Source organism: Aquarana catesbeiana, linkage group LG03, assembly GCF_042186555.1.
Source record: "Aquarana catesbeiana isolate 2022-GZ linkage group LG03, ASM4218655v1, whole genome shotgun sequence".
Classification (NCBI taxonomy): domain Eukaryota; kingdom Metazoa; phylum Chordata; class Amphibia; order Anura; family Ranidae; genus Aquarana; species Aquarana catesbeiana.
Window position 1 is genome coordinate 195,866,737 of NC_133326.1, and position 144,179 is coordinate 196,010,915.

A 144,179-nucleotide genomic window follows, 5' to 3' on the forward strand; every position below is an offset into this window, starting at 1 on the left:
CCTGTCACGCCTCGTTCTTCGGTCATTCCTGATACTTGCCTTCGTGAAGTTATGACGTGCGAATTGTCCCCCTTGGGTTTCCATTTAAATAATACTGTTAAGGAGAAGATTTGGCGTGGTGATTACGTTGAGATATTAACTCTGCTCCCTTTGAATAGAGATTTCAAATTGGATAAAAAAGACGATAAATTCGAGGATGATAAGCGTAAATCTCCACATCGATCGTATGTTTTGCAAGCCTTTTGTATTTATACTGGTGTGCTGGGGGGAAAAACGCCCAGATTTATGTTGCTGTTTGTTCCAACATGTTGAGATAATTCTTGAGGCTTATAAAAGTTTTCCAGGACTGTCATGGTTCGCGTATGATGTGTCTGTTCGTCAGAAGTTATCTGTACATAGATCGATGAGGTGGGGAGTTAAAGATGTGGGACTGTGGCTGAACCTTTTGGTTCCACAGCGACAATTTCTTAAACCTCAATTGTCTGTGCCGAATACTTATCGTCGTGGTGTTTGTTTCCACTTTAACAATGGGCAATGTAAATGGCCTACCACGTGCAAGTACAAACACGAATGTCATTTTTGTGCTGGTAATCATCCAGCATCACGTTGTTTTAAGAAGTCTTCTAATATTGTAGTATCTACTAAGGAGCCATTTCTCAAAATCAACCACTCCAGTGATTCTCAAAAATATGTTGCCATGGCTTCTTCGTTACCCAGATCGTCAGAGAGCTAAAATCTTACATGATGGTTTTTTTATTTGGGTTTCTGTTACCTGCGTTTCAGGGCCAGGGTTGTGTTGTTTTTGAGAATTTGAAATTTATTAATTTGAATTTGGATATTGTTCGCTCCAAATTATTGAAAGAACTTGCTGAAGGCAGGATTGCTGGACCATTTTCGATTGCTCCCTTTAAAAATTTTCGGGTGTCTCCTTTGGGAATTATTCCTAAGAAGGAATTGAATTCTTTTAGGCTTATTCACTAATTGTCGTATCCATATGGGCTTTCGTTGAATGATGACATAGATCCTAGTTTTTGCTCAGTTCATTATGCCTCATTTGATGATGCGTTGACTATCATTAGGGGAGTTGGTGGTTCCGCATTGTTGGCAAAGGTGGAAGTGAAATCTGCATTTCGCCTCCTACCCATACACCCATCGGTGTTTAATTCTTTGGGTTTTAGATTTGAGGACAAATGATACTTTGATCGCTGCCTCCCTATGGGGTGTTCTTTGTCGTGTCATTATTTTGAGTTGTTTTCTTCCTTTCTCGATTGGGTGGTTCGTCAAAAGACTGGATTGGATTCGGTTTTACATTATCTCGACGATTTTTTGTTTGTAGGTAGGGCTAGGACTCATGATTGCTTACTTTTATTCACCGAATTTTGTATTCTTTGCAGGGAATTTGGTGTTCCTTTGGCTGAAGAAAAATCTGTTTACCCCACTTCGTGTTTAGAATTTTTGGGCATCCAAATCGATACAGTTGCCATGGAATTTCGGCTTCCCATTGACAAAGTCTTGCGCATTTAATCGTTGTTGGTTTTTGTTATGTCACAGAAGAAAGTTTGTTTGAAATTCTTGCAATCGTTGCTGGGTTTGCTTGCGTTTGCATCCAGAATTATGCCCATGGATAGAGTTTTTACTAGGCGACTTTATCGGGCGATTTCGGGTATTACTTCTCCGTCCCATTTTGTTCGTATTACGTCAGAGGTAGTGGCAGATCTTAGAGTTTGGCTTGAATTTTTACGTACGTTCAATGGTTGTTCAGTGTGGCAATTTCCTCTTTGTTCGGCGTCAGCATTACAATTTTATACTGATGCTGCAGGGTCATGTGGTTACGGAGCCTTTTGGGATGGTCATTGGTCGGCTGGTGTTTGGCCTGAGTCGTGGAAGTCTAGGGGTCTGACGAGTAATATTGTGTTATTGGAATTGTTTCCAATTTTAGTGGCTCTTGATCTTTGAGGTTCTCAGTTAATTAATAGACGTATCTTGATTCATTCTGATAACAAAGGGGTTGTTTCTGCAATCAACTGTTTGTCTTCCAAATCCTTACCTGTTATCTTTATTTTACGGCAAATTGTGTTTAAGTGTTTGACTTTTAATATTTGGTTGAAGGCTCAATATATTCCGGGAGTTGAGAATTTTATTGCAGATTATTTATTCCGTTCACAGATTCCGGAATTTCGGAGATTGGTACCGAATGCAGATCCCATTGATCTGGTTTGTCCTCCTCATTTGTGGTCGATGGTATGACTCCCATTTTTTCGTCTATTCAGAATTCCATTGCGCCTTCTACTTGGTCTTCTTACTGTACGGCATGGAATTTGTGGCATTCCTTTTTGGCCTCCTCTCATTGCTCTTCTGATTGTTTTTCTGAGCAGTTGGTGTTATCTTTTTTGAATTATTTAATGTTGGCTTCTTACTCCTACTCTTACATAGTTAAGACATTGGCTGGGATATCCTTTTTTGGAGCATCATCATGTATGCAATTTTTTGCAGTGAAATGTGCTTTAAAAGGATATCGAAAACACCGTATGATTGCTGATACCAGATTGCCGATCACATCTGATTTATTGTTTAGGATTTGTGATTCTACCAGCAATGTCTGTTTCTCAACATTTGAAGCTTTCTTGTTTAAAGTGGCGTTTTATTTGTGTTTTTTCGGGGCCTTTAGGATTTCTGAACTATTGCCAGCCAAAGCTATGGTTGGCTTTGGTATTCTGTACCAGAATGTTTATTTAGCTTCTGGTTCTCTTTCAATTTTTTTGAGATGAAGCAAAACTGATACTTTGGGGAAGGGTTGTTGGATTACATTGCAAGCAACTGCTGGTAGTAAGGTCTGTGTTGTAGCTTTGGTTCGTCAATATTTACTCTTATGTCCTGCTGGTTCTTCTTACTTACTAGTCCATGCGGATGGGAAGCCTTTGACTGTATATCAATTTAAGGCGGTATTGAAGAAATGTTTTTTAAGTTTAAATTTGGGTCATATGCATATTACTTCTCACTCTTTCCAAATTGGTGCAGCCACTGAAACGTCTAAGTCTGGTTTCAATGATGATATGATTAAGCATGTAGGTAGATGGAATTCTAACTGCTTTCGTTCCTATGTTAGACCTAATATTTCTTTTTAATTTCAGGTCACATTCATAATATCTGGATAATCGGCCATTCCTTTGTTTTTTGGGCCAAGCATAGGGCTGACCGTAGGAACTATGGCTCTAATCTAAGTATGGGATTTGACGCTTTTAAGGTTCTTTGGTTTGGACGAAAAGGAATGCAGTGGAGAATGCTCTGTGATTCTTTGTCTCATTTACATGAAAAGTGGCCATTGCCTCATGGTATTATTTTACATTTGTCTGGCAATGACGTGGGTAAATGTAATACATTACAGTTGCTTGCTCAAATGAAATTGGATTTACATTGTCTACATGCAGTATTACCTAACACCATTCTTGTTTTTTCGGAAATAATACCTCGTATGGCTTGGCTTATTTCTTCAGAGTTTCATTACTTCGAAAAAATTTGCAACCGTGTTAATAGAGTGATGGCCAAATTTATGCCTTCTATAGCTGGTTTCTCTTTCCGGCATGTTAATTTGGAAGGTTTGTCTGGCTTCTATAGGGAGGATAATGTCCATTTGTCTGACATCGCTCTGGACATTTTCAATCTTGATATGCAGACCTGTGTTGAATTGGCTGTCACCCGTGGGGTATGCCAGGTTCTTTAATTACGCCTGGTGTGTGGGATGTTGTTTTTTAGTACGTAATGTAATAGCTCGAGCTCATATATAGCTGAGCTATATATATATATTTATTAATACATATATGAGAAATAATTTGAAGTTGTTATTAATAAATTTGATTATTAATAAATTGATTAATTTCTTTAAATGTTATTATTAACTATTTGTATATACCTATAATAAAGGGTCACGGCCTATTAAACCACAGGTGCTGCAGTAGTGAGTTTATTGTATTAATTGTTCTGTCTATGATCCCATAAAGGTGAAAGGTGGGACAGAATGTCCCCATCCCAACACCTATGGGATCATGGCAGACAATTGAAATAAATTGATATGTTAATTAAAGTTAATTAAAAAAAAAAAAAAAAAATTAATATTATTAAATTATATATTTCAAATACTTACCTGATTGGCAGTTTTAAATCATCCAATCAAATGCTGTCTGGCACGAGCAAAGTAGGCTATATAAAAGACAGAAGATGTGTCATTAACGGGCAGAGGAGAAAAGAAGCCGGTATTATAACTTGCCCGCCCTACCCTCCCAATTTTCTTTGTCATGGCCCTATTATGGGGTAATTTAATCCCTCTCCTCGAGAGGGGATGTTTCGTATTCTTTTGGATTTGTGTATGTACGGGATGTTGTTTTTTAGTACGTAATATAATAGCTCGAGCTCATATATAGCTGAGCTATATATATATATTTATTAGTACATATATGAGAAATAATTTGAAGTTGTTATTAATAAGTTTGATTATTAATAAATTGATTATTTTCTATAAATGTTATTATTAACTATTTGTATATACCTATAATAAAGGGTCACGGCCTATTAAACCACAGGTGCTGCAGTAGTGAGTTTATTGTATTAATTGTTCTGTCTATGATCCCAAAGGATTTATTACCAAACTCATGTTTTTCCTCATTAGGGGAAGCATAGTGTATTCTGAAACAAGAGGGACTTCCAAAAGCAGTCCATCGGGGGGGGGGGGGGGGATGGGGTTGCAGGGAGGTGAGCAACACAGCTAATAGAACACAAAACCCTAAGACCTTTCATCCGAAGCTGAAATCACAAGAGGCCTAAACATCTGCTCTAGTGTAGTGCACCTCAACAGTAGTGACAATAGTGAAGTGAAAGGCAGTTTGGACCTTCTGGGGACTCTCAGTAATGATGAAAACGGAGTCAGTCCCTTGAAGGGAAGCCAAAGTTGAGAGATAAACTTGACCAGCCTACATCAAACAATGGATATCTCTCCTTTGAGTACTAGTCGCGTCTGAGCAAAGGTCTAGGCACTTAGCAAGTAGGAGAATAGTCAGGTTAATCCAGTCAGCAACAAACAGGCAACTGACAAGTAAGTATTATAGTGATTTTGCCCTTAGGTAGCTGGCAATAATATCTCTAGAAGTCCTGGACCAGTCCAGAAGACTTGGTAGGGATCCTTGCTGGAGAACAGGGAATTCCGAGAGGATGGATCCTGAATTCCTAGACATATCCTTGGACCATACACCCAGAGATCTGAAAGATGGAAATAATGTCAATAACTGATTTTAGAAAGGGCTTTCAGAATTTTTTTCACAGGATCTTTAAAACACTGGAATGTCCTCAAATGTCCTCAACAAGGACAGAATCAACGTTTTAATAAGCTAGGAAATGGCTGGGTTCACAGCCTGAAACACCCCTCTTCTTAAGAAACCTCTTCTTAATAAAGTATTACTGAACAAAAAGTTTGACAGGAGTAAATAACTTGTCAGGATTAGGCCAGTCACCATATAAAACCAGCTTTAGTGCACTCAGAAGCTTTTGACAGTGACAGTGTTCCTCAACTTTTGAGGAAGCCCAGATTGGTAAATTCATATGTATAGTACTCCAGTTCCAAAGAGGTACACACTGCGTCAATAAGGACCAAAATGGTATCCTTAAGCCTAGGAGTAATGTTTGAGACTCCTTAGTCAAAAACTCATCTTAAATGCACAGTTTACAATCCTCCTTTTCCTCAGCTGAGTGCGCAGGTGCAACTGCAATTGCAGAAAAATTTGATGCAAACTCGGAAGGAGAATGTGAAGAAGCATAATTGTATCCTTTGTGTCACAAGTCAGCTGTTATGAAGGTGATTTTTTTTTGTAGTCATAAAATCCAAAATGGCTGCAGAAAATTCCCTGGATAACATCAACTAGGGGGTGGTCATGTTTGGGGGAGAAGAAGCATGAGAAGTCTTGCAGGGTACAACTGTCCAGGCTGTCAGCCTCAGGCCCTTGGACAGGGAGAGCCCCAAAGTTGATGATGATCCAGGAACTGGTAGTGCCCACAGGACCACTCCTTCTGTGCCTATGATCCACCATATTGCAAAGCACAAATGTAGAACTGCAGGTCCAGCAGTGGATACTCACTGCAGGAGTAGGGGAAGAAACAGCATATCTCCTCCCATGCTCCTACCTAGTATGATAAACTTCCATGCAGTATAAAATCCACCCCAGATTCCAAGGACTCCAGGCAAATGTGTAAAATCCTGTATATATATATATATATATATATATATATATATATATATATATATACAATCTGGGGGCAGGGCCATCTTTAATATTGATTGGACACTGGGCAAACATTTGCTTGGGCCCCCCTCCATTCTGAGACATACAAAAAAATAGCAGGTAGACTCAAAATCAGTTTACTGCAGCAGATCACACAGCAATTTCAATTGGTTGCCGGAGTTTACAGTCTATCATTACTGCTCACTGACTGGTTGCTAGAGGTCACAAAACATAATTTCTGCTGGCTGCTAGAGGTTACTGCACATTATTACTGCTCACTGATTGGTTGCTAGCGGTTACAGCACATCATTCTCACTCACTGATTGGTTGTAAGAGATTACAGCAGATCACGACTGTTCCCTGATTGGTTGCTACAGGTTACTGCACATCATTACCACTCACTGAGCAGTGGAGCAATACCAAATAATTGAGCAAGTAAAGTGGCATATTAACCACTTGCTGACCGCCTAACACAGATATACTGCGGCAGAATGGCACGGGCAGACAAAATCCCGTATCTGATCGCGCCCCCCGGTGCCCAAGGTGGTCGGCATCGTTAGGGGAGTGATCCGTGCTGAGGGGGAGGCCACTCATTTGTGGCCACCCCCTCGCGATCGATCCCAACGAATTAAAATCTTCCTCTGCTGCTGTAGGGGAAGTGATGTCATCTCTCCCCGTGTTGGTCTTTTTGTTCCGGCGCTGAGGAGAGAAGACATCAAGTAAGTGCACCAACACTACACATTACAGTAGAACACTCTAGGCACACTTTTCACCCCCCCAATCACCCCCTGATCACCCCAGATCACCCCCCTGCACCCCCTGTCACAGTGACACAAATAGCAGGTTTTTTTTTACTGATTACTGCATTGGTGTCATTTGTGACCGTTATAAGTGGTAGGGCAGTTAGTGGTAGGCCCCTTTAGGTCTAGGGTACCACCCTAACCCCCCCAAAAAAGGTTTAACCCTGTGATCACCCCCCGTCGCCAGTGTCACTAAAGCGATCGTTTTTCTGATCGATGTATTAGTGTCACAGGTGACGCTAGTTAGGGAATTAAGTATTTAGGTTCGCCGTCAGCGTTTTATAGCGTCAGGGACCCCCATATACTACCTAGTAAAGGTTTTAACCCCCTGATTGCCCCCTAGTTAACCCTTTCACCAGTGATCACCATATAACTGTTACGGGTGACGCTGGTTAGTTAGTTCATTCTTATAGTGTCAGGGACCCCCATATACTACCTAGTAAAGGTTTTAACCCCCTGATTGCCCCCTAGTTAACCCTTTCACCAGTGATCACCGTATAACTGTTACGGGTGACGCTGGTTAGTTAGTTTATCCTTATAGTGTCAGGGCACCCGCCGTTTATTACCTAATAAATGTTTAACCCCCTGATCACCCGGCGGGTGATACAAGTTAGATTTTAGGGTCACCTGTGACTGAATGGATCAATATCTGATCTATACTAGCGTCCCCAGCAGTTTAGGGTTCCCAAAAATGCAGTGTTAGTGGGATCAGCCCAGATACCTGCTAGCACCTGCGTTTTGCCCCTCCGCCCAGCCCAGCCCAGCCCAACCCAGCCCACCCAAGTGCAGTATCGATGGATCACTGTCACTTACAAAACACTAAACACACATAACTGCAGCGTTCGCAGAGTCAGGCCTGATCCCTGTGATCGCTAGCAGTTTTTTTGGTAGCATTTTGATACAGTCACTAACAGTCAGGAGCATTTTTACCTGAGAGTCTCACTAGTGTACCACTAAATCTAGAGCCCAAAATGGCATATCGAAAGTACACTAGTTAAGAGGCCTCCACGTTTCTGAACATGACAGATAGTGAAGAGGAAGTCACCCATCTGTCAGATTCAGGCTCAGAATACGATCCTGTAGAGGACAGCGGCTCCATGACAGATAGCTCTGACGACAGAGTTGTGGTCCCTGCCAAGGTAAGGCGTACCAGACCCCAAACTTCTTCTTCTGACGTTGATGTGCAAGAACCGCAGGTCCCTCATATGGAGCAGAGCAGTACTAGCGCTGCTATTCCTTCTGGTGAACTGGCAAGCACCAGCGGCCTAGTACACCCTGGTCGTAGTCAATCCAGCACTGCAGTATCACATGGTGACGTGGCGAGTCCCATAAGTGCAGTTCAAGCTGGTGAGGTGGCAAGCACAAGTAGTGTCCCACTGCCACCAAGAAGACGAACACAGGCCCGTCGTGCCCATAGTGCCCTTCCTGCTGCATTTGCCGATCCTAATTGGGAACCTATCACTTCTGCAGCACCCGTACTTCCCCCATTCACTGGCCAACCTGGCATTCAGGTGGAAACAGTTGATTTTACGTCAGTTGATTTTTATTCGCTGTTTTTCACTGAAGATCTCTATAAATCTATTGTGGACCAAAGCAATTTGTACGCTGGTCAACACATCGCCACTATTCCCCAGTCCTCCCTTGCCAGAGATTGGGGACCAATTAAGGTTTCCGAATTTAAGCTCTTTCTGGGCCTTTCCCTCAACATGGGCATAACTAAAAAGAGTGAGTTGCGGTCATATTGGTCCACTGACCCAATTCACCATATGCCCTTGTCCTCTGCCTCCATGACCAGGGCACAATAGGAGCAGATCATGCGGTTCATGCACTTCAGTGACAATGCACTCTGTCGTCCTCGTGGAGACCCTGGATACGATCGGCTCTACAAAATTCGGCCCCTCGTTAACCACTTCAACCAACGTTTTGCAGACTTGTTTACTCCCCATCAAGTTGTCTGCGTTGATGAGTCCCTGATTACATTTTCTGGCCGCTTGTCATTCAAACAGTACCTTCCCAGCAAGCGTGCCAGATACGGACGGGGTCACGATGTATAAGCTCTGTGACAGGGCCACAGGCTATACATGTAGTTTTATGGTTTACGAGGGAAAAGATAGCCACGTAGAGCCGACAAACTGCCCTGACTACATAGGAAGCGCTGGCAAGATTGTGTGGGACTTGGTGTCACCCTTATTCAGAAAGGGGTACCACTTATATGTGGACAATTATTACACGAGCGTGCCACTTTTTAGTCTCCTTTTTGATCATCAGATTGGAGCATGTGGCACCATGCGACCTAATCGCCAGGGCTTTCCCCAGCGGCTTGTAGATTCCCGTCCTAGGCTGGGGGAGAGAGCCTGCTTGAAGTGTAATAACTTGCTCGCTATGAAGTGGAGGGATAATAAGAATGTTTTCATTCTTACCTCCCTTCATGCAGACACGACGGTCCAAATTACTACGGCGACTGGTATTGTGGAGAAATCCCTCTGTGTCCATGAATATAACCAAAATATGGGAGGGGTGGACCTCAACGACCAGTTGTTGGCGCCGTACCTAGTTGCCCGTAAGGCCAGACGCTGGTATAAAAAAGTGTCTGTATACTTATTTCAATTGGCTTTGCTGAACGCTCATGTGCTATACAGAGCTTCAGGACGGACCGGATCCTTCCTTAAATTCCAGGAAGAGATCGTCAGAGCCCTTCTGTTTCCAGACGGTACTCCACCTCACCTTCCCCAACCAAATGCAGTAAGCTGGCTGCATGAGAGGCATTTTCTTTATGTCCTTCCGAGTACCCCTACCCAACGAACCCCCCAAAAAAGATGTTGTTTCTGCAGCAAGCACGGATATACCGCTATTATTGTCCCTCCTGTCCTGACAATCCTGGTCTTCGCATTGGTGAATGTTTTGAATGCTACCATCACTAGTTGAGTATTCAAACTTTCACAGGGTCTCCCAAGATGCCATCGCATTTTGAGGGACCCGAACCTGGAACCGGTTACTGTTACAAGAGTTACAGTTACAAAAAAACAAAAACAAAAAAAAACACAAAATGTAAAAAAAAAATCAAAAATAGTTGTCGTTTTATTGTTCTCTCTCTCTTCTCTCTCTATTGTTCTGCTCTTTTTTACTGTATTCTATTCTGCAATGTTTTATTGTTATTATGTTTTATCATGTTTGCTTTATAGGTATGCAATTTTTTTATACTTTACTGTTTACTGTGTTTTATTGTTAACCATTTTTTTGTTTTCAGGTATGCCATTCAGCTGCAGAGCGGATTTATTTATCTTGACAGCAACAGCGTTTGCTCCCACGATAAATAAAGCCGTGACTCCAGCGCTGTCGGAGGTGATTTCACCACCACAGTTAAAAAAAAGATCATATATGCTGAAGCATTTGGGCAGCAGGGGCGGAGGAGCAATTTGCTCCTACCTTTTGCGGGTGGATACACCCTCATGCTTCGGCATATATATATTTTAGGCACAGGTTGCGTTAAAAAATGTTTTATTTTTTACTATGTTGTTTTTGTATTTGCTTTGCAGGTATGTTTTACTGTTATACTGTAATGTTACTTTGTTTTATTGTTAACCATCATTTGCTTTGCAGGTACGCCATTCAGTTGCAGCGTGGATTTACTTATCTTGATAGCAACAGTGTTTGCTCCCACGATTCATAAAGCCATGACTCCAGCGCTGTAGGAGGTGATTTCACCACCACAGTTAAAAAAAGAGCATATGTGCCGAAGCATGGGGGCAGCAGGGGCGGAGGAGCGATTTGCTCCTACCTTTTGGGGCGGATGCCCCCATGCTTCGGCATATATAAACAGTGCATGTATGCCCATCATTAGAAGTGGGTGGATGAAGGGTATTCTAATGGTGGGCATACCCACCAATCAATCTCTTTTCTTTTTGTTCAGCCCACAGGCTGCTTGAAAAAAAAGTTTACAATATATGCCCAAGGAACAGCAACGTACTGGTATGTTGCTGGATTTTGAGTGGTTATACCAGAATGATACCTGCAGGTTTAGGTATCATCTTGGTATCATTCTTTTCAGCCAGCAGTCGGTTTTCATGTAATAGCACCTGCCATTTTAGCACCTCAAGAAATGACATAGGCAGTCATAAACTAAAAGCTGTGTAAATTCCAGAAAATGTACCCTAGTTTGTAGATGCTATAACTTTTGTGCAAACCAATAAATATAAACTTATTGACATTTTTTTACCAAAGACATGTGACCGAATACATTTTGGCCAAATGTATGACTAAAATTGAGTTTATTGGATTTTTTTTATAACAAAAAGTAGAAAATATTATTTTTTTCAAAATTTTTGGTCTTTTTCTGTTTATAGCGCAAAAAATAAAAACCGCAGAGGTGATCAAATACCATCAATAGAAAGCTCTATTTGTGGGAAAAAAGGACACAAATTTAGTTTGGGTACAGCATTGCATGACTGCGCAATTAGCAGTTAAAGCGACGCAATGCCAAATTGTAAAAAGTGCTCTGGTCAGGAAGGGGGTAAATCCTTCGGGGGCTGAAGTGGTTAATACACATACTACAGGAGAGGGTGAGAGATTGTAGACATACTACAGTAGAAGGTCAGAGATTGCAGACATACTACAGGTGAGGGTCAGAGACTGCAAATATACTACAAGAGAGGGTCAGAGACTGCAGACGTACTACAAAAGTAGGTCAGAGACTGAAGACATACTACAAGAGAGGGTCAGAAACTGCAGACATACTACAGAAGTAGGTCAGAGACTGCAGACATACTACAGGAGGCTGTCAGAGATTGCAAACATACTACAGGAGGCTGTCAGAGACTGTGGACATACTGCAGGAGACTGTCAGAGACGGCGGACATACTGCAGGAGATGGCCAGAGACTGCGGACAATATTACAGGAGATGACCAGAGACTGTGGACATATTACAGGAGATGACCAGAGACTGCAGACATATTACAGGAGATTAGTCAGTTATGAAAATTAGTGTGAGCGTAGAGTGGTGCTGCGGACATCTATAAGTATGATGTGCCACGTCCCTAAATATCAGAATGTGTTTGGGATTAGAAGAGGAAAAAATGGAACTTCATTGGCACCACACTACAGGTAAATATTTGTTAAAAAAAATTAATTTATTGAAAATTATTAAAAACAATTGTTGAGATGTTTATATGCATGCCATATTTATATCAATACAGAAAGATAGAAGTGTTATCACCATTAACCCTTAGTATATAGGTAGGGAGCCTCAAACAAGGTACGAAACAGAAGACATACAACAATTGATCATATTCTCATGTTTGTCAGGTATCCAAAATGGTGGCTATTTAAAGGGTGGTGATAATTCGCTATACAATCAGCTCTTGGCTCGACATGTTTCGCGTAGAATACACTTCTTCAGGAGCTAGAGAGTTTAACATATGATGTAAGTAAAAACAATGGCGGATCAGGTAGGAGATAGGGCGAGACGTCAAGGTCAAACTCCCCTAAAGGTAGATACGGGGACACATTGGTAGTGCAGTGGTGTTACACCCCAGAAGGGATAAAATATATTTGATATATTCCAGACAGGGGTAGATTGCCCTTTAAAAACCTATAGCGGTTTAAAGTGATGACATTGCATAGAGAATAAATTGTCATCACCCTTAGGGTAAAAAAAAGTATGAATGTATTTCTTAGGAGTCCTGAGGAGCGATATCACATGTCACAGTAAATAGGGGATTCATTGCCAGAGTCCTCCCTCTTAGGAATGTATATAGGGAGCGTGGCAATGGCTTATCCCTGATGTTGGCATTATGTCCAAAAGACGCACCAGCGGGTATCTCTTTTTTATTTATTACCTGAGATGACCAGAGACTGCAGACATGCTACAGGAGATGACCAGACTGTGGACATGCTATAGGAGATGCCAAGAGACTGCGGAAATATTACAGGAGATGACCAGAGACTGCGGACATACTGCAGGAGATGACCAGAGACTGCAGAAAATATCACAGGACATGACTAGAGACTGTGGCCATACTACAGGAGGTGACCAGAGACTGCGAATACACTACAGGAGATGACCAGAGACTGTGGACATGCTAAAGGAGATACCAGAGACTGTGGACATGCTAAAGGAGATACCAGGGACTGCAGAAATATTACAGGAGATGCCCAGAGACTGCAGACATATTACAGGAGATGACCAGAAACTGCGGACATATTACAGGAGATGACCAGAGATTGCGGATATACTACAGGAAATGACCAGAGACTGCTGACTTATTACAGGAGATGACCAGAGACTGTGGACATATTACAGGAAATGACCAGAGACTGCGGACATGCTACAGGAGATAACCAGAGACGGCGGACATTTTGCAGGAGATGATCAGAGACTGCGGACATGCTACAGGAGATGACTAGAGGCTGCGGACATGCTACAGGAAAAGACCAGAGACTGCGGACATGCTACAGGAGATGACCAGAGACGGTGGACATGCTACAGGAGATAACCAGAGACTGTGGACATACTACAGGAGATGGTCAGAGAACTTTCAGCTTTACAATTGAATAACACAGCTCAGAGTTTCAGGATAGCAGTCAGGCATTCTTTGGGGTGTAAGGACATTCCTAGCCAGCCAGACTCAACATACACTTTCAGAGGTGGGGGGCGGGGCTCCCACTCCGATTCCTGCTTTTACTGCAGCTGCTGTCTTCTGAACATAAAGGCTGCATGGGGCGAGGTCAGAGCATCAGTGGAGCTCCCAGCCTCACCCCACCCCCCTCTCTGCTGGCTGGCTATGGAATACAACACTGCCTCCCGTGTCCTCCGTGCGCCCTGCAATGCCATCATCAGGGCCCCAATTCACGGGTAGTGTGGGGTCAAGCAGCAGCTGGTTTGGGCCCGGGGCAGTTGATCCATTTCTCTGCATTAAAGATGGTCCTGGCTGGGGGACACAGTACTGTAAAAATGCAACTGATGCCTTCCACCTTTGGCAGGTTTCCTCAGAGGGCCATGTCTACAATAGGTGTGTGGACAGGTGTACATAAAAAGTGGAAAAAGACTTTGGCAATAAAACACGGAAGCTGATTGGTTTCTATGCAGAGCTGCACCAGATTGCACCAGTGATGGTGCGTCCATAAGGGCCCCTCTCTCCAGCCACCCCCTCTATGACCAATGGATAGATACATACATTGCATGAATCTATCCATGGCCACCGCTGCCACCCCCTATTCAGGCGCCTGACCCCTTTTTGGGCGCTGGGCGCCTGAATTACAGTGGCGGGGCGTGTTTTTGAAGCACCTGATTAGAGGCATAGGCTCTAATAGGTGTCAAAAATGGTGACCTGCGAGCGCCATGCTTGGCACTTGCAGTTTACCCAGCTGTGTTAGAAGAGAGAATGAATATTGGCTTTTCTAACACTGAACCACCTCTTCGCCGTCAGCAGGTGCAAATGTGTTGAAGGACACTCAAAGATCACTCTGTGTTTCTGTTCATGAAAACAATCAATCAGCGCTGCTTACCAGAGTTGCTGGATCTCAAGTTATAGAGATCAAAAATGCTCAGACAGGGATCGCTCAGCCAAGGAATGCACCTCCACAAGCTCATCCAGTAAAGGGATCCTCTATCCTGCAGCTGGCTTTCCAATGGTATGATATTCCTCACAGCTACAGCAATAACCTTCTCCAGGTTCCAACAGTAGGATGTATCATAAGGTAAAAAGAAGAGGCTTCATGGTGCAGTACTCCAATTAAAAATGTATTAAAAAATTCGTAGGCACTAACTTTAAAAAAAATGGTGATCAGTACATTCAAACAGCCGCGGCTCAAGCCAGCCAGCTGGTGCGTGGTGACATCAAGAACTGTTGCTCCACTGACGCGTTTCCCCCTACAAGGCATCGACTGGGAATGGAGGCTATGTCTAGCTGTCACACACCATTCTCTATATACAGTACATGCAAAGCAGGAGAGACTCCGGAAACGCCATTCCAGGCTCTTCCTATCTGGTATCATCTATATCAGTGGATTATTTTGCAACTCTATGGCTTAAAATCAGTGTACAAATATCCAAATGTATTCTCATATACATACAGACACTGAAAAAGTATAAGTACTATATCAAATGATTGCAAATATTTAAAATCTATGCAGATAATAAAATTCATGAAATAAAATATCCATTTGACATAAATTTATTATCGCATGTAATTAATCTTTTCAAATAAAGAACACATTTGTGAAAATAAGTATAATAACTGAGTAAAATTATGACATAAAAATAAAATGTAAAAAAGTACTCAACCTTATCCATAAAAATAACGTAGTCTGGAAATACATTGACATGGTTTAAGACAGAAGGGTAAACCCTCCTCCACACCCACCTCAAACAAACGCCCGAGAAGAACCTAAAGCAACTAAACATGGAATAAATGTGTGCCAAGGGTCCAGCTCTTGGCAGCAACACAAATTCCAATGGGTTTAATAATTTACCAAAAAAGGAAGTGATGAAGGTAGACAAAAAATCTAATGTAGCGCACTACCCCAGTAGGAGCTGCTAGTTAGTTCTATCCTTTTCGCCAGTGTGGTTCTATTACCCCCCTTCCTTGAACTGATGACACAGCAGACTTAAACAGATAAATGTGAACTTTATTCTTTCCACTGATGCATAGCAGAAAGAATGTGAGTAGATCCTCAAGAAATATGAGCTGCCTTTATAAACTTGGTTCCTGTAATGGTCTGCAGATCTTCTCCCTTCTGTTTACTACTACTTCCCAACCGTACAGCACTTCCAAATTATGTCTGAAGAACGATACTCTGAATAAAGTTCTTAGACTGACTGTTTGGATTTCTCCAGGGTGATAACTCTTTAATAGGGATGAGCCGAACACCCCCCTGTTCGGTTCGCACCAGAACTTGCGAACAGGAAAAAAGTTCGTTCGAACACGAGAAAAACATTAAAGTCTACGGGACACAAACATGAATAATCAAAAGTGCTAATTTTAAAGGCTTATATGCAAGTTATTGTCATAAAAAGTGTTTGGGGACCCGGGTCCTGCCCCAGGGGACATGGATCAATGCAAAAAAAAGTTTTAAAAACGGCCGTTTTTTCGGGAGCAGTGATTTTAATAATGCTTAAAGTCAAACAATAAAAGTATAATATCCCTTTAAATTTCATACCTGGGGGATGTCTATAGTATGCCTGTAAAGTGGCGCATGTTTCCAGTGTTTAGAACAGTCTGACAGCAAAATGACATTTCAAAGGAAAAAAAGTCATTTAAAACTACTCACGGCTATTGCATTGCCGGTCCGACAATACACATAGAAGTTCATTGATAAAAACGGCATGGGAATTCCCCACAGGGAAACCCCGAACCAAAAAAAAAAAAAAAAAAAATGACGTGGGGGTCCCCCTAAATTCCATACCAGGCCCTTCAGGTCTGGTATGGATATTAAGGGGAACCCCGGCCAAAATTTTAAAAAATAAATGACATGGGGGTCCCCCTAAATTCCATACCAGACCCTTCAGGTCTGGTATGGATTTTAAGGGGAACCCTGCGCCAAAATGAAAAAAAAAAATGCATGCAACCTGGCGGGCCGCAGGAAAAGGGGGGGGGAGAGAGTGCCCCCCCTCCTGAACCATACTAGGCCACATGCCCTCAACATTGAGAGGGTGCTTTGGGGTAGCCCCCCAAAACACCTTGTCCCCATGTTGATGAGGACAAGGGCCTCATCCCCACAACCCTGGCCGGTGGTTGTGGGGGTCTGCGGGCGGGGAGCTTATCAGATTCTGGAAGCCCCCCTTTAACAAGGGGACCCCCAGATCCCGGCCCCCCCATGTGAAATAGTTAGGGGGTACAAAAGTACCCCTACCATTTCACTAAAAAACTGTCAAAAATGTTAAAAATGACAAGAGACAGTTTTGACAATTCCTTTATTTAAATGCTTCTTCTTTCTTCTATCTTCCTTCATCTTCTTCTTCTTCTTCTGGTTTTTCTGGCTTTTCTGGTTCTTCCTCCGGTGTTCTCGTCCAGCATCTCCTCCGCGGCGTCTTCTATCTTCTTCTCCTCGGGCCGCTCCACACCCATGGCACGGGGGGAGGCTCCCGCTCTTCTCTTCATCTTCTTCTCTTCTTCATCTTCTTCTCTTCTTCTCTTCTTCATCTTCTTCTCCAGGCCGCTCCGCATCAATGCTGGCATGGAGGGAGGCTCCCGCTGTGTGACGCGTCTCCTCTTCTAACGGATCCTCTTCTAACGGATCCCGCCCCCCTCTGATGCACAGTGACTTGACGGGACTTCCCTGTGATGTCACGGGGAATGCCACAGGGGAGTTCCATCATGTCCCGTGCGTCAGAGGGGGCGGGGCCACCCGGTTATTTAAGAACCGTCAGAAGAGGAGATGTGTCACACAGCGGGAGCCTCCCACTATGCCAGCATGGATGCGGAGCGGCCTGGAGAAGAAGATGAAGAAGAGAAGAAGATGAAGAAGAGAAGAAGATGAAGAAGAGAAGAAGATGAAGAAGAGAAGAAGATGAAGAGAAGAGCGGGAGCCTCCCTCCAAGCCATCATGGATGCGGAGCGGCCCGAGGAGAAGAAGGGAAGAAGACGCTGCAGAGAAGATGCTGGAGGAGAACACCGGAGGAAGAACCAGAAGAACCAGAAGAACCAGAAGAACCAGAAGAAGAAGAAGATGAAGGACGATAGAAGAAAGAAGAAAGAAGAAGCATTTAAATAAAGGAATTGTCAAAAACTGTCTCTTGTCATTTTTAACATTTTTGACAGTTTTTTAGTGAAATGGTAGGGGTACTTTTGTGCCCCCTTACCATTTCACACGGGGGGGCGGGATCTGGGGGTCCCCTTGTTAAAGGGGGGCTTCCAGATTCCGATAAGCCCCCTGCCCACAGACCCCCACAACCACCGGCCAGGGTTGTGGGGATGAGGCCCTTGTCCTCCTCAACATGGGGACAAGGTGTTTTGGGGGGCTACCCCAAAGCACCCTCCCAATGTTGAGGGCATGTGGCCTGGTATGGTTCAGGAGGGGGGGCGCTCTCTCATCCCCCCTCTTTTCCTGCGGCCTGCCAGGTTGCATGCTCGGATAAGGGTCTGGTATGGATTTTTGGGGGGACCCCATGCCGTTTTTTTTTTTTTTAATTTTGGCGCAGGGTTCCCCTTAAAATCCATACCAGACCTGAAGGGTCTGGTATGGAATTTAGGGGGACCCCCATGTCATTTATTTTTTTAAATTTTGGCCGGGGTTCCCCTTAATATGCATACCAGACCTGAAGGGCCTGGTATGGAATTTAGGGGGACCCTCCACGTCATTTTTTTAAAATTTTGGCCGGGGTTCCCCTTAATATCCATACCAGACCTGAAGGGCCTGGTATGGAATTTAGGGAGAACCCCCACGTCATTTTTTAAAAAATTTTGGCCGGGGTTCCCCTTAATATTCATACCAGACCTGAAGGGCCTGGTATGGAATTTAGGGGGACCCCCACGTAATTTTTTTTAAATGTTGGTTCGGGGTTCCCCTGTGGGGAATTCCCATGCCGTTTTTATCAATGAACTTCTATGTGTATTGTCGGACCGCCAATGCAATAGCCGCGAGTAGTTTTAAATGACTTTTTTCCTTTGAAATGTCATTTTGCTGTCAGACTGTTCTAAACACGGGAAAGATGCACCCCTTTACAGGCATACTATAGACACCCCCCAGCTACGAAATTTAAAGGGATATTACACTTTTATTGTTTGACTTTAAGCACTTTAAAATCACTGCTCCTGAAAAAACGGCCGTTTTTAAAACTTTTTTTTGCATTGATCCATGTCCCCTGGGGCAGGACCCAGGTCCCCAAACACTTTTTATGGCAATAACTTGCATATAAGCCTTTAAAATTAGCACTTTTGAGTTCTCCCATAGACTTTTAAAGGGTGTTCCGCGGCATTCGAATTTGCCGCGAACATCCCAAATTGTTCACTGTTCGGCGAACTTGCGAACAGCCGATGTTCGAGTCGAACATGAGTTTGACTCGAACTTGAAGCTCATCCCTACTCTTTAAGACTCCACGGTCAGCACCTTAACACCCTCAGTCTTTGGAATTACTGTTCCCCTGGGTTTACACTCACGTGTACTCATGAGCAACCATCCATGCTTGCCATAGAGCAGTGGTTCTCAACTCCGGTCCTCAGGACCCACTAACAGGCCAGGTTTGCAAGATAACTGAAATACATCACAGGTGATATCATTTGCTGCTCAGTGATTGCAGTATTCTAGTCTGCATCTCCCCAAGGTAATACTTAAAATCTGGCCTGTTGGTAGGTCCTGAGGACTGGAGTTGAGAACCACTGCCATAGAGGGTCCTCTCCCAGTCCTCCTTCTGTTGGTAGTAGCAGTCTCCTCTTTTTAAATGTTGCAGATTCCTCCTGTTATCTCCTCCATTTCTCCTCCCTGCATGGCATGTTCCCCTCCCCAGAGGGGAGAGCTCTTTAGCTGCACCAGCCTTTACATGCTGTCTTCCTCTGCTATTCTTTTCCCGTCAGCCAGATTCCCCTTTTTGAGCATGTGACCCACAGTTTATATAGGCCTGAAAGCCTCTGCCCATTCAAATTAATGATTGATTCAGGGTGACCCATACAACTAACTGTATCCTGTTTCCAATTTACCTGTCCTCCAGCGCCTCTCACTGGCCAAACAAGGCATCACTCTCAACAGAATGCAGGTGATCACACCTCCAATTCTACTCTGTCATTTCTTCCCACCAAAATAAACCCAGACAGACTTAAACCAACAGGGTAATGCCTGGAATTTTTACTTAACACTAGCCTTCACTAACTATTTAGCACACACCTAAGTAGGTGGGCGCTACACTAATAATGTATAGGATGAATACTATTTGAAAAAAAGGACAGAACAGATTATACCTCACTGTCAATAATACCTAATAGGAGAATGGCACTACTCTATCTATTATCTATATAACCATTAATGTCCCATTCTACGTTGAGCCCTAGGGAACTGTAAGATTGAATATCAAAAATCCACCTGGTTTCTCTTCATGAGTCTTTTTAGATTATTCCTATTGTAATGATGGCGAAAGTGCCTGGAGACACTATGACCTATGAAACCCTTACGAATATTCGCAAGGTGTTCCCCTATTCATACATTAAGTGTCCTTGTGGTCCTCCCAATGTACTGGAGGCCACATGGACACCTAAGGAGATAGATGACCCCTATAGTTCCACATGTAATAAAATCTGTGATCTTATAGACTTAAGTGTGTAGAACACACAAGCACCGTTAAAGTCCATGGGACATGAACATGAATAATCAAAAGTGATAATTTTAAAGGCTTAAATGCAAGTTATTGTCATAAAAACTGTTTGGGGACCTGGGTCCTGCCCCAGGCGGCATGTATCAATGCAAATTTTTTTTTAAAAAACGGTAGTTTTTTCGGGAGCAGTGATTTTTTTAATGCTTAAAGTGAAACAATAAAAATTAAATATTCCTTTAAATATCGTGTCTGGGGGGTATCTATAGTATGCCTGTAAAGTGGCGCATTTTTCCCGTGTAACAGTACCACAGCAAAATGACATTTCTAAAGGAAAAATTGTCATTTAAAACTGATTGCGGCTGTAATGAATTGTCGGGTCTCAGCAATATAGATAAAACGCATTGAAAAAAAGAGCATAGGATCCTCCCAGTCCATTACCAGGCCTTTTGGGTCTGGTATGAATATTAAGGGGAACCCCGAACCAAAATGTAAAAAAGAATTGTGTGGGGGGTCTCCCTAAAATCCATACCAGGCCCTTCGGGTCTGATATGGAAATTAAGGGGAACCCTGCGCCAAATTTTTTTAAAAAATGGCGTAGGCCCCCCAAAATCCACACCAGACCCTTCAGGTCTGGTATGGAGTTTAAGGGGAACCCTGATCCAAAATTTAAAAAAATGGCGTAGGGGCCCCCCAAAAATCCATACCAGACCCTTATCCAAGCATGCAACCTGGCAGGCCGCAGGAAAAGAGGGGGGATGAGAGAGCACCCCCCCTCCTGAACTGTACCAGGCCACATGCCCTCAACATGGGGAGGGTGCTTTGGGGTAGCCCCCAAAGCACCTTGTCCCCATGTTGATGGGGACAAGGGCCTTAGCCCCACAACCCTTGCCCGGTGGTTGTGGGCGTCTGCGAGCAGGGGGCTTATTGGAATCTGGAAGCCCCCTTTAACAAGGGGACCCCCAGATCCCAGCCTCCCCCCTGTGTGAATTGGTAATGGGGTACTACCCCTACCATTTCACAAAAAAAGTGTCAAAATGGTAAAAAAAGACAAGAGACAGCTTGGGACAAGTCCTTTATTAAAAAATAAAAATATAAAAATGTCCCACGATGTAAGTTCACGCCGCCCGATGGACCAAAAAAAAAAAGCAGCAACCGATCCGCTTCCATGGGAGGCTCCCGCCAACTGACGCGTCTTCACTGTGACAGTTCCTATATAACTGAAGGCGGGGCTACCTGGTGATGTAACCGGGTGACCCCGCCCCCCTCTGATGCCACAGGGGCTTCCCCATGGCATCAGAGGGGGGCAGGATCACCCGGTTACGTCACCGTGGGGCCCCGCACTTATATAAGAGCTGTCACAGCGAAAATGCGTCAGTTGGCGGGCACCTCCCATGGTGGCAGATCGGTTGCAGCTTTTTTTTCTTTTTTGGTCCATCGGGCGGAGTGAACTTACATCGTGGGACATTTTAATTTTTTTATTATTTAATAAAGGACTTGTCCCAAGCTGTCTCTTGTCTTTTTTACCATTTTGACACTTTTTTTTGAAATGGTAGGGGTACTTGTACCCTGCTACCAATTCACATGGCGGGAGACCGGGATCTTGGGGTCCCCTTGTTAAAGGGGGTTTCCAGATTCCGATAAGCCCCCCACCCGCAGACCCCCACAACCACCGGGTAAGGGTTGTGGGGATGAGGCCATTGTCCCCATCAACATGGGACAAGGTGCTTTGGGGGGCTACCCCAAAGTACTCTCCCCATGTTGAGGGCATGTGGCCTGGTACGGTTCAGGAGGGGGCTGCTCTCTCATCCCCCCTCTTTTCCTGAGGCCTGCCAGGTTACGTGTTCGGATAAGGGTCTGGTATGGATTTGGGGGGACCCATACATCATTTTTTTTAAATTTGGCGCAGGGTTCCCCTTAATTTCCATATCAGACCCAAAGGGCCTGGTATGGAATTTAGGGGGACCCCCATGCATTTTTTTTTTAAATTTTGGTTCGGGGTTCCCCTTAATATTCATACGAGACCCAAAAGGCCTGGTAATAGACTGGGGGGGTCCCACGCTCTTTTTTTCAATGAGTTTTATCCATATTGCAGAGACCCTACAATTCATTACAGCCACGATCAGTTTTAAATGACAATTTTTCCTTTAGAAATGTCATTTTGCTGTGGTACTGTTCTAAACACGGGAAAAATGCGCCACTTTACAGGCATACTATAGACACCCCCAGGCACAATATTTAACCACTTCCCGCCCAGCCTATAGCAGAATGACGGGCGAGTGGTGGTTCAGTTATCCTGACTGGGCGTCATATGACGTCCTGTAGGATAACAGCCACCGCACACCCGTGGGGTTGCGCATCGCGGCGATCGGTGGTGCGGTGTGTCAGTCTGACACACCGCTACACCGATCTCGGTAAAGAGCTTCCGGCGGAGGCTCTTTACCACGTGGTCAGCCGTGTCCAATCACGGCTGATCATGATGTAAACAGGAAGAGCCATTGATCGGCTTTTCCTCACTCGCATCTGACACGAGTAGGCAGATGCGAGTAGAGGAGAGCTGATCAGCGGCTCTCCTGACAGGGGGGGGTCTGCGCTAATTGTCTATCAGTGCAGCCCGCCCTTGGATGCCCATACTGGACCACCAGGGAAGCTGCCAGAAACACCAGGGAAGCTCCTAACATGTGGATGGGCAGGTACATCCCCCATGGCCATCCACATGTGAAAATTGATGCCCAACATATGCCAATCAGTGCCCACAAATGGGCACTGACTGGCACCTCTATGGCACAATAAAAATCAGTGATGCCCAGCAATTCCACCCATCAGTGTCATCAGTGCCACCCATCAGTGTCCATCAGTGCCCATCTGTGCCCATCAGTGCCCACCTATCAGAGCCCATCAGTGCCCATCCATGCCACCTATCAGTGTCACCCATAAGTACCCATCAGTGCCACCCATAAGTACCCATCAGTGCCGCCTACAAGTACCCATCAGTGCTGCCTATGAGTGCCCAGCAGTGCTGCATACTAGTGCCACCTATCAGTGCCCATCAGTGCCACCTATCTGTGCCCATCAGTGTCGCCTATCAGTGCCCATCATCAGTGCCTATCAGTGCCACCTCATCAGTGCCACATCTTTGGTGCCACCTCATCGGTGCCCATCAGTGCCGCCTTATCAGTGCCCATCAGTGCAGCCATATCAGTGCCCATCATTGAAGAAGAAAACATTCTTATTTACAAAAAATTTTAACAGAAACAAAGAAAACCTTTTTTTTTTCTCAAAATTTTCATTGCGCAAAAAATAAAAATTGCAGAGGTAATCAATTACCACCAAAAGAAAGCTCTATTTGTGGGAACAAAATGATAAAAAAATTGTTTGGGTAGAGTGTAGCATGACCGCGCAATTGTCATTCAATTTGCGACAGCGCTGAAAGCTGAAAATTGGCTTGGGCAGGAAGGTGTATAAGTGCCTGAAGTGGTTAAAGGAATATTTCATTTTTATTGTTTCACTTTAAGCATTAAAAAAATCACTGCTCCCAAAAAAAGTCAGTTTTTAAAAAAAATGTTGCATTGATACATGTTCCCTGGGGCAGGACCCAGGTCCCCAAACACTTTTTATGACAATAACTTGCATATAAGCCTTTAAAACGAGCACTTTTGATTTTTAATTTTAGTGTCCCATAGACTTTAACGGTCTTCTGGCAGCTTTCGAATTTGCCGCGAACACCGCATACTGTTCTCTGTTCGGCGAATAGGCGAACACCCGATGTTGGAGTTGAACTTACGTTTGACTCGAACATCGGGCTCATCCCTAGACTTTAGAAGTAACGTGTGTGGAAAAAAAATTAGGTCTTGATAGTACTTGAAGTTTTGCAGACGGTGCATCTTTTACATGGAAAAATCCTTTAACCATTTCAGCCCCAGAAGGATTTACCCCCTTCCTGACCAGAGCACTTTTTACAATTTGGCACTGCGTCGCTTTAACTGCTAATTATGCGGTCATGCAATGCTGTACCCAAACGAAATTTGCATCCCTTTCTTCCCACAAATAGAGCTTTCTTTTGATGTTATTTGATCACCTCTGCGGTTTTTATTTTTTGCGCTATAAACGGAAAAATACCGAAAATTTTTAAAAAAATCAAATTTTCTACTTTTTGTTATAAAAAAAATCCAATAAACTCAATTTTAGTCATACATTTAGGCCAAAATGTATTCGGCCACATGTCTTTGGTAAAAAAAATGTCAATAAGCGTATATTTATTGTTTTTTTCGCAAAAGTTATAGCGTCTACAAACTAGGGTACATTTTCTGGAATTTACACAGCTTTTCGTTTATGACTGCCTATGTCATTTCTTGAGGTGCTAAAATGACAGGGCAGTACAAACCCCCCCCCAAATGACCCCATTTTTGAAAGTAGACACCCCAAGGAAATTGCTAAGAGGCATGTTGAGTCCATTGAATATTATTTTTTTTTGTCCCAAGTGATTGAATAATGACAAAAAAAAAAATTACAAAAAGTTGTCACTAAATGATATATTGCTCACACAGGCCATGGACATATGTGGAATTGCACCCCAAAATACATTCAGCTGCTTCTCCTGAATACGAGGATACCACATGTGTGGGACTTTTTGGGAGCCTAGCTGCGTACGGGGCCCCGAAAACCAATCACCGCCTTCAGGATTTCTAAGAACGTAAATTTTTTATTTCACTCCTCACTACCTATCACAGTTTTGAAGGCCATAAAATGCCCAGATGGCACAAAACCCCCCCAAATGACCCCATTTTGGAAAGTAGACACCCCAAGCTATTTGCTGAGAGGCATGTTGAGTCCATGGAATATTTTATATTTTGGCACAAGTTGCGGGAAAGTGACAAATTTTTTTTTTGCACAAAGTTGTCACTAAATGATATATTGCTCACGCAGGCCATGGGCATATGTAGAATTGCACCCCAAAATACATTTAGCTGCTTCTCCTGAGTATGGGGATACCACATGTGTGGGACTTTTTGGGAGCCTAGCCGTGTACGGGGCCCCGAAAACCAATCACCGCCTTCAGGATTTCTAAGGGTGTACATTTTTGATTTCACTCTTCACTGCCTATTACAGTTTTGGAGGCCATGGAATGCCCAGGTGGCACAAACCCCCCCCAAATGACCCCATTTTGGAAAGTAGACACCCCAAGCTATTTGCTGAGAGGCATGGTGAGTATTTTGCAGCTCTCATTTGTTTTTGAAAATGAAGAAAGACAAGAAAAAACTTTTTTTTTCTTTTTTCTAATTTCAAAACTTTGTGAAAAAAAGTGAGGTCTGCAAAATACTCACTATACCTCTCAGCAAATAGCTTGGGGTGTCTACTTTCCAAAATGGGGTCATTTGGGGGGGGGGGTTTTGTGCCACCTGGGTATTCCATGGCCTCGGAAACTGTGATAGGCAGTGAAGAGTGAAATCAAAAATTTACACCCTTAGAAAGCCTGAAGGCGGTGCTTGGTTTTCAGGGTCCCGTGCGTGGCTAGGCTCCCAAAAAGTCTCACACATGTGGTATCCCCGTACTCAGGAGAAGCAACAGAATGTATTTTGGGGTGTAATTTCACATATTCCCATGGCATGTTTGAGCAATATATGATTTAGTGACAACTTTGTGCAAAAAAAAAAAAAATTGTCTTTTTCCCGCAACTTGTGTCACAATATAAAATATTCCATGGACTCGACATGCCTCTCAGCAAATAGCTTGGGGTGTCTACTTTCCAAAATGGGGTCATTTGGGGGGGTTTTGAACTGTCCTGGCATTTTATGCACAAGATTTAGAAGCTTATGTCACACATTACCCACTCTTCTAACCACTTGAAGACAAAGCCCTTTCTGACACTTTTTGTTTACATGAAAAAAATTTTTTTTTGAAAGAAAATTACTTTGAACCCCCAAACATTATATATTTTTTATAAAGCAAATGCCCTACAGATTAAAATGGTGGGTGTTTCATTTTTTTTTTTTCACACAGTATTTGCGCAGCGATTTTTCAAACGCATTTTTTGGGGAAAAAACACACATTTTTAAATTTTAATGCACTAAAACACACTATATTGCCCAAATGTTTGATGAAATAAAAAAGATGATCTTAGGCTGAGTACACGGATACCAAACATGACATGCTTTAAAATTGTGCACAAACGTGCAGTGGCAACAAAATAAATACATTTTTAAAAGCCTTTAAAAGCCTTTACAGGTTACCACTTTAGATTTACAGAGGAGGTCTACTGCTAAAATTACTACCCTCGATCTGACCTTTGCGGTGATACCTCACATGCATGGTGCAATTGCTGTTTACATTTGACGCCAGACCGAAGCTTGCATTCGCCTTAGCGCGAGAGCAGGGGGGGGGGCAGGGGTGCCTTTTTTTTTTTTCTGTATTATTTTTTTGCTTTTTTATCTTATTTTTAAACTGTTCCTTTCATTTTTTTTTTATCATTTTTATTTATTTTATTTTTTTATGATAGCAATAGGTAGTGACAGGTACTCTTTTTTGAAAAAATTGGGGTCTATTAGACCCTAGATCTCTCCTCTGCCCTCAAAGCATCTGACCACACCAAGATCGGTGTGATAAAATGCTTTCCCAATTTCCCAATGGCGCTGTTTACATCCGGAAAAATCTAAGTCATGAAATGCTCGTAGCTTCCAGTTTCTTAGGCCATAGAGATGTTTGGAGCCACTCTGGTCTCTGATCAGCTCTATGGTCAGCTGGCTGAATCACCGGCTGCATTCTCAGGTTCCCTGTTGAGACAGGAGAGCCAGAGAAAAACACGGAAGACGGTGGGGGGGGGTCATTCCCTCCCACTGCTTGTAAAAGCAGTCTAGAGGCTAGTTTGCCACTAGGATTGCTTTTACATGAAAGTCGACCGCTGGCTGAAAAGAATGATACCAAGATGATACCTAAACCTGCAGGCATCATTCTGGTATAACCACTCAAAGTCGTGAATTGCGTACCTGAAGACAAAAAAGTGGTTAACAATAAAACACAGTAAACGGTAAAGTATAAAAAATTGCATAACTGAAAAGCAAAAATGATAAAACATAATAATAATAAAACATTGCAGAATAGAATACAGTAAAAAAGAGCAGAACAATAGAGAGAGAATAGAGAGAGAGAGAACAATAAAACGACAACTATTTTTTTTTATTTTATATTTTTTTTTGTGGGGTTTTTTTTTTTCACACTTTTTTTTTGTAACTGTAACTTTTATAACTGTAACCGATTCCAGGTTTGGGTCTCTCAAAATGCGATGGCATCTTGGGAGACCCTGTGAAAGTGTGCCTAGTCTGTGCAATGCTGTACCCTACGCTAATACTCAACTAGTGTATGGTAGCGTTCAAAACATTCACCAATGCAAAGACCAGGATTATCAGGACATGAGGGACAATAATAGCAGGCTTCACGCCTATATCTGCACTTGCTGCAGACACAACATCTTTTTGGGGGGGGGTTCGTTGGGTAGGGGTACTCGGGAGGACATAAAAATGCCTCTCATGCAGCCGACTGCATTTGGTTGCGGATGTGAATGGAGGAAGTATGGGTGCTGCAGAAGCGGTGGGTTCCCAATTAGGATTGGCGAATGCAGCAGGAAGGGCACTATGGGCATGACGGGCCTGTGTTTGTCTTCTTCTTGGTGGCATCGGGACACTACTTGTGCTTGCCACCTCACCAGCTTGAACTGCATTTATGGGACTCGCCACATCACCAAGTGTTACTGCAGTGCTGGTTTGACTACTACCGGGGTGTACTAGGCCGCTGGTGCTTGCCAGTTCACCAAAACGCTACCAAAAAAAAAACTGTTAGCGATCGCAGGGATCAGGCCTGACTCTGCGAACGCTGCAGTTATGCGTTTAGTGTTTTGTAAGTGACAGTGATCGATCGATACTGCAATTGGGTGGGCTGAGCTGGGCCGGGCGGAGGGGCAAAACGCAGGTGCTAGCAGGTATCTGGGCTGATCCCGCTAACACTGCGTTTTTGGGAACCCTAAACTGCTGGGGACGCTAGTATAGATCTGATCGGATCAGATATTGATCTGTTCAGATACTATACCACTAAGGGAGGCGTATGCTGCGTGCGTGGGTGTTAGCGGTACTGGCGCTAATCTGACGCTGCCTGGGGCAACGCATATCACCGCCGGGCGATTAGGGGGCTAAACCTTTATTCGGTAATAAACGGCGGGTGCCCTGACACTATAAAAAATAAACGAACTAACCAGCGTCACCTGTAACAGTTATACGGTGATCACTGGTGAAAGGGTTAACTAGGGGGGTATATGGGGGTGCCTGATGCTATAAAACACTGACAGCGAACCTAAATATTTACCTCCCTAACTAGCATCACCAGTGACACTAAGACCCTAATACAGCAATCAGAAAAATGATCGCTTAGTGACACTGGCGACAGGGGGTGATCAAGGGGTTAAAACTTTATTGGGGGGGTTAGGGGGGTACCCTAGACCTAAAGGGGGGCTAACACTAACTGCCCTACCACACTAACTGTCACAAACTGACACCAATGCAGTAATCAGAAAAAAAAAAAAACTGCTTGGTGTCAGTGTGACGGGGGGGGGGGTGATTGGGGGGTGATCGGGGGTGTATTGTGTGCCTGGCATGTTCCACTGTGTGTGTGTGTGTTTGTGCACTCACATTGAAGTCTTTAGCATACAGCAGCAGAGGAATGATCCCATTGGCTGGGATCGATCGCGAGGGGGGGCCACGAATGGATGGCCTCCCCCTCACCTCCGATCGCCGGGGGACAAACGCCAACCACCTTGGGCACCGGGGGGGTCCGATCGGACCTCCCGCCCGCGGGAGGCAGATCACGTACAGGTACGTACACGTACAGGTACGTGATTCTGCCTGCCCATGCCATTCTGCCGCAGTATATCTGCGTGAGGCGGTCGGCAAGTGATTAAGTTCCCAAACATACTGATTTTTTTTAGGTGAATCTATTTCTAGGAAAATCTATTTCTTTGAAAGTACATCTTTCAAAGTTTGATTTTTTCTGTATATAACATTAGGTTTGTCCCATCTCTTTGGCATCTCTTATTTACACTTTTGTTTGCAACCACAGCCGCACTCCCACGAGGGGAAGATTCTAACCTTCTCAGAACTGTATTTCACTCAGGTAACTTTTGGGATTATTTAACTTAGGTTTCACTTCAGCATACATTATTCCACATGTTTTATCCCCAGTGCACTCCATATACTATTTGTTAATTTATCCTCTTACACTTTATTGATGTTTATCGCCCCTTTAATTTCCCCGTCCATACCAGCATTTAATTCATGCTGGTTTATGAATATCTACATACATACTATTTTACTGCATTCAGCTCATCTGCATTTGCAGGGTCACTTGACAGATAATTATATTTCTCCGTTATTCATTATTATTTTTAGTTGATATCCATCATGGACCAGGTGATACTCCTAGGGACACTTTCACGCACCATAGCCATGTTGGTTCTCCAGCTCTTCTTTTCCTGGGGTTGTTTGCTGCTCCACCTCCTAAGCTCCCGAGCTGGATGTGTGCTGCTGCCGTCACCTTTTGAGTCAGTGATTGATGGCCGGGCCCAGCCCACTGGTGAGTATGGGATCTAACTCAGACCCCTACAATCACTCACCTTCCTGCTTAACTATGTTAGTATACACTTACTCGATTTATTATTTTTATTGATACAGATACAGTTAAGCATCTACCCCTGAAGAGCGAGCATGGTCTCGTGAAACGCGTTGGTACTATCGATGCTTGCATATCATTTTGATATTTGTACACTGCTGCTATATGCGATTATTTACCTCTGTATGTGGATTGTTTCCTTTTATATTGTATGTATAACCTACTGGCCTGCTTACTAATGCTGTTGTGCTTTACACGCATGACAACTTGCAACAAATCCATTTTGCATATACTTATGGTACTTTATTGGCTAACCATACTCACCTAATTTAAAGTCCCAGGGCGACTCCTCTTGTAGCTATGTATTTCATTGGTGATGGAGGTGATGTTGGGGTGACACCAGACCTTTTAAAATGTTCTTATCAAATTTCGGTGGAAGACACCCACTTAGCCCAACCTGGTCTGCTGCCACCATCAGCCGTTATGTATATACACATTGATATGTCTCCTTTATGTGGCCGTATCTAAATACATATTGGCAGGGGGTGATTTTAGGTTGGCCCTGCCATCTCTCGCTGTTCCCGGACAGGGGAGGCGTCACACCATCTAGCTCGGGGGCTGGAATATGTGTCAGGGAGGTCTTCTGATCTCCTGCTGTCCTTTCCCGTCTGCTTGGAAGGGCGAGGCCACCCGCATATCGGCGTCATGTTTTCCACACTCATCGGGTGGCGCCTGTCTGGCGTCATTGCGTACGGGCTGTGTGGACCAATCCTGGGGGAACCAGGGACACTGCAGAAAAAACAAAGAGAACAAATGTCTCTCAAGAGGGCAAAAAAACCCCAAGGCACTGTCTGAGAAAAGCAAGCCAAATTTAATTAGACACAATGAAAAATAAACACCACACAAATAAATAAACTACAAAAAATTATATTGCAAGTGGGCCATGGTAGGTAATCAATCACAGACGGGCCTCGCCTTGCTGTGTCCCCCTGGTCAGCTGCTGCTCTTTACTGGGCTCTATTAGCCCGTTACATGGACTTTCTACATTCTTTCCATCCACATATACCCACAACTCCTGAAATACCATGCCTCTGAAAAGTGATTCACAATACTTCATCAACAGCTGCTTGCTGCTTTGAATCAATTTCACATGAGTTTGTATGGTGAATGGTGTATGTATGTGGTATGCATAGCCATGGCTCCCCTGTTTTTAACTACAATGTTGTCATTTTTAATTTTTAGGGTCTGTGATTGATTACCTACCATGGCCCGCTTGCAATATAATTTTTTGTAGTTTATTTATTTATTTGTGTGGTGTTTATTTTTCATTGTGTCTAATAAAATTTGGCTTGCTTTTCTCAGACAGTGCCTTGGGGTTTTTTTGCCCTCTTGAGAGACATTTGTTCTCTTTGTTTTTTCTGTATGCATTTAGGGCATCCCCATATGGTAGTTTTGGTGGTTGATCCAGGTAAGCTTCATTTTTTTGTTAACCAGGGACACTGTGCCTGTGCAGCCCCCATGGCGATGAACATTCCACTCCTGCGCTCGCACGCTTTGTTCACCCATATGTAGCACTAACTCTCGGTGGAGCTGCTGGTTTAAAGCGGGCTGTTACCTTCTCTCTCGATACCTCTGTTTCACCGCCACCGGGTCTAGGGTCCCGTTGAGTTTACCTCTGGACGATGTAGACACCAAACACTTGAGTATATTTTCCAATGCTTTAATGAACAAGTAATAAAGGAAGTAGCAGGCAAGAGGCAGAAGGAAAGTTGCAGGGAAGCTCAAATGCCTTTCCTTAGTATTCTTTAGAACATTCTTTGGAATTGAACACTTGTAGTTGAATGCACTCCCCTTGTGGAATTCAATCTTTGCCCGCCTGGATAGGCCTCTCTCACTTGCCTAGCAGCCAGTAGGCAGCACGAACAAAAGTCTCTGCCACACACTTGTTTGGAATAAAACCTGTACGATCCTCTGCCACAGGATGTATTGGTTTGTGATGAATGTCAGACACAGTATTTGAACCTTTAAACAAACCCGGCAGTACTATGCAGTAAGATTACTTCAGGATACGTCCTCCAACCGAGTCACCAGGCCCCTCTCCAGACCAGCACTCTGCGTGATCCTTCCATGATGGGTCCTCCCCTGGGATCTCCTCGGTTGTCCAGCTTCTTCATTCAGGATAGATAGCTCAGGACCATTCCTCTGCTGCTGTGGTAGGCCCCAGACAGGCTTCTGGGCCCACCCACACGCCGCAGCAACATGGGCCTCCGGAACAGAGGACCACAAGGTGGTATTCTTAACGCATACCTGTTGGCCAGGAGGGCCAGCAGGTGGCTGAAAACAAACCCCTAAACATGGCGTCTGTCCCATAAATACCCTCTCCCAGAATGCAACTCGGAGGACCACCTCCACCGAGATGTCTCCGGGACAGAGGAGCACTCATACGATTCAACACGTTGCCTTTCCAACACCAACCCATGGTGACAACGACACCCACCGGAACAGTGTGGAACTACACGCAACTCAGCCAAGCTGGAACGGAGGCAAATTTAACTTCCTCTAACAAGTAACCCACAAGATTTACCTATCAGCAGTAGGGGGATATAAGTTGGAGCACAGCACGGCGGTATCTCTTATTCACAGTCTTGTTTGCAACCACAGCTGCACCCCCACGAGGGGAAGATTCTAGCCTTCTCAAAACCATATTTCACTCAGGTAACTTTTGGCATTATTTAACTTAGGTTTCACTTCAGCATACATTAGTCCACATGTTTTATCTCCAGTGCCCTCCATACATTTTTGTTAATTTATCCTCTTACACTTTATTGATAATGTTTATCGCCCCTTTAGTTTCCCCGTCCATACCAGCATTCATGCTGGTTTATGAATATCTACATACATACTATTTTACTGCATTCAGCTCATCTGCATTTGCAGGGTCACTTGACAGATAATTATACTTCTCCATTATTCATTATTATTTTTAGTTGATATCCATCATGAAAGAGGTGATACTCCTAGGGACACTTTCACACACCATAGCCGTGTTGGTTCTCCAGCTGTTCCTTTTCTTGGGTTGTTTGCTGCTCTGCCTTCTCAGCTCCCATGCTGGATGCCTGCTGCTGCTGCCACCTTTGGAGTCAGTGATTAATGGCCAGGCCCAGCCCAGCCCACTGATGAGTATGGGATCTAACTCAGACCTACGATCATTCACCTTCCTGCCTATCTTTGTTAGTATACACTTACTCGGTTTATTATTTTTATTGCAGATACAGTTAAGCATCTACCCCTGAAGAGCGAGCATGGTCTCGCGAAACGCGCCGGGTAGCACCGATGCTTGCATATAATTTTGATGTTTGTACACTGCTGCTATATGCGATTATATACCTCTGTATGTGGATTATTTCCTTTGATATTGTATGTATAACCTACTGGCCTGCTTACTAATGCTGTTGTGCTTTACACACACAACAACTTTTGGTACATTATTGGCTAACCGTACTCACCTCATTTAAAGTTCCAGGGTGACTCCTCTTGTATTTATGTATCAATGATGGCCGCTCCATTAGGGGCACAGGGGCGCGACCCCCTAATCCATGCTCCTGGCCCCTAATTTTCATGCAAGGCGCCGGATGCATGGATTTAAATTTTTAAAAATTTTTTTAAGCATATGATTAGAGCCTGAGGCTCTAATTGGCTTAAAAAAAGGGTGGGCTCGGGGTGCAGAGCACTGTGCCCTGAGCCCACTCAGTTGTGTGACAATAGTGAATTAATATTCGCTATTGTCTTCCTGAGTCTCCTCCCGGCTTATTAGGAAGCTGGTCCTGAGACCCGATTGGCTGAGAGGAGAAGCAACCTCATTGGCTACCGAGGAGGAGACGCAGTGGGAAGCCAAAGGAGGAGGAAATGCAGGGGGAAGCTGCCGAAGCTGCCTGTGACCTAGATGGGTTAAGTGTGGGGCCGGTGGGCGGAGGGGCGAGTGATGGGGGAGGTTTAACTGATGGATCAACCAAACTGGGGGAGGAGTGGCAGGTGGTTTGTTTGCCGCCCCCAAAAAATGGAGCACTAGCTGCCACTGTTGTGTATATCACATCTTTTTGGTAGAGAACTCCATATATGCCCAAGATATGATGTGTACGTGGAGTTCTCTACCATAGGCATACTGTGCACATGGAGTTCTCTACAAAAGACATGCCGTACCAATTGATTACATGTGTGCAGGCTATACACATGTAGTTCCCTACTAGAGATGAGCTGATATGAGGGTACTTTACAAGGGGTACCTGTCTGACAAAGCACCTTGTCCCCATGTTGATAAGGACTCGGGTATCTTCCCCTCAATCCTGGACCAGTGGTTGCAGGCATTGGGCATATCGGAATTTGGAAGCCCTGTTTAAAATATGTCATTGCCCAAATCTGGATATGTTAATGAGTCAGGTGACATTGTTGGTTGTCGCTTTCTTGATAGCGCAAGATGGAAGCTGTTATATATAGTAGTGGTAAAAAACAACATGTTCTAAAAGTTCAGCATTTGGATTTTATTTATCATAACATACCTATATTTAAAAATACAGTATAGAACCTTATTGCAAAATAAATAATATTACCATGTTAATGTCCATAAATGAATTATATATATTAATTATTAAACAAAAGAAAAAAGAATGTCAGCTCCCTTATCTCCTTCCCACTCAGCACAATGTATTCCAAAAATATTCAACAAAAGATCTCAAATACCAATAAAATAAAATAAAATTTAGCTGCCACTTACAAAAAAAATACATAAATACAATAGGATAAAATAGATCTGTCACATAGAATACTCAAATGAAAAGAGATACACTCTATCCAAGCAGGGCTTCTGTCAAAATATTAACAACATGGATACAATGCAAACATATTAATTAAGCAGTGAGATGCAGATCTAACAAGTGAATGGAGATAAAAGTAAAATCCGTGGCTGGCTTCATGTATGGGTAAGGAGGGAAGATAATCATATAGTGCACCGATCACCCTATTCCACACCCCGTGCTTCACACACCCCTCTAGGGTTCAAACTTTCCAGAGAAATGCAGATAATAAGCATTCAGATCTCCAGCTGGTTAACTGCTTGGCCAACTTGGAAGTCCACAGCATCAACTGCTTCCTCCAGGTTTCCAGAGGGGCGTATGAAGCACGGGGTGTGGAATAAGGTGATCGGTGCACTGTATGATTATCTTCCCTCCTTACACATACATGAAGCCAACCACAGACTTTACTTTTATCTCCATTCACTTGTTAGATCTGCATCTCACTGCTTAACTAATATGTTTGCATTGTATCCATTTGAATGCAGATGTGTCAATCTGTTGTTATTATTTTGACAGAAGCGCCGCTTGGATAGAGTGTATCTCTTTTCATTTGAGTATTCTATGTGACAGATCTATTTTATCCTATTGTATTTATATATTAATTATTAATTAATAATTTATGCACATTAACATTGTAATATTATTTATTTTGCAATAAGGCACTATACTGTATTTTTAAATATAGGTATATTATGATAAAATCCAAACGCTGAACATAAGTTGTGCTCATAAGTTTACATACCCTGGCAGAATTTATGATTTCTTGGCCATTTTTCAGAGAATATGAATGATAACGCAAAAACAATTCTTTCACTCATGGTTAGTGTTTGGCTGAAGCCATTTAACACTAACCATGAGTGAAAGAAATGTTTTTGTGTTATCATTCCTATTCTCTGAAAAATGGCTAAGAAATCATAAATTCTGCCAGCCTATGAGCACAACTATATATATATATATATATATATACACACACATACAATGCTGTGAAAAAGTTTTTTACATATTTGTCACACTTAAATGACTCAGATCATCTAAAAATTATATTATTACACAAAGATAACCATAGTAAATCCAAGATGCAGTTTTTAAATTATTATTTCATTTATTAAGGCAAAAAATCTGTCCAAATCTGCCTGGCTTTATGTGAAAAAGTAATAGCCCCCTAAACCTAATAACTGGCTGTGCCACCCTTGGTGGCAACAAATACAATCAAGCGTTTGCCATAACTGGCAATGAGTCTTTCACATTGCTGTGGAGCAATTTTGGCCCACTCTTCTTTGCAGAATTGTTTTAATTCAGCCACTTTGGAAGGTTTTCCAGCATGAACGGCCTGTATAAGGTTATGATACAGCATCTCAATTGGATTTAAGTCTGGACTTTGACTAGGCGACTCCAAAACCTAAATTTTCCTTTGTTTGAACCATTTGGAGGTGGACTTGCTGTTGTGTTTCAGATCATTTTCCTGCTGCATAACCCAAGTGCACTTGAGCTTGAAGTCACAAACTGATGGCCTGGACATTCTCCTTTAGGATTTTCTGGTAGTGCTCAGAATTCATGGTACCATTGATTATGGTAAGCATAAGCAGCCCCAGACCATCACGCTACCACCACCATGTCTGATTGTTGGTATGGTGTTCTTGTTATGAAATGCTGTATTAGTTTTATGCCAGAAGTAACGGGACGCACACCTTCCAAAAAGTTGAATTTCTGTCTCATCAGTCCACAGAATATTTGCCTAAAAGTCCTGGGGATAATCAAGATGTGTTTTGGTAAATTTGGGATGAGCCTTTGTGTTCTTTTTGGTCAGCAGTAGTTTTGGCCTTGGAACTCTCCCATGGATGCCATTTTTACCCAGTCTCTTTCTTATTGTAAATCATGAACACTGATCTTACCTGAGGCAAGTGAGGCCTGCACTACTTTAGATGTTGTTCTGGGTTCTTTTATGACCTCCTGGATGTGTTGTCGTCATGCTCTTGGAGTAATTTTTGTAGGCCGGCCACTCCTGGGAAGGTTACCCACTGCCCACTGTTCCAAGTTATCTTCATTTGTGGATAATGGCTCTCCCTGTGGTTCACTGGCGTTCCAAAGCCTTAGAAATGGCTTTGAAACCCTTCCTAGACTGATACATGTTTGTTTCTAATCTGTTCTTGAATTTTTTTAGATTGTGGCATGATGTGTGGCTTTTTGTGATCTGTTAGCGTGCTTCATTTTCACTTTGTCAGACAGCTTCTATTTATGTAATTTCTTGATTCAACAGGTCTGGCAGTAATCAGGCCTGGGTGTGGCAAGTGAAATTTAACTCAGCTTTCCAAAAAATTGTGGTTAATCACAGTTCACTCATGATTCCGCATGGGATAGAGCAATTATTTTTTCACATAGGGCCAGGCAGGTTTGAATAGCTTCTTTCCCTTAATAAATGAGATAATAATTTAAAACTGCATCTTGGATTTACTCTGGTTATCTTTGTGTAATATTAAAATGTGTTTGATGATCTGAATCATTTAAGTGTGAGAAATATGCAAAAAAAAAAAAAAATCAGGAAGGGGGCACATACTTTTTCACAGCACTGTACATAATATTTTCCCATGTAACCCCTAACTTTATATTACTGCATACTAAGGGATAGTAGAGCATACATATCACTTTATGTACTATCTATAAAACAACTTATGCTGTAAATCCATTATGTCTCTATTGAAACTTCAGTTTTATTGCTACATGCTCTCTAGTGGTGATACTTGATTATCTGGAGTTACAAATGCATACTGACCTCTATAAAAATGTGAGGTTCTACATTTTGGTCAGTTTCCATGTACAGTCCATGTAGATGATGGTGTCTTACCTTCACTAAAACCACTAAGACTCTGCTTGGGATAGCATCAATCTCTAAGTTTGTATTGACACTGTGTTCAGTAAATTTGGTGAGTGGAATACGTTTCCTCACTCTTCGAATGCCAGGGCCATTCTGAGCACAAGGGGCTGTTTAATGCTATTTGATGAATGGGTACACTTTTGCTTCTGTTTTGTCCACGATATCTCACAACACACAATGCAGAGATTAAATTGAAATCAGTACTTGTGTACATTGCCCATAAAAATACATTACAGCTTTCATTACATTGTCAATACCATCATTACTAATAGGCTTATCTTTCCAAATAGTCACTCAGTTTCACAAGTATTTCAAACAAAAACAATGATACTGTTAATTAAAAATTTTTTGAAATATAACCGAGTATAAGATTTGACATTTATTAACTTGATAATTCAAAGCAGGCTTGCATTGGGTTCATAATAAAAATTCTAGCACCAGAAAGGTGACTTGGGAATCTGCAAAACTAAAGGAGAGACATTCACAGATTTAATACAGTGGAAGTGAAGAAATAAACTTGCAATGGTTTACATTAGCACTATTAATCTCGACAACAATACTGTATGTGGTGAGAATTAAGTTACACAACAAGCACAGATGACACACAAGTTACAGAAAATAAGCTTATGTAAGATACTCAGGCAAAATTGTACAGTTAATGGACATGGATAGAAATGAATGTGGAACTGCACGAGTTTCATTTATGATACATTTTTAAAAAGACAAAATATTAGAAACAATATCAAATACAATAAAGTGAATGGAAAGATGTATTTCTTTTGATAGTACGCTTCACTAAACAGTTAAATAGCTTTCTGAGTTCTGACCTTCAACCCTTCTTGGTGACCCAGTGACTCGATCTTCCTTAGGATTACAATAGTGGCCCTTAGTAAAGTCATTGTCAAATTGACTTAAGTAGGTGGTTTTCAACAGTTTACAAATTTGATCCTAGCAATGCAATATGTGTAAATTTTACAGACACATCATACCTTAGGGTTTTCCTCTCCTGCAGAAAGACACAGGACACCCAAGCAGTCCTTAGCAAAAAGAGGAGGTAACAAATTGAAATGTTCACAGAAATAGGGACATGCTTTTTGACCACTATGGTACTATTTTACTTATCTTCAATAGCTACACACGAATAATGATCTTCAGCTATCAAAAAGCTACATTAAGAATGCATTAAATCTTTTCAAATACAGTACAGTACAATATACAGTTATGTTAAGAAATATTGGGAGCCTGTCACTTTAAGAGATTTAAAAAATGAAAGGATTTATTGTAAATACAAAATGTAAATGAGGGTGATATACATGGATCAGGATATCTCCAAGTACACCGAATCACAACATCAAACTAGGCCTCGGTATTTTCCACACCTCACTTTACAATCTCTCTTAAAGTCTCTGAAGGTTACCTTCAAAATCACAGACTGTGCTGCCTGGACTCCTGGAAAGCTCAGGCCCCTGGCTATGGAGGTTATTTCACTCCTTAGCTCCAGGGAAAGACAGCAGGGAAAGGTTCCTGTGTATACGTACCTTCCCACTCAACCATAACTCTTCACATCTCTATATGTGCGGTGCAGTTGCAGCCTGCTTTTCCTAGTCCTTATGCTCTTTCTTTTATCAGCCAACACCCTCAGGGATTCCTCCCAGGAGGGGCGATCCTTGTATGCATCCATGTACTTAGGCCTAAGGCCTAAGTGAGACTTGACCTCCAAGCAGACATCCTTGCAGGCAGTGCTGGGACAAGGCTATTTGGTGCCCAGGGCGAAGATGTCAAACTGCGCCCCCCCCACCCCCCCCCGTTTTTAATAAAGAATCAATGTTGTTTCAAAACAAGAATATATCAAGCAGTGGAACAGCCGCTATGATCGTTCTTATTGTGTAGAGAATAGTCGGATAAAAAAGTTGATATCTGAATGATGCCTGTAGCTGCACTCAACATTCAGATATCCCCACACAAAGTCAAGGACGTCGTATGACAACCGGCGGGCGGGAAGTGGTTAAAACGCGCTTTTTTTTTACACAAAGTTATCCGTTTATACAATATTTCTAACACATAGCATGCGCATACCAAAAATGACACCCCAAAATAGATTCTCCTACTCCTCCTGAGTATAGCGATACCACATGTGTGAGACTTCCACAGCCTGGCCACATACAGAGGCCGAGTACAGCCGAGTATGGCTGGGTATGGCTGAGCATGGCTGGGTATGGCTGGGTATGGCCGAGCATGGCTGGGTATGGCAGAGTATGGCTGGGTATCACCGAGTATTGCAGGGTATTGTGGGGTATTGCAGAGTATGGCAGGGTATCGCCGAGTATCACAGAGTATGGCTGGGTATTGCAGGGTATTGCACGGTATTGTGGGGTATTGCAGAGTATTGCGGGGTATTGCAGGGTATTGCAGAGTATTGCACAGTATTGTGGGGTATTGCAGAGTATTGCACAGTGTTGCGGGGTATTGCAGAGTATTGCACAGTATTGTGGAGTACTGCAGAGTATTGCACAGTGTTGCAGAGTATTGCACAGTATTGTGGGGTATTGCAGAGTATTGCACAGTATTGTAGTGTATTGCAGAGTATTGCACAGTGTTGCGGGGTATTGCAGAGTATTGCGGGGTATTGCAGAGTATTGCACAGTGTTGCTGGGTATTGCAGAGTATTGCGGGGTATTGCAGAGTATTTCAGGGTATTGCAGAGTATTGCACAGTATTGTGGGGTATTGCAGAGTATTGCACAGTATTGTAGGGTATTGCAGAGTATTGCACAGTATTGTAGTGTATTGCAGAGTATTGCACAGTGTTGCGGGGTATTACAGAGTATTGCGAGGTATTGCAGAGTATTGCACAGTGTTGGGGGTATTGCAGAGTATTGCTGGGTATTGCAGAGTATTTCAGGGTATTGCAGAGTATTGCACAGTATTGTGGGGTATTGCAGAGTATTGCACAGTGTTGCGGGGTATTGCAGAGTATTGCACAGTATTGTGGGGTATTGCAAAGTTTTGCACAGTGTTGTGGGGTATTCAGCAGTGGTGGTCACTGGTCATTAACCTCGCCTCAGCCTCCTCCCCTCCCCCAATCCAGCCATTTATTAATCTGTTTTTTAGTGTTTACTTACACAAGTTCAGACTCAGAAGTTATGAGTCTGAACTTGTGAAAGTAAACACTAAAAAACAGATTAATAAATGGCTGGATTGGGGGAGGGGAGGAGGCTGAGGCGAGGTTAATGACCAGTGACCACCACTGCTGAAGATCTGAGTCAGAACACTGGCACACTGTCATGAAAGACGTCCTGTTAGTTCAGCCGTCGGCGGAAGATCGGTTAACAGAACTACTGTCAATAGAGCCAGAGGACGCGTTCGGAGGCGCATTGGCGCGAACGGACGCATGCGGGTGCGCGCTAATACGAGCGGGTGTACACGGATACACGATGATACGAACGGGCACATACGATCGGTACTCGGGCATGCACGTGTGCACGCGGAGGCGCGCAGACGTGCAGGGTGACAGCCTTTGGCGCCATTAGGCGTATTTAAGGGTGCTTGTCAGCATGCTTCCTTGCTGTCCGGTCTACAGCGTTCCCTGTGACCCTAAGCTATCCAGTATACCTGTTTACCTGATTCCTGTTACCCGGCTTGTTCCTGACTTCTCCTGTTTGCTGCCAGTCCCCGACCTCAGCTTGTCTGACGATTCTCCCGCCTCATCCTTCAGTTATTACCTGCCTGTCTGTTGCCGATCCGGTCCGTGCCCTGACTATTCTCCTGATTCCGTTTTGTACCTGCTCTGCTTGCCTGTGTTTGACCCGGCCTGTCTGACTTTGCTAGTGCTTCCAGTGGTACTACAGAACACCTCCCTGCTGCCTGCTTGTTCGTGGGTTTCTGCTAGCTACAGTGCTTCTCTATCCAGTCAACAGTTCCAGTGTTCCTGCCAAGAGTTCCGGTTCATCTACCAGTTGTTCCAGTACTCCAGTTGTACTACAGAACACCTCCCTGTTGCCTGTTGTTCCTGAGTTCCTGCCAACTATAGTTCTTCTCTACTCTATCAGTGGATCCAGTGTTCCTGTCAGTCTTCCTGCTGCTGCACCAGAGGTCCGGAACAACTCTACACCTGCCACTTGCCAAGCACTTGTGGCCCCCCTGCGCTCTTGAGTCCCTGTCTTCTCTATCAGGGGCTCTCGAACCAGAGGCACACGAGAGGCTATTCCTTGCATTCTGGGCTCCACCACCAGGTACGTGACAGTACCGGACAGCCATGTCTGAGCCCACGCAGGGAGCCTCTCCCATGGATGAACTCTGCCGCCATCTTGCTGGACTTACCCAGGCAGTGAAGAGCCTGCAAGAAGGCTACACCCAGCTGGAAGGCCGAGTCCAGGCTCTAGCAGCTACTACACCTCCAGTATCCGGGACTTCTGCTTCACCATCAGTGGTTATGTTGCCGCCTAAACCCAGGGTCCCTACGCCTGAAAGATTTTTGGGTAACCGGAGCAAATTCAGGTCCTTCCGTAACTCATGTGAACTCTTTTTTGCCCTTCAACCAAGGACTTTCTCCCTGGAGGCCACCAAGGTGGGGTTCGTGATCTCGCTGCTGACCGGCGAGCCCCAGTCCTGGGCCCATCGCTTATTAGAAAAGAACGATACCTCACTTGATACCCTGGATACCTTCTTTCGGGCTATGTCATCATTATATGAAGACCCACAGCTGACCGCCACGGCGGAGGCAGCCTTGCACACCCTACAGCAAGGCCGCAGACCTGTTGAGGACTATGTGTCGGAATTCAGACGCTGGAGTTCCGACACAAATTGGAACAATGCCGCCCTACGGTATCAGTTCCGTATGGGCCTTTCAGAATCCTTGAAGGATGAACTAGCCTGAGTGGGCATTCCTGAGACTTTAGAGGACCTCATAGACCTTTCCATCCAAATAGACAGACGCCTGAGATAACGACGTACGGAGCGTTCTGGTCCTGCTCGTCCTGTCTGGATGCTGCCCCGGGTGCCTAGTTCTCCCCACTCCGCTCCTCCAGCTTCTACTACCATGACCTCAGATACACCGGAACCAATGCAGCTGGGACTCTTACGGCCATCCCTCACTCCTGAAGAACGTCAACGCCGCCGGGCTGGTAACCTGTGCCTATACTGCGGGGAACCCGGACACTTTGTACGAACATGCCCGGCCAAGCTTCGTAAGTGCCTCTCTGTCTCTCCTGCTTTTACCCCAGCTGCACTGAATAATATGTCTCACCTGGCTGTTCCGCTTCTTTTACAGCTCCCAGGAGGGAATATACCAACCAGCACTATCATTGATTCCGGGGCCTGCAGTGGCTTTATAGACTTGTCCTTCGCTTCCAGACATCACATTCCCATCCGGCCCAGGGCGAAAGGACTTTCAGTATATCTGGCCGATGGTTCTACCCTCAGATCAGGACCAGTAACCCAGGAAACAGTACCCATGCTCACTACCATTGCTGGCACTCATCAAGAGCTACTTTGTCTGGATGTCATTGAATCTCCTCTATTCCCCATCATATTGGGCATGCCATGGCTCAAGGTCCATAACCCGCAAGTTGACTGGGCCTCAGGGAAAATTGAGTTTCCTTCCTCTTATTGCCACCAACACTGTCTACCAGAAGTTACTCAAGCTCCCTCTGCCCTGTTGTGCATGGAAACTGATGCCGAGACCCGTCAAGTTGTACCCGAAGTCTACCATAGCTTTCTGGACGTTTTCATTCAAAAAGGGGCCGAGACCTTTCCTCCCCACCGGCCATATGACTGTCCAATTGAGCTTCTCCCAGGGGCAGAGATTCCTTTTGGGAGAATATTTCCTTTATCAGAGTTAGAACTAGGAGAATTAAAAACTTACATTGACGACAATCTAAAGAAAGGCTTCATCCAACCTTCCACGTCCCCGGCAGGAGCAGGAATCTTTTTTGTGGAAAAGAAAGACCATTCCTTGCGCCCTTGTGTGGATTATCGGGCACTCAATAAAATCACGATCAAGAACCGTTATCCCTTACCATTAGTGCCTGAACTTTTTCAGAGGCTGGGGTCTGCAGTAGTGTTTTCTAAGTTAGATCTTCGTGGTGCCTACAACCTTGTCCGCATTCGCAAGGGAGACGAATGGAAGACTGCTTTCCGTACCCGGTTTGGGCATTTCGAATATTTAGTCATGCCTTTCGGACTTTGTAATGCTCCTGCTACATTTCAGCATTTTGTAAATGACATTTTCAGAGACTACCTCGACCTGTTTGTTGTTATTTATCTAGATGACATTCTAATCTTCTCTTCTTCCCTAGCTGAACACCATGAACATGTCAGAAACGTTTTGACCCGACTTCGCCTGCACAGCCTTTACGCCAAGCCTGAGAAATGTGTCTTCGAACAAGAGAGTATTCAGTTCCTTGGTCTTATTATTTCTGTGGAAGGCATCAAAATGGACCCTCAGAAGGTCTCCGCCATTCTGGACTGGCCTGCTCCTACTGACAAAAAAGGGATTCAACGTTTCGTGGGATTTGCGAATTTTTATAGAAAATTCATCAAGGGATTCTCTACCATCATTTCTCCCATTACAAGATTAACCCAACAGGGCCTCAAGTTCCACTGGTCTACGGAAGCTCAGATGGCCTTTACTACACTGAAAGATCTGTTTGTCTCAGCTTCAGTTTTAAAACATCCTGATTCCACGTTACCCTACATCCTGGAGGTAGACGCCTCGGAGATAGCGGTTGGTGCAGTACTCTCCCAAAGACAGGGGCCTAAGGCTCTTCTGCACCCAGTCGCTTTTTTCCCGTAATTTATCAGAAGCAGAAAGGAACTATGACGTGGGTGATCGAGAATTGTTAGCGATCAAAGCTGCGCTGGAGGAATGGCGATACCTGTTAGAGGGAGCAGCCCACCCAATTCTTGTTTATACAGATCACAAGAATCTAGAATATTTAAAGACTGCCAAGAGGTTGAAACCACGACAGGCCAGATGGGCACTGTTCTTTACTAGATTTTCTTTCCATATCACCTACCGTCCCGGGTCAAAAAATATCAAGCCTGACGCTCTGTCACGGATGTACAGTGATTCAGAAGCACCTTCTCCGCCAGATACCATCTTGTCCTCAGGGAACTTCCTGTTACTCCAAGGGGATCTACTGTCACAGATCAAGCAAGCCTCCAGGAACATTTCCACTCCACCTGATACAACTCTACAGGCCAGAGATGATCTTCTGTGGTTTAAGGATACGATCTTTGTACCTCAGGAGATGCGAACGGCAGCTCTTAGTTCTTGCCATGACCATATGTTAGCCGGCCATTTCGGAGTACATAAAACATCTGAACTTCTTCAGCGCACGTTCTGGTGGCCATCATTAAGGAAGGACTGTAAGGACTATGTGGAAGCATGTTTCACCTGTATCCAAAATAAAGGCAGCAAGTCTAAAGCCTGGGGCCTGTTAAAACCACTATCTGTCCCGGAGAAGCCATGGAGGATGATCTCCATGGATTTTATTGTCGAGTTGCCACCTTCTGAAAACTACACTACGATCTTCGTAATAGTGGATAGATTATCCAAGATGGCACATTTCCTACCAATGAAGGGTACCCCTACTGCTGCTGAAACCGCCAGGACATTTATTAAGGAGGTGGTGAGGCTTCATGGCATCCCTGCCAATATTACTTCTGATCGGGGGGTACAATTCACCTCCAGGTTTTGGAGAGCTCTTTGTGAATCCCTGAAAATTGATCTTGCCTTCTCTTCTGCCTGTCACCCCCAAACAAATGGCCAGATGGAGACAACGAATCAGACGCTGGAGCAGTATCTGCGCTGCTTTTCCTCGTTCTCCCAGGATGATTGGGCTCCGCTTCTTCCCCTTGCCGAATTTGCATACAACAACTCTGTTCATTCCGCTACAAAACAAACACCATTTTTTGCAAATTATGGGTTCCATCCTCTGTTCTTGTCCACTAACATTCCGGAGTGTCCAGTACCAGCTGTTCAAGAAAACCTAAACTTCTTCGAATCAAATAATAAGCTTCTGCAAGAGACTATGGCAAGGACCCAGAACTACAACAAAGAGGTGTTTGATAAGAAGAGAAGGGGGGAGCTTGATCTTAAACCTGGAGATTTGGTTTGGCTATCCACTGTGAATCTAAGATTGGCTTGTCCTTCCAAAAAATTAGGTCCCAAGTTCGTGGGTCCTTTCCAGTGATAAGAAAAATTAATAATGTGGCCTACGAACTAAAGCTACCAGAATCATTCCGGATTCACCCAGTCTTTCATGTTGCCCTACTCAAACCTGCAGTTCCTGATCCTTTTGTCAACCGGAGGGTCAATCCCCCTGAACCCGTGATCATTGATGGAGAAACCGAATATGAGGTTGAGTCCATTCTGGATTGTAGGAAGAGACGTAATCAAGTCCAGTTCTTGGTAAAATGGAAGGGGTATGGGCCTGAGGAAAACTCCTGGGAGCTGGAGTCCAACATCCATGCTAGGAGGTTGATTCTTGCCTTTAAAAGATCTCATCCAAGTAAGATGGCACAGTTGGGCATCCGGAGGCTGCCCCTTGGGGGGGCAATGTCATGAAAGACGTCCTGTTAGTTCAGCAGTCGGAGGAAGATCGGTTAACAGAACTACTGTCAATAGAGCCAGAGGACGCGTTCGGAGGCGCGTTGGCGCGAACGGACCCATGCGGGTGCACGCTAATACGAGCGGGTGTACGCGGATACACGATGATAGGAACGGGCATGTACGATCGGTACTCGGGCGTGCACGTGTGCACGCAGAGGCGCGCAGACGTGCAGTGTGACAGCCTTTGGCGCCATTAGGCCTATTTAAGGGTGCCTGTCAGCATGCTTCCTTGCTGTCCGGTCTACAGCGTTCCCTGTGACCCTAAGCTATCCAGTATACCTGTTTACCTGATTCCTATTACCCGGCTTGTTCCTGTTTTCTCCTGTTTGCTGCCAGTCCCCGACCTCGGCTTGTCTGACGATTCTCCTGCCTCATCCTTCAGTTATTACCTGCCTGTCTGTTGCCGATCCGGTCCGTGCCCTGACTACTCTCCTGATTCCGTTTTGTACCTGCTTTGCTTGCCTGTGTTTGACCCGGCCTGTCTGACTTTGCTAGTGCTTCCAGTGGTACTACAGAACACCTCCCTGCTGCCTGCTTGTTCGTGGGTTTCTGCTAGCTACAGTGCTTCTCTATCCAGTCAACAGTTCCAGTGTTCCTGCCAAGAGTTCCGGTTCATCTACCAGTTGTTCCAGTACTCCAGTTGTACTACAGAACACCTCCCTGTTGCCTGTTGTTCCTGAGTTCCTGCCAGCTATAGTTCTTCTCTACACTATCAGTGGATCCAGTGTTCCTGTCAGTCTTCCTGCTGCTGCACCAGAGGTCCGGAACAACTCTACACCTGCCACTTGCCAAGCACTTGTGGCCCCCTGCGCTCTTGAGTCCCTGTCTTCTCTATCAGGGGCTCTCGAACCAGAGGCACACGAGAGGCTATTCCTTGCATTCTGGGCTCCACCACCAGGTATGTGACACACACATGACACTGGCACTGCACTCTTCTACCTTCCAGATTGAATCCAGCAGCCTGAGCCAGCCAGCCAGGCAGGCAGCAGCTCCTCAGCTCCTCAGCTCGGCTCCGCTTGAAGTAACAGACAGCGCGCTGACACACCTCACAGCTCCCGCCTCCCTGCGCTCCTCTGTGTCCTCCCACCTCGCCTCCGGCCGTGAGTGACGTCACGGCGCTGGCAGAGACTACGGGACTCCTCCGTAGGGGAGTAAACAGTGTAGTTGTGTGCTGAGGGAAGGGAAGGGAGGATCATGCAGGAGCGCACAAAGGCAATTTGTACAGTGCCGCTGGGCGCTGTACATGCACTGTAAGACAGTATTATTGTACACACTGGCGTGGCAGAACTTCACCTGCAGGCTGCGCCCCCCCCCTATACCAAATGGTACCGCCCAGGGCACGTGCCCCTTCTGCCCCTGCCTTGTACCGGCCCTGCTTGCAGGGCAAAAAGACAGAACATCAAGTGGCTCATATATTAAATCATTTTCCCAGCATACATTTAGAAATGTAAGTTTGCTGTGGCACTGTTCTAAACATGGGAAAGATGCGCTACTTTACAGGCATAGCAAGGACACCCCCCAGGCACAATATTTAAAGGAATATCTCATTTTTATTGTTTCACTTTAAGCTTTATTAAAATCACTGCTCTTGAGATAACGTCCATTTTTAAAACTTTTTTTGCATTGATATATGTCCCCTGGGGCAGGAACCGGGTCCCCAAATAATTTTTATGACAAAGACTTGCATATAAGCCTTTAAAATAAGCACTTTTGATTTTTCATGTTCATGTCCCATACACTTTAATGGTGTTCGCAAAAAATGTTTTGCCTGTTTGCAAGTTCTGGTGCGAACTGAACTGGGGGGTGTTCGGCTAATCCTTAGTGACAGACAGAGTATTTCTGTTCTATTATTATCTCACATACACAGTGCCAGATAGTTAGGTCTGTGTTAGTGTATGTGTGTAGTGGTCGCCTTCCAGTATATTAGTAGGTGAACCTGTTTATTGCAATAGAGTTTATGTGCAGTTCCTGTTATTTTAGTTAACCCAGTGTCTTCTGGTCTGAGCATCTATAACTAGAGCCAGGTTAGGCATTCGACAGCCACTTCTGGTAGTTAGAGGTCCAGTTGCATGAAAGATTAGACACTACTAGGGACTAGGCACAGAGTAGATAGGCTGACTTTGAGGTCCACTGCCACACCACAGATTCTGTTGGAAAGAAGATGCTTTCCAGGCTGGTTGGAAAATGGCTAGAGGATCTCATCACTGCAGATCTTGTCTTCAGGTCTCTGACACCAAGATGAATGCCGCTTCATGATCATCTTCAGGGGCCCCTGCAACTGGACTATGCTGCAACATTAATCTATCTGTATTAATAACTGTATACCTGGGTGTGAGTGCACAATTGCACCTAGACTCTTGCTTGGGCCTTTGTTGATGATACTTGCTTGTACATTGGATCTATTATTAATATTTTCTTATATAAAGCTTGTATTAGTTCCCTACTAGTGTGCAGCTATATAAAGTACTTCTGGTTAATGTTATATGCTGGTTGCAGTAGTTCCTCTGCACCCAATTACTTTGATTAGATTACTGATTAATTTCCCAGAAAGGGAATCCCCTCTGTTCACAGGGGTCCTGTTCTGGGTGGAGGCACTGCCAACTTTATTATGAGACTCACTCTTCCATTTAGTGAAGGGTCTGGTTCCTATTTGCCTACAGGTTTAGCGCATCTTTTTGAGGAAGGTCATTTGTCCCCCCCCCCCCCCCCAAAAAAAAGAGGGCTATATTAGAAAAAATACAAAAATGAGATAAGTAAAAATACCCCATCCCTACACCACATGAAGCAAATGATAAAAAAGATCCCCTCTTCTACTAATTAGTATCTTAAACGTGTTTTACTTTCATTTTCTCTTCTTGAAGTCTTCATGTCATGAGACTACTGCATGTTACAGCTAAAGTACCTTATATTAAAGGATTACAATGCCTTCTCTGTGCCATTAGTGGACAATAAAATAAAGGAAATTTTAACATTTGTATCTACATTTTTTTTTGACTTACAAATAACAGTTTCATACATGACAAAGGATTAATAGAGCACTACGGATTAGCTAAAGAGAAGCACAGCAGCAGTTTTAGTTATTTTCAGTTCAAATTCAAGTAGCCTCTCTAACTGAAATTTAGGACTGAGCAGTCTGATTGTTAATCCAATGACCCATTCTGTTAAATCACTCAGCTGGAGATATTGTAAACATATTTATCTACAACACTGTAGTTAGAGAAAAACTGAGCAGCTCCATCTGTTGGTTGGATGCATTTTCCTATCAATATTTAATATTCACTTAAAGCGAGTTCCAACCACATATATGAATTTTTCTTTAAATCTCCTACTATTACATAATGTATATTTACCATTGGTTAGTCTTGTCATCAGTGAAGCATTTATTAATATTTTATTTAAAAAGCTACCTTTAATTCATCCTGCTCAGGCATTCCCATCTTACTTGTGGGCAGGCGAAGCTCACAAGCATAAACTTCCAGGATACAGTGATGCTGTACTTCCAGCATGCCCTGCATCAAATGACGTCAGGCGCCATGGAGAGGAAGGTGCAGATCGCAAAGGACCACATAGCAACAGGCATGAAAAAGTAAGTAAAATTTTTTTTTTCCCAAATGTTGTTAGCTATGTCTATTGCTGCTGAATAATGTAAAGTTCATTTTATGGGTGGAACTTTGCTTTAACTAAAAAGGAATGATTACAAATATATATAATTTATTACTGGCCTAAATAAAGAAAAATAGAACACAAAAGCTATACAATAAACAAAACATCCACATGGGAAAAGGAGAAAAAATTTGACTTTGATTATACCTCACAGTGCTGTATATTATGCAAAAGGACAAGAAATCTCATAAAAATATAATTTATTACATACACAATATAAAATCCACAGTAAAAAATACAGTCCCCTAGATATGGGATATACTGAAATACTCTAGACATGTATGCTCCTGTCTACACATTTTGCGGTAAAATAAAACCAGGGGAGGGCGGCATATGTACAAAGAGGGGGGACCCCAAAGGAAAAAAAAACAGGGAAGAGTTAGTAAGGCAGCAAGTATATTACCTTTACAGTTCAGTCCAACTCATAATATATAAAGGTGCTGAAATGCCACAAATCAAGCCAGCACATAATAGGACAAAAGGAATTTCCAAGGACTTTTCAAAATCTGTATAAAATAAAAGGGCCAAAGGAGCCCATAAATAACCCTAACTAGCAAATGACATCCCCAAACAGAAAAAAGTAAAAGGCATGTAACATCCAAAAGGAGAAAGGAATGTTGGATGTTACATGCCTTTTTAATTCCCTCAAATGGGGGTGTCATTTGGTAATTAGGGTTATTTGTGGGCTTCTTTGGCACTTTTATTTTATACAGATTTTGGAGGCTTTACATTATAATGTAGTGCCCCGTACACACGGTCGGACATTGATCGGACATTCCGACAACAAAATCCTAGGATTTTTTCCGATGGATGTTGGCTCAAACTTGTTTTGCGTACACATGGTCGCACAAAGTTGTCGGAATTTCCGATCGCCAAGAACGCGGTGACGTCAACCACGTACGACGAGACTAGAAAAGGCCATTTCAGAACCAAGCACAGCACCCTTTGGGCTCCTTTTGCTAATCTCGTGTTAGTAAAAGTTTGGTGAGAGACGATTCGCGCTTTTTCAGACTCGTGGCTTTCAGATCGTTTTCTGCCATTCAGTTTGTGCTTGTGGGTTTGTATCTGCTCTTTAGTGCGTGCAAGCAAGTTCCGCGTGACTTTAATTAGTCATTGTGTTCTTGTTCGTTTGTTACTGTTTTTCAGGTCACTCTTCACAGGCCTTGCTGTTCTTCAGTGCGTTCTGTTACTTCGTTCTGAGCAGCCGACCGTTTTCTAGCCATATTGCGTATGCGTACTCCTCGTAGAGTTCGTGCTGTGCGGGGGCTTGGTGTTGGGGTCCTGACCTTGACACAAGTCCAGTCCATGAACAGGGTGGGGAGGAGTTCATGGACCAAGAATTGGTTGCTTCAGCGTGACCAGTTCTCTCATATGCATTTGCTCCGTGAGATCCGTGAGAATAATCCTGATGATTTCAGGAACTTTCTCAGGATGACGGACCCCGTGTTTCACCGTTTGTTGGCTTCGCTGACCCCTTATATTAGCAGGCAGGATACCTGCATGAGGCAAGCCATCACTCCGGAGCAGAGGCTCGTCGCTACCCTGCAGTATTTGGTGACAGGGGGAAGCCTGCAGGACGTGAAGTTCTCGACAGGCATCTCCCCCCAGGCTCTGGGGATCATTATCCCAGAGACCTGTTCTGCCATCATCCAGGTCCTGCAGAAGGAGTATATGAAGGTAAGATTTTTATCCTTTAATATCACATTTTATTGTATTGAATGTTTGCTAATATCTTGTATTTCTTTCCTCATTCCCTAATTACCATGATTGGAATATGCTGTGAATGTCCCCTTTGTCCTCATGCATGCTGGTTTTTTAGGTAATTAATTTTTTAGTCCTTCATACAGATTGTCCTTCACTAACCTCCCCAACATGGTCTACGGGCCCTATATTCACCTCATGTAGTCACTTAACAATGTATTTTATCAGCTCCATAGTAGTGCTTTACCCCAAACACCCCCTAAAATGTTTTGAAATGTAATTTGTGCTTTAAATTCAGGCAGAGTGCCTGAGGCTTTTTTTTTTGTGGTGTCCCCAAATCATTTTTAGTAACCCTCCCTCCCCCAACTGCTAAGTCAGCTGATACCAATGCTCTAGCTATCCTCAATCATCTATCTGCTGACTTTGCAAAACCCATACACACTATACCCATCTCTTTTGTGGTGAGATTTATGGATGAATTCCCCAAAGCATGTAGTGCAAGGGCCTGCCTGTATACTTTCCAATGGTAGTGTTTAAACTTTTTAGATCCTATTATTATCTTGATGGGTAATAGCAGAATGTCCAAATGTGCTCAAATGTGTACAGTGTGTATTTATATCTTTGTATTAGGACACTTCTTACCTGTCCAGTGGGCTGCCAATGGTGTAACTAAGGAGGGGCTGTTCCAAGTAATACTCTGTATTTAGGCATTCATCTCTCAATGAAGTGAAGAGGGTTACCTGTCCAAGATTTCCCCACCCCCAATAATGTTAGAAATGGCCCATGAGAGGGGGGGGGGAGGGGGGATATGATAGGTGTACCTTATAATTTGGTGTTGTTAAATTCCCCTTAATAAATGCTATCTGGAGGTTGCCCCAGAATGTTTGTGCCTAATCTGCTTGCCATGTTTCTGAGCAAAAATATTCATATTTATTTTTTTCCTCAACAGTTTCCTTCCACGCCACAGGAATGGCAGACTGTGGCCTCCCACTTTGCCCAGTGGTGGGACGTTCCTAACTGCGGAGGGGCAATTGATGGGAAACACGTCCACATCATCCCACCACCCAACTCGGGTCGTACTATTTCAACTATAAGAGGTTCAATAGTATTGTGATGTTGGCGGTGGTGTCGGCTAATTACGACTTCTTGTATGTGGACGTGGGGAAGAATGGCCGGATGTCCGATGGTGGAGTCATCGCCCAGACAGAGTTCTACAGGTGTCTCCAGAGTGGCAGCTTGGACTTGCCAGCTCCAGAGGACAATGTGGAAGGACTCCCATTTGTGTTTGTTGCTGATGAAGCGTTTGCGCTGGGGGACCATCTTATGCGGCCATTCCCGATGAGGACCCTCACCCCGGAACAGAGGGTTTTTAATTACCGGCTGGCCAGAGCCCGAAGAGTGGTGGAGAACACATTTGGAATCCTGGCCAGCCGGTTCCGCCTATTTCTGACACCTATCCATATGGCGGAGTATAAACTTAATCATATAATCCTGGCGTGCTGTATTCTCCATAACTTTTTACGGAAACATTCGGCCAACTATGCTGGCTCAGTTGGGCCTGAGGCCGGAGTGATCCCTGAAACAACACTGACGGCGCTTGAAAGCGGCCGTCCTGGCTTGCCCTCCCTGAGTGCCCGTGATGTCCGGTTACGATACCTGGAGTTCTTTGTGGGTAGGGGGGCCATCAATATGCCTGCAAATTTGTGAAGCCTTTTTCAAATAAAAAAGCAAAAAAAAGAAATTCTTTGTGGACATTTACTGCTTGTGTTTGTTTTAGCTGAGCCTGACAGCAATGTGGGGAGTCCTGTAAATTGTGTGATTGTGTAACCTTATACAAAGCACTGTTGGCTGTTTTATACTAAAGGCGTATACACGTTTTATACTACAAGTGCTCTTGAAACTGCAATGAAAATGCTCTTGTAGTGCAAAGAGGATTTGCCCTTAGGAAATAACCACCATTTTCTACGAAAACAGCAATTACATCACCACAAAAGTGTTGTAGCGTTGAGACAATAATCCACACATTCTTGATTAACAAACTTTTTAATACCTGCACAATCACATGTGCATTTAGAAACGGTTTTTAAAACAAACCAACATGTTTGTTGTCTAACAATTTTTAGGTTGGCATTATCAAAAATAGAAATGTCCATTTATGATAAAACAGGCCTGTGTAAAACCAACAAGAAAGACAAAAAACTTGAACTTACAAAGTTCACATATGGTAAAACCTGAAGGCAATATCAGACATGAGTATTTAGGAACAGTGTTTGATATTGCGTTCAGATGGGGTCAAATCACCCCTTGAAAAGCCAAATTTGGAAGATGCACACCAATTTACGAATGTCAACATGTGCTATCTGCCATCACGGGGGATCAAGGGACATGTTTTGGGGGAGCAAGCCCTTCCTCACCGCTACTTTATTATTGAGGAAGGGGTTGCACCCCCAAAAAGCGTCCATTGATCTCCTGTGATGGCAGATAGCACATGTTGGCACACTGTGTGCATCCTCCAATTTTGGCTTTTCGAAACATTTCAAAAATATTTTAAACATTGTACCAAACAAAAGTGATTTTGTGAGGTATTAAATTCGCCCCAAAACATCAATGATGTTATTTTTTTTAATCACATCATTGATTTTTGTCTTGATGTTCTCCAATTCGAAATTACACCCCATGATCTCCCCGATCAGGATCTGGGCACTTTCTGATGTGAAAGGATCTCGATCCCTAACATCACGATCACCTAAAAAGAGAGAAACCAAACAAAAACAGTTATCAAAAATCTGCCAGCATCCATCTCTTACCTGAGCCTGTGGTCGCAGACACTCACCTGTTGTGGTGCCAATTTCCACCACATCTTCTTCCTCCTCCTGCTCCGCTTGTGTTGGGGGTATTTCACCTTCTTCCACAGGTGGGGGGGTCTCTGGTCTCCTCGGATGAGGGGTGTCCTCCGAGTCTTTTCTCCCCTATAAAACAAAAATGGTATAATTAGCACACAGTGATTTGATGGCAAAACTATAAATAGGAAACATTGCTTGGAAGTGGGGTACAATTGTCAATTTTAGCAGAGTTCCAAGATGTCGCTTGTTTATTGTCCTTTGTCAACCTGCAATACTTTACCTGTTTAGTACAAGCTTCACAGATGGAGACCCCCCTATAGTATACACTGGAGCACCTGTGTGCCCCCCCTAATAAAAATGGTGTTCTTGTGTCCCACACTAGTGCTCCAGCGTCCAGATGTGAAAACAGCTGCTCAGTGTCCTCTCCTTACACAGAATCTAGTTTGCATTTCATTCTAGTAACAAACCCATCTACACAACCAAATATTTTGCATCCAAGTAGGCCCTAAAAAAATGTAGGAAAATGCATATGGCCTAAACAATGGTGTTTTAGAGGGCGAAAAAAAAAATGTTTGATACGAACGAATAATGGGCCCATGAACATTAAAATTGACATTTTAAACTGTACAATTAAGAAAAGCATATGGAGCAGCACGAACGTAATAAAGACAAAAAGAATAGGAACACAGCACAACTACTTACTTTTTTGCAGCACTCTCCGGATCTTTCGGTACTGCTCGGGCTCTCTGAATTTTAGGTCTGACCACCGCTTCCTGAGCTGATCTTTCGATCGTCGTACCCCGAAATTCCTGTGCAGACTTTTGACCACTTTCGCCATGATCTTGGCCTTTCTGATATTGGGGTTGGGGTAAGGCCTATACTTCCCGTCATAGTCGGCCTTCTTCAGGATGTCCACAATCTCCAAAATCTCCCCAAAGGACATATTTGTGGCCTTAAATCGTCTCCTTCTGGATCGGGACGTGTCCGGATCCGGGTTTTCCTTCTCCTCCTCCTCGTTGCTATAATTAGCACGCACCTGCTCTGACTCCGCCATGTGCTCTTCACCCACTGCGCCTAACGAAAAGGGGCGGGGAATAGACTAGAAAGAACGTCAGGGGCGGGCGGAGTTACACGCATGCGCAGTGTGTATAAAGCGTAACACGCGTGCGTAGTACGTACGATCTGTGAGCAGACGAAGGAGCATTGGACGTGCCGATCGTAAGAACAAAGGTAAGAGAAACTTGTGCCTATACTGCTTCTAGATTGAGGCCTATATTGTAACAAGATTAGGAGAGTTTTGTCTGACATTAGGCTTTGTCTTGTGTTGTGTCTTGCAGTGAACATGGATATCTTATTAAAAGATAATGACTTCATGTCACTATTCATTGATATGTTAAGGGAGCTGCCATGTCTGTGGGAGATCAACAACCCACATTACAAGAACCAAACAAAGAGGAAGGCAGCACTGGATAAATTGTGGGAAATTGTGAAGCAGGTGATCCCCACGGCAGACATCACATTTTTGAAGATCTTAATTGGTGGCCTGAGGAGCACATATGTAAGGGAGCGCCAGAAAATCCAGGATTTGCAGAGATCCGGAGCAGCAGATGACATCTATGTCCCCAGGATGTGGTACTATGACAGGCTGCATTTTCTGGCAGGCCAGACTGAACCCAGGCCATCCCTCTCCAGTCTTCCTTCCACGCTTCCTTCCCCTCCAGCTGAGGCTTCTGACGCCCAACCTGGGCCTTCCAGGCAACTACATGTGGAGGAGCCCAGATTGAGCCAGGTATAGCATTCTTTTAAATATTTCTGATTGTCCAATCAATGATGTTAACTAGATGTTAGTTTGGAGTACTAATTTAGGATTGTGATTGATGATGCAAAAACTAAAACCATGTCCCTTTTTCATACACAGGGAAGTCTCAGCCAGGAGGTGGCCGGGCCGAGCAGGCTGCCTGATCTGCAGGTCCCTCCCCAACACCTGGAAAGAGAAAGTGGCAGGAGCAGGAGTGCCCTAGAGGAGGCTGCCATAGGCCTCTTTTGGAGGGCTACAGAGGTCCTGGGAGCACCACACACCGTGGAGGAGGACATTGCTGCCATCATTGCCTCTAAAATGCAGAGGATGGAGGAGGGACAACAACTCATGTGTGAGTCGCTCATATTGGAGGCTCTTAATAAAGGTATGAGGGGCCAAATTACATCTCAGACACACCTTTGCGAACTCACAGATGGTCCTCCTCCTCCTCCTGCAGGTCCTCCTCCTCCTTCTCCTCCTCCTCCTCCAGGTCCTCCCAGTCCTCCTCCTCCTCCAGGTCCTACTCCTCCTCCTGCCACATCTCCAACAGCACAGCCACAGCCCGGAAGGAAGCGTGAAAGGAAGACCAGAAAGTGAGGACCCTGGATCCAGTCTGGTCGGCCAAAAGATGCAGACTCTTGTGGTACCACAGCCTGGGGACACAGATGTCATCTGCTGCTTTCCGGATCTCTGGGACTTCTGGACCAGACTGGCCTCCTTTACATATGGACTCCTCAGGCCACCAATTTTGATGTTCAAGAATTGATGTCTGCCCTGGGGGTCCCAGGCTTCGCTAATTTCTCATGTTTATCCAGTGTTGCCTCCCTCTTTCCTTAATAAAGGAATTTTGTTTTTAATTATACTTGCCTATGTGTGTTTGACTTCAAAAAGGACAGTTGGCTTGTGAGGATTCAGGTACATTTCAAAAATACAATGTGAAATTAACAAGGGACACCAACAACAAACAATCTCCTTGAGATTAAATAATAAAAGATATCAACGGTGTTGTGGTAACTTGACACACAAAACACACACAAAAATAGTCTGTAGTAAAAATAAAAATAACATTAAACAAAGATCAGCCTTGGAAAAAATACAAACATAAAATCTAAACCAAAAATGGCTTTAAATCACAAAAAAAAGAAAAAAAAAAAAAAATTCTGTCAGATGTGACAAATAACAATATATTCCGGGAATCCCAAGAAAAAAACACAAAAATAAGTTTGTGAGAAGTGTGTGTGAATATGAGCAGCAAAACTACTTAATTCTTGTCACATTATGAAGAAGAAGAGAGTGCGCTGTATTAAACCATTTTTAACATTGCAGCATGACGAAAGTGCTGTATCCATTGCGAACGCTAAGTTTACCAGACCGAGCTGTTCCGTGTCGGAATTTCTTCTGAGCATGCGTGGCACAGGCCACACACGGTCGGAATTGACGCGATCGGATTTTGTTGTCGGAAAATGTTATCTCCTGCTCTCAAACTTTGTGTGTTGGAAAATCCGATGGAAAATGTCCGATGGAGCCCACACGCGGTCGGAATTTCCGACAACACGCTCCGATCGGACATTTTCCATCGGAAAATCCGACCGTGTGTACGGGGCATAGGCGTGTCAGCCCCTTGGAAAGTCCTCTATTGACTTAATTCATGCACGTTTCAGCACCTTTATACAGTAGCCTCCCTGACGGTATTCCCGAGTGTGGCTCGGGGTTAAATTTCAGCACCATTAGCGGTAACCCCGAGCCACACTCGGGATTATATCTCAGGATCCTGGTGCGGTATACTTACCTTGTCCCCAGGATCCTGCGATGTCCTGGTGGGAGCACAACTATAACCCTAGTCAATATTAACAGGTGTGTTTGTTGTCATGTTTTTGTAGGTAGGATGGTTAAATAATATATATATTTCTCTTAGTTGTGTCCCTGTGGTTTCAAGCCCAGATAGACTTATGGATGGTTAATCTCTTGCCGACCGCACACCGTCGGCAGAATGGCTCCCCTGCGTGAATCACCGTAGCTGTACATCGGCCACTTTAAGGGGTATAGGGGGCGCACTACTGAGGAGCCGATGCGCATGCCTGGCTGCCTCGATGTCCACCGGGCACCCGCGATCGTTCCTGACAGAGCCAGAATGGGAATGTGTGTGTGTAAACACACAAATCTACTTTCTGGCAGGGGAGAGGAGACAGATTGTGTGTTCCTAGTATATAGGAACAAAGATTGGTCTCCTCCCCCAGGCAGTCCCATCCCCCTACAGTTAGAACACACTGTGGTAACACATTTAACCCCTTGATCGCCCCATAGTGTTAACCCCTTTCCTGCCAGTGACATTTATACAGTAATCAGTGGCTATTTTTAGCTCTGATCGCTGTATAAATATCAATGGTCCCAAAAAAGTGTCAAAAGTGTCTGATCTGTCCGCCGCAATGTCGCAGTCCCAATAAAAATTGCAGGATGCTGCCATTACTAGTAAAAAAATAAAAATAATAAAAATGCCATAAATCTATCCCCTATTTTGTAGACACTATAACTTTGTGCAAACCAATCAATATACGCTTATTGTGTTTTTTTTTTACCAAAAATATGTAGAAGAATATATATTGGCCTAAAATGAGAAAGGAATTTGTTTTTTTTTTTAAATTTGGGGATATTTATTATAGTAAAAAGTAAAAAATATTGTGTTGTTTTCAAAATTTACGGTCTTTATTTGTTTATAGCACAAAAAATAAAAAGAAGTGATCAAATACACCAAAAGAAAGCTCTATTTGTGGGAAAAAAAGGAAATAAATTTTGTTTGGGTACAGCGTCGCATGACCGCGCAATTGTCAGTTAAAGCGACGCAGTGCCGTATCGCAAAAAATGGCCCGGTCAGGAAGGGGATAGATTCTTCCGGGGCTGAAGTGGTTAACATTTGTTAATTTGTTTTAGATAGCAATATGATTCGTTTAATCTGATGACATGCAAACAGCTTCATTGAATGCCCTGAAGAAGCGGAAGAACCATGAAACGTGTAGACAAGAGCATACATATCTAAAGTATTTTAGTATATCCCATATCTAAGGGATTGTATTTTTAACTGTGGATTGTATATTGTGTATGTAATAAATGTGGTATTTTTATGAAATGTTTTTTTCTTTTGCATATTACAGTGCATCCAGAAAGTATTCACAGTGCTTCACCTTTTCCACATTTTGTTATGTTACAGCCGACTTGAGTACTATGTTGCTGCAACTTTAAAGCAACTTTGTCTAGTATGCAGAGATAACAGCATAAAGGAAGATGCCATTTACTGCCTGGGTAATCTTCCTGTAATGTCGGATCAAAATCACATCAATATAGATGTAGAACCGACTTCCATTAAAGTCTATGGGTACAAGTCAGATAGGAATCACCTTGAAGTAGTACAGGAACCTTTTCTAAAGTCAGAGCAACATGACATGGGATTTCACATGTCATATGACTTGGGGGTCTCATAAGTTGGATCCCAAGTTGCAGCAGTGTGAACCGAGCCTTACCCTGTGGATTGCTACAATGATACAATGTTGCAATCACTGAGGCAGGAAGACTGAGGAAATGCTTTCCCTTACTAGCAGCAAACTGAAATCATGAAGTCATCTGAGCTCAGGTAAAGTCTTTGGATTGGAGCTCATGGACTAATTCATCATGATAAAAGAAGAAGCATTTATATAAAAAAAGGATAATTTTCTGTATATTGTAGCATGCCAGGAGTTTATTCATGCAGTCTTGGAAGGTTACTGAAAGGTCCACTGTAAGGGTTTTAAACATATTTGGAATGTTTATGGAAGGCTGTTTTTTAAAGTCAATCTAAACATTGTCCCAACGTAATTTAAATAACATGTTATGTAATTTAAAAGTAATCTTAACTTAGATGTTAAAAGTTAAAATGTATTAAAGGGACACTAATTTCTGTAAAAGCATATGCATTATAGAAAACCTTAGATAATGCAGATAAATGGATTCCTAGCACAGACAGCCACATCAGTATTGAATGCTTTTCATTAATATTCAACAAAATGACCCATTTGTTTGTTATACATAATCAATATTTCCTGAGATGCCATGAGCATATTCTTCTGGGTTTTTTTACAACATTACTTCTAGATACTTCAGGTCCAAATTGAATTGACTACAGAAATTCTGCAAATTCATAAAAGGAGGAAACTTACAGATCAAATGCTTTACAAGTATTTAGTACAGTCAGCGTGACAGCAATTGCTTTATCTACGTATACCTATAGTTACATTGGTAAAGACCTGCCTCCATATAACCCTAATTTCACAGTTGATCATGTGGGTAATGTAAAACCCCAATAGCCAGCAGCTTTCTCAGTCTTCAGCACGTAGAATGTCCTTTTTTCCTCCAACAGTCCAGCGCTGAGGACAGGGAACAGCAATGACAGGGTAGGGAACAGTCATGATGAATATTGCCCTCCCGAAGATCAATTACTATTATTTTGAATGGCTATGTTAGGACTTAAGGATGAGAATTCAGTGCAGCTAATACTGAGATTTATAACGATCTGTAATATGCATTTGTATACATAATTATTGATGCAGGAAGGGAGAGAAAAAACAAATTATTTTTTGTAACTGCACACTTACCATTCTAGAAGTATTTTAGTACACAAAGCAAAGATAGCATTCTGTATTCTTCTCTGCAGGCCTGAACACATTTGTTCTAGAAGGACAAAAAGCCCTGGTCATGTTGTAGTAACCCGAACTGACCTATAGGCAATCATCCCTTATTATTCTGACTACAATAAATGGATGGAAAGGATAGTGCTTGTTGGTATGGATTATGGTACTTTGCACATTTACAATAGCCCTTTGATTTTCATTATTAAATAGGCTTTATTGTGTAATTGTATGTTGAATGTTTTTAGTTATTATTCTGAGGTTTTGTATTACTTTGAAGAATGAAAGTAAAATATTCTCCTTGTTGTAAAATGTAAGATTCTGAATGTGCAATTAAGCCACAATTTCATGTGACTGAAAAACCTGAATTCCCTAGATGTTATATCAAAGTAAGCCATAATTCTAGCAAAAAATATACATTACAATACTAATTTAGAAAATTGTTAAACAACATGCCTTTGTAAGACCAAGTAAAATAGAAGGTTTTTACTGACAGCCAGGGGCAGCTCCATTTTTTGGAGATGCTTTGCTGGTACTTGGGGTAAAAGTGGGGAGCTAGGTCCCCAATCCTAAAAACTCAAGTTGTATTAAAAGCAGACTCACGTTATAAAGAAATGCTTAGTCAGAAAATGAATAGTACATATACTGAAGAATAAAGAATACCTGTGGACTTTCCAAAGTTGCTGAGGCTGGTATTGTGGTTGAGTGGTTGAAAAGGCAAAACAGCGGCATGCGCAGCAAAGATTTTAACAGTGCATATTATGCGTCATGGCCACATATGAGCTAACAGTACTGTGGTTTAATAGTGACAGTTCTGCATGCAATTACATTTTATAGTGATATGGTCCTCTAAACAATAACAATCACTTGCCATTAGAGGCAAACAATATGCGCAATTGTGAAAATACACAGGCAACAAATGGTCAAGCATTAAAATATGTGGGCAACAAATGGGCAAGCGTGACAATATGAGAAAAAATGGGCAATTTTTACAATGCTTAGGTAACAAACAGGCAATCATAGCACCTGTCATCAGTCAGTGCCTGCCTCTCCTCCACGCACCGCTAATCCATCTCATCCTCCATTTCGGGCTCCTGAATCTTGCAGTAGCACACAAATTTTTGTTCTTGAACCTGAAATAGGTCAGATTCCTGAACAGGCTACACAACCTGTGTATTTTCACAATTGCCCATTTTGTTTGCCTCTATTGGATTGTGATTGCTATTTAGAGGACCATATCACTATAAAATTGAATTGCTTGCAGACCTGTCACTATTACACCCCAGTACTGTTAGCTCATATTCAGCCATGACGCAAGCAAGGGGTTAACTCTTTTTTCTGTGTTATGCCATGTTTCCCCTGGCTGAGCTCATTTCCTCTGATAGCTGAGCCAGCCAGGTTCCAAATGTTACAAGGTTTGTATGTTTTCCTTTGTCCTCAGAATGACCTGTGAGCTAGAGGTAACCAGGCTGCAAGGGTTAATGTTTTTCCTGCCACTTTTAGCTGGGTTACCGCCACCTACAGGTCAACCAACATAAAAGGGGCTGCCTCCAAGCTCCTGGGTCGATTCCTGGGGAAATACTGCCAAAATGTAGTGGGTGATAGAAACCTTTCCTAGGTTCCTGTAGAGGGTCTCAGGCCTGGGGAGCTTATGGACTTGTAACTGTAATCATGGACCTCCTGCCTTTGTGGATTACTGACAATTATGGACTTTAAGGGACTGGTAGTGCCTTCTGTGGATTGCTGCCTTTATAGACTATTTCCTTAAAAGGGATTACTTTCTGGACTTGGCTTCTGTATTAGGTATGCACACTCTTTGGATGTTAGAAGAGTTCTGTACAGGATTTGCTTTAAAGCTGCTTATGAGAATTGTACTGTACTCAGCAAATACCTCAGTAAAGGATTTACATTCTTTAAGAGACGGGGTGCATACACAGGTTGCAAAGAACAGGGCTTGCAAAACAAAAAAGGAACTGAGATAGAGGAAGATACAATACATGGGTCTAACACACAGTGCTGTCCAGTGGAAGTTAATGTATTGTTGCTAAGGACTACAGTGTATGTGTCATTGCTTAAGGCAGCCAATCAGCCAGGAGATGGGCGACTTGCAGGGGTAATGGTTCCTCTGGTAGTTCCCCACTCATTGGGACTGGATCCACAGCACAAAGTGCCTAAGGACACAGCCTGAAGTCACAGAAGAGGGTGGGCACTGGAGAAAAGAGCAAGCACTGAGGTTGGGGAGAGAGAGAGAGAGAGAGAGAGAGAGAGAGATAGCGTTTCCTGTATCCCATATCAACCATAGGATGCGTCACTAAGAGAGAGGTGACATGAGCTAATGGATTGGTGGAGCCCAGTACCGGCCTCAAAATGCTACACACTGGGAGAGGTGTCATCTATCCAAAAAGAGTGCTTAAGTGTCATCGGTGTAATGGAGTCAGTGTCTGCAGCTCGCTTCTAAGTCCGGTAGACCTGCCCTAATGTTGACTTCCACATGACTGCAGCTCCCAGCCTTAAGTTCAGGCGTTAGTGAAGGCAGTTCCACTTGTTTCCACTAGGGTGTCTAAGCCCCACCCACTCTCTGTTGAGATTTGTGGCAATCAGTCACTCTGAGATACATTGTATGCAGTGAAAATTAGCATACTACTAGGGCTGCAACTAATGATTATTTTCATAATTGATCAGTTTGTCAAAACTATGTTTAAGGCTGAGGTCAGAGGTTATTTGAGAACAATCATGGTATTTTAAGTAACGTTCCAAAATCATTTTTAATCCAATACTGCCCCCTTTTGGTAGCTATGTGCCATGGTCACATAGTAAATAATACATCATTTCACAGCATTGATTACGTGGAGAACACATCCACGCCTGTTTTCTTTGAGTGTGGAGTAAGATTGAGAACAGGAGAACAGAAAAATCAAAGTAGGAAGAAGTGTCCATTGGAACAAACAGCTAACAACTCTCGGACAAAGATTTTGAGATTTTTGGTAAAGCATAAATTTCTTTTTATCTGTAGGCAATTGACCAAGACATACATATAGCTGAACCCTTCAGTTTTGTAGTATAAGATTTGAATTTGTGATAATTCTAACTGCAGTATGAATTGTTGCTTTTTCAATTCAAAGAGAAGGATACACACATGTGGATGATCTCACTGAAGCTGATTCAGTTTATAGTCAATGGTTTAGTGATGATGTATGTTTTAGTTAAAATCATTTTTGGAAATTGTCTTTACCTTCAATCTAAGTCTGGTTAAAATCACTAACTCCAGACATGGTATAACAAATTTGTCCATGTGCTATTAAAATAATCTGAGGCTGTAAATGTCTGTTGTTTGAGAAAGGTCACGTGTCAAACTCAACACTTTTTTGTTGTCACAGTCTGCTGAGCCACTAAGAAGCTACTAATCACTCTTAGGGTCGGTTCACACTGGGGCAACATGACTTCAGCGCGACTTTGTACCGCGACTTCAACGCGGCTTCAGCGCGACTTCAGCGCGACTTCAGCGCGACTTCAGCAAATTACAAGGCGACTTGAAGTCGCCTCCATGACAGGCGACTTCGCCTGTGGCCAATCAGCTCTCTGGGAGGGAGGGGGGAGGGAGGGGTTTTCCCTGCAAAGTCGCTTGACTTTACAGAGAGATCCGACTTGGAGGCGACTTCCATTGATTTCTATGGTACAGGTCGCCTACCAAGTCGGATCAAAGTAGTACAGGGAGTACGCTCTGAAGTCGGAGTGACTTCAGTAGCGTCTATTAAGACGCTAGCGTTCACTCCCATTGAAACTATTTCTGGGGCGACTTGGGGCGACTTGAGGGCGTACAAGTCGGATCCCAAGTCGCCCCAGTGTGAACCGAGCCTTAAAGAAATTACTCAGTTTTGTTACATTTATATTTTTAAATAAGATCCTGTGGTTATTTCTCACCTGTACTGTCCACATTATTGAAATGTTGATCCATGTTCCTTGTTTGTCACCAATTATATTTTGATATCATTTTTGCACTGAATTTTAGTAAATAAAAATATATATTTTTGCACATCCTTTTGTATTCCTTTCGTATTCAGGTTAGCGCGGATAAACAAATTTGATTTATTTATTGATTTGTGGAAATAAGTGGGAATCTCCTTAATCATAAATCCTTGCTTATTTTCATGAATAGAAAACTGTTTTATATTTCAGTATAAACATTCTGACAAGTTGGCCGATTATAGTTTTGATTACAGTATTCAGATTAAAACCTCAAAAAACTTAAGTTAATATGTAATGTATTAATATGGCTGGAGGAAAAAATATCTAATCCACTCTGAGCATAACAGACAAAAGAGATGTACTCTATAAACTTAGAGGTTGAATCTGGTAAATATCATCAGATTTGGAGATCAAAATTTTTACCTAACGAAAACATTTTTTAAAAAGACCTAAAACACTAATGAGCACTTTATAGTACAAAAGCAATAGATAATTAGATAATCACTACTATAAGAGGTATATATATATATATATATATATATATATATATATATATATATATATGCATACATACACAGTATCTCACAAAAGTGAGTACACCCCTCATTGTTTTGTGAATATTATATTATCTTTTCATATGACAACACTGAAGAAATGACACTTTGCTACAATATAAAGTAGTGAGTGTACAGCTTGTACAACAGTGTAAATTTGCTGTCCCCTCAAAATAACCTCTGCAGCAATGCTGGCAGCACTCATACGTCTATTTCTCAGAGACAACCTCTGAATATGATGCTGAGCATGTGTACTCGACTTCTTTGGTCGACCATGGCAAGGCCTGTTCTGGGTAGAACCTGTCCTGTTAAACCGCTGTATGGTCTTGGCAATCTTCTTATAGCCTAGGCCATTTTTATGTAGAGTAACAATTTTTTTTCAGATCTTTAGAGAGTTCTTTGCCATGAGGTGCCAGGTTGAACTTCCAGTAACCAATATGAGAGAGTGAGAGCGATAATACCAAATTTAACACACCTGCTCCCCATTCACACCTGAGACCTTGTAACACTAACGAATCACATGACACCGGGGAGGGAAAATGGCTAATTGGGGCCAATTTGGACATTTTCACTTAGGGGTGTACTCACTTTTATTGCCAGCGCTTTAGACATTAATGGCTGTGTGTTGATTTATTTTGAGGGGACAGCAAATTTACACTGTTATAGGGCGTACACACGGTCGGACTTTGTTCGGACATTCCGACAACAAAATCCTAGGATTTTTTCCGACGGATGTTGGCTCAAACTTGTTTTGTCTACACACAGTCGCACAAAGTTGTCGGAATTTCCGATCGCCAACCACGCGGTCACGTACACCACGTACGACGAGACTAGAAAAGGCCGGTTCAGAACCAAGCGCGGCACCCTTTGGGCTCCTTTTGCTAATCTCATGTTAGTAAAAGTTTGGTGAGAGACGATTCGTGCTTTTTCAGACTCGTGGTTTTCAGATCGTTTTCTGCTGTTCGGTTTGTGCTTGTGGGTTTGTATCTGCTCTTCAGTGCGTGCAGTCAGTTCGTATTGGAGTTTTCTGTGCGATCTTGTCTGCTCGTTGCTGTTTTTCAGGTCGCTCTTCACAGGCCTTGCTGTTCTTCAGTGCTGTCTGTTACTTCGTTCTGAGCAGCCGACCGTTTTCTAGCCATGTTGCGTATGCGTACCCCTCGTAGAGTTCGTGCTGTGCGGGGGCTTGGTGTTGGGGTCCTGACCTTGACACAAGTCCAGTCCATGAACAGGGTGGGGAGGAGTTCATGGACCAAGAATTGGTTGCTTCAGCGTGACCAGTTCTCTCATATGCCTTTGCTCCGTGAGATCCGTGAGAATAATCCTGATGATTTCAGGAACTTTCTCAGGATGACGGACCCCGTGTTTCACCGTCTGTTGGCTTCGCTGACCCCCTATATTAGCAGGCAGGATACCTGCATGAGGCAAGCCATCACTCCGGAGCAGAGGTTGGTCACTACCCTGCGGTATTTGGCGACAGAGAGAAGTCTGCAGGACTTGAAGTTCTCGACAGGCATCTCCCCCCAGGCTCTGGGTATCATTATCCCAGAGACCTGTTCTGCCATCATCCAGGTCCTGCAGAAGGAGTATATGAAGGTAAGATTTTTATCCTTTAATATCACATTTTATTGTATTGAATGTTTGATAATATATTGTATTTCTTTCCTCATTCCCTAATTACCATGATTGGAATATGCTGTGAATGTCCCCTTTGTTCTCATGCATGCTGGATTTTTATGTCATTATTATTTTAGGTCCTTCATACATATTTGCCCTTCAATAACCTCCCCAGCATGGTGTCTCCTGGCCTATATTCACCTCATGTAGTCACTTAACAATGAATTTTTCAGCTCCATAGTAGTGCTTTACCCCAAACACCCCCTAAAATGTTTGGAAATGTTATTTTTGCTTTAAATTCTGGCAGAGTGCCAGAGGCTTTTTTTTTGTGGTGTCCCCAAATAATTTTTAGTAACCCTCCCTCCCCCAACTGCTAAGTCAGCTGATCCCAATTCTCTATCTATCCTCAATCATCTATCTGCTGACTTTGCCAAACCCATACACACTATACCCATCTCTTTTGTGGTCAGATTTATGGATGAATTCCCCAAAGCATGTAGTGCAAGGGCCTGCCTGTATACTTTCAAATGATACTGTTTAAAGTTTTGGGATCCTATTATTATCTTGATAGGTAATAGCAGAATGTCCAAATGTCCTCAAATGTGTACAGTGCGTATTTCTATCTTTGTATTATGACACTTCTTACCTGTCCAGTGGGCTGCCAATAGTGTAACTAAGGAGGGGCTGTTCCAAGTAATACCCATTATTTAGGCATTCATCTCTCAATGAAGTGAAGAGGGTTACCTGTCCAAGATTTCCACACACCCCCTATGTTAGAAATGGCCCATGAGAGGGGGGGAGGGGGAATATGATAGGTGTACCTTATACTTTGGCGTTGTTAAATTCCCCTTAATAAATGCTATCTGGAGGTTGCCCCATAATGTTTGTGTCTAATCTGCTTGCCATGTTTCTGAGTAAAAATAGTAATGTTTATTGTTTTTTCCTCAACAGTTTCCTTCCACGCCACAGGAATGGCAGACTGTGGCCTCCCACTTTGCCGAGCGGTGGGACTTTCCTAACTGCGGAGGGGCAATTGATGGAAAACACGTCCACATCGTCCCACCAGCCAACTCGGGGTCGTACTATTATAATTACAAGGGGTTCAATAGTATAGTGATGTTGGCGGTGGTGTCGGCTAATTACAACTTCTTGTATGTGGACGTGGGGAAGAATGGCCGGATGCCCGATGGTGGAGTCATCGCCCAGACGGAGTTCTACAGGCGTCTCCAGAATGGCAGCTTGGACTTGCCAGCTCCAGAGGACAATGTTGAAGGACTCCCATTTGTGTTCGTTGCTGATGAAGCGTTTGCGCTGGGGGACCACCTGATGCGGCCATTCCCAATGAGGACCCTCTCCCCGGAACAGAGGGTTTTTAATTACCGGCTGTCCAGAGCCCGAAGAGTGGTGGAGAACACATTTGGAATCCTGGCCAGCCGGTTCCGCCTATTTATGACACCCATCCATATGGCGGAGTATAAACTGAACCATATTATACTTGCGTGCTGTGTTCTCCATAACTTTTTAAGGAAACATTCGGCCAACTATGCTGGCTCAGTTGGGCCTGAGGCCGGAATGATACATCAAACCACACTGGCGGCGCTTGAAAGTGGCCGTCCTGGCTTGCCCTCCCTGAGTGCCCGTGATGTCCGGTTACGCTACCTGGAGTTCTTTGCGGGTAGGGGGGCTATCAATATGCCAGCAAATCTGTGAAGCCTTTTTATAATAAAAAAAAAAAGAAATTCTTTGTGGACATTTACTGCTTGTGTTTGTTTTAGCTGACCCTGACAGAAATGTGTTGAGTCAAGAAAATGTCGTGATTGTGTAACCTTATTATACAAAGCACTGTTGGCTGTTATTTACTAAATGCAAAAACACATTTCACTACAAGTGCACTTGCAACTGCACTGAACCTGCACTTGTAGTGCAAAGTGGATTTGCCCTTAGGAAATAACCCCCATTTTCGCAGAAAACAGCAATTACATCACCCCAAAAGTGTTGTAGTGTTGAGACAATAATCCACACATTCTTGAGTAACCAAGTTTTTTTATACCTGCACAATCACATGTGCATTTACCAAAGGTTTTTAAAACAAACCAACATGTTTGTTTTATAACAATTTTTGGAGTAGCATTATCAAAAATCGAAATATCCATTTAAGATAAAACAGGCCTGTGTAAAACCAACAAGAAAGGCAAAAAACTTGAACTTACAAAGTTCACATTTGGTAAAACCTGAAGGCTATATCAGACATCAGTATTTAGGAACTGGGTTTGATATAGCGTTCAGATGGGGAAAATCACCCCTGGAAAAGCCAAATTTGGAAGATGCACACCAATTTACGAATGTCAACATGTGCTATCTGCCATCATGGGGGATCAAGGGATGTGTTTTGGGGGAGCAAGCCCTTCCTCACTGCTACTTTATAATTGAGGAAGGGGTTGCACCCCCAAAACGCGTCCATTGATCTTCCGTGATGGCAGATAGCACATGTTGGCACACTGTGTGCATCCTCCAAATTTGGCTTTTCAAAACATTGCAAAAATATTTAAAAGATTGGACCACAATCCAAAAAGTGATTTTGTGGGGTTTTAAATTCGCCCCAAAACATCAATGATGTTATTATTTTTTTTAATCACATCATTGATTTTTTGCTGTATGTTTTGCAATTCGACATTACACCCCATGATCTCCCCGATCAGAATCTGGGCACTTTCTGATGTGAAAGGATCTGGATCACGATCACCTAAAAAGAGAGAAACAAAACAAAAACAGGTATCAAAAATCTGCCACCATCCATCTCTTACCTGAGTCTGTGGTCGCAGACACTCACCTGTTGTGGTGCCAATTTCCACCACATCTTCTTCCTCCTCCTGCTCAGCTTGTGTTGGTGGTATTTCACCTTCTTCCATAGGTGGGGGGGGGTCTGTGGTCTCCTCGGATGAGGGGTGTCCTCCGAGTCTTTTCTCCCCTATGTAAAACAAAAATGTTATAATTAGCACACAGATATTTGATGGCAGAACTAGAAATAGGAAACATTGCTTGGAAGTGGGGTACAATTGTCTATTTTAGCCGAGTTCCAAGAGGTATTTTTTTTCTTGCCCTTTGTCAAGCTGCAATACTTTACCTGTTTGGTACAAGCTTCACAGATGGAGACCCCCCTGTAGTATACACTGGAGCACCTGTGTGGCCCCCTAATAAAAATGGTGTTCTTGTGTCCCACACTAGTGCTCCAGTGTCCAGATGTGAAAACAGCTGCTCAGTGTCCTCTCCTTACACACAATCTAGTTTGCATTTCATTCGAGTAACAAACCCATCTACACAAACAAATATTTGGCATCCAAGTAGGCCCAAAAAAAAAGTGGGAAAATGCATATGGCCTAAACAATGTTGTTTTAGAGGCCGAAAGAAAAATGTTTGATACGAACGAATAATGGGCCCATGAACATTAAAGTTGCCCTTTTAAACGTTACAATTAAGAAAAGCATATGGAGCAGCACAAACGGAATAAAGACAGAAAGAATAGGAACACAGCACAACTACTTACTTTTTTGCAGCACTCTCCGGATCTTTCGGTACTGCTCTGGCTCTCTTAATTTCAGGTCCGACCACCGCTTCCTGAGCTGATCTTTCGATCTTCGTACCCCGAAATTCTTGTGAATACTTTTGACCACTTTCGCCATGATCTTGGCCTTTCTGATATTGGGGTTGGGGTAAGGCCCATACTTTCCGTCATAGTTGGACTTCTTCATGATGTCGACCATCTCCAACATCTCCCCAAAGGACATATTTGTGGCCTTAAAACGTCTCCTTCTGGATCGGGACGTGTCCGGATCTGGGCTTTCCTCCTCCTCCTCCTCGTTCCTGCAATTATCACGCACCTGCTGTGACTCCGCCATGTGCTCTTCCCCCACTGCGCCGAACGAAAAGGGGCGGGGAATAGAATAGAAAGAACGTCAGGGGCGGGCGGAGTTACACGCATGCGCAGTGTATAGAAAGTGTAACACACGTGTGTATTACGTACGATCTGTGAGCGGAGGAAGGAGCATTGGACGCGCCGATCGTAATAACGAAGGTAAGAGACAAACTTGTGCCTATACTGCTTCTAGATTGAGGCCTATATTGTAACAAGATTAGGAGAGTTTTGTCTGACATTAGGCTTTGTCTTGTGTTGTGTCTTGCAGTGAACATGGATATGCTACTGAAAGACAATGACTTCATGTCAGTATTCGTAGATATGTTAAGGGAGCTGCCCTGTCTGTGGGAGATTAAACACCCCCATTTCAAGAACCAAGCAAAGAGGAAGGCAGCACTGGTGCAATTGTGTGAAATTGTGAAGCAGGTGATCCCCACGGCAGACATCACCTATTTAAAGATATTAATTGGTGGCCTGAGGAGCACATATCTAAGGGAGCGCAAGAAGGTCCTGAATTCACAGAGATCCGGAGCAGCAGATGACATCTATGTCCCCAGGATGTGGTACTATGACAGGCTGCATTTTCTGGCAGGCCAGACTGAACCCAGGCCATCCCTCTCCAGTCTTCCTTCTACGCTTCCTTCCCCCCCAGATGAGGCTTCTGACGCCCAACCTGGGCCTTCCAGGCCACATGTGGAGGAGCCCAGATTGAGCCAGGTATAGCATTCCTCTAAATATTTCTGCTTGTCCAATCAATGATGTTAACTAGATGTTAGTTGGGAGTACTAATTTATGATTGTGATTGATGACGCAAAACATTACAACCATGTCCCTTTTTCATACACAGGGAAGTCTCAGCCAGGAGGAGGCCGGGCCGAGCCGGCTGGCTGATCTGCAGGTCCCTCCCCACCCCCCCTGAAAAGAGAAAGTGGCAGTAGGAGGAGTGTCCTAGAGGAGGCTGCCAGAGGACTCTTTTGGAGGGCTACAGAGGTCCTGGGAGCACGACAGACCGTGGAGGAGGACATTGCTGCCGTCATTGCATATAAAATGCAGAGGATGGAGGAGGGCCAACAAGCCATATGTGAGTCGCTCATATTGGAGGCTCTTAACAAAGGTATGAGGGGCCAAATTACAGCTCAGACACACCTTTGCGATGGTCCTCCTCCTCTTCCTGCAGGTCCTCCTCCTCGTCCTCCCTCTCCTCCAGGTCCTCCCAGTCCTCCTCCAGGTCCTACTCCTCCTCCTGCCACATCTCCAACTGCACAGCCACAGCCTGGAAGGAAGCGTGGAAGGAAGACCAGAAAGTGAGGACCCTGGATCCAGTCTGGTCGGCCAAAAGATGCAGCCTCTTGTGGTACCACAGCCTGGGGACACACATGTCATCTGCTGCTATCCGGATCTCTGCGACTTCTGGACCAGACTGCCCTCCCTTACATATGGACTCCTCAGGCCACCAATTTTGATGTTCAAGAATTGATGTCTGCCGTGGGGGTCCCAGGCTTCGCTAATTTCTCCTGTTGATCCAGTGTTGCCTTCCTCTTTGTTTGGTTCTGATCCCTTAATAAAGGATTTTTGTTTTGAATTATACTCTCCTATGTGTTTTACTTCAAAAATGACAGTTTGTTTGTGAGGATTCAGGTACATTTCAAATATACAATGTGAAATGAACAAGGGACACCAACAACAAACAATCTCCTTGAGATTAAATAATAAAAGATATCAATGGTGTTGGGGTAACACAAAACACACACAAAAATATTCTGGAGTAAAAATAAAAATAACATTGAACAAAGATCAGCCTTTGAAAAAATACAAACATTAAATAAATAAAAAAAAGCCTTAAAATCCCCCCAAAAAAAAATAAAAAAAAAATTCTGTGAGATGTGACAACTAATAACAATATATTCAGGGAATACCAATAAAAAAACAAAAATAAAACTTTGTGAGAAGTGTGTGTGAATATGAGCAGCAAAACTACTTAATTCTTGTCACATTATAAAGAAGAAGAGAGTGCGCTGTATTAAACCATTTTTAACATTGCAGCGTGACGAAAGTGCTGTATCCATTGCGAACGCTAAGTTTACTAGAACGAGCTGTTCCATCTTGGAATTTCTTCTGAGCATGCGTGGCACTTTGTGCGTCGGAACAGGCCACACGCGGTCGGAATTGATGCGATCGGATTTTGTTGTCGGAAAATTTTATCTCCTGCTCTCCAACTTTGTGTGTCGGAAAATCCGATGGAAAATGTCCGATGGAGCCCACACGAGGTCGGAATTTCTGACAACACGCTCCGATCATACATTTTCCATCGGAAAATCCGACCGTGTGTACGGGGCATTATACAAGCTGCACACTCACTACTTTACATTATAGCAAAGTGTAATTTCTTCAGTGTTGTCACATGAACAATATAATAAAACATTCACAAAAACGTGTGAATATATATATATATATATATATATATATATATATATATATATATATATTTATTTATATTTAGTATCTATACCTAGAAGTGCGATATACAGGGTATTTTACCTAGGAGTCAGACATGAAGCTATATGAAGGGTGGAGAGGGGGGGATATAAATCTTTTATATTAAAGTAGTACTAAAGGCTGGGGCTTTTTTGCATGGATATATTCACTTTAAATACAATGCACAACACTAGTAAACTTTTACTTTAAATTTAATTGTAATGCCTTATATTACCTCCAGTTTATCAGCCGCCAGCTACTCTGGGTTCAGATGTTGATCTTCCCTACACAGAGCCCTTAAAGTGATTGTAAATGTTTCATTTTTTTTCTTTTAAAAACAAACATGTTATATTTACCTGCTCTGTGCAATGGTTTTGCACAGAGCAGCACTATCCTCCTCTTCTGGGGTTCCCCACTGGTGCTTCTGGCTCCTCCTGCCTTCAAAGTGCTCCTATTGCAAGCAGCTTGCTATCAGGTACTTGAACTGACTCGATCCCTAGCTGCACTATGTGCTTCTGTTGACACACACAATGCTTCTCGACTCCACCCCCTGCTTCCTCCTCTTAGGCTGTGATTGAGCAGCAGCAGGTGCCAATAGTCCTGGTGGAGGAAGAGAGAGCAGTGCTGGTTCTTGCAGGTACAGCGCTAGATCAAAATCAGGATCATGTAAGAATACGGGGGGAGTTGGTCACAGAAGATTTTTTAAGGTAAAAAAACCTGATTTTTGAATCACTTTAAATCATTACCCTCTCCCTCTCAGGACTATATGTTAAGGCATTGTTCCTCACTCATTCACAGGTTCTCTGGCACATACTGATATGTATGGATAGTTTACCAAGCTGTATGTGTGCTACACTGTATTTCCTGATATGTAAACAAGTAATGCATTGTGTACGCAAGACAACTAATCGGCTAACCAACTAGCTGATTATGAAAATACTTGACAACTAATTTTATATTTGATAATGTTGATTAACTGTTTCGGCCCTACATACCACAATCACTGTTTTACTGAATACTACTACTTTTACTTGTCTTGGCTACTTCTCAACATGTGACAGTTCTTCAGGTGACAAGGGTATACCTTTTTTCACTCTGCCAAGAGCTATCACTGTTCAACTTGCTTGACATACAAAACCCTGATTGAAAACATTTACTGTCAATGTCAGGTTTTTGCTTCTCAGGGGTGCTGAGGGAGAGTACCTGAGAATACTAAGCGCAGTGGTGGTCATACACCCTTCAATAAATTATTGTTTCTTTTTCCCGACTGACCCTATCTGTTTTGATAGGAATAATTGATCTATATTTGAGTAACCCCATATCGCTATTTCTACTATGTAGTTTCAAGATCTGATTGATCGAAATACAATTATACTTAGGACCAAAGTATCTAAATGCTGCCGATCGATGCAAGGCGATTGTTAATTTTTTTAATCTGCTCGATATTGAGTCAAAATTGACTGGAATGGAAGTTATGGCTACTCAGTTGTTTGCAAATTCGATCATTTTAAATTAACTGTACATCTATTACATAAAACATTAACACTTAAGAACCTAAAACAGCTGTGTGCACTAATGTGCAGAATCACCTTGGATTTATCTTCAAAGGCACGTAATTAATTCTTCAAAGAAAAAGTTGATAATAATGTTTAATTGGATTATGTTATGCATGAAAACCTTTATACACAGGTATGTGCTACCTTAAGCTGCAGAATTATGCATAATAATTTATAGTAATGCATAGATATGCTCTACAGAATTATTTACACATATCTTGCATTTTTTTGGTATACTCTGAATTGTTTAAGTGCAAACTTGATGAAAGCTTGTTACCTTAAATCTACTTTAAAAGTTTAGAACAGTTTTACTGTAATACTGCATTATTAAATATGACTTACGTCAGATTTAATGCTGACTTTTAGCTTTGGGCTACTGCAAATTGTTGTTACTTTATCAAGTAGCATAAAACTGTAAGCAAAGCTCTCATGCACCAAATGTGAGAAGAACTTGATATTAGTGGAAGCAATGTGTGAAAGGTGTTTCTGAAGTTTGAAGTTGGGTAAGTCAGTGTAAAAACACCAAGTTATGTAAATCAACGAAGTGTTAAGGTTTCTTCTTTCCAGCGTCAAAGTGCATTGCATTTATTAAGAATCACAGGAATTAAAATGTTTGAATAAAAAGTTACTTATGCTGGAATTTCCAGATCAAGTCCTATACTACAAAGCAACACATATGACCAGGGTTGTGGACTGGTGTGGACATAAAACCCAAAAATTGTGGGTATCTTTGGATCAAGAAGCCACACTCCCTCTGATTGGGGGTCTACTCTGGGCTGGTAAGCAATATACTTTGCACCTCCAAAGCCATCCCTTGATTGGATCTACACTGACAGAAACAGACAGATTTTGCAAACTAACTTCTTCACACAGTTTTCCTTCTCCCATGACATTGATAATCGGACATCCTAAGTTTATTCCTGGAATTTCAGTTCTGATCCTTAAATCGCATTCTGACCAGGGTCTTCTATGAGCATCCCATTTTCTATGTTTGCACGGAAGGATCTCCATTGGGGCTTTGTGCTCTAGTCCTGTGCCTCTGTCTTTAAACCATCGGAGAGCTATCCAACTATCACACAGCTTAAACTGGTAGCTAACCTCAAAAAAAAACTTCTCACTGCAAATTAATGTCATTATGTGCTAGACTAGTATGCATTGCATACTAGCACATTATGAAAGACTTACCTGAAAACGAAGCCGTCCAGCGGCATGCTGTCACTGCAGACAAGGCTTCCATTTTCACTCGGTCTTCTTTCTGTGTCAACAGGCAACTGCCGTTTGACTGGCTGAGGCGCAATGACGTCACTCCAGCACATACGTCATGGCATGAGTCACGGCCGCAGCATGGGGCTCTTTCTATGGACACCACATTCTCTGACCAACAAAAATAATGTATTTTTTTTATTACAAACCATCACTCTGCAGCAAATATTAAGAAACCACATAGAAGATCATGACTCGCTGGTACAGGACCCCATCAGTACTTGCCAAACTGTTCCCACAACAAAGTGACTGCTGTTGGAGATGTGGCTCACACACAGGCAAACTTCTGCATATTGTCTGCGAGTGTCCTCGTATACGCCCTTTCTGACAGTAGTCTTCCAGCTCATACACAGATTCACATATACAGCATCTTCCTGTTCGACAATCTGGAGCAGATCCTTGTCAACTTAAGTCCTCTTTCCAGGAAAAGGTACCGCCAATCCATTCCTAAACACTTATTGAATGCAGCAAGAGCCTATATTCCAAACATGTGGAAGCAACAACCTCCCCCAGCTGTGACCCAATGGCTTGCCAGAGTGAACAACATAAAATGTATGGAAAATCTGACCTCTAACCTTTGGGAGAAATCTGAGAAACATAACACCAGGTGGTTTAACTGTGACCTATTTCGCTTCTCTGATGAATACCTTCAGTATGTAGGAACTCAACCATTCACTTTTTCCAGTGTGATAACCGACCAAACTATTGCCTCATTTTCTTCCTCTGGGGCCCCCTTTCCTTTTACACCCCCCTTTTTTTTTGTTCTGCCTTTATCTCCCCTATTACTGTTCCCCTCTTCCCCTCTCCCATCTCTATCAAACATTTTTCCAAAAGCACTGGTGTGCACACACCCAGTTTGTTTCTCTAACTCTAGTCCTTTACATAGTCAGGTTGCTTGATCAGTTTTAATTGGCAATGACCAACAAAACCGAGATGCTACTGCTAAAGTGACATTAGTCACAACACCCCAATGATTTTGTACTTTGAATGTTTTTGTAATATGTTACTAGTGCAGCAATCTGTCAGCATGTTACAGCAACCTCCTTCAGCCTTGAACCACTGTACTTTTCAATGACAGCTGAGCTCATCCTGTATGCAACATTGTCATTTGTTTTTTTAGCTGTCTGAAGTCAATTTGTATCAGTCTTCTGTTGCACACCGATAAATAAAAAATGAAAAAAAAAAGAATGGAGAGTTCTGTTACTAACTCACCAAAGGGCACGTGGGAGCTCTGAAAATAAACCAGGGCTTCTCCACAAAGAGCAAGGGTCAAATTCTGCAGCATGCTGACAGGACATAGGCTTTTCTTCTCAGGTGGGGGCTAACTTTTAAAGAAAACAAACTAAGACTTTGCACACCGTTTGTTTTGATGCACCTGAAATGTATTTAGCTAACTTACACTGAATGCTCAAATGGTCTTTGGACTGTTTAAGTATCAAGCATTTGCTCTTAAAGTCAAACCAAAGTGATGAAGATCTTCATATTGCCATGCTGGCGTACTTGCTGCATGCTGGTTATGAAAAACAATATAGTTACATAGTTACATAGTAGGTGAGGTCGAAAAAAGACACACATCCATCAAGTCCAACCTATGTTATATGTGATTATATGTCAGTATTACCTTGTATATCCCTGTACGTTGTTGCTGTTCAGGTGCTTATCTAATAGTTTCTTGAAACTATCGATGCTCCCCGCTGAGACCACCACCTGTGGAAGGGAGTTCCACATCCTTGCCGCTCTTATGCCCTGTACACACGGTCGGATTTTCCGACGGAAAATGTGCGATCGGAGCTTGTTGTTGGAAGTTCCGACCGTGTGTGGGCTCCATTGGACTTTTTCCATCGGAATTTCCGGCACACAAAGTTTGAGAGCAGGCTATAAAATTTTCCGACAACAAAATCTGTTCGCATCAATTCCGACCGTGTGTGGACAATTCCGACGCACAAAGTGCCACGCATACTCAGAATAAATTCCGAGACGGAACTCTCGGTCTGGTAAAATTAGCATTCGTAATGGATATAGCACTTTCGTCATGCTGCAATGTTTTAAATAGTTTAATGCAGCGCACTCTCTTCTTTATAATGCTAGAAGAATGAAGTTGTTTTGCTGCTCATATTCACACAGACTTCTCACAAACTTCTTTCTTTATTATTTATCGTGATTTCATGAATATAATATTTTTATTTGTCACATCTACTAAAAAAAAATATATTTTTTGATGTTTTTGGATTAATTTTTTTCTTTTTTTAAATCCTGATCTTGTGTTATTTTTTATTTTTCTTTTACTCCAGAATAGTTTTGGGTGTGTTTTGTGTGTCAAGTTACCACAACACGATTATTATCTTGTATTATTTAATCTCAAGGAGGTTGTTTGGTGTTGGTGTCTTTTGTTAATTTCACATTGTATTTTTTAAATGTACCTGCCTCCTCACAAACAAACTGTCCTTTTTGAAGGAAAACACACATAGGCGAGTATAATAAAACAAACCAAAAATGTATTATGGGGTCCTAACCAAATAAAGAGGGAGGCAACGCTGGAGAGACAGCAGAAATTGGCGAAGCCTTTGGCCCCCAGGGCACACATAAATTATTTTACTGCAAAATTTGTGGCCTGAGGAGTTCATATATAAGGGAGTACAATCTGGTCCAGAAGTCCAAGAGATTATGAACAGCAGCAGATGACATACATGTCCCCAGGCTGTGGTCATACAAGAGCCTGCATCTTTTGTCAGAACAGACTGAACCCAGGCCATTACTCTCTTGTCTTCCTTCCACTCTTTCTTCCACGCTGTGTCTGTGGTGGTGGAGTTGTGGCAGGAGGAGGAGGATGATGCAACTCACTTAGGTGGGTATTGGGTGTGATTTCGCCCCTCAACCCCTTATTTAATGTTTTATAAATGATTTACTCACACATGAGGCGTTGGCCCTCCTGCATGTCCTGCAGTTTTGTGGCAGCCATGGAGGCAAAGGCCTCTTCATGAGTGGGGGTGGCTCTGAGGGACGCAGAAACCTCCTGAATCAGCCTGAGTGCTGAATCCTCCACGTTACTCCCCTTCCTGGGTCTTTTGTTTGGAAGGCGGAGGGGAGGAACCTGTGATTCTGTCAGGCTCCTCCTGGGCCCTGCCACCTCCTGGCTGCCACTTACCTCCGCCTCCTCCTGGCTGCCACTTACCCCGGCCTCCTCCTGGCTGCCACTAACCCCCGCCTCCTCCTGTGTGCCACATTCCACAGCCTCCTCCTGTGTGCCACATTCCACAGCCTCCTCCTGGCTGAGGTCTTCCTGTGTATGAAAAAGGGACATAGTTTTAGTTTTTACTTCATCAATCACACACAATTTTCACCTCATGACTGTTGCAAATTGAATGTTAAGAAATATAAAAGACTATCATTCTGAGCCCAGCATTTTTCATTCTTGTCCCAATTATTTTTGCCCACTACTGTCTATTGATATGTAAAACACTTTATTAAATCAGCAATTAGTGATCAATAATAACATCTAGTAAACATCATTTATGTTTTGCCCAGAAATCTGTTGAACAATGCTATACCTGGCTCAAGCTGGGCTCCTCCACTTCTTCCTGGCTGGAAGTCCCAGGTTGGACATCGGAAGCCTCAGCTGGGGTGGAAGATAGGGTGGACGGAAGAGTGGAAGGAAGGGTTGAGAGGGATTCCCTGACTTCAGTCTGGTCTGTCAGAAATCGCAGTCTCTCATAGTACCACAGCCTGGGGACATAAACGTCATCTGCTGCAGCTCACACTATTCGTTTGTAGGAGACATGTGCATTCGTTTTCGTCCGAATGCATTTTCGTCCGAATTTCAGGTATTTTCGTTATCATTTTAACAAACGATAACGACAGTGCAGAATCCGAAAAATGAAAGATCCGACATAAACAAATGCTTTATTTTCATTTTCGTTGCTACAACAGTTCGATATAGATAGGAGATTCGACATGATGATGACAATAACAATCTGTGTCCATCAAACTTGTGGTCGAATGTGCCTAACCTTAACTCTATTAGTCCAAGATTATTCTACATAGAGAGAAAAGATTCGACATAGAGAAAAAAGATTCGAAGTAGGGGAGAAAAGATTCGACGTAGGGGAGAAAAGATGATTAAACATAATGATGATGATGAATGTTATTGGCTGATTGTAACCAAAGAGGAGGAGCAGTAAAATAGCTAGAACTAAGTACACACGTACTTTGGCTTATGGTGTCTGTTGAAAGTTCTAAGAAGATTCGACGGAGCAGGTAAACTATACGGCGTCGTACAGTTTAGCTGCTCCGTCGAATCTTCTTTGAACATTCGACAGACACCATAAGCCTTCAATGACAGATTCAACCTTAATTTGGATTTTCGGACGAATGCAATTTTTAACGAAAAACTAAATAAATGAAAACAAATTTCGTGAGTAACGAAATAAATGTATTTGTCGGACAAAAACGAAATTTCGAAACGAAATATTTCAGTGTGCACATGTCTAGGAAACATTGTTTGTTCGGCCAATAAAACACCATGTTTTGTCCAGATGCATTTCAATACATTTTTTCTGGTCTACTACTTCTCTTAAAATAATTTTGTTGTCTAGATGGGTTAGTAACTAGAATGAAATGCAAACTAGATTCTGTGTAAGGAGAGGACACTCAGCAGCTGTTTACACATCTGGACGCTGGAGCACTAGTGTGGGACACAAGAACACCCTTTTTATTAGGGGGCCCACACAGGTGCTCCAGTGTATACTATAGGGGTGACTCCATCTGTGAAGCTTGCACAAAACAGGTAAGTATTCAAGCTTGACAAGGGACAAAAATATTTCTTCATCTTGGAACTCTGCCAAAAGAGACAATTGTACCCCACTTCCAAGCAATGTTTCAAATTCCTATTTCTGGCCTCAAATATCTGTGCTAAGTATACTTTTTTTTTACATAGGGGAGAAAAGACTCGGAGGACACCACTCATCAGAGGAGACAACAGACCCCCCAACTCATGAAGAAGTGGAAATTCCCCAAACCCAACCAGAGGAGGAGGAGGGAGACGTGGTGGAAATTGTCACCACAACAGGTCAGTGTCTGCGACCATAGGCTCAGGTAAGAGATGGATGCCTGCATATTTATAATACATGGTGTTTTTGTTTTTGATATATTTTTAGGTGATCGTGATGTTGTGGAAGAAGGTAATTTCACCAGTGAAAGCGCCCAGATCCTGATCGGGGAGATCATGGGGTGTAATAGGGACTTGGAAAACATCAAGCAAAACATCAATGATGTTCAAAACAAAATGAAGAACATCATTGATGTTTTAGGGAAAATTTAAAACCCCTAGAAATCCCTAACTTATTTGTGCTTTGTGTTTTTGTTTTTCTGATAATTTCGTGAAAATTTTGTGACATATTATAGAAAAGCCAAATTTTGAAGATGCACATGGTGTGTCAACATGTGCTATCTGCCATCACAGGAGATCAATGTACGCGTTTTGTGGGTGCAACCCCATCCTCAATAATAAATTAGCTGAGAGGAAGGGGTTGCACCCACAAAACACGTCCCCGTGAACCCCCATGATGGCAGCTAGCACATGTTGACATTCGGCAATTTGTGTGCATCTTCAAAATTTGGCTTTTCCAGGGGTGACTTCATCCCATCTGCTGAACGCAATATCAAACACAGTTTATAAATACTCATTTCTGATATTGCCTTCACTTTCTATAGTAGTTGAACTTTGTAAGTTCCAGAGTTGTGTATTTCTTTTTGGTTTTAAACATGCCAGTTTTATCTTAAATGGCACTTTTTACTTTTTATTGTGACCTAAAAAATTGTTATACAACAAACATTTTGGTTTGTTCTAAAAACCTTTTATAAATGCACATGTGATTGTGCTTTGATTAAAAAGATTGAGAATCAACAATGTGTGGCTTCTTCTTTCAATGCTCAAAAGCATTTTTTGTAGTAAAGTTGGTGTTTTCAGTGACAATGGGGGTTATTTACTAAAGGCAAATCCACTTTGCACTACAAGTGCAGTTTCAGTGCAGTCTCAAGTGCACTTGTAGTGCAAAGTGTATTTTCCTTTAGTAAATAACACCCAACAGTGCTTTATAAATTTACACAATCAGGCCATTAGGCATGTGCATTTCGTTTCGTTCCGAATCGAAATTCGGACAAATTTTTCATTATTCGGAAATTCGGATGCATCCAAATTTCCGAATTACAAAAGTAAAGAATTTAAACGAATCCGAAAAAAAACCGAACGAATTCGAAAACATATTCGAATCGAATTCGAAAACATATTCGAATCGAATGCGAAAACATATTCGAATCGAATTCGAAAACATATATATATATATAATTTTTTTTTTATTATTCTCTTCTATTGTTTTTTTATGCTTTTCTTTTCTATTACTTTATATTTTATAATAGTCTTTTCAATTCAAATTCAAATTCATTCTATACGAAATTCAAATTTCGGTACATGGCTTCTGAAGTTTGAATTTCGTATAGAATGAATTCGAATTTGAATAGAAAAGATTAGAACAGAAAATAATAGAAAAGAATAGACTAGAAAATATATATATATATTATATTTTCTTCTATTCTGTTCTATTGTTTTTCTAGTCTATTCTTTTCTATTATTTTCTATTCTATTCTAATCTTTTATATTCAAATTTGATTTCGGTCTATATGAAATTCGAATTTTGGAAGATGTTTTATATATATATATATATATATATATATATATATATATATATATATATATATATATATATATATATATATAATTTTCTATTCTGTTTCATTGTTTTTCTATGCTATTCTTTTCTTTTCTATTCTAAACTTTTCTATTCGAATTTAAATTCATTCTATACGAAATTCGAATTTCGGAAGATGGCTTCTGAAAGTGGAATTTTATATAGAATGAATTCGAATTTGAATAGAAAAGATTAGAATAGAAAATAATAGACTAGACAAACAATAGAACAGAACAGAATAAAATATAATATATATAATTTATTCTATTCTGTTCTATTGTTTTTCTAGTCTTTTCTCTTCTACTCTATTCTAATCTTTCCTATTCAAATTCGAATTCATTTTATAAGAAATTCAAATTTCGGAAGATGGTTTTATATATATATATATATATGTGTATGTGTATATGTGTATGTGTATATGTATATTTTATATATATATATATATATATATATATATATATATATATATATATATATATATATATATATAAGATTAGAATAGAATAGAAAATAATAGAAAAGAATAGACTAGAAAAACAATAGAACAGAATAGAAAATATAATATATATATTATATTTTCTTCTATTCTGTTTTCTATCTTTTCTATTCAAATTCGAATTCATTCTATACGAAATTCAAACTTCAGAAGCCATGTACCGAAATTCGAATTTCGTATAGAATGAATTTGAATTGAAAAGACTATTATAGAATATAAAATAATAGAAAAGAAAAGCATAAAAAAACAATAGAAGAGAATAAAACAAAAAAAAATTACCGTATTTATCGGCGTATAACACGCACCGGCGTATAACACGCACCCCAAGTTTAGGAGGGAATTTTAAGGAAAAAAAAACTTTTAGGAGGGAAGTTTAAGGGAAAAAACTTACATTTAAATGCCCATCATTGCAGCCTTCTCAGTGCAGCCTTGCCCCAGTGCAGCCATGTCAGTGCAGCCTTGTCAGTGCAGCCTTGTCAGTGCAGCCTTCCCCAGTGTCCATTGCAGCCTTATCCCAGTGCAGCCTTGCCCCAGTGCAGCCTTGCAGCTCGCAAAATCCTGTGATCCCCTGCGATCTGAGCTTCAAAATCGCCGACCGCGATTTGAAAATGGTGCCGCCGGAGCCAAAATACACAGAGCCGGTCCTCGGCTCTTCTCGGCGGCTCTCGTTCACTTTCGGCTCCACTCGTAGTCCCGTCCGGGATGGGCGTGACTGTGAGCGGAGCTATCCGAACCTAGCCGAGTACACTCGGCTAGGTTTGGGCGGCGCTCGAGTGAAGCCGAAAGTGGCCGAGAAGAGCCGAGCTCAGGATCGCAATAACACGCACCCGTGATTTTCCCCTGATTTTAAGGGGAAAAAAGTGCTTGTTATACGCCAATAAATACGGTATATATATATATATATATATATATATATATATATATATATATATATATATATATATATATATATATTTATATTTATTTTATTTTATTTTATTTTATTTTTTTCTATGCTGGTCTATTGTTTTTCTATTCTTTTCTATTTTATTCTAATCTTTTCTATTTGAATGCGAAATCATTCTATACGAAATTTGAATAATATAAAAGAATAGCATAGAAAAACAACAGAACAGAATAGAAAAAAATATAAAATATTCTATTCTAATCTTTTCTATTCAAATTCATTCTGTACCAAATTCCAATTTTTTAATTAATTTATATATATATATATATATATATATATATATATATATATATATATATATATATATATATATAGATATCTATATATATATAGATAGATATCTATATATATATATATATATATACACATATATATATATATATAGATATCTATACACATATATATATCTATATATATATATATATATATATATATATATATATATATATATATATATATATATATATATATATATATCTATATCTATATATATAGATATCTATATATATAGATATTTATATATATCTATATATATATAGATATCTATATATATAGATATCTATATATATATAATATTTCTTTCTATTCTGTTCTACTGTTCTATTGTTTTTCTATTCTATTCTTTTCTATTAGAATTTGATTTCATTCTATTTCTATATAACTATTTTCCGAAATTCGAATTTTGTATAGAATGAATTTGAATTCAAATAGAAAAGATCAGAATATAATAGAAAATAATAGAAAAACAATAGAACAGAACAGAAAAAATAGTATATATATATATATATATATATATATATATATATATATATATATATATATAACCATCTTCCAAAATTCGAATTTCGTATAAAATGAATTTGAATAGAAAAGATTAAAATAGAGTAGAAAGAATAGATTAGAAAAACAATAGAACAGAATAGAATAAGATATAATATATATATATATATATTATATTTTATTCTGTTCTATTGTTTTTCTAGTCTATTCTTTTCTATTCAAATTCAAACTCATTCTATACGAAATTCGAATTTCAGAAGCCATCTTCCGAAATTCGAATTTCATATAGAATGAATTCAAATTCGAATAGAAAAGTTTAGAATAGAATAAAAAAGAATAGCATAGAAAAACAATGAAACAGAATAGAAAAAAATATAATATATATATATTATATTTTATTCTCTTCTGTTCTAGTGTTTTTCTAGTCTATTCTATTTCTATTATTTTCTATTCTAATCTTTTCTACTCAAATTCGAATTCATTCTATATGAAATTCTAATTTTAGAAGCCATCTTCCGAAATTCGAATTTCGCATTGAATTAATTCAAATTCGAATAGAAAAGTTTAGAATAAATAGAAAAGAATAGCATAGAAAAACAATGGAACAGAATAGAAAAAAAATATAATATATATATATTTAACCATCTTCCAAAATTGGAATTTGGTACAGAATGAATTCGAATTCAAATAGAAAAGATTACAATACAATATATTATATTTTTTTCTATTCTGTTCTATTGTTTTTCTATGCTATTCTTTTATACTTTCTATTCTATCCTAATCTTTTCTATTGGAATTCGATTTCATTCTATACGAATTTCAAATTTCGCAAAATGGTTATATATAGTTTACTTTTACAAATTCAGTTATTGTTTTTTTTGAATGCGGTAGAATTTTTTCGAATTTTATAGTTTTTTTCGAATGTGGTAGAAATTTTTCGAATTTGACAGTTTTTTTTCGAATGTGGTAGAATTTTTTCGAATTTGATATTTTTTTCGAATGTAGTAAAATTTTTTTTGAATTTGATAGTTTTTTTTTCGAATGTGGTAGAATTTTTTCAAATTTGACAGTTTTTTTTCGAATGTGGTAGAATTTTTTCGAATTTGATAATTTTTTTCGAATGTGGTAGAATTTTTTCGAATTTGATAGTTTTTTCAAATGTGGTAGAATTTTTTCGAATTTGACAGCTTTTTTCGAATGTGTTAGAATTTTTTTGAATTTGATAGTTTTTTTTCGAATACGGTCGAATTTTTTCGAATGCGGTCGAATTTTTTCGAATTCGAATACCAAACGAAACTAATTCCGAAAACTAATGTAATGAATGCAACGAATTTAACTAAACGAATTTAGTTAAATAACTAATCGAAACGAAACTAAACTAAACGAATTTTTTCATCCTGCACATGTCTACACGCCATTTTCAGGACTCCACAAATTTCAGTCACGGTCAGCTAAAAGAAAGACAAGCAGTAAATCTAAGCAAATATTTGTTCAGTTTAAAATATATTTAAAAAAAAAATGTCTCAGACATTGTCTGGCATATCGATGGCCCCCCTACCCGCAAAGTATTCCATGTAACTTAGACGGACCTCGCAGGCACTCTGGGGGGGCAAGCCAGGACGGCCAGCTTCAAGCGCCGTCAGGTTTGGTTCATTCATATTAATTCCGGCTTCAGGCCCAACTGAGCCAGCATAGTTCCAAGAATTTCTCCTTAAAAAGTTGTAGAGAACACAGCAAGCCAGTATGATGTGATTGAGTTTATACTGCGCCATGTGTATCGGTGTAAGAAATAGGCGGAACTGGCTGGCCATTATTCCAAACGTGTTCTCCACCACTTTTCTGGCTCTGGCCAGCCGGTAATTAAAAACCCTCTGGTCCGAGGTGAGGATCCTCATAGGGAATGGCCGCATAAGATGGTCCCCCAGCGCAAATGCTTCATCCGCAATGAAGACAAATGGGAGTCCTTCCGCATTGTCTTCTGGAGATGGCAAGCTCAAGCTGCCATTCTGGAGACGCCTGTAGAACTCCGTATGGGCGATGACTCCACCATCTGACATCCAGCCATTCTTCCCCACGTCCACATACAGGAACTCGTAAGTAGCCGACACCACTGCCAACATCACAATACTATTGAACCCCTTGTAGTTGTAATAGTATGACCCCGAGTTGGGTTTTGGGACAATGCGGATGTGTTTCCCATCAATTGCCCCGACGCAGTTAGAAAAGTCCCACCGCTGGGCAAAGTGGGAGGCCACAGTCTGCCATTCCTGTGGGTTGGAGGGAAACTGTGGAGTCAAACAAGAAAAATAAATTAATCATTTTGCACATAAACATTGAAAGCAGATTAGACACAAACATTCTTGGCCAACATCAGTATAACATTTATTTTAGGGAGTATTTAAAGACAAAGGTATAAGGTCCACCTATCAGATTCCTCCCCCCCTCTCATGTTTAAAATTTTTAGGGGGGAGATGTTTTGGCCAGGTAACCCTCTCCACTTCATTGAGAGATGAATGCCTAAATAATGTTTATTACTTTGGCCAGCCCCTCCTTACTTACACTATTTGCAGCCCACTGGACAGGTAAGAAGTGTCATAATACAAAGATATAAATACACGCTGTACAAATTAAAGCACATTTTTACATTCTGATATTACCTATCAAGATAAAAATTGGATACAAAAACTTGAAACAGTACCATTTGAAAGTATTCAGGCAGGCCCTTGCACTACATGCTTTGGGGAATTCATCCAGAAATCTGACCACAAAAGAGGTGGGTATAGTGTGTATGGGTTTGGCAAAGTCAGCAGATAGAGGATTGGTATCAGCTGACTTAGCGGTTGGGGGGGAGGGAGGGTGCCAAATAAGTTTGGGACCCCCCAAAAAAAGCCTCTGGCACTCTGCCAGAATTTAAAGCACACATCACAATTTTACACATTTTAGGGGGTATTTAGGGTAAAGCACTACTATGGTGCTGACAAAATACATTGTTAAGTGACTAGGCGAGGTGGATATAGGCCCAGGAGAGCATGCTGGGGAGGTACGTGAAGGTAGATATGTATGAAGGACAAAAAAAAAATTTTAAATCCAGCATGCATGAGGACAAAGGGGACATTCACAGCATATTACAATCATGGTAATTAGGGAATGAGGAAAGAAATACATTACATTAGCAAACATTAAATACAAAAAAAATGTGATGTTAAAGGATAAATCTTACCTTAATATACTCCTTCTGCAGGACCTGAATGATGGCAGAACAGGTCCCTGGGATAATGATCCCCAGAGCCTGGGGGGAGATGCCTGTCGAGAACTTAAGGTCCTGCAGGCTTCTCCCCGTTGCCAAGTACCGCAGGGCGGCGACTAACCTCTGCTCCGGAGTGATGGCTTGCCTCATGCAGGTATCCTGCCCACTGATATAAGGGGTCAGCAAAACCAACAAATGGTGAAATACGGTTCCGTCATCTGGAGAAAGTTCCTGAAATTGTCAGGATTATTCCCACGAATCTCACGGAGCAAAGGCATGTGACAGAAGCAACCAATTCTTGGTCCATGAACTCCTCCTCACACTGTTCATGGACTGGGCTTGTGTCAAAGTAAGGACCCCAACACCAGGCCCCCGCACAGCACGAACTCTACGATGAGTACGTACACGCAACATGGCTAGAAAATGGTCGAATGGTCAGAACGAAGTAACAGAATGCACTGAAGAACAGCAAGGCCTGTGAAGAGCAACCTGAAAATCAGTAACAAACGGACAAGAACACAATGACAAGTCAATGGGAACTCGCTGCACGCACTGAAGACCAGATACAAACCCACAAGCACAAACTGAACAGCAGAAATACGATCTGAAAACCATGAGTCTGAAAAAGCACAAATCGCCTCTCACCAAACATTTACTAACACGAGATTAGCAAAAGGAGCCCAAAGGGTGCCGCGCTTGGTACTGAACTGCCCTTTTATAGTCTCGTCGTACTGGATTTTGTTGTCGGAATGTCCGATCAATGTCCGACCGTATGTACAGGGCATTACTGTAAAGAACCCTCTACCTAGTTTAAGGTTAAACCTCTTTTCTTCTAATTTTAATGAGTGGCCACAAGTCTTGTTAAACTCCCATTTACAAAAAAGTTTTATCCCTATTGTGGGGTCACCAGTACGGTATTTGTAAATTGAAATCATATCCCCTCTCAAGCATCTCTTCTCCAGAGAGAATAAGTTCAGTGCTCGCAACCTTTCCTCAGAACTAATATCCTCCCTTTATTACCCTTTATTAGCTTTGTTGCCCTTCTTTGTACTCTCTCCATTTCCAGTACATCATTCCTGAGGACTGGTGCCCAGAACTGGACAGCATACTCTAGGTGCGGCCGGACCAGAGTCTTGTAGAGTGGGAGAATTATCGTTTCATCTCTGGAATTAATCCCCTTTATAATGCATGCCAATATTCTGTTTGCTTTGTTAGCAGCAGCTTCCATGCCATTGCTGAGCCTACATCTACTAGGACCCCCCAGGTCCTTTTCCATCCTAGATTCCCCCAGAGGTTCTCCCCCCAGTGTATAGATTGCATTCATATTTTTGCCACCCAAATGCATTATTTTACATTTTTTTTTACAATGAACCTCATTTGCCATGCAGTTGCCCACCCCATTAATTTGTTCAGATCTTTTTGCAAGGTTTCCACATCAGATGCAACTACAAAACTTCCCCAGAAATATCAAGCTTGTGTTATTGTCTCACTGAATTTTCCAATAGCAGAAAACTGCAATTCAGATTTTAGGCATCTTTTTCAAAAGGAATGATACTTTTGACGAGATACTTCCTAAAGTTTAATTACTTCTAAAGGGATGTAGACATTGCAAATTTCTTCATTAGAACACTTCAAGCGCATCAGCTGATTAGACTAAACACACTCACTCCCATTCAAGAATTAATATTCCAAGGACGTAGTGGAACATACAGCTTTTTCTTAAAGCGTTTCTAAAGCTTAAACATTGTTTAACTTAATGTATTCGCCGCATTAAAGTAAAAATGTGCCGGAAGCAGTATCACCCCCTCATCCCCCCTTAAACTTACCTAGTCCTCACTTGATCCATCACTCTACCCGTCTGTATTTGCTCTATCCTCTATCTCCGCTCGCACAGGCTTTGCTGAGGCGGCAGGAGTCATTAGCTCCAACTACTGTCAGTCAATTGCTGTGATGAGGGAGTGGGGGGAGGGGTTGAGCTGCTCTGTGTGTGTCTATATACACAGGCAACACGGCTCAAGATCAAGTGACTTCCTGTGGGGTACACAGAAAAGGGGAGGAGACAGGAGCACCAATTGGGAACCCTACAAGAGGAGGATCGGGCCACAAGTAAGAATAACATGTTTGTTATTTAAAAAAAGACGTTACAAGCACTTTAAGAATAGAAACAGGTAAGCTACAAAGGTTGGTAAAATCAATGCAATGTACATAGATCATCAAGAGGGGATTTTGTTTTTTCTCAACAAAAGAGAAGCTGCTCTTTAAGTTTACACAATATCAACACGGAATATTTTATATGTTAGTGAGTATAATGACAACTCAGCTACTGTGTACCAGTTGAGATTTATGAAGTGGCAATGTATACTATTTACTCAATTAGCAATCTATTTTTACAGAAGGTATAAAGTACAATTTATTAAAACATTTTTAAATGTGCTTCTAAATGTTTTTACAAGTATCTTTAGAATCTATAAGATTTTATTGCCTTACACCCTTTGTATTCATTTAGTGGTTAATCATTTAAAAGGAGGGCTAGTCTAATATACATTAGCACAATCTCAGCCAGTGCTTCACCTGTTGTTCTCCTTCACATAACTAATTTCATTTCTCAACTGCAGAAACAGAGAAACTAATCCCACCAGTGCGAAAAAGACTATGAGAATAGCAATTCACAGGTTGAGTTAAAGAACGAAAATGAAGATACAATGCAAATCTCTTTTTCATCCTAGAACCTTTCCTAACCTTCTTGCCAAGATAGATTTAATTTATTTACCCAAGGATAAGATCATTTAAAATAATTATAATAGGCATTTCTATCAAAGCATCAACCAAATAGCTATAAATGTGTTAACTGAAGATAGAACAAAATTTACAGAAGCGTATATTTTTAGAGTCATGCCCCTTCATGCATAAATCTACACAGTTAGTTAATAAGTGAAATATTTCCATCTGGAAGCTATATGATAACAATGTCAAGTACTGTTGTTATAGAACTTAATTTCTAGACCTGTCCTCAAGTGCTAACAACTGTGTATATGTAACCTCACTTATGCACTAGAGGAGTAATTAGTACTTCAGCAATGTAATGTCATTATCTGTGTGGATATCCGCAAACCAAAAACTAATGGTGAGATATGAGAAGGGGTTTGAAGTTGTACCATCATGCCAGGCAATTTGCTTTTTTTCTCAATTAAATATGCTGGCATTTGTGGCTAGTAGGTGACTGGCAACATCTAGCATAGGCATGGGCATAACGTTAGGGGTTGCAGTGGTCGCAGCGGCGACCCAGCCCCTCGCTTTAGGGGGTCCCTGCAGCCTCTCTGTCATATCAGATGTTATGCCACTGTGCCTGTGTGTGGGCGGCGGGGTTACTTAAGGGGCCGGTACCTGAGGAATAATATGTGACAGACCACTCCCCTCCCTTCTGGCGCCAGGTGGGACGGGGCCACTGAGTGGAATAGGCGGACCATCTGCTCTCCATTCTCTTTCACAGAACTTTGTGTCCCCGCTGCCTCAAAGCAGGGTGCGTGTTCTCCTTGTCTGTACCGCTCTGTGAGCTGGTTCCACCCCCTCCTCCCCTTACACGTGCAAGGACATGCACACTGATCTCTCCTCACCTCCCTCATTTCTTATTGCCTCCCAGGCCCCCCCTCACCTGTCCTCAGTCATGGCAGGGCCCGGCTGGGGGTACAGGCTTTTAAGCTGGGGCGATCAGGAGTCAGAGATACTGCAAGCAAGTTCATCAAAAGGTCAGATGTGGGGAGGAGGAAGGAGGGGGTATTTGGAGGGACTGTGAGCATTCTAAAGTCCAGGATTCTGACATGACAGGTGGGCTTCTATACATTGAGGGGGACTGAGACTTCTCTGGGCTCCCCCCTGTACTGGGAACATCCAATAAGTGGGGCAGTGACAGGAGCCCAGCATGGGGGAGGGGCGAGTCCTGGACATGCTGGGATTTCTTGTGTGACTATTCTTACTTCGGTGCTGCAAGAGGTTCAGATGACTGTGCAAATAACAAGCAAATAATGTAAGGAACATCAACAACAGAGATCATTAATACCCTACTGAATATTACAACTAAAAACACCAGTGCTGCACATAACTAAAAATGTGCAAACAAAGCAGAATAAATAGATAAAAAGGAAAAATTCCATATATATATCAAATACATTAATGAAGTTCAAGTGGCTGTGCAAATAACAAATAAATATATAAGACCTAAAAATCAGTAGTACCCTACTAGATATTAAATCCAAAAGCACCAGTGCTGCAAATATTAAAAATTGTGCAAACAAAGCAAGATAATTCCACATGCATATAAAGTTAATTAATGCGGTTGCAATATCCAAATAAGATGACCCTGCTGGGTATTGCAACCAAATGCGCCAGTGAGGTAAAAAGTCAAAGGTCTTGATGTGAGGTGAGCTGTTAGCACACACGGAGTGATCAGACCATTACTTAAGGGATTCTTCTTATACGCACACCATATATGTATATATATATATATATATATATATATATATATATATATATATATATATATATATATATGTATATATATTTATATATATATATGGGGGGGCGGAAAGTATTCAGATCCCCTTACATTTTTCACTCTTTGTTGGTCCTAAGTATTCAGACCCTTTGCTGTGACACTCATATATTTAACTCAGGTGCTGTCCATTTCTTCTGATCATCCTTGAGATGGTTCTACACCTTCATTTGAGTCCAGCTGTGTTTGATTATACTGATTGGACTTGATTAGGAAAGCCACACACCTGTCTATATAAGACCTTACAGAATCATGAGGTCAAAGGAACTGCCTGAAGAGCTCGGAGACAGAATTGTGGCAAGGCACAGATCTGGCCAAGGTTACAAAAAAATTTCTGCTGCACTTAAGGTTCCTAAGAGCACATTGGCCTCCATAATCCTTAAATGGAAGACGTTTGGGATGACCAGAACCCTTCCTAGAGCTGGCCGTCCGGCCAAACTGTGCTATCGGGGGAGAAGAGCCTTGGTGAGAGAGGTAAAGAAGAACCCAAAGATCACTGTGGCAGAGCTCCAGAGATGCAGTCGGGAGATGGGAGAAAGTTGTAGAAAGTCAACCATCACTGCAGCCCTCCACCAGTCAGGGCTTTATGGCAGAGTGGCCCGACGGAAGCCTCTCTTCGGTGCAAGACACATGAAAGCCCGCATGGAGTTTGCTAAAAAACACCTGAAGGACTCTAAGATGGTGAGAAATAAGATTCTCTAGTCTGATGAGACCAAGATAGAACTTTTTGTCTTTAATTCTAAGCGGTATATGTGGAGAAAAACAGGCACTGCTCATCACATGAGAAAAGTAATAAAGAAACTGCGCTAAGATAAATAATTAATAATAAGAATTAATTAATAAAAATTAAAATTTAAGAGAAGTTATTCCAAAACTTTGATCACTCAGAAGCTGCAATTCTCATGTATAACATCAATACAAGTAAAAGATTTGGAAAGTTAGAATCACGCTATCCATAAATTATTAACCAAAATTCAAACTGATCTCATGAGTGCATCTAATAGTGCACAATTAATGAATAATAAAAATCAAAAACTCCCCAAAAACGAAATAGTGCATGAACATCTTGATCAGTGAAACCAAAAAATTAATAAGTCCGTGAGTAATTAGTTGGAGAAATAAAATACATCAGTATAAAAAAATTATAAGTCCATAGCTCGTTGTGAATAAGAAAAATAAAAAAGTGGGCTGATACATAAAAAGCCACCAGTGCAAAAAAATTTAAAGTTCATAGGTTGCGAGCAAGCCATCCTCAAAACCAATGAATAAAAGACTGTGTTGAATCCATCACCAGATCAGCAGAAATGAACTCTTACCAGAATTCCATGATCCCCCATAACAGAGGATCAGGGAATGCGTGCAAGAAAACACTGTACGGCTCCAAGGGCATCAAACACAGTCACAGGTGCCAGATGGTCCCCTCCCAAACGATTGGATCATCACAAGGATCTGGAATACGAACCCTCCACCCCCATATATAAGATAGAGAGGAACATAGGAACCTTTTGCAAGTTGAAGAGGTAAATGAATCCACAGATCCAATGATCCCAGCACCAAAACTTACTTACTTAGTTTTGGTGCTGGGATCGTCTGGCACCTGCGACTGTGTTTGATGCCCTTGGAGCCGTACGGTGTTTTCTTGCACGCATTCCCTGATCCTCTGTTATGGGGGATCATGGAACTCTGGTAAGAGTTAATTTCTGCTGATCTGGTGGTGGATTCAACACAGTCTTTTATTCATTGGTTTTGAGGATGGCTTGCTCGCAACCTATGGACTTTTAATTTTTTTGCACTGGTGGCTTTTTATGAATCAGCTCACTTTTTTGTTCTTCTTAAGGCCCGTACACGATCGGACTTTTTGACAACAAACATGCAAATTAGCTGTTTTGGAGCAACATCCGACCGTGTGTACGCTCCATCGGACAAACTTTTTCTGTTTCCATTGGACTTTTGTTGGCTGTGCGAACGCACAAACTTTCCGACAACAAAAGTCTGATGGAGCAAAGTCCGATCGTGTGTACACAAAAGCATCGGACTTTTGTACAAACTACAGTACGTGGCTGCGAGAATGTTTCCAGGGCGAACCCATCGCGCTGCTTCTTAGCGACAGGGTACTGTACATCTCACGCTGGCTGCAATAGGAAAAACACATTTTCCTATTGCGGCGAGCGCGAGACGGAATACCCCTCTGGGGGCATACCAGGCCCTTAGGTATGGTGTGGCTTTTAAGGGGAACCCCCTACGCCGAAAAAACGACGTGGGGGTCCCCCCAAATCCATACCAGACCCTTATCTGAGCACGCAGCCCGGCCGGTCAGGAAAGGGGGTGGGGACGAGCAAGCGCCCCCCCGAGCTGTACCAGGCCGCATGCCCTCAACATGGGGGGTGGGTGCTTTGGGCAGGGGGGTGCCCTGTGGATCCCCCACCCCAAAGCACCTTTGTCCCCATGTTGATGAGGACAAGGGCCTCTTCCTGACAACCCTGGCCGTTGGTTGTCGGGGTGTGCAGGAGGAGGGCTTATCGGAATCCGGTATCCCCCTTTATTAAGGGGGCCCCTAGATCCCGGCCCCCCACCCTATGTGAATGAGTATGGGGTACCTCATACCCCTACCCATTCACCTAGGGAAAAAAAGTGTCAATAAAAAACACACTAAACAGGTTTTTAAAGTATTTTATTAGGCAGCTCCGGGGGTCTTCTTCCGACTTCGGGGGTCCCTCCGGCCTCTTCTCCTGATGTTCGGTTCTTCTCCCGGTGTTCGGCCTCTTCTCCCGCTCTCCGGTTCTTCTGCCAGGCTTCTCCGCTATCTTCTGCTCTTTTGCCGCTCTTTTGCTAGCGGAGGAGCCCGGTCTTCAGAGATGTCTTCTTCCCTCTTCTCTTCCAGAGATGTTGACACAATGCTCTCTCTGGCTGTAATGCTGTCTGGGGTGACCCCGCCCCCTATGACATCACAGTCCCGGGGCATGCTGGGACTGTGAGGTCATAAGGGGGCGTGGTCATAGGATGACACCAGAGAAGAACCAGAGAGCGCGGAGATGACACCGGAGAGAGGGAGAAGAGGCCTGAGAGACACCTGAAGTTGGCAGAAGACCCCCGAAGTTGGAAGAAGACCCCCGGAGCTGCCTAATAAATTACTTTTAAAACCTGTGTAGTGTGTTTTTTTTATTGACACTTTTTCCCCAGGTGAATGGGTAGGGGTACGATGTACCCCATACTCATTCACATAGGGTGGGGGGCCGGGATCTGGGGGCCCCCTTATTAAAGGGGGCTCCTGGATTCCGATAAGCCCCCCCACCCACAGACCCCGACAACCAACGGCCAGGGTTGTCAGGAAGAGGCCCTTGTCCTCATCAACATGGGGACAAGGTGCTTTGGGGTGGGGGGGCCCGCAGAGCGCCCCCCCCCCACAGCACCCACCCCCCATGTTGAGGGCATACAGCCTGGTATGGCTCAGGGGGGCGCTCACTTGTCCCCACTCCCTTTCCTGACCGGCCGGGCTGCGTGCTTGGATAAGGGTATGGTATGGATTTGGGGGGACCCCCACGCCGTTTTTTAGGCATAGGGGTTCCCCTTAAAATCCATACCAGACCTAAGGGCCTGGTATGCCCTTTGAGGGGAACCCATGCCGGTTTTTTATTTAAAATTTGGCGTGGAGTTCCCCCTCAAGATTCATACCAAACACAGTGTCTGGCATTGGCGGGGATCCAAGTTGGATCCCCGCAGCAGTGTGAACCCGGGTCACAAGGTGTCAATCTCTCCGATAAAAGCGAAAATCCACAGGAAAGTTTGTACAAAGTCCTATCGTGTGTATGGGGCTTTCTTCACAACGAGCTATAGACTTATATTTTTTTATATTGATGTATATTATTTCTCCAACTAATTACTCACGGACTTATTAATTTTTTGGTTTCACTGATCAAGATGTTCATGCACTATTTAGTTTTTGGGGAGTTTTTGATTTTTATTATTCATTAATTGTACACTATTAGATGCACTCATGAGATCAGTTTGAATTTTGGTTAATAATTTATGGATAGCGTGATTCTAACTTTCCAAATCTTTTACTGCTCATCACCTGTCCAATACAGTCCCAACAGTGAAGCATGGTGGTGGCAGCATCATGCTGTGGGGGTGTTTTTCAGCTGCAGGGACAGGACGACTGGTTGCAATCGAGGGAAAGATGAATGCGGCCAAGTACAGGGATATCCTGGACGAAAACCTTATCCAGAGTGCTCAGGACCTCAGACTGGGCCGAAGGTTTACCTTCCAACAAGACAATGACCCTAAGCACACAGATAAAATAATGAAGGAGTGGTTTTACAACAACTCCGTGACTGTTCTTGAATGGCCCAGCCAGAGCCCTGACTTAAACCCAATTGAGCATTTCTGGAGAGACCTAAAAATGGCTGTCCACCAACGTTTACCATCCAACCTGACAGAACTGGAGAGGATCTGCAAGGAGGAATGGTAGAGGATCCCCAAATCCAGGTGTGAAAAACTTGTTGCATCTTTCCCAAAAAGACTCATAGCTGTATTAGATCAAAAGGGCGCTTCTACTAAATACTGAGCAAAGGTTCTGAATGTGATATTTCAGTTTTTCTTTTTTAATAAATCTGCAAAAAATGTCAACAATTCTGTGTTTTTCTGTCAATATGGGGTGCTGTGTGTACATTAATGAGGAAAAAAATGAACTTAAATGATTTTAGCAAATGGCTGCAATATAACAAAGAGTGAAAAATTTTAGGGGGTCTGAATACTTTCCGTCCCCACTGTATATATCTATCACCACTGGTATGTTTGATTTATTTATTTACTTGGACACATTGATGTGGGACATGAAGCACAAAAAAGACACTTTATTGATGAACTGTATTTGTCAAGTTTTAGGTGCGAGGCTGGATTGCTGAGAGGGCGCCCCTTGCGACTAAGTGCAGCGTAACCCTGGGAGTGAGACAGGGAATATGGTGCCCAAAGGTGCACGGATTGCCGGATGCTGATGGCTGGATAGGTGAGAGTCGCTGGGTTGCGTTGGGCAACCGTGCGTAGAAGTATTCCAGTGGAGAAATCAGGAACAAGGTCAAGGCAGGCCAGGGGTCGTGTACCATAGGAGCAGTCCAAGAGAGGCACAACAGGGTTAATCAGGAACAGGGTCAGTAGCCAGGTGGGAGGTCAAGACCAATCAGACAAGCGAAGGTACAGGGGTACAGACAGGAGCGTAGTCAAGTCCAAGCCAGAGGTCGATGCAGAAGGAGATCAGGGTGAGTCAAGCAAGCCGAGTAGTAACAGGAATCAGGTAATCAGATACAGGTAGCGGGTACTGGGAACACAGGGAGCTGATGATAATCCAGCAACTTGCATACAACTGAAGCAGGTTTAAATAGGCCAGAGGGCGCCAAACACTGTCACTGTGCATGTGCCTGTGCACACGTCTGCGGGCACCTGCCGTAATGCATCTGCGTGTCACCGTTCTAGCGCATCCGCGTGCGCGCATGCGCCTGGCGCTACCATGACAATTACTGGCAGGATCGCCAATCCTAAGACTACTTCCTTGACAGTATTATTATATGAAATTTATTCGGTTTACCTATTTATTCGCCATATTTGCACATATTTTGATTTTTTACAGCACTGATGCATTTGGCTGCAAGACCCAACGGGGTCATCTTATTTGGCTATTGCTACTGCATTAATTAACTTAATCTGCATGTGGAATTATCTTGCTTTGTTTGCACAGTTTTTTTTTATTTGCAGCATTGGTGCATTTGGTTGCAGAATCCAGTAGGGTACTATTGATTTTTATGCCTTATATATTTATTTATTATTTGCACAGTCACTTGAACTTCAGTAATGAATTTGATCTGTATATGGAATTTTTCCTTTTTATCTATTTATTCCGCTTTGTTTGCACATTTTTAAATAAGTGCAGTACTGGTGTTTTTAGTTGTAATATCCAGTAGGGTATTAATGACCTATGTTATTGATGTTCCGTACGTTATTTGGTTGTTATTTGTACATTTATCTGAACCTCTTGCAGCACTGGGGTTTTGATTTAGTACCCAAAAGGTCTTTTTGCGTTATGTATTTTCACACTTTATTTTGTTAATAGGTATAGTGCCACACTTTTTATTTCTAGTAAGTGTGGGGACACATTATAGTGTTGGCAACTGCCCTTGGCTGTTTTCTGTCATTATATTAGTTGGTATTGGTTAGCGCAAAAGTAATCATATTCTCTTTATCCACTGCTCTACTGCCTGACACCTTCCACTGCCCTACTGACACCGCCCACTGCTCTACTGACACTGTCCAATGCTCTACTGACACCGTCCTCTGCTCTACTGACACCATCCACTGCTCAACTGACACCGTCCACTGCTCTACTGACACCGTCCACTGCCCTACTAACACCGTCCACTGCTCTACTGACTGACACTATTCACTGCTCTACTGACTGACACCATCCACTGCTCTATTGACAACAACCACTGCTCTACTAACTGACACCATTCACTGCTCTACTGACTGACACCATCCACTGCTCTACTGACACAGTCAACTGCTTTACTGACTGACATGGCCACTGCTCTGCTGACTGACACGTTTATATTTTTACAGTGACGTTTTTTAAAGTTTTCCTTACTATTTAGTTAGGCCTTGTTGGGTAATTTCTTAAAAAAAGGTGCTGAACCTGGTTATCTTTAATCTCTTTCATATTATTCTGAGATCTGCACCTCTCAAAGGTTGTCTACCCCTGCTCCAGGGCATTCAAAAGATTTTGGAACAACATTTTGACATACCTCTCCAATTCTTTTCAATTACCCTCTCAATGTGTAAATAAAGATCTGTTTAACTGTTTAACCATTAGGAGTATCTTGGCGCTTGGTGGAAGTGGCAGGTGATAGTGTGGGCCTCCAGGTCAACTTTTGCATTGGGGCCCACAAGCTTCAAGCTACGCCTCTGGGCATAGGCCTATGAGTGTGGTCAATATTTGATACTTGACATTTATAATGTGAATGGTCCTGCCAGTCTCTCATGAGATATGTGAAGGGGATCTCAAACAAATAGTTTGACTGGGACTTTATTTGGTTTAGGTCCAACATGACAAAATTACATTTACAAACTTCACTGCAAAAATGTTAGCTGCCGTGTGATTAACTGCTTTTGTAAGTGCTACAGCAGCCATGAGCGTGTTTAAGGCCCAGTTCCAACTTTGAGAGCACATGTCACATGACAAGTCGTGCCCCATTAAATGCAATGGAACTGTTCTAATAGGAGCTACTTGAGTCGCTCCAACTTAGAAAAAGGTTCCTGCACTACTTTTGGTGCGACTTCGGCATGACTTGCATTTACTTCTGTTAAAGAAGTCATATGCAAGTCGTATGCAAATCGCGCTGTGATGTTGGCTTCATAGTTGTGGCAGTGTGATCTGGGTCTTAACCTCTTCAGACTCTAGATGTACTAGACACATCCAAAGAACTGAGGAGGTTAAAGTTTCCTTCCAGTATCTGACACCCAATCAACATTACTGTTGGGTGTCAGCTGCTGTATTACTGCATGTTTTTTACTTTACTAACAAACTGGAACAGATTTATTTTACCTGTAGTTATTGGTAAAACTTTGTAAATGACCAGTAAAGGTATAATGGAATATAAACATATTTTTATGCAGTTGTAAGAAAAGCACACTGTTTTAGATTTTCATCCTGTACTGTAAATTGATAATTGTTTTCAATCTAACTTTATTAAAGTTTTCAGACAAAAATAAATACAACAAAAGATATCACATACCACACACAATCAAAACAAGAATATTATAGAAATTATACATAACATAGGAACATGTTACACATATACAGACACCCTAAACAACAAAAACAAAAACCTTTATTCAATTAATGGTGTGAGCTATTTAGAGTACCATTGGGTAACGGCTATCAATGTAGAAGCTTATACAGTGCCTTGCAAAAGTATTCACCCCCCCCTTGCATTTTTCATGTTTTGTTGCCTCACAACCTGGAACTAACATGGATTGTTTGAGGATTTGCATCATTTAATTTACAGAACATGCCCACAACTTTGAAGATGTTTTTTTTTTATTGTGAAGCAAACAATAAATAGGACAAAATAACAGAACAAGTCAATGTGCATAACTATTCACCCCCCTAAAGTCAATACTTTGTAGAGCCACCTTTTGCGGCTATCACAGCTCCAAGTCGCTTTGGATAAGTCTCTATGAGCTTGCCACATCTTACCACTGGGATTTTTGCCCATTCCTCCTTGCAAAACTGCTCCAGCTCTTTAAAGTTGGATGATTTGTGCTTGTGAACAGCAATCTTTAAGTCTGACCACAGATTTTCTATTGGATTGAGATCTGGGCTTTGACTAGGCCATTCCAACACATTTACATGTTTCCCCTTAAACCACTCAAGTGTTGCTTTAGCAGTGTGTTTGGGGTCATTGTCCTGCTGGAAGGTGAACCTCCATCCTAGCCTCAAATCACACAAAGAGTGGTACAGGTTTTGCTCAAAAATATCCCTATATTTAGCACCATCCATCTTTTCCTCAACTTTGACCAGTTTCCCAGTCCCCGCTGCTGAAAAACATCCCCACAGCATGATTCTGCCACCACCATGTTTCACTGTGAGGATGGTGTTCTTTGGGTGATGTGATGTGTTGGGTTTGTGCCAGACAAAGCATTTTCTTTGATGGCCAAAAAATTCAATTTTAGTCTCATCATACCAGAGCACTTTCCTCCATACATATTTTGAGTCTACCACATGCCTTTTCGCAAACCAAAAACGTGCCATTTTGTTTTTTGCTGAAAGTAATTGCTTTCTACTGGCCACTCGGCCATAAAGCCCAACTCTATGGAGCGTATGGCTTTTTGTCGTCCTATGTACAGATACTCCAGTCTCTGCTGTGAAACTCCGCCAGGGTTAACTTAGGTCTCTGTGCTGCCTCTCTGATTACTGCCCTCCTTGCCCGGTCCGTGAGTTTTGGTGTGCGGCCGTCTCTTGGCAGGTTTGCTGTTGTGCCATGTTCTTTCCATTTGGTTATGATAGATTTGATGGTGCTCCTAGGGATCATCAATGATTTGGATTTTTTTTAAAACCTAACCTTAACTTGTACTTCTCAACAACATTGTCCCTTACTTGTTTTGAGAGTTCCTTGGTCTTCATGGCAGTGTTTGGTTAGTGGTGCCTCTTGCTTAGGTGTTGCAGCCTCTGGGGCCTTTCAAAAATGTATGTATATGTAATGACAGATCATGTGACACTTAGATTGCACACTTATGTGACTTCTGAAGGTAATTGGTTGCACCAGAGCTTTTTATAGGCTTCGTAACAAAGGGGGTGAATACAAACGCACATGCCAATTATCATTTTTTTTATTTCTGAAAAATAGTTTTATGTATATATTTTTCTAATTTTACTTCACCAACTTAGACTATTGTGTTCTGATCCATCACATATAATTCAGATTAAAAAAACATTGAACTAAAAGGCTGTAATGTAACAAAATAGGTAAAAAGTCAAGGGGGGGTAAATACTTTTGCAAGGCACTGTTTATTGCAAGGAAGCGATAAAATAATACACTGGGTTACTTAGATTGTTGGACCCCTTGCGAGAATAACTCTAACCAGTCTTCCTCACTCCAACAAAATTGTGGTGTATGGTTTACTACTCCCCATCTTCAGCTCTCATAAGGGTGCAGGACACATCACACTTACCAAGACCAAACCGAAATGAGATGAAGAAAAAGAGAAAAGAATAAAAAAAAAAAAAAAAAAAAGGGACACAATGCAGCCAGGATTAGGTTCATAGACAAACATCGCCTCGTTCATCCCAACTCTAGACTGGGTTTGAGTCTTTCGGTTGACCCATATATATATTTTGCCATTTCAGAGGATTCCCTAATGATTTCCAGGGGCGCCAGATTTGACAACATTGTTCATGTGTGTCCAATTCACATGACAGGAGTGTCTCCATCGTCTCATCTCTATAACCCACTCTATGAGGGGTGGAGCCTGTGCCGTTCTCTAGTGGCCTTTTTTAATGCTTTTATACGAGCCAGGTAAAATAGCAGAGTAATCTGTGGTGTATTGGGGACAGTTACCCCACTTGCACGGGTATGGAGCTGTAAAATCGCCCCCCCACCCCAGAAATGATAGATAGGTGGACATTCCCACCTGATATGCAATTGCGAACCCTTAGCGGAATGACAATGCCAACATAAATCTGAGACATTTGGATATATCTGCTGGAGCAACGTGGGACATGTATACCACCTAGAAAGAAGCTTAAAATTAGTTCCTGTGCCTTAGTTGCTAATGACATACAGTAAGTGAGAGTAAACGCTTTCTCCCATTCTTCTTGTTTAATTTGAACCTTCAAATCTAAATTCCACTTATCTATAAATTCTGGGAGGTGCGGATGGAGTTTTACAATAAGAATCCTATATACTGCAGAAAGAATATGATCTGGTATAGTGTCCTGTAAAAGAAGAGATTCAAAGGTATCCAATTCTCTATTAAACACATCCCTTGAAGAAAATGTTGATAAAAAAGATAATTGCCGATATTCCAGCCAATGTGTTATTGATTGTTGCTGTATAGTAATCAGACTTGACAGCAGTGGGAGAGTTCACTGGTAAAGAATTTGAGATATTCAATGGTTTGTCTCCTTGCTCCATGATAGGAAACGACTCTGTACAACTGCCAGAGGAAACCGAGGATTGCCGAATAAGGGAGTCATTGGTCCAATTTTGGGAGAAAGGCCCACGTGGGTTTGCATTTTATTCCAAATACACACTAAATGTGCTGTAAGGAAGGATAAGGAGGAGAGTGGGCCACGGGCAGAAGTGTCTATATCTAGATAAAGTGATCTTGTGCAAAGGATAAATATCACTACGAATCAACCCTGTAATGGGATAATAAAAAATACCACTAAAAAATTATCTCCATGTGAATAACAACAATAATATAAAATGTATAAAAAATATACAATGTGCCAAAAATAGCAATAGTGACCAAAATGTGCAAATAATAATTGCAGATGTGCAAAATAGCAAAAAAAAATAAAAAATGTTCCTAAATTAATGTGAAGTCAAATGCGTCCCAAATCGAAGAAACCCAAAATTAATAAATAGTGAGGCTAGTTAGTCCTCTGAATGGATGAAAATAGTTGAAAACTTTTGCCGTCCTTACATCCTGATGTAACCAGTAAACATGATGTTGAAAGAAAAGATGTCCATAATGTTCCTAAATGTTTCGTAAATAGCCTCCTAATGCTAAGGTCTCCCAGAACTCTCACCTTAATAGTAGAAGTAAATAGCATCCATACCTAAACAAAGATCTCCACAATCTTCTACGGGTAGGTGATTTCTCAAGGTATTCCTCCAATGGGCAAGATGATCCGCTCAAATACCACAGTTAGTTCAAAGGAAATGCCTCAGTAAAACAGGGAGAATAAAGCAAAGAAACCTCTAGTGTAGTGTGTTAGGTGCCAAACGATATATTTATTAAAAAGGCAGAGTAAACTCTTACATTTAAAACATAAAAACAAAAACAGGGAACAAAATTGACATTGTTCCTCGCCCTCTTACGTCACTTCTATCCCGGCCAATCCCTACGCGTTACGTCACGTCTCGTGACTTCATCTGGGGAACCGGATTGGTTGTGGAGCTGTTCTTTAAATGTTGTGTACCTGGAAATGATCTGGCCACCATTTTCTCAAAGTTCACTAAATGTAAACATCGCGGCCATTTTGTTGATTATCTAGTTTTCTTATAGTTTTCTTATAGTTTGGTGTTGTGATGTGATGTTACATACAGTGACTGAAATGTCTAAATCGATGGGCCATATGTTAATAGGTGAAGAATAATATGTAACTAAGTGTCAACTGTGTCAAGTAGATCTATATTGTCCTCATATAGTCTAAAAATTGCATTGGGGCTACTTCTTAATTGCTGGTCTAGTCACACAGAGCAAGCTAAGCAAGACGGTGCCCATATCAAATCGTGACAATAATGACAATGAAATATCTATATCCAAAGGAAAAGTCTCAGTTAAATACATATATTAGTCTATTTTGAGGAATGATTAAAAAAAACAAAAACTTTAAAATCAATAAAATTTAGTAAATATTGAGAAATTAAAATATCAAAATGTTACAATAGTAATATAGTTAAAAATTGCTGAGGAAGCAGTTCAGATCGAATTCTACGTTCATACACCCTGTTGTAAGTGTACGTATGGTTTATATCCAATTTGATTCTTTTTGACTTATTGTTCTAATTTTATGGCTTCCTCTCCATGCCTTTTTATACTTTTCTATACCCCAAAATTGGAGTTGTGAAGGATCTTTATTGTGTTGTAGTGCAAAATGCTTCGATACATTGTGTTTAGGGAAGCCATTGATTATGTTTTGCACATGCTCCTGTATCCTTACTAGCCAGGGAAGTGCCTGGAGATCGAAAGGGGCAATTGACTGTTCTACATGAACCCATTGCTTAAGGTGGGAATGATGGAACCAATTCTCTAGCCCAGTGTTTCTCAACTCCAGTCCTCAAGGCGCACCTACCGGTCATGTTTTCAGGATTTCCACTATTTTGCACAGGTGATTTGATCAGTTTCCTTGCCTTAGTAATTACCACAACAGTTTCATCTGAGGGAAATCCTGAAAACATGACCTGTTGGTGTGCCTTGAGGACTGGAGTTGAGAAACACTGCTCTAGCCTAGTTAAATTGACAATTCAAAGTGCATAGGGCAAAGTAATAGGTTTAAAGGGGTTTTAAACCCTTGTGTTTTTTCACCTTAATGCACCCTATGCATTAAGGTGAAAAAACTGACACCAGCCCCCCAACCCCCCCCATTTTACTCACCTGAGCCCGTTTGTTCCCACGGTGGAGACGTGCTCTACCTCTCTGCCCGTTGTCTCAGCTCTTGATTGAATAGATTGATAGCAGCGCAGCCATTGGCTCCTGCTGCTGTCAATCAAATCCAATGATGTGGGTGTCGGGGGGGCGGGCCCGGCGGGGCGGGCCCGAGTCCGCATTCTATGTCTATGGACGCAAATGCTGGACTTGGGAGCGCACAAGCACGGTAACCCCCAGGGAGAGCGCTTCCCCAACGGGGTTTTCCGATGCGGGGAGGAGCTTATAGCGCCACCGGGGGACCCCAGAAGAGGAGGCCTGGGGCCACTCTGTGCAAAACAAACTGCACAGTGGAGGTAAGTATGACATGTTTGCTATTTAAAAAAAAAACAAAAAACAAGTGTTTACAACCCCTTTAATACATGACCCTCTATGAGATGTTCTCTATAAAAGTATAAGGGAAAGTTTATTGCCATCCTATTGTCACTACCACTCAGTATCTTGTCCCTCCAATTTCCCTCCAATTTCTTAAAGTTAATAAGATACTTTGTTATTTTTGATCAAAAGTGACTTGCCCTAATGGAGCATACAGCTATATGTCCAGTTGTAATGACAAATATTAGTGAGTATAGTTGAATCACAAAGGGTTGTGCGGAAAGCTACTGTAACTGCTTGATTTTGATGGCTTCACGTATGGCTCCTGGCCCCTCATTTATAATTCAAATTTCAAAGAAATAAAAAAAAAAAAAAAATGAAAGAAAAGTATGCTAATTAATAGCTTCAGCAGTGTTAGCAATATTAATTAACATACTGTTAGCTGCACTAATGTCCATAATATGAATTATTAGCAGGATTAGTACACATTCTTATAAAAACAAAAACAACAACAAATACTATTACTAATACTTAGAGGGAAAGCATGGGTAAGATATTAACAATTGTGATTTCATTTTATTTCTTCTTTGCACGAACGTACCTACTACTAATTCAGCATGTGGTCCCTAGATTGCCAAGTGACCATCACTATGTTAATGTATTGCATGTGATAGCTCTGTCATTGTGTACCCAGCTTTAACTACTGCTGTTTATGTTCCCTCTTAAAATAAAATTGAAATATATATGACAGAAAGTAGTTCATCCTGAAAGCATATTTGGCACAAGATGAATTAGGCTGTTTGAATTACAAGCTTTTGGCCCCGTCTTCTCTACAAATTAAAATAATGAATTTTAGGGAGAATAAAAATACCTGTACAAATTGCTTACTTGTTTCCAAGCTGTTCCATGCTCTTAAGACAGGTTGTAAAAAATGATAAATGACATCAACCAATTATGCAGGTGGAAATGTATTGTACATGTATTTCCCATTGGCCTTTACACTGAGATCTTGTTTAGCTGTCATACTATCAGCAGGGAATAACATTTATTTCGCACAACAATATTTATCACAATCAATCCCCTGTTTTACCAAATGTGTCTCTCAGCAGAAAATCACCACAGCTTTTAGTATAGATTACCTGCTTACCGTTAACAAGCTGCCATTTACCTTCTTTAGTACTTTAATTATTAAAAAAATAAGATGATATAAATTACTGCTTTTGATGGTTTTTCCTAAACTTTAGGCAGTTGTGCACAATATCAAAAGCTTTGAAGGGTATGAATGTAACATACTCCAGTTAATAATTCAGTGTAAAATCTTTGCAGTTTATAATTATACATGTTTTGGCAGCACCTTCTAAACCTCCTACTCTAAGGAACTGTAGTGCAGCCCTTACATGTAAAACAAGCATATTCTTACTAAGAAATTGCTATTGTGACAGTTACCAGGTAATGAATGAGTACAGATTTGTACTTCTGACAACCATAAGAATCTCTGTTATGGCCTTTATCCATTCCTATTGTGTACCATGCAATAGGATCACTAGAATTATTTCTCTATTTGCTTGTAATATTCATCTTTTTAAAATATATTTAACTTTTTTTTATTACTCACATTATTCCTATGCACTTCTCCATAAATTTTGACCTATTGGAGAACACAGTATATTTTCAACATAGAGGCAATGGCATATGAACCAACATGTGAACATATGAAACAACATTATCCAGGCCCAGAGGGGTAAAAGGATTGTAGTGTAGTCTTTGGGGTCCTAATTTTACTTTACAACAGCTTCCCTCCATTATACTTATCCAATGTAGCCTTTTGATTCCTCTTTAGTCCTACAACCATCACTCAAACATATAGGCAATTTCAATAAAGATAAAAAAGGAATGGTGAAAATGTAATGCCGAAATGTGTGGGCATAATGAGTACAAGAAATGCTGGTACATTATCAAAAAGATGACAGGAGATCTTAATTAAGTATTTTTTCAGTACAGTGAAATCAAAATATTACTAATTTAGACCTGAAATAGGACAAATCATGCTGAAACCTGTCAGTACTAATTAGGACCCTCTTCCCCTCTTCATGTTTATTGTGTCTGGCCCTATTACTGTTTATACTTTAAGCAATTTAGATTTTAAATGCTGCTATGGCTATACTGCCATGGGTACCGCTGGGTGCCATCCCAGTCAATTTACCTTTCAAGGTATTTGCAGTTTAAAGGAAAAGAAAAATCACATTTGCATTCAGAGGTGATTCTAGGAACAATTTTTGGAGGGGGGGGACACATAAGATACCACAGTTAGAACTTGAGGGGGCACTAATAATTTCACCATTACATCATACCTTTGAAAAACCAACTAAGTATACAGTATATAAATAAGATTACAAAATACAAGAGTAATGCGGTATGCAATGATACCTTTTTATTGTACTAACCTAACACTTAAAAGATAACAGTTTTCCTTTCTTTCTCAGGTATTGCTTCAGACCTGAGATTTTAAAGGGGAACCTCATGCAAAAATGTAAAAAAAAATGGCGTGGGGGTCCCCCCCAAAAACCATACCAGGCCTTTCAGGTCTGGTATGGATTTTAAGGTGAACCCTGCACCAAAATGAAAAAAAAAATTGCGTGGGCCCCCCCCCCCAAAGTCCATACCAGACTCTTATCCGAGGATGCAACCTGGCAGGCTGCAGGAAAAGGGGGAGAATAGAGCGGACCCCCTCCTGAACCGTACCAGGCCACATGCCCTCAACATGGGGAGGGTGCTTTGGGGTCCCCATGTTGATGGGGACAAGGGCCTCATCCCCACAACCCTTGCCCAGTGGTTGTGGGGGTCTGCGGGTGGGGGGCTTATCGGAATCCGGAAGCCCCATTTACCAAGAGGGCCCCCAGATCCCAGCCCCCCCATGTGAATGGGTAGGGGTACATTGTACCCCTACCCTTTCACCAAAAAAGTAAAAACGACAGGAGAGAGTTTTTAAAAATTCCTTTATTAAAAAAATAAAAATTGTCCCACAACGTAACTCCATCGTCAATCACGGTGCCTAATGGTCCAGAAAAAATCCCGGAAAAACTCCGCCTCCGGGGGCGTTATATAGGCAAGGGCAGGGCCACCCGGTGACGTAACCGAGTGACCCCGCCCCCTTCTGATGTCATGTGACATCAAAGGGGGTGGGGTCAGCCCTTTACATCACTGGGTGGCCCCGCCCATGCCTATATAACAGCTGTCAAAGCAAAAAGACTGCAGTCACCCTTGCCTACAGCTGTCACAGCCAAGAGACAGAAGTCGGCGGGATGCCTCTCATCGAGGCAGAGGTTTTTTATTCTATTTTTACGGTCCGTTGGTGCCGTGATTGAAGATGGATGGACATCGCGGGACACTTTTTTTTTTTTTATAAAGGAATTGTCAAAAACTGTCTCCTGTCATTTTTACTTTTTTGACACTTTTTTGGTGAATGAATAGGGGTACAATGGACCCCTACCCATTCACACACGGGGGCTTCCAGATTCTGATAAGCCCCCTGCCCGCAGACCCCCACAACCACCAGGCAAGGGTTGTGGGGATGAGGCCCTTGTCCCCATCAACATGGGGACAAGGTGCTTGGGGGACGCCAAGCACCCTCCCCATGTTGAGGGCATGTGGCCTGGTACAGTTCAGGAGGGAGGGCGCTCTCTCTTCCCCCCTTTTCCTGCGGCCTGTCAGGTTGCATGCTCGAATAAGGGTCTGGTATGGATTTCCGGGGGACCCACGCCATTTTATTTTTACATTTTGGTGCAGGGCTCCCCTTGCAATCCATACCAGACCTAAAGGGCCTGGTATGGATTTTGGGGCGACCCCACGCCAAATTTTTAAAAAATGTTGGTGTGGAGTTTCCCTTAATAACCATACCAGACCCAAAGGGCCTGGTAATGGACTGAAGGGGTGAACCCACATCGTTTTTTTCAATGATTTTTTATGTATATTGCTGGGATCCGACAATACATTGCAGCCGCAAGCAATTTTAAATGACATTTTTTCCTTTAAAAATTTTATTTTGCTGTGTTGTACGGTTAGAAACATGGGAAAGATGCACTACTTTACAGGCAGACTAAGGGGACCCCAGGCATGATATTTAAACGAATATTTCATTTTTAGTGTTTCACTTTAACCATTATTAAAATCACTGCTCCTGAAAAAACGGCCATTTAAAAAACTTTTTTTTGCATTTATACATGTCCCCTGGGGCAGTACCTGAGTCCCATATGGGACTTTTTATACCTTTTTATGCTTTTAGACTTTTTATACTTTTTATGGCAATAACTTGCATATAAGCCTTTAAAATTAACACTTTTGATTTTTCACGTTCGTGTCCCATATAACGGTGTTTGCATGTTTGCAGAAATTTTTTGTCTGTTCGCATGTTCTGGTGTGAACCAAACCAGGGGGTGTTCGGCTCCTCCTTACTGATATGGACTGGGTAATGTGTTAGGAACGAAAGGATGCCCCCATAATTTTATGGAAATGAAAATTATCAACCTACAGAGGGCTGATTTCAAAGGCCCCACGAAGATCAAAGCGAAAAAATTATGCAGCAGGCTAGTCCATTTTGCTGAAATTTCATTGCAGCAACTCAAAATGGTGCTCAGTAGTTTGTAATGCCCCCCACGTGCTTGTTTGCATGTCTGAAAACGTTGGGGCATGCTTCTAATGAGACGACAGATGGTGTCCTGGGGTATTTCCTCCCAGATCTGGACCAGCACATTACTGAGCTCCTGAACAGACTGAGGTGCAACCTGGTGGTGTTGGATGGACCAAAACATAATGTCCCAGAGGTGTTCTATTGGATTTATGTCAGGCGAGCATGGGGGCCATTCAATGGAATTAATTCCTTTATCCTCCAGGAACTGGCTGCATACTCTCGCCACATGAGGTCGGGCATTGTCGTGTACCAGCAGGAACCCAGGACTCACTGCATCAGCATAGGGTCTGACAATGGGTCCAAGGATTTCATCCCAATACCTAATGACAGTCAGGGTGCCATTGTCTAGCCTGTAGAGGTCTGTGTGTCCCTCCATGAATATGCCTCACAAGACCATCACTGACCCACCACCAAACTGGTCATGCTGAACGATGTTACAGGCAGCATAATGTTCTCCATGGCTTCTCCAGACCCTTTTACGTCTAGCACACGTGCTCAGGGTGAACCTGCTTCTTTTCTGTGAAAAGCACAAGGCGCCAGTGAGGCCCTGCAAATTCTGGTGTTCAATGGCAATTGGCAATCAAGCTTCACAGTGCCAGGCAGTGAGCCTAGGGCCCACTAGAGGACATCGGGCCCTCAGGCTACCCTAATGAAGTCTGTTTCTGATTGTTTGGTCAGAGACATTCACACCAGTGGCCTGCTGGAGGTCATTTTGTAGGGCTTTGGCAGTGCTCATCCTGTTCCTCCTTGCACAAAGGAGCAGATACCGACCCTGCTGATGGGTTAAGGACCTTATACATCCCTGTCCAGCTCTCTTAGAGTAACTGCCTGTCTCCTGTAATCTCCTCCATGCTCTTGACACTGTGCTGAGAGACACAGCAAACCTTCTGGCAATGGCACATATTGATGGGCCATCCTGGAGGAGTTGGACTGCCTGTGTAACCTCAATAGGGTCTAGGCATCGCCTCATGCTCTCAGTAGTGACACTGACTCTAGCCCCAGGAGGCCTCAGGGCAAGTGCCAAGGACCTAGCCGGGAGGAGAACTGCGGGACTACCTTTTTGGAGGACCCCGTGGATACTCGGTGGGACCCGGATGTGTCAGGAGACAACAGGGGAGGAGGCAAAGGCACCTGGAAACGCTCGGCAAGGATCGGAGATATGGAAGTATAACAGTAAAAGTTTTAAATGTGGTACCTTCGTCCCAAAAGTATAAAGTGCAATTTGAGAGGGGGAGCCTATAATGGACTTTAATGGTACTGTATACCAACTGACAATAGACAGTCATAGACAAAATATTGAAAAACGTTTATTACAAAAGTATACACCTATAACATTCGACCGTTACATATTAAAATCAATAGCGATCAAGCAAGTATTAGTTTCACTTCTACATTCGCACTGCAATATGACAGCTATAACACAGATACCATCTGTATGTTGGTTGCTCTACAGCCGCTTCTTCAGGAGCTTTATTATACAGTTAGATGGTGATTAAAAGCTGATTATCACATAACTATGAGGTAAAGAGAATACATATTAGTCACAAAACAAAAAAACATAAATTTTTACCATAATGGCATATTATACTAGTGTAAATAAAGCATCTGCTGTGAATATCCCCATGATCAACTGTCTTACCAAGAGCATCAGGTTGCCAGGGACCCAAGAGAGGATGACCCACCGGGAGGGCACGGGAACCTCTTGATGGAGGCACACTCACGCTGTGATGTGCAACACTGCCGTCTTTGGACTTTGGGTCCGGTGATGTCAGACGCCTCGAGCGCCGTGGGCGTCGCCAGACAGGAGCCCATTTGTGCACAGGCATTTAAATAGAGAGGATGACATGGACATCCTCTCTGTGTCTGTATAATAAAAGAACTAAAAGGAGAAATAAGTATTAAAAATAGAACAACGGGAGATTAGATTCGAAGATCAGGAGAACAGATACAGAAGAAAAAATTTGAGAATAAGAGGCCTACACAGTGAGGATTTGACAGAAAAAATAAGGAAAATATTTAACCCAATACTCGGTAAAGAAGAAACAAATCCAATAAAAATAGAAATAGCTCATAGACTTAGAAGACCTAAGGGAATATCAATTGAGACCCCAAGAGATATAATTGTAATATTTCATAATTTTGAGGAAAACAACCGAATAAGGGGAAATCTGAGGGATAAGCCACGAATAAAATATGATAAAGACTTTACAGATCTATGCAGATCTGTCACAGGAAACATTAATAAGAAGGAGGATGTTAAAACCTTTATTGGAAGTGATGCATGTAACAGACCTAGCCGGGAAAGAGACTTTTGGGGGGGACTGTATGCTAGACTCTTGCCGATCGATCAGGGGCCCTTGCATTTGGGGGAACGGTGCTCTTTTTGAGCTGTATGATTGGGGACCCTTGAGGTGGTATTACTGTGCATTCGGGTCCTGGTCCCCCAGGACACACAGACTCTGGGGACCCTGGATTTGCCATATTGGAATAGTGGCTGATTCATAATGCTGGGACAGATACTGTTAGGAGATGCTGATGTAAATTCCAACACCTGTCTTTCTATTGTCTGCTAAAATGTGTATTGTAAATAAGTCTACTATGGGATCTAAGAGTCATTAGATCCCCATTGTTATTTGTGTTAATTAACTCTGCTATTGTGTGAAGAAGAGTCTATGTTGATTGTGATAATGTTGATTGGATTTTCTGAACTACAAGACGGCCAGTCTGACCTAACGGTCATGTCTGAGTCATCTAGGCTGTCTAAAGGGATTAGTTAATTAGCTCATGTTAATTAAGTTAATTAGGTTACAGCTGTATTGTTAGAGTAATATGAGCAGGAGGTCTGCACCTCCATCTTGAGTGTATAAAAGCCTGTATTTTGCAATAAAGGATAGTTTCCTGTTTGAACTTACATACAGCCTGCCTGGTGTTTGTTCTGAGCTATCACAACTGGGTTAGAACGGCACATAGCTGAAGTTCTAATCCCGGAGCATTGGATGACCGAGCAATCAGATGGTGCGATCTGCAATGTGATTCGATAGCAGCAGAGGAGTGTTGGGAGAGTGGAACTGAGTGAGCAAGGGGCTTGTTACAATGCAAAATCATGAAATACAATAAAATAGGGGTTTTCTTGCATGCCTGATAGGCTGAAAAAATGGACGCTCGGTAAAACACAGAAGTTTAGAAGAAATCAAAGACTTCTGTAAAAGCTTGGAAATCCACACTCTGGAAATTCAAGGGGGGACAACCCTAAGGAAAGAAAGAACTACACAGGATAAAGATCAGTGGCATTTGATCCCCAAGAAAAACACATATAAAACGGACAGTATATAATGAATATGGAAACTATAATACTGGACCGGGGGGGGAGGAGTTGGGGAGGAGAGAGTTAAAATAGGAAGGAACATAGTTTTGGGGGATGGAGATCTGGACACCCAGTGGACTCTGGAGCCAACTCTACTAATATAGTAGTGGAAGCCAAGCAAGAACCCCAGACAGAGTACCACCTCAGGCCAAAAAGAGCAGAGGGACAAAGGAGGCCCAAATAGAGAGTATGGATCTGCTTGAGGACCAGGAGAAGGTCAAAATTCCAACATGCAAGGTGTGGGGGAGGGGAAGTGGAAGGGGGGAAGAGGGGGAAGATGGGATGAATCACATGCCAGGAAGTCCAGACCCTTCCTTCTCATGCCTCTTCTTCAATGGGAGGTTGATCCCTATAGTAGAAGCTGGGAATACCCTCACACCCTTGCCCTCCATATGAAGGGAGGAGAGAAAGGGGGGGGGGGAATGAGAAGGAGGAGTGGAAAAGAAAATATGACAGAATTATACATGCACACATAAACATATACCTACTAAAAACAAATGTGATGTATCAAAATGATGTATAACATAAACAATATGAGAATATATGAAGAAAAAGTATAATGTGATAATAAACATATTGACAAGGAAAAATAATAAAAATATACCATTAAAGAAATAGATACTAATCAAAATCTGAATTTAACCCTTTAGGTTGGAGGGTATCAAGCCGATGTATCCAATTCACTTCTCTTTTTCTCAACTCCAATTCTCTATTGCCACCTCATCTGTTTTTTGACATACCATCAATCACCATAAATCTGAGCTGGGAAACCATATGACCTTTTTCCATAAAATGTCTGTCTAGTGGTAATTTATCCAACTTGTCCCTAATGCAATATTTGTGTCTCGCTATGCGATCTTATATTTTCTGTGTAGTCTCCTCCACATAGAGGAGACCACACGGACAATTGATGATATAAATGACATAGGAGGATTGGCAAGTATAGTAATCTTTAATAAGTATGTCATAACCCTTTTGAGGGTGTGAAAAACATTTACCCTTCATCGTACTTGTACATTGTATGCAATAAAGACAAGGGAATGGTACTATAAGTACCATAGTATTAAGATTGCTTTAGTAAGGCACTTATAGCAGGATGCTCATAAGAGTCACATGAAAAATTACATCAAATAAGTGAGAGAAAAAAAAAACAATCAAATTAAAATCAAAGTATGGTTTAGTTTGCGCAGGTGGAAAGAGTGACAAAATAGAGTCTCTTTAATTTCAAACTATAACTATGAGTTAATAACATTTAATTGTTTCTGAAATAAGGGGGGGGTGAATTAGTGGAGCTTCAGCTGAGTTTCTGCTTTATTATTTATTTATTTTTTTTGGTGAATGGGTACCCCATACTCATTCATGTAGGGAGGGGGCCGGGATCTTGTTAAAGGGGGTTTCCAGATTCAGATAAGTCCCCTGCCTGCAGACCCCCACAACCGCAGCCCAGGGTTGTCTGGAAGAGGCTCTTGTCCCCAAAATGGGAAAATGGTGCTTTGGGGTGGGGGCATGTGGCCTGGTATGGCTCAGGAGGGGGGGCGCTACCTTGTCTCCCCTCTTTCCTGACCTACCCGGTCACATGCTCGGATAAGAGTCTGGCATGGATTTTAAGGGGAACCCCACGTGCCAAAATGTTAAAAAAGGCGCATGGTTCCAGTTCAAAATAAATACTAGACCCGAAGGTCCTGATATGGATTGGGAGGACCCCCATGCCTTTTTTTTTTTGCTTACATTTTTGTATTGCTGGCAATAGTATTGTATTTCTGGCAATTTAAATGTAATTTAAATGTAATTTCTTTATAAATGTCAGTTTTGCTGCAGCAGATTCTATACATGGTACAGATGTGCCACTTTACAGGTAGCCTAAGGGGACCTCCAGGCACTATAGCTAAAGGAATTTTTCATTTTTATGGTTTAACTTTAAGCATCATTAAAATCACTGCTCCTGTAAAAACGATCTTTTAAAAACAAAAATGTTTGCATTGTTATACAGTATGTCCCCAGGGCAGTACCTGAGCCCCCATACCCTTTATTATGGGCAATAACTTGCATATAAGCCTACAAAATGGGAACTGTTGAGTTTTCAAATTCGGGTCCCATAAACTTCAATGGGGTTCGGGTCCAAACTTTTGTGATGTGGAAGAGTTCTTGCGCGAGTTTAACCACTTAGCACCCGCGCTATAGCCGAAAGATGGCTACAGCGCGGACACCAATTGCCGGGATGGCGTCCCTGGACATCCACCTGTTTACTTCCGCGATGCGTGCTCCCGCGGGCGCACATCAGGGAAATTATGTGCTGGCCATGTCCCTTGGACACAGCCAGTCACAGATCGCTGTAAATGGCCAATCACAGTGGCCGTTTACAGCGCGATCGGAGCTTCCAATGAGAGATGATCTCATATGTAAACATATGAGATCATCTCTCATCGCCGGCTCTCCCTCCTCACACAGAAACAGCGTGTGAGGAGGGAGAGCTAACGGCTGCAGCGTGTGTCAGAAACAAAAACGGAAAAAAAGTGACGTCACTGTCATCTGTCCCCACTGTCATCTGTTTCCACTGTCATCTGTCACTGCCATTTGTCCCCACTTCTATCTGTCCCCACTGCCATCTGTCCCCACTGCCACCTGTCCCCAGTGCCATCTGTCCCCAGTGCCACGTATAAGTGCCATCTGTCAGTGTCACATATCAGTGCCATCTGTCATTAGTGCCACATATTAGTGCCATCTGTCATCAGTGCCACGTATCAGTGCCATCTTTATCAGTGCCACCTGTCAGTGTCATGTGTTATCGGTGTCACGTATCAGTGGCATCTGTCATCAGTGTCACGTGTCATCAGTGCCACGTATCAGTGCCATCTGTCATCAGTGTCACGTGTCATCAATGCCACGTATTAGTGTCATCTGTCATCAGTGCCACATATTAGTGCCATCTGTCGTCAGTGCCATGTATTAGTGCCATCTGTCATCAGTGTCACGTGTTATCGGTGCCACGTATCAGTGGCATCTGTCATCAGTGTCACGTGTCATCAGTGCCACGTATCAGTGCCATCTGTCATCAGTGCCACGTATTAGTGCCATCTGTCATCAGTGCCACGTATTAGTGACATCTGTCATCAGTGCCACATCAGTGTCATCAGTGCCACGTATCAGTGCCATCTGTCATCTGTGCCACATCAGTGTCACGTGTCATTGTCCTGGTGCTCCAGGGCCTTCAGAAATGTAATAGGTAGTCAACAAGTTAGATATGTAATTTATGCTCTTAGAACACGTGACGGTGCTCTCTGCATTTTGGGCCTCTCTATGTGGCCAGGCTGTGAAAAAGTCCCACACATGTGGTATCGTAATACTCAGGAGGAGTGGTTAGATAAAATGTTACATACGAAAAAATCATAAGAGCAAGACTACGCATGCTCAGAAACAAAAGAATACATACAAAACTATTCAACACATTACGTCACTTCTGACACTGAATTCTGTTGTACGAAAATTTTCGTATTGTGTCACTTTCAACATGAGACTAGCATGCCACAAAAAACGGACGTTCGGTCATCCAAATATCTAAGTGTGTGTATGAGGTTTAAGTGTGTTTCTGGTGATTGGCTTTACGGAGCATCAAGACACAAATTATTATCTCATGGATGTCACTCTTTTAGAGACTTCTTTCACCTATGAGTGATGGACTTGATATGATCAAAAGCCACTATTGGGTGCTTTTTTGAAGCAATGTGCATGATTTATCACTGATGGAGCGCTACTAGAGCGTTTTAAAGGTTTTTTTAGCTATGGACACATTTGTTTGATTAAAGAAAAAAACTGTTGATTTTGCCAGAATAATTGTTACCTTGTAACCTCCCGTGTGGTAAACTGAAATCTCAATCATTGTTATCAACCTTCCCAGTTATCTTCTGTGGAAAAACAATAACACACTATACAATGGAGCTAAGGCGTAGTCCAATTCAGGAGAGCAGACTCTGATTACAATGCTGCCCTTCTATAAATTCAGTACAAAGATTATCAGTGTTGTCACTCTAGGACAGGAAATGGGTTACTGGTAAGATCACCAAGGGTAAATACAAGAAAAAAGCCTAAAAAAAGGAACCCACTACATTTATTTTTGGGTTTAGATACACTTTTCATGAAGGAGGTTTTACTCAAAATAGTAATATTATTTGGCGATGCCCTATAGATTTAGAGGCTTAAATTTTAGTAAAAGCTCCACTTTACCTTTTGTTAAATAACAAATACATTGAAGTTAAAGGAATAAAAAGCTTAGGGAATACAAATTTTCTTCAGTTTTCTGTTACATTAAAACCACATTTTTTTTTTTAGCAACGTCTGCAGATCAATTAGTGTGTTTAGCTGCTTTTCCATCCTGACAGATGTACACACTTCTGTACCTCACATGCCCTTCTGCTCTTTCTGTGCTTACATTCATTTTGTAATTGCAAGTGACAGTCTTGAACATTCAGATTTTTTTTATTCCTATTGACAATAATGATATGTACTCAGAACTATATCTAACATATGAAAAACTGGGGAAAATGTACTTGCTTACCATTTTTTCTTAAAAAAAAGACATTTACAAAATGTCTTATGCCGTGTACACACGGTCGGACTTTTCGTCTACAAAAGTCCAACGGACGCCGACGGACTAAAGCTGGCTGGTAATCCGATCGTGTGTGGGCTTCTCCGGACTTTCAGCAGACTTTTTCAGCCTCAAATCCGACGGACTTTAGATTTGAAACATGCTTCAAATCTTTACGTCGTAACTACGACGGACCCCGAAATCCGCTCGTCTGTGTGCTAGTCCGACGGACAAAAACCCATGCTAGGGCAGCTATTGGCTACTGGCTATGAACTTCCTTATTTTAGTCCGGTGTACGTCATCACGTACGAATCCGTCGGACTTTTGTGTGGTCGTGTGTAGGCAAGTCCGTTCGTTAGAAAGTCTGCTGCAAGTCCGCCGAAAGTCCGCCGGAAGTCCGCCGGAAGTCTGTCGGACAGGCTGTCGGACTTTTGTAGACGAAAAGTCCGACCGTGTGTAAGCGGCATTAGTTGTCGACACTCAAAAGTTTTGGTATAAATTGTGTGCAACCTAAAATGTCTAATGCCGCGTACACACGGTCGGACTTTTCGTCTACAAAAGTCCAACGGACGCCGACGGACTAAAGCTGGCTGGTAATCCGATCGTGTGTGGGCTTCTCCGGACTTTCAGCAGACATTTTCAGCCTCAAATCCGACGGACTTTAGATTTGAAACATGCTTCAAATCTTTACGTCGTAACTACGACGGACCCCGAAATCCGCTCGTCTGTGTGCTAGTCCGACGGACAAAAACCCATGCTAGGGCAGCTATTGGCTACTGGCTATGAACTTCCTTATTTTAGTCCGGTGTACGTCATCACGTACGAATCCGTCGGACCTTTGTGTGGTCGTGTGTAGGCAAGTCCGTTCGTTAGAAAGTCTGCTGCAAGTCCGCCGAAAGTCCGCCGGAAGTCCGCCGGAAGTCTGTCGGACAGGCTGTCGGACTTTTGTAGACGAAAAGTCCGACCGTGTGTACGCGGCATAACTCTTGAATACATACCACAGCTACAGATTTGTTAGAGGGATTTTAATTAATATAGAAAAGGTGGAAGGGGTTGCTATAGAATAGGCAGGGGCGTAGCGTGGGTTGTCAGTGCCCGGGGCAAGGCAAGTAATTTGTGCTCCCTAACCTGCAGACTTTCAACACTCCCTGAGTCCCTTCCACTAGTACTGACCTCCCTGATTCCTACACTGGCCACTACACTGACCTACCTGATTACTACACTGACCACTACATTGACCTTCCTGACCTCCCTGATTCCTACACTGGCCACTACACTGACCTACCTGATTACTACACTGACCACTACATTGACCTTCCTGACCTACCTGATTCCTACACTGGCCACTTCACTGACCTACCTGATTCCTACTCTGGCCACCTACACTGACCTACCTGATTCATACACTGGCCACTACGCTGACCTACCTGATTCCTACAATGACCATTATGCTGACCTACCTGATTCTTACACTGACCACTAAACTGACCTACCTGATTCCTAATCTAACCACTGACCTACCTACACTGACCTATCTGACCCCTACCCTAACCTACCAGATCATTACATTGACCTACCTGACCACCACAATAACATACCTGACCCATACACTGACCTACCTGCCCCCTACACTGACCTACCTGACCCTTACACTAACCTACCCAACTATTACACTGATCTACCTGCCCCATACCCTGACCTACCTGCCCCCTACACTGACCTACCTGACCATTACACTGACCTACCTGACCACTACACTGACCTGCCTGCCCCCTACATTGACCTACCTGCCCCCCACACTGACTTACCTGTCCTTACATTAGCCTACTTGACCATTACACTGACCTACCTGCCCCCTACACTGACCTACCTGCCCCCTACACTGACCTACCTTCCCACTACACTGACCTACCTGACCACTACACTGACCTGCCTGATTCCTATTTCCTGCACTACTCACACCCCCCCCATCCCCCACACCACACACACAGCTCGCTGTAGATCGGTGGATCCATCATCCTCCTTACCTCTCCATGGCCTCATCATCCATCTGATCAGAGCTCTCACCAGCACCAGGCGGGCAGTATTGTTTAGGAGTCCCTGCCATCCAGCTGTTCCTTGGTGTCCCCCCCGCCAGGAGCACCTCTCCCATGATCTGCACTGAGCACCGCACCACTCTCTCCACTGTACTCACACACAGGCTGCACCAGAGGGACAGGCTGGGCCAAATGAATCCTGGGGCAGGAGGAGTTGGAATAGGGTGCCACGGAGAGGAATGTCCGAATGCCTCATTGGAGATAAAAGGGACGGGGTGAGGCAATAAGCTGTAGCACAGACCCTCAAGAAGGCGGAGGAATAACTTTGCGCCCCCCCTAAATGTCACGCCCGGGGCAAGATGACCGGCTGCCCCCCACACTACGCCACTGAGAATAGGTGTGTTCAAATTCCTGTATGGCTTGGTAAAGCAAATCAACTGTCAAGAACAAATACATCTTTTTTAAACTTGTGTTCAGTTAAGTGTCCTATATTTTTTCATAATATTTTCAATTAATATTTGAACATTGAGGACATGGTAATATCTGTATGTCAAAGTCCAACAAGGATTTTTATTGAGAGATTCTACCACCATAAAATAATTGATACAGAACAGAATTTTAAGGAATTCCAGAATCAGCCAGAAGTACAGTGTACAATAGCATAAGTATAGTATTTATTAGCATAACCATGCTGTAAATAATTTAAAAACCTTGTACTAGAAATATATTGTTCCTACTGAGATCTTGCCAAATCTAAATATTTAGATCGGTACTCCTGGAAAACTCTGCAACCGCAATTAATTGTTGGTAATATATAAATCTCTGCAGTCCCCCAAAAAATAAAAAACAAAGATTTTTGGAATCCTCAGCATCTCTGTGACAAGTTATTTAGGTGTTTTTCCTAATCATATACTTACTCAATGGCTAACATTGTCTAGTGCAGTCGTTTTAAAAATACTAGAAATACTGTATAGCAGGGCTCAAGATTTCAAGTCCTGAGCTACTAGCCAAGCCTCAAGGGTTACTCGCCACAATTTGCCCCACCCAACCCTTACCTTGCCCTGCCCCTAATTCCGCCCCTAAGCACACCCTCATAAATTTTCTCATGAAATTACATTAAAATGTTTTATGCAAAATTAAGTTATAAAAATATATATTAACAACAACTTTATCAGTGCCCATCAGTGCAGCCTCACCTGTGCCCAACAATGCAGCCTCACCTGTGTCCACCAATGCAACCTACCTGTATCCTTCAATACAGCCTACCTGTATCCAACAATGCAGCCTACCTGTGTCCAACAATGCAGCCTACCTGTGTCCACCAATGCAACCTACCTGTGTCCACCAATGCAGCCTACCTGTGTCCATCAATGCAGCCTACCTGTGTCCATCAATGCAGCCTACCTGTGCCCAACAATGCAGCCTACCTGTGTACAACAATGCAGCCTACCTGTGTCCAACAATGCAGCCTACCTGTGTCCAACAATGCAGCTACCTGTGCAGGGGAAGAGAGGAGAGTAAGAGGATTGCCGGCCTGATCATCAGAAAAACACAGCTTTCATTTCAATTGCTGTGTGTTCCCCATGCTCGCTGTCACATAGAGCCCCGCCTCCTGGCTCGGGGACTTTGATATACGTCACACAACCTGGGATTAAACGGGTGTTCTGTCTATCAAAGTACCCGGGCCAGGAGGTTGGGCTGTATGTGATAGCGAGTGCGGGGAACACACGGCAATTGAAATGAAAGCTGTTACAGCGATGTTCTGTGCTCTGATGATCCGGCCGGCCCTCTGTTCTCTCTTCCTCTGGGCGATCACTGGGAGAAGAGCTCCCATTCAACCCCACCTGCCAGCGGTGCTCACCACCCCCCCGCTCCAAGGCAGTCCACTTTAACCAGCTCTCATTTTTCATTCATTCAGCTGCATAAGAACAGGGGGGATGAGAAGCAGCAGCACACTGAGTTTGCCAGTGTATGGCTGTGGAGTGGGGGCATGTCAGGACAAGTCTGATCATTGGAGAAGAGCACACTGAGTTCCCAGCATAACTAGAGGACTGACCACGGTGTGCTCTTCTGCTTAATGTGGTCTGTTTTTAATAGGACAGCAAGTGCACTAGCAGAAACACCAGGGATTTCACATAAAGGAAGCAATACAAAGAGAAGAGGATACTTTCTTAAACAAGTACATGGTACAGCAGGCACATATCAGGAATATGAAGAGTTTGGGAAACAAACACTTTAACACGGGCTGTAAATAGCTGGTTGTGATACTAAAGTTTTTTTCCCTTAAAAATAACAAACATGTTATACTTACCTGCTCTGTGCAGGGGTTTTCCACAGGGCAGCCCAGATCCTCCTCTTCTCTGGTCCCTCTTCAGTGCTCCTGGCCCCTCCCTCCTGTAGATTGCCCCCAAAGCAAGCAGCTTGCTATGGGGGAACCTGAGCAGAGAAGCAGCTCCCTGTGTCCATTCAGGCCCCGTCCCCTTTCTCTCTCCATTGGCTCACTGACTTTGATTGACAGCAGTGGGACCCAATGGCACCGCGCTGCTGTCTCAACCAATGAAGAGGGGAGTCCTGGACAGCTGAGGCTTTTGTGCAACATGGCTGGATCTAGATGAGGGGTCTCAAACTTCCAGCTGTTGTGAAACTACAAGTCCCATGAGGTATTACAAGGCTGACAGTTACAAGCATGACTCCCACAAGCAGAGGCATTATGGGACTTGTAGTTTCACAACAGCTTGAGGTCCGCCAGTTTGAGACCCCTGATCTAGATGGACCTCAGGTAAGTATTAGGGGGGCTGCTGCACACAGAAGGTTTTTTTAATTGAATGCATTAAGATAAAAAACCATCTGCCTTTACAACCCCTTCATGGATGCCGGCGTATGCCGATTCCTTAAATATCGCACGCCAGGAAGACTACTTATTTACCGCATGCATTTTTTTTTACTTTTGTGAATTAACTTTCACTCCCGTTTTATGTGGTATTTATAGAGCGTTTTATGCTTTATGCGGTAAATACCACATTAAACTATAGTGAATTTACATTTTCAGGATAGCATGCGGTATTTGGGAAAACACCTAAATACCGCATGCGATCTGGTTCTGTGAATGGAGCCCAATATTCTATAAAGTGAATATTCAATACAATGCAAAAAAATGTATTAATATAAAGCATTTGATATATAATACAGTCATCAGTATATACATTAATTATCACCCAATATGCAATACATTCTTATAAATGTATCCTAAAGTGAATTAGTGCCACTGTGTTAAAGAAAAAAACAGATTAAAAAAACTTGTGACATAAAGTGAAGCAAAAGACCTCCAGCAAGTGTCTGCAATATTCAGTGTCAAATCTTCACCCAATTTGGCTAATGAACACGTGTTCTAGACTGCCCCTTTAGGCTCGATTTACATCTATGCATGTTGCTTTTGTGCGTTTCTGCAGTGCTTTTTGTGGTGCTTGCTGCATTTTTGGACACACGTTTTTACCGCGACTTTTCGTTTTTTTACACTGTAATAAAACTGGCTGCTAAGGAGGGGGCCGGAAAGCCGGCCGCCGTGTCCTTAACAACCGATGAGTCATCAACTGTCAGGGGGCTTCCCCGCTGAATGTAAAAAAAAAGAATTGCTGGCAAAAAAAAAAAAAATTGTGAAAAAAAACCTGCGGGTGGTTCCCCCCAGGTCCATACCAGACTCTTGGGTCAAGTATGGATTTGGAGGGGACCCCCACGCCATACCAGACCCTTTTCCTAGCATGCAGCCCAAAAGGCCAGGAAAGGGAGGGGATGAGCGAGCGCCTCCCTCCTGAACCATACCAGGCAACATGCCCTCAACATGGGGGATGGGTGCTTTGGGGCAGGGGGGCTCTGCACCCCCCCTGCCCCAAAGCACCTTGCCCCCAGGTTGATGGGGATAAGGGCCTCTTCCCGACAACCCTTGCCCAATTGTCGGGGTCTGTGGGTGGGGGGCTTATCGGAATCTGGAAGCCCCTTTAACAAGGGGGCCCCCAGATCCGGCTCCCCTATGTGAATGAGTATGGGGTACATTGTACCCCTACCCATTCACCAAAAAAAGTAGCGTAGTGTGAAAAAATACAGTAGACAGTTTTTGACAAGTCTTTTATTAAAAATATCTTCTTCCCCGATTCTTCCTCCGGTCTTCCTCCATCTTCTCCCAGATCTTCATCCTCCGTGCTTCTTTTTCCGCTCTTCTTCTTTCTTCTTTATCCGGTGTGGTTCTTCTTCTGCCGCCGCCGATCCTCCTCCGATGCTGCGTTCAGCTGATCTGTCCGCGCCGATGTCAAGCATTTATTAGATAATGATGGAGGCATGGCCATTGGATTACGTATTACGGAGGCCCCGCCCCCTTGTGGTATCACCGCCAGGGGCATGATGGGTCCGTGACGTCACAAGAGGGCAAGGTCTACTGATAACGTAATCTGATGGCTACGCCCCCATCATTATCTAAGAAATGCTTGACATTGGTGCGGACAGATTAGCGAGATGCAGCATCGGAGGAGGGTCGGCTTAGCAGAGGAAGAAGCAAACCATACAATGAAGACAGAAGAAAGAAGAAGAAGAGCAGAAGAAGAAGCAGGAGAAGCACGGAGGATGAAGATGGAGGAAGGCTGGAGGAAGAAGTAGGGGAAGAAGAAGATATTTTTAATAAACGACTTGTCAAAAACTGTCTACTGTATTTTTTTAACACTACACTACTTTTTTTCACATAGGGGGGAGGCCGGGATCTGGGGCCCCCTTGTTAAAGGGGGATTCCAGATTCCGATACCCCCCACCTGCAGCCCCCGACAACCACTGGGCAAGGTAGGGGCAACCATCATCAATAAATAGGGGGGCAAGGTGCTTTGGGGTGGGGGGCGCAGAGCCCCCCACCCTTAAGCACCCATCCCCCCATGTTGAGGGCATGCGGCCTGGTATGGTTCAGGCCCCCCTTTCCTGGCCTGCATGCTCAATTAAGGGTCTGGTATGGATTTTGGGGGGACCCCATGCCATTTAAAAAAAAAAATTGGTGTGGGGGGGGTCCCCTCCTAATCCATACTAGACCCAAGGGCCTGGTATGGACCTGGGGGGGATCCCATGCTTTTTTTCATAATTTTTTATTTTTGTTTGCCTGCAATTCTTTTTTTTAGATTCAGCGGGGAAGCCCGATGACAGCTGATGACTCATCAATTAAGGACGCGGCTTCCTGGCCCCTCCTTAGCAACCAGCTATATACAGTGTAAAAAAATAAATAAACAAACGCAAAACGTAAATTGCGTCAAAATCGTGGTAAAAATATGGGTCCATTAAAGTCTATTACATGCAAAACGCTGCATTTTGTGGGAAAAAAAGTCCCTGACCCTTTCCAAAAACGCAGAGGCACAAAAATGCATTGATGTGAACATGTTCCATAGGAACCCATGTTAAAAAATGTCCCTGCATTTCTGCAAAATGCATCAAAAACGCATTAGTGTAAATAGAGCCTAAGGGTGCTCATTCGCTGGATAATAATGACCTCTTATCAAAATAAGTTTGTCTTAATGCGCAAACTCTTATGCCGCGTACACACAAGTGGACTTTTCAGCATCAAAGGTCCGACAGTCTTTCCGGCGGACTTTTGACTGAGTTAAGACGGACTTTCGAATGACCGGACTTGCCCACACACGAACGGACTAAAGTCCGTTGCTTTGAACGTAATGACATACAAAGGGACTAGAATAAGGAAGTTCATAGCCAGTAGCCAATAGCTGCCCTTGCGTCCTTTTTTGTTTGTCGGACTAGCATACAGACGAACAGATTTTTCAACCGGACTCAAGTCTGTCGGAAAGATTTGAAACGTTCCAAATCTAAAGGCCTCTGATTTTCGACAGAAAAAGTCCGCTGAAGGTCCGACGAAGCCCACACATGGTCGAATTGTCCGACGGATTCGTTCCGTCGGACCAGTCCGGTCGAAAAGTCTGGTCATGTGTACACGGCTTTAGGATCCACCAGAGATCTTCCTCCAACAAATCATCATTATATCTCAGGGGCATTCATCACTGATTCTTATTCTTTTAATTGAAAATCATTTGGCTTGTAAACCACATTCTGCCATCTGTCTTCAAACTCAGTTTCTTATAGGGGCACAAAATGTCCTAGATCTCCCAAAATAAGAGCCACTCCCAGCTGCAGACCAGCTGCCTCTCATTAGACTGTTGCAGGCTAATAAGACTATACAGTATTAGACTACTTTCACACTGGGGCGGGCTGGCGCCGCCAGTAAAGCGGCGCTATTTTTTGCGCCGCTTTACTATAGTTTTAGCGGCTCTATTCGGCCGCTAGCGGGGGTGGTTTTAACCCCCCGCTAGCGGCTGAAAAAGGGTTAAAGCCGCCCGCAAAGTGCCGCTGCAGCGGCGTTTTGCTGGTGGGTTTGCGGTGCTGCCCCATTGTTTTCAATGGGAAGGGTTGCTTTAGGAGCAGTGAATACACTGCTCCTATAGCGCTGCAAAGATGCGGCTTGCAGGACTTTTTTGACCGTCCTGCCAAGCGCACCGCTCCAGTGTGAAAGCCCTCGGGCTTTCACACTGGAGACACAGGAGGGGGGTTTTACAGGCGCTATACAGGTGCTATTTTTAGCGCTGTAGCACCTGTAAAGCGCCTCAGTGTGAAAGTAGCCTAAGAATAGGAATAAGAATAAAAATGCTGGTTAAATCTTCTTTGAAGATATATACTGTGTATATACATGCCTTGAAAAAGTGTTCATACCCCTTAAAATTTTCCACATTTTGTCATGTTACAACCAAAAACATAAATGTATTTTATTGGGATTTTATGTGACAGACCAACACAAATGACAGATAATTGCGAAGTGGAAAAAAAATGATAAATGGTTTTCAAATTTTTTTACAAATAAACATCTGAAAAGTGTGGCGTGCATTTGTATTCAGCCTGCTTTACTTTGATACCCCTAACTAAAATCTAGTGGAGCCAATTGCCTTCAGAAGTCACCTAATTAGTAAATAGAGTCCACCTGTGTTTAATTTAATATCAGTATAAATACAGCTGTTCTGTGAAGCACTCAGAAGATTGTTAGAGAACCTTAGAAAACAAACAGCATCATGAAGGCCAAAGAAGACACCAGACAGGTCAGGGATAACATTGTGGAAAAGCTTAAAGCAGAATTAGGTTATAAAAAAATATCCCAAGCTTTGAACATCTCATGGAGCACTGTTCAATCCATCACCGGAGAATCTGTGGCAAGACTTGAAAATTGCTGTTCCCAGACACTCTCCATCCAATCTGACAGAACTTAAGCTATTTTGCAAAGAGGAATGGGCAAAAAATTCACTCTCTAGATGTGCAAAGCTGGTAGAGACAACTCAAAAAAGACTTGCAGCTGTAATTGCAGCGAAAGGGGGTTCTACAAAGTATTGACTCAGGGGGGCGGAATACAAATGCACACTTTTCCCATATTTGTCAAAAATTGTGAAAACCATTTATCATTTTCCTTCCACTTCACAATTATGTGTTGGTCTATCACATAAAATCCCAATAAAATAAATTTACGTTTTTAGTTGCTACGTGACAAAATGTGGAAAATTTCAAGGGATATGAATACTTTTTCAAGGCACTGTATATATACACACTATAATGCCAAAAATATTGGGACACCTGCCTTTACACGCACACAAACTATAATGGCATCCCAATCTTAGTCCGTACAGTTCAATATTGTATTGGCCCACCATTTGCAGCTAGGGATGAGCCGAACACCCCCCCTGTTTTGTTTGCAGCAGAACCTGCGAAGAGGCAAAAAATTTGTGTAAACACAGTTAAAGTCTATGGGACGAGAACGTGAAAAATCAAAAGTGCTCATTTTAAAGGCTTATATGTAAGTTATTGCCATAAAAAGTGTTTGGGGACCTGGGTCCTGCCACAGGAGACATGTATCAATGCAATTTAAAAAAAAAAAACTGCAGTTTTTTTCTGTGCTTTTAATAATGCTTAAAGTGAAACAATAAAAATTAAATATTTCTTTAAATATCGTGCCTGGGTGGTGTCCTTAGTATGCCTGTAAAGTAGCGCATAACAGTGCCACAGCAAAATGACATTTCTAAAGGAAAAAATGTAATTTAAAAGTGCTCGCGGCTGTAATGTATTGTCGGATCCTGGCAATATAGATGAAAAAAAAAATGGCATCGATGTCCCCCCCAAAATCCATATCAGGCCTTTCAGGTCTGGTATGGATATTAAGGGGAACCCAGCACCAAATTAAAAAAAAAACTCTGAACAGCAGTATATATACACTATACGGCCTGCCCTATATACTCTGCAGAAAAACTGGGCCTTAGGTGTTGGTGGTACCAGAACACTGTAAGCCCTCACAGTTACTCTTGTTGGGGGCAGGAATGGGCCCTGTTGTGATATATTATATCAAAAATTGCAATTTCATGCCCCTGTTAAACAGAAAAATTGGGCCTTGGGTGGTGGTGGTGCCACAACACTGTAACCCCTCACAGATACTCTTGTTGGGCGCAGGAACGGGCCCTGCACTGAAATATTATATAAAAAAATTGTAATTACATGCCCCTGTTAAACAGGGGCAGAAAAATTGGGCCTTGGGTGGTGGTGGTGGTGCCCTAAACCAAAAATATTGTTGGAATCTAGCATCATCAAGATTGAGGAGGAATAGGATAGTCAGCATAGGCAGTCTTCAAGGGATCCCAGATAGGGTTGCCACCTGTCCGGGATTCACCCGGACAATCTGGTTTTTACATCCTCTGCCCAGGTTTCTCACTGCCTGACACCCAGACACCAGGGCACCCCCAAAAACTCTTCCAACACCCCCATAGCAACCCCATAAAAGCTTAAATAGAATCCTGCTTCCATAACATGTACCAGATGTTCACCTATCTTCACATATTTGTAATTGTCAGGATGGAAATAGCCCTAATTAAAAGGGACTTGTTCCTCTCTGTGGAGGGATACAGAACATCCTGGCTGCATTTTCCAATGCTTTGCTTCTAGTTCCGGCTACTGGAGCCCTGTCAGGACTGTTCACTCTGACAGACGAATGTATTGGAGAGGGGCTGTGAGTGTGTGTGGGCAGGCAGAGGAAGGAGCTGCATGGAATGTGAAGGGACAGCAGGACAGAGAGGGGAGGTGAGAAGCTCGCTGCCCATTACCAGGCTACATATGTATGTATTCATCTCATACTATGTTGTGGTTGTGTCTAGTGTATTTATAGCATGCCCCTGGGAGACAGCAATACACTGCACAACTTGCACGCTGGATTATTTGTATCCTAAATATGCAGCAATGGGATTGTATTGAGCCTTCAGCATTGCTGATACTAAATCCAGGATCTAAGTGGTGCATCCGGTGTTGGCCCTCCTCCCTCTAATGGCTGCTCCCTTAATTAGATATATTGTTTACATGCCCCTGCTGAGATATTTAGCTATATCTAATATACTTTCTTACTGCTGATTGAACTTTCTTATGCTACCGTGACTTGCATGATTTTGCATTCCAATTTAAGATAGAGCAACATATTCCCTTCTCTGTCTCATCTGTGAACCTTGGCCGTGTCCTGAGGAAGCCTAACGGTGAAACGCGTAGACATACAAGGGCTCACTGCACAATAATCATAGATGCTATGTGTTACAATTGTCATTGTTTTTTAGATATTTGTATTTTTCAATAAATTTATATTTTTTATACTGCTATATCTTCTCCACTATTTCTTAGCCTAAAAAGTCCACCTCCCTGGTAATACTCAGTACTACCTTATTTTGTACCCTAAAAAAAATGCAGTGCGCCAGTAAAGTGTTTGGCTTGAAGAAAAGGTGGCAACCCTAATCCCAGATCCATAGCATATTCAATCAGTTACATCAGCATCAGGTGCTTGATAGCTGCTGATCCAAGACTGATTCTTTTTTTTATGAATGTGAGCCTATCAACGGAGTCTGTGGACAGGCACACTCTTTGATCCGTTACAAACCCTCCAATAGCACTTAATGTGTGTTCAGAAAGCACGCTGGATGTAGGACAGGCCAGTAGCTCAATTGCTTATTGAGCAAGTTCTGGCCAGTGATCCATCCTCAAAACCCAGTAAGTCAATGGATGCTCTGTTGGAAAGGTCTCCAAGTCTGCTCTTGCCCCTAGCTATTCCTGTACCATATAATGCAGATGCTGGCGATGGTTGCTTGAACCGATCAGACCTTGCCGCTGAGGACTGAAAAATTGTTTAAAGGCCTTGGTCAGCTGGCCACCTTCTCCACTGCTCTTCCTCTGACTGAACGAAGCCTCAGCAACACGTTGTCCAGCACCAGGAAATGGTAACCTCCCAGGGTCCGGAAATGCGTTGCACAAACCTTTCTTCGAGGCATCCTGAAGATGTTTCATCCTCTGCTCCCTCAGCGAAGGCAGGATGAGTTCTGAAACCTTACCCTTGTAATGTGGATCAAGAAAGGTTGCCAGCCAGTAATGATCCCTCTCCTTGATACCACAAATCAAAGGGTCCTTTTGCAGGCTTTGCAGAATCAGGGAGGCCATGCAGCGTAAGTTTGCAGGGGCATTTGATTCTGAGTCCCTTGGGTCACTAAGGATCACATTATCTGTAACTACCTCCTCCCAGCCACGTACAACTCCTTGGGTTTCTGGGGACTGAAAACCATCCCATGAAGCCTGCTGCTAAGTGTTATCCTCTACATTCATGCTGACACAATCCTCCTCCTCCTCTTCTTCTTCCTGTGTGTTTTGCAGGCCCTCAGGAATGCTATCTGATTAAAGGGGGCCTTGAGAGGTAAAGAAGTCCTCCTCTTCCTCCCCCTGTTCTGCCTCTAGTGCCCTGTCTATGATTCCACGAAGCGTGTGCTCCAACAGGAAGACTAGAGGGACAGTGTCATTGATGCATGCATTGTCGCTGCTCACCATCCTTGTGGCCTGCTCAAATGGTGATAGGACACTGCATGCATCCTTGATCAGTAGCCACTGGCATGGCAAAAAGAAGTCAAGCTCCCCTGACCCTGTCCTGGTGCCATACTCACACAGGTACTCATTGATGGCCCTCTGTTGTGTGCGAAGCCACTGCAGCATTGCCAACGTTGAGTTCCACCTGGTGGGCATGTCACAAATGAGGCGGTTGGTGGGCAGTAGGGATGAGCTTCGAGTTCGAGGCGAACTCATGTTCGCCTCGAACATTGGCTGTTCGCAAGTTCGCCGAACAGCGAACAATTTGGGGTGTTCGCTGCAAATTCGAATGCCGCGGAACACCCTTTAAAAGTCTATGGGAGGAATCAAAAGTGCTAATTTTAAAGTCTTATATAAGTTATTGTCATAAAAAGTGTTTGGGGACCTGGGTCCTGCCCCAGGGGACATGGATCAATGCAAAAAAAAGTTTTAAAAACGGACATTTTTTCAGGAGCAGTGATTTTAATAATGCTTAAAGTCAAACAATAAAAGTGTAATATTCCTTTAAATTTCATAGCTGGGGGGTGTCTATAGTATGCCTGTAAAGGGGCGCATGTTTCCCGTGTTTAGAACAGTCTGACAGCAAAATGACATTTCGAAGGAAAAAACCTATTTAAAACTACTCGCGGCTATTGCATTGCCGACAATACACACAGAAGTTCATTGATAAAAACGGCATGGGAATTCCCCACAGGGGAACCCCGAACCAAAATTAAAAAAAAAAAAATGACGTGGGAGTCCCCCTAAATTCCATACCAGGCCCTTCAGGTCTGGTATGGATATTAAGGGGAACCCCGGCCAAAATGTAAAAAAAAAATGACGTGGGGTTCCCCGTAAATTCCATACCAGACCCTTCAGGTCTGGTATGGATATTAAGGGGAACCCCGAACCAAAATTTAAAAAAAAAAAATGACGTGGGAGTCCCCCTAAATTCCATACCAGGCTCTTCAGGTCTGGTATGGATATTAAGGGGAACCCCGGCCAAAATTTAAAAAAAAAACAGCGTGGGGTCCCCCCAAAAATCCATACCAGACCCTTATCCGAGCACGCAACCTGGCAGGCCACAGAAAAAGAGGGGAGGACGAGGGTGCGGCTCCCCCCTCCTGAACAGTACCAGGCCACATGCCCTCAACATTGGGAGGGTGCTTTGGGGTAGCCCCCCAAAACACCTTGTCCCCATGTTGATGAGGACAAGGGCCTCATCCCCACAACCCTGGCCGGTGGTTGTGGGGGTCTGCGGGCGGGGGGCTTATCGGAATCTGGAAGCCCCCTTTAACAAGGGGACCCCCAGATCCCGCCCCCCCCATGTGAAATGGTAAGGGGGTACTTACCCCTACCATTTCACTAAAAAACTGTCAAAAATGTTAAAAATGACAAGAGACAGTTTTTGACAATTCCTTTATTTAAATGCTTCTTCTTTCTTCTATCTTCCTTCATCTTCTTCTTCTGGTTCTTCTGGTTCTTCCTCCGGCGTTCTCGTCCAGCATCCAGCATCAGCACCCCGCCCCCCTCTGACGCACGGTGACTTGACGGGACTTCCCTGTGACGTCACAGGGAATGCCACATGGAAGTCCTGTCATGTCCCGTGTGTCAGAGGGGGCGGGGTCACCGGGTGGCCCCACCCCCCCCGTTATTTAAGAACCGTCAGACGAGGAGACGCCGTCACACAGCGGGAGCCTCCCTCCATGCCAGCATGGATGCGGAGCGGCCCGGAGAAGAAAATGAAGAAGAGAAGAAGAAAAGAAGGAAGAAGAGAAGAACATGAAGAAGAAGATGAAGAGAAGAGCAGGAGCCTCCCCCCATGCCATGGGTGCGGAGCGGCTCGAGGAGAAGAAGATAGAAGACGCCGCGGAGGAGATGCTGGACGAAAACGCCGGAGGAAGAACCAGAAGAACCAGAAGAAGAAGATGAAGGAAGATAGAAGAAAGAAGAAAGAAGAAGCATTTAAATAAAGGAATTGTCAAAAACTGTCTCTTGTCATTTTTAACATTTTTGACAGTTTTTTAATGAAATGGTAGGGGTAAGTATCCCCTTACCATTTCACACAGGGGGGGGCTGTGATCTGGGGGTCCCCTTGTTAAAGGGGGCTTCCAGATTCCGATAAGCCCCCCGCCCGCAGACCCCGACAACCACCGGCCAGGGTTGTGGGGATGAGGCCCTTGTCCTCATCAACATGGGGACAAGGTGTTTTGGGGGGCTACCCCAAAGCACCCTCCCAATGTTGAGGGCATGTGACCTGGTACGGTTCAGGAGGGGGGCCGCACTCTCGTCCCCCCCTCTTTTCCTGCGGCCTGCCAGGTTGCGTGCTCGGATAAGGGTCTGGTATGGATTTTTGGGGGGACCCCACGCCGTTTTTTTTTTTTTTTTTTTGGCGCGGGGTTCCCCTTAAAATCCATACCAGACCTGAAGGGTCTGGTATGGAATTTAGGGGGAACCCCACGTCATTTTTTAAAAAAATTTTGGCCGGGGTTCCCCTTAATATCCATACCAGACCTGAAGGGCCTGGTATGGAATTTAGGGGGACTCCCACGTCATTTTTTTTTTTAAATTTTGGTTCGGGGTTCCCCTGTGGGGAATTCCCATGCCATTTTTATCAATGAACTTCTATGTGTATTGTCGGCAATGCAATAGCCGCGAGTAGTTTTAAATGGGTTTTTTCCTTCGAAATGTAATTTTGCTGTCAGACTGTTCTAAACACGGGAAACATGCGCCCCTTTACAGGCATACTATAGACACCCCCCCAGCTACGAAATTTAAAGGGATATTACACTTTTATTGTTTGACTTGAAGCATTATTAAAATCACTGCTCCTGAAAAAACGTCCGTTTTTAAAACTTTTTTTTGCATTGATCCATGTCCCCTGGGGCAGGACCCGGGTCCCCAAACACTTTTTATGACAATAACTTGCATATAAGCCTTTAAAATTAGCACTTTTGATTATTCATGTTCGTGTCCCATAGACTTTAACGGTGTTCGTGTGTTTGAACAAACTTTTTTCCTGTTCGCATGTTCTGGTGCGAACCGAACAGGGGGTGTTCGGCTCATCCCTAGTGGGCAGGTTGCATTCCCTTTGAATGTCAGCCAGCCGAGCACTGGCATTGTATGACCAGATAAAAGTAATAATAACTTAAAGCGCATATACAGCATACAGTAATCAGAATTAATCAGGTTGGCCAGGCATATAGTCCATGGCTAAAATGTTGGCAGCCCAGGGGTTAATAAGGGTCTGACAGTTCGGAGCATTTAAAGTAGGTTACATGGCTAGAATGTTGGCAGTCCAGGGGTTAATAAGGATCTGACAGTTCAGAGTATGTGGAGTGGGTTGGTGGAGCAGTGGATCTAGGAGGCGGCTGCTGTCCTCAGAGAGCTGGCTCTGTGGTATGCAAGAGAGGGTGAAGAAAGGAAGCGCCACCTGAGTGCAGCATTAGTAGGTACTTTTAATGACACAAAGTAAAAAAACACTTACAAGAGACATAATTAAAAAGGCTCATCTGTAGATAGGTAATCCTGGTGAAGTTTTTCTTTAAGAACGAGGCTTCAGATTTGGAAATTATTTCATCAGTGAGGGCTTTGTTAACAAGTGTAGTTGCTTCTAGCGAAAACTGGAATGTGGGATCACTGGGGAGCCTGGCATAGGTGCTTGTATCAGAAAGTAATCTTCGTGATTCGAGGATGTAGTCTTCTTTATCCTGGATGACTATACTGCCCCCTTTGTCCGCAGGTTTGATGACGATAGATTCGTTGTGGATTAGGTGTTCCAGGGCCTTGCGTTCTAGTGGAGGAAGGTTGGATTTGATGTAGGTGTGCTTGGAAGTGTGGTTGCACATATTAATAAGGTCCGTATAGACTACCTGGTAGAAAGTTTGTAAGTACGGACCCTTGTTGGATGTTGGGTTAAAGATGGATTTAGGGCGTAGTGAAGTGTGTTTGACTGGGGCTGAGGTAGAACCATTCAAGGTCAGCGTTGTAGTTCTCGGCATATAACTCCTCAAGTAGGGCAAGTGCGGGTCTGTCTGATTCATCAAGTGAATCAAGGTCTGTGGAACATGGAACGGAGTTGACGATATCAGACGTGGGGGCTTGTTTGGATGATTGGATATTGAAATATCTCTGGACTATAAGGTCTCTAATGAATTTTTGAGATCTTTGAATAGTGTGAAACTGCTGGGCTGCATAGTAGGGGCAAAAGTGGGCCCCTTTCTGAGGAGGGATAGGTCATATGCGGTTAATGAAGTGTGTGATAGATTGTAGATTTTTACAGTTTCCGCATCTTCACTGAATTTTTTTCTTCCTCGCCCCCCCTCCGTCCTCTTCTACGTGTTTTCTTTTTGTGAGGAGCGGCGGGGGGGTAAGTGCTAAAAAATCGTTTTCTAGACTGGTGGCTATGTTTAGCGGGGGTTTGGAACTCTGTAATTGTGTGAGAGGGAGATTCTCTATCCAGGCTAATGACTGTGATTCACTGATGGTATCAAGGTGATCATGGATAATCCTATGTGAATCATCAGGAGGTTTATTTATCAGGTCAGAGACAAATACTGGGTTGCGTAGGGAGACGTCTGTGGAATCTAGACCTTGGGTGGAGGCAGGTTGCTGTGTCTGGTGGTCATGATTAGTAGAAGGTGTCTGCGCCTGGGTGGGGCCTGTACGGGCTTTATTAGGTCTGTTCTTGAGGCGTTTGGGTTTGGGGGTGAGTGGTTTAGGTCCAGTGGGAAAATCTGGGGTGTGCCGGGACATCGGCCCGGGTCTGGGCGGGTGTTGAGATGGATGTGGCAACAAGGGTTTTGGTGCCTGGTGGGATCTGAAAAGGCTCCCATGTGGCTGGATAGACATGAGTGGACGAGGACCAGGACCTGGATTAAGGCTGGGGTATTTCTTCCTTTTGCAGGTAAATATTTGGTTGTTGTTGTAGTCAAATAGGTCCCTTCTGAATTTACCGAGTTTATTGGCAATAGTATGATCCTCATTTCTGATTGTGTTCCTTTTGAGCATGCTGAACCAAGTGTGCGGTAAATGGGGAACAGTGTCACAAATGGTTTGGCAAAGGCTAATGATTTTGTCTTTCAGGGCTGTGTATTTTCTTTCTCTTTGTTGGATGATGACACTCATCCATTTGGTTGTGCAGAACTCGGATATATGTGCCCATTCTGTATGTAGATCTGGGTCGAGGAAGGCACACTGTTTTAGGACTCTAAGTCCTCTAGGGGAAATTTTGTGTGAAATATATAATTGCAGAAAAAACTTATCCCACCACTGTTGGTTGGCAGTGGAGATTAGGTCCTCAAGTTTTTTAAAAAGGGTGCATAGTTTGGGGATGGGGGTCTTGGAGCCTGCGATGGGGCTGTCTTTTTTGAAAAAATGGGTGGGAAAGAGGGCAAAGAATTCCTCCAAGACAATATGTTTGTTGTCTTCAATGGCAGTAAGAAGATCCATAGAAGTAGTGATAGTACATTAATTAATCAAATAAAAAATTTGTAGCATAGTATAGCAGCTCAGTTAAAGCAAGTAGTAACAACAGATAAAATTAATAATAACTTAAAGCGCATATACAGCATACAGTAATCAGAATTAATCAGGTTGGCCAGGCATATAGTCCATGGCTAAAATGTTGGCAGCCCAGGGGTTAATAAGGGTCTGACAGTTCGGAGCATATAAAGTAGGTTACATGGCTAGAATGTTGGCAGTCCAGGGGTTAATAAGGATCTGACAGTTCAGAGTATGTGGAGTGGGTTGGTGGAGCAGTGGATCTAGGAGGCGGCTGCTGTCCTCAGAGAGCTGGCTCTGTGGTATGCAAGAGAAGGTGAAGAAAGGAAGCGCCACCTGAGTGCAGCATTAGTAGGTGCTTTTAATGACACAAAGTAAAAAAACACTTACAAGAGACATAATTAAAAAGGCTCATCTGTAGATAGGTAATCCTGGTGAGTTCCTCTGGCTCCAGTCTGGATGGTGTGTCAGCGGTGTAAGGCTGCAGGGGAAGCTGTTCAGCAGGTGGTTCGTCCTGTGGCCATCAGGGGGAAGCTGGGGCCGGCGTGGAGCGCACAGAGGGTGTGCGTGACGTCACGGATCATTCAGCGGCTCCTCTCTTCCCCTTCCTTTTCCCACCTCCCTTCCTCCCCTGTCCTCCCCCCCCATACCACCTTCCTTCCTTTCTTTTCCCCCCCTCTCTCTTCCCCCCCTTCTTTCTTTTGCCTTTTCCCCTCCCCTTTTTCCCCCCCTTACCCCCTTATCCTCCTTCTTCTGACTTTGTACGTTCTTACATATGCACACACCACATTGTGCGCAGGCACACGCATACTAATACAAACCCCTCCCCTCCCCCGGCTTACCATACTCCCATATTCTCATATATATCTCTTACTCTCCATATAACAATTCCTCATATATATATATATATATATATATATATATATATATATATATATATATGCATTATTATATGTTCATATATATATTTATATATATTTTTTATATTTTTATATATTTTTTACATTTTCTAATACACTTTTTATTTACATACAAGTTTATTTATATACAAGTTTTTGTACTTGTTTGTTTTTTCCACATATTTTTCATAATTTAATTTATTTATACGTTCTTACATATGCACACACCACATTGTGCGCAGGCACACGCATACTAATACAAAACCCCCCCTCCCCCGGCTTACCATACTCCCATATTCTCATATATATCTCTTACTCTCCATATAACAATTCCTCATATATATATATATATATATATATATATATATATATTATATATTTATTAACACTCCCTCAGCCACTATGTGCCCCCTCCCCAGATGTCATTCTCTTTGTGTTCCCTCTTTTACTCCAGTGCTGTCTCTCACAAACTTTACTACATAACCCCTCCCCCCTTGAGTCCACCGCACTGCACCGCTCCTTAACAGTGTTGTGCTATCAGCCGGCGCTGAGCCTTTTTGTCCCACAGCGCCGGCCTAGAAGAGGAGGGGTGGAGGAGAGAGCTGTGGCAGGATCACCACTATTCTTCTCTAATAAACTGATAATAAAAAACTCCAGTAGTAGGGAAAATCTATGAATGCTCTATATATACTGTATTATATGTCTTGCAGTTGTTTACTGATACCATTAATAGTGTCCTGACTTTGGATGCAGGCAGTAGCTTAATGCACAATTTTTTCTATTCCTTTGATTTGTGTTAGCATGCTCCCCAGTGCACCTTTATTGCAGCGTAGCTTGGATGTGTTCCAGGAACACATTGCACAGCAATAACCCCTCTCTTTTATTTCTTGACATGCCTTGTGATATTTCTTTCATTCCATTATGCAGCAATAACATATACTGAAATGCTGAAAGGTATCTGTGCACATCTTCAATGGAATATTTTTACTGTTGTCATCATGTACCATTACATTTTCTTTACAGCATATTCAACCCAAAATGTTATCACGTAATGAAAGGTAGCACATGTTAGAATTGAACATCAAACTCAAAGCAAGAAAAAGCAAATAAACAATTTTCTCATATGACTATGTATTTGAAAAATTACACATGTATTATTAATCCTGGGTAACGTTTCATTCAAAAAGGGATAAGTAACAATTAATATACAGATTAATTATCCGCTTCAGCCCCGGAAGATTTTACCCCCTTCCTGACCAGAGCGTTTTTTTACGATTCGGCACTGCGTCGCTTTAACTGACAATTGCGCGGTCGTGCGACATGTCTCCCAAACAAAATTGATGTCCTTTTTTCCCCACAAATAGAGCTTTCTTTTGGTGGTATTTGATCCCCTCTGCGATTTTTATTTTTTGCGCTATAAACAAAATAAGAGCGACAATTTTGAAAAAACGCATTATTTTTTACATTTTGCTATAATAAATATCCCCCAAAAATATATAAAAAACTTTTTTTTTCCTCAGTTTAGGCCGATCGTATCCTTCTACATATTTTTGGTAAAAAAAAAAAAAAATCGCAATAAGCGTTTATTGATTGGATTGTGCAAAACTTATAGCGTTTACAAAATAGGGGATAGTTTTATGGCATTTTTATTAATAATTTTTTCTTTTACTAGTAATGGCGGCGATCAGCGATTTTTATTGTGACTGCGACTTTATGGCGGACATGTCGGACATTTTTGACACATTTTTGGGACCATTGTCATTTACACGTCCATTTGCCCAGCCGTGCCATTCTGCCAACGTACATCGGCGTGCACCGGTCAGGAAGGGGTTAAGCTACATAAAGGGCATGGCCATTCAAGCCGAAGCTCTTCATTCTTTGTCATCTCATGAGCCACAATGAAATATAATATATTTACGGATTGTGAGTCTTTTAAAGCCTGAGGTAAGTAGAAACTCATACTTGCAGCCTTTTTTAACTTTAAGGTTCCAAAGGTTCTGACACTGCCAAAAGGAAGGCTCAGCTTTCCATACCATTTTTTTTGTTCAAGTAGAACAAGCATTAGATATGTGCAGAGAAATGCATACTCTTGCCTGCATTATAATTATAATATGTAGTGAGTAGGTTCTGCTCAGGCAGACCTTAAATGAGTCCATCAGTCGGTGCTCAAAGACTGGGTACCGATCACTCACTGTGTTCATTCGTAACTGAAGCACAGTAAACTGTGTCACAACACTTCCTCAAACTCAACTTGTCCAAAACCGAGCTTATAATATTTCCTCCCCCATGTGTCTCTTATCCTGACTTCTCTGTCAAGGACAATGACACAACCCTCCACCCATCCCCATATGCCAGGGTGCTAGGTGTTATCCTGGACTCTGAGCTCTCCTTTTGGCCCCACATCCGATTCCTTTTCTTCCTTTCCAAAGCTTGCTCCCTCAACCTCTGCAACATCTCCAAACTACGTCCCTTCCTTACCAATAAAGCTACAAAGCTCCTGATTCACTCCCTGGTTATCTCTCGCCTTGACTACTGCAACTACCTCCTCATTGGCTTACCTTTAAATAGGTTATCCCCCTTCAGTCCATCATGAATGCTGCTGCCAGACTTATCCACCTTACAGTATAAAACGGTTCATTGTCTGCTACCCCTCTCTGCCAATCCCTCCATTAACTGCCACTCACCCAACCAATTACATGAAAAAAATTCTAACAATAACTTACAAAGCCATCCACAACTCTGTCCCCAGCTACATCTCTAGCCTAGTCTCAAAATACCAACCTAATCGTCCTCTTCATTCCTCCCAAGACCTCCTGCTCTCTAGCTCCTTCATCACCTCCTCCCATACTCACCTCCAGGGCTTCTCCCGAGCCTCTCCCAATCTCTGGAATTCCCTACCCCAATCTGTCACACTATCTCCACTCTATCCACTTTCAGGCGATCCCTGAAAACTTTTCTCTGCAGAGAAGCCTATCTTGCCTCCACCTAACAACTGTACTTTCATTTTCTCCATCAGCTCATCCCCCACGGTTTTTACCCTTTTGTATCACTTGACCTTCCCTTCTAGATTGTAAGCTCCAACAAGCAGTTGAGCGTTTTTTTTTTTTTCAAATTTTTTTTTTTTTTTTTTGGATCAAAAACGCTAAAAAACGTTGGTGAATTACGTTTTTGAGCGTTTTTGAGCGTTTTTCAGCGTTAGAGCGTTTTTACAGCTGAAAAACGTCTCTCAGAACCCACTGGTCCTGGGTTTTTTTTACAGCTTAAAAACGCCTATGCCACTTGCAGCTCAAAAACGCCTAGGTGGGCATGAAGCCATAGACTAACATAGACAGGCCTTTTTAAGCTGCAAAAAAAGCTAAAAAAAAGCAGCTGTAAAAACGTCCGTGTGCATGAGGACTTAAAGCAGAGAGCAGATCCAATTGCCTGGGTGGGCCAGTCATGGGGAGCACCCCCGTCACCAGGCCCCAGAGTCCCGCATGGAGGTCTCCCTAAATTTGAGCCGTTGATGATAGGACGCCACAGAATTGACAAATTCTATCAGAAATAACAGGGTGCTTTATCAGAATAGGATGCTTAACAGTCCAGGTATTCATAATAGGGGAGGAAATAAATCTGTCTATAATCATATCCGATATATAGTTATCATTTATGTTATCCCCAGAGTGACAAGTACCTATGTATTTGAGGAGCTATGGATGGATTGTTCAGATATCCTACGAGGGTAAGGTGGTCCTAAAGTACACAGGATTCACCAAAAGGAGTCTGTCCCTAAGCAAAATAGAAAGGGTACAAGGATGTATTGTCCATGGGGGGGAGCATTAGTATCCTATAAGAGGAAGTGAGCCTCCTCAGACAATACATCTCTGACATCAAATACACTCCGTACACGTGAAGAGAAAATGAAGGGGAGAAAAAGCAACTTGTTACCATACTAGGACAGAAAGAAAGTGTGTCCGTGCTTTGTCCTCCCAGCTGAAGCACTGCAATTGCAGGCCATCTCCGGGTCTACAACACACTTTCTTGCTGCTTTTTATTTTTTAACATGTACAAATAAAATATGGTTTTTTTTAACTAGGAAAGTCCCATCATATAGTGGGGGAATTTTTGTTCTCTCAAAAGTGAGATATCAGGGGTCTATTTAAACCCCTCATATTTCACCAAAGCACCCCAACAGGGCCTTTAATAAAGTTTAAAAAATAATATTATAAACAAATAAAAAAAAAAATTAAAAATTTGTAAAAAATAATTAAATACAAATAAAATGAGCCCTATGAGACCATCCACTGCTTTACTGACACCGTCCTTATCCCTACTGACAAAGACCACTGCCCTACTGACACTGTCCACTGCTCTACTGACTGACACCATCCACTACTCTACTAACACCTTCTATTGCTCTACTGACACTATCTACTGCTCTACTGCTCACCGTCTACTGCTCTACTGATGCTCTACTACTGTCCTTCTGACACTGTCCACTGCTCTGCTGACTGACATCATCCGCTGCCCTACTGACACCATTCATGTTTTAATACATTTTTGTTTAGGTTTATTTATAATAGTGTTCATATATACTATTTTGTCAAAAGTATTAGGACACCTACCTTTACACACACAAGAACTTTAATGGCATCCCAGTCTTAGTCTGTAAGGTTCAATATTGAGTTGGCCCACCCAATGCAACTATAACAGCTTCAACTCTTCTGGAAAAGCTGTCTACAAGGTTTAGGAGTGTGTCTATGGAACGCAGTTTCTAACAAATAGAAGCTGGTGTGGCACTGGAACTCAGAGTCTACTCTGCACTTTAGTCCCTCTCTAATATTTTCTCATCTGTAGGGATGAGCTTTCTGTTCGTGTCGAACATGAGTTCGACTTGAACATTGGCTGTTCGCCCGTTCGTCAAAAAACGAACATTATGGGCCGTTCGCATCAAATTCAAGCGGCGCGTAATGGCCCATAATGCACTGTGGGAGCGCAGTGCATCATTATGATATGTTTCATATAGGTTTCTCACATGGAGGTCCGCATCCTACACTCATTGCACCCACCAGCAATGGTTTTGCCTATGGCCGTTGTTCCCATTCCCGCAGATCACCCTGGCGTCGGGCGGCTTTGCAGCTCTCTGCAATTCTGGATGCTGTTTCACTGGATCGCTGATGCAGACGTAAGTTTGGACGCACAACCTTTAATTCATTCTATACAAGTAAAATATTTGTATACAAAACCTTTTTTCATTTCCTGTTTATTTACTGAAAAACATAATTTTTTTTTTTTTAAATAAAAATATTTTTTAGAATCATTCCATGACGTATGCTCCTGATGAGCAGTTGCTGTACCATGAAATGCGTAGAGCTTTGATTATTACCAATCTTCCCATATCATGGAATACCAAGATTTCAATGATTCCACCTACCTCCATAAGTATCTGTCATGGAATTAAATCTCTTTTATTATTATAATTATTTGTCCAAATTTTCATGGCTCTTTTTGGGTCTAATTATAGTAACAAATGTACACATGTTTCTGTGCTCAACAAAAGTATCTGTGAGGCTTTACAGTGTTGTGCCACCATCACCACCACTGCCTAAGGCCCAATTTTTCTGCCCCTGTTTAACAGTGGCATGTAATTACAATTCTTGATATAATATTTCACAGCAGGGCCTGTTCCAGCTCCCACAAAGAGTAACTGAGGGCTTACAGTGTTCTGGTACCACCAACACCTAAGGCCCAATTTTCCGTAGAGTGTATAGGGCAGGCCGTATAGTATATACATGCGGTCCCCTATTTTCAAACATCTGACTTACAAACGACTCCTATCATGTTTCCCCAAAAATAAGCCCTACCACGAAAGTAAGACCTATCATGATTATCAGGGAGGGCTGCAATATA